Raw genomic sequence first — 144,179 nt, 5'->3', positions numbered from 1 at the left:
AAAGAGATCTAAACACAAATACATCATACTCAAAATGTTGAAAGCCAAAGATAAGAGAAAAATTTGAAGGCAGCAAGAGAAAAATGACTCAACACATACAAGGGAACCATGAAAAAATTAACAAATAACTTTTTATCTGAAACAAAGGAGGCCAAGAAATCCATGGGATGACATATTCAAAATACTGAAAGAAAGAAAATGATTTACCAAGAATCCTATATTCAGCAAAGCTATCTTTCAAACAAACAACTAAACATTCCTATATAAACAAGACTGAGATATTCCATTGGCATGAAATCTGCCTGCCTCACAAGAAATACTAAAGCAAATTATTCAAGCATAAAGGAAGCGACACCAGATATTAATTCAAATCCATGAGAAAAACAAAGATCTCCAGTAAAAGAAATTATGTAATTATAATAGACACTATAAATGCAGATTTACTTCTCCTTATTCTTCTAATTGGTTTTAAAATACTGTATTTAACTGGTTTAAAAATACACTCTAAAATGACTATGTTCTAAAAATGTAAATATGAATATTGCCTTCTCAAAGCTGTGTATGGTAGAGAAGAAAAGCAGTGAATTGTGAAGACTTTTCTACTTTTAGAAAATTAGGAAATGGGAGGGAGCTTGAAGAAGCTCAGATCATAGAAGATGAGAAAGAATGAGGTACTGCTCTTTGCTGAACCCATGATAACAGTACTGAAGAGCATTTACTAGATATTTGGGCTTTGAGTTAAGTATAAATCCAAGGTCATTGTCCTGGAAGGATTGTGAAATACTTGGATTTTGGGTCTCATTTCCATTTGCCTTCTTCTAGTAAATTGTAATAACAATTCTCTTGGTGAAATTTTAGCCAGGTTTAACATCTAGTAATTTGAGTCCCATAGATTTCTATAGAGCAAGAAGTTTCATCTTTTTTGAAAAATAATTTGTTGCCTTTATATAATTTATGTAAAGTTCAAGAGAATCAGAAAAGTGAATCTGGGGAGAGATAGGGTTATTTATTTAGTAAGAGAAACATTCACCTGTATAAAATTATCAACAAAAATAATAATTGGGAAACTAAAGTATTCCTAGAAATAATAAAATAAACTTAGAGTTAAATTTAACTTAAAAATATTATTGATGGATTCTATGCAAGACAATATGTTATGGATATCTCACAGCAATACTCTGAGGTGAAAGCTTTGTTGGATAATCTTTTGGAGAAAGTATCAGAGGTCCCAGTTATTGTTTTTTTTTTTAATTGTTTATGTTTATATATATATATATATATATACTCTATGTTTTATATATATATATATATACTCTATGTTTTATATATATATATACTCTATGTTTTATATATATATATATATATATATACTCTATTTCAGATTCTTTTCCATTATAGGATATTAAAAATTATTGAATATAGTTCCCTGTGCTTTATATCTATATAGTAGGTCCCTGTTGTTTATCTATTTTATATACAGTAGTATGTATCTGTTAATCTCAAATTCCTAATTTATCCCTCCCCCCACGTTCCCCTTTGGTAACCATAAGTTTGTTTTCTAAGTCTGTGGTCTATTTCTGTTCTGTAAATTGTGTGTGTGTGTGTGTGTGTGTGTGTGTGTGTGTGTGTGTATACACACACACATACATATATATATACCACATATTCTTTATCCATTCATCTGTCAATGGACATTTAGGTTGTCTCCATTTCTTGGTATTGTAAATAGTGCTGCTATGAACATTGTGGTGCATATATCTCTTCCAATTAGAGTTTTTGTCTTTTCTGGATATATGCCCAGGAGTGGGATTGCTGAATCATATGGTACCTCAACTTTGCTTTGTTTGCATAGGAAAGTATGGTATGCATAATAATAAATACATAAAATAAAATTTGACAAGTTATCTAAGAGTTGTCTTTAAATCTTTGATTTTCATGATTTTTTCTTTACCAATTGACGTGCACTCTCATATTTTCCTACTATATTATTGATGTTAAAAGAGAGAAATTAGATTAAAAATACTGTTACTATGTATTACAAAGCCAGAATATTATTGATTTAACAAAATCTCCCAATGATGCTACAAAATTATGACAACACTTAAAACATTTCCACAGAATTTTCTTACAAACCAGATTATGCATGATCATCACACTGTTTAATATACAGTTTCTTTGTTTGTTCACTAGAAAATTTAAAGTTAATTCATGGTTACTTTAAAATTTATTTCCCAGAGAAATCCAATACCTTCCATACATGCTGTGATGGTGCTGGAGCTCAGATGTGTGTTCTTATTTGGATGCAATGACTTTCATTTGATAAATACTCATGCTTACAGATCTGGAATAATTTATCTCTTAATTTCATTTCTTTTTGTTTTCTTTGTTTTGTTCTCATCCAAATTTTTATTATACATAATGCCAGTTGAACTCAACTGTCAGAGTCTGAGTAAAGTGAGAGACAAGAATACATTGTGTATTTTGTTTGTTAAAATTTTGGAGCAAATTGCAATAATTGAAGACTAAATTTAGGATTTATTTTAAATGCAGAGTTTTAGTTTTGTTCACCTGGCTACGTATGAAGATCACTGTGAAATGTTTCTAAGTTGGCAGCTACTCCTACCTGTAGTTCATCGCCTTATGACAAAAATGAGTTGAGTACTTTTAAAAGGTCAGTTACAACTGGAACAAAGACTAGTCTTTGGGTCCATTTAGCTGTTAATGAACATATTTGCTCTAAACAAAAGGAAAAGGAATTATCTTCAGAAAAAACGTGTTTAACACCAATATTTCAGTGATGGGACAACTATTGTTTTTAATATGCCTGTATTTATATACTACAAAGAATGTCTTTTAGACTCAATGTAATCTTCCTGCCATCTTGACTAACAGGGTCTCTTGCCTGGAGGTCATGGCTTCAATGGAGACATACTCTGAGTGGATCTATTTCATTCAAAACCTTTATATCCAAGTATTTAAAACAGTTGAGGAATACTCAAAATACTGTTTTTTTCCATCATGCTTTTGTTATTATTGTTAGTTCTTCCTTTGTTCCATCCTTTTTTACATGGAAATGAGAAACAGGAAAGATTGTAAAGAGTTGCTAATGGCAAGGTTTCTTTTTTTGGAAAGGCATTTCAGTTCTAAATTTCTATTTTAAATATGCTATTGAGACTCTGAAATTGCAAGCAGGTATATGAAAAATTGGATATGAGTAGGCATTTGGCTGCTCAGCTCTACAGTGTACCTTCAGGTCACCCTTAGCATCATTTACATCAGAACGATTCAACTCAAGTCTGGCTTGTTTCCATCATTCTGAGCAAGAACTCAGAGATATAGCTACATGATATAAACATAGCTGTTTAAGAAGTGAAAAAACCCAGCTACATTACTTAATTCTGCAACATATTTTAAAAGGTAATTGAATATTTGACTGAACTTATAAATTTAATTTGTAGGAAGGCATGATCTTTTAAACAGAAATTTAATTAATGCTTATATCTGAATTAACTATGTAATCACTTTCACATGGTGGTAGTTTTCTTTGGATATTATTAACCCCCACATGGCCTCAAAGAAATATGTGAAACAGTGTATGGATGTTACATTTGATATTGGACAAAGAGTATATGTGGAAACATCTTTAAAAATGATTGCCTATTAAAAAATGCCAATCCTATTAATATTTTATGTATAGATTTTGCTCAACTAAGAAAAATCATTGCTGTCTCAAATAACAATCTGAGAAAGAAAAGGATTACTACAGCAAACCCAGGTATTCTGCTCCTGCCTCATTAAATAATTATAAATATTATAAGGCACTCTTGCCAGGACCACTACTGGATTAGGGCTTTCAGCTACATATACTGGAAAAGAAAAGCATATGTTTTTTAGAGAATAATCTATCTTGCAGAATTTCTAACTTTACCTGAAGCATATCATACCAAATTTTTCGCCCTCAAAAAAAGTAAGAAATTTCACTCTTTCTTTACATTAAGAATAAGGAGGGACTTCCCTGGTGGTCCGGTGGAAAAGAATCCACCTTACAATGCAGGGGACGGGGGTTCAATCCCTCATCAGGGAAATAAGATCCCACATGCCACGGGGCAGCTAAGCCCACATGCCACAACTACTGAGCTCACGTTCCTCAACTAGAGCCTGCGTGCCACAACAACAGAGCCCACGCACCCTGGAGCCTGCGTGCCACAACTAGAGAAGAGAAAACCCACACGCCACAACTAGAGAGAAGCTTGTGTGCTGCAATGAAAGGTCCTGCGTGCCTCAACAAAGATCCTGTGTGCCGCAACTAACACCCAACACAGCCAAAAATAAAATAAAATAAATAATGAATAAATCTTAAAAAAAAAAAGAATAGGGAAAAGCATCTGAATCTCTCTGAAAAAAATGTATAAAACCCATAAAATTAGCATATGTTTATTTTTTCTTAGAATCTCAAAATACTTTATCCAATATTTGTTGGTCACTTACATCAGTGTCTCTATTTTCTGGTTTCTCTATAATAGGTAATCTATCAACAAAAGCTTAAGTTACTTATATATAGTTAATTCTAAAAACAACAAAAAAAGTTAACTGTCATTATTATTTAACTAGACAAGAAATCATGTTTTGTGCATTTGTTAAATGTCCTAGCATACATTATTTTTTATGGACATGTATATCTAAATGTGAGGGAAAAAAATCTGTATTGCCACTAAACTGATTTTATTTCTGTTTTCACAGTGTGAGTCATGTATTTTGACATACAATATGTTCCATGAATGTGCATCTAGGGAATATAAACTTATTTTAATATTAGTGTTAGTATACCATAATTAGTAAGTGAAATCTTCTCTGTTAAACTTAGAGCATATTCCGAAGCCAAATATAAATTATTTTTAGATATTCAGACATGGCTCTTTTCCATCAATGCAGATAATTCAGAATAAACTGTGAATGTGTGTGTGTAGAACTCATTATAAATTATACTTAATCAATTAAATTATTTTTTAAATAGAGGTGTAAAGTAACAACAAATAATACAATTTCAAATTTTCTTTGAAAATTAACATTTCTGGGTATATGGCATGACAAATATCTGAGGTCAGACAAAAGCTATCTGATTTTATGCTTGTAGTATTTGCAATATACCAATAGAAAAGGATGAAATTTGCTTCAGCTTTCTAACAAATGAATTACCCTTTATGCACCTATCACATATATTAATAGGAGAAATTTGGCTTGTAGTACTGGTGAACTAATAGCTTGAATTGCCATGAAGTATCGAGTTCTCATGTCAAGAGACAATTTTAGAGTAAATATACATATTGCTTTTATACTTACCTCATTTCCACAAATAAGGAAAAGCAATACAAAGTTCAATGGTAATATTCAATGAAAGGCCTAACCCTTTCAAAAATAATAGCCAGGATGTAACATAGTCATTTAAATTATATAACTCTTTTAATCTAGTTTTCTTAGCCATTTACTGACAGTGTTCATATTCTCCAAAAGCCAGTTACAGGAATGAGGCTCTGCATAGCTATAAATTGTGATCTGTTTTTATAAATTGTGCCATGATGTATTCCCACATCCTGCATAAACCATTTGAAGATTCAGAGAAAGGACGGAGTTAAGATTGTGTTTCTCAGTTATTTGCTCCTCATAAATAAAACAAAATTCTATACTTGCACTCATAACAGTTTTGCCTAAAAATGACCTTTAAATTTACTAAATAGTTATTGAGTATCTAGCAGATACCAGAAATGTTGAAAGTGTAAATTATATAAAATGGAATATTTGACTTAGAGGAATTTATGGTCTTGACTGGGGATATAAGATGTTTACAAAAATATTAAATGGTAGAGTGCTGTGGACAGTATGATTATTGAAAGGATAATCATTTTTTTAATGATAATATAGAAGGCTTGGGTGTTTAAGAAAAGGCTTATATAAAATTCAAGAGTTAAATTGAATTTTTAAGAAAAAAGGGGGAAAGGGGGAAAGAATCTGAAAAAGAATGTGTATGTACTTTATGCATATATATTCTTTTTCAGATTATATATATATGTATATATATACACATATATATATAACTGAATCAATTTGCTGTACATTTGAAAATAACACATTGTAAATCAACTATACTTCAATTAAAAAAATAAATTAAGAAAAAAGAAAGAAGGACTTGATGGATAAAAAGTACAGTGGCGGGCTTCCCTGGTGGCGCAGTGGTTGAGAGTTCGCCTGCCGATGCAGGAGACACGGGTTCGTGCCCCGGTCCGGGAGGATCCCACGTGCCGCGGAGCAGTTGGGCCCATGAGCCATGGCCGCTGGGCCTGTGCGTCCGGAGCCTGTGCTCCGCAACAGGAGAGGCCACAACAGTGAGAGGCCTGTGTACCACAAAAAAAAAAAAAAAAAAAAAAAGTACAGTGGCAAGCATTCCAGAAAGTGCAGCACAGAAGTAAATCTAAAAAATCAGGATTTAACAGGGCATGTGAGTCTCACAGGAAATGACTGTCTTTTTGGGGCATGGTGGTAGGTAAATTGCATTTAGACTAAGAAGAGTTTGAAAAGTCCATTTCAAAAGTTGGATCTTTTCCTTTAAGGAATAAGGATTCCTCATCATTCTGATCAGAGGGATGACAGTGATAGACTCTAGTAGGGGGCTTTGTTTGGGGAAATTGACTTCTAGAGCAGCAAGTGGACAGATTCTCCAACATAAGTTTATGTGTGTACCAAAAAAGGAAAAGAAATTATCTTCAAGAAGCTATTCTTTCTTCCCTGTGATTTAATTGTTTTATAATTTTTTTCTCTTTTTTTCACACATACACACACATATACACACCCCAGGTGTATACACATGATCAGCTCTTATTTACCTAAATTATTGGAAAGGAACCATGACTAATGAAGTCAACATCTGAAAGTAATTTTGGTTTAGCTTTGGAATGCTTAGTAAAATTCATCAAAGCATATTTATTTTACCAGTTACTTTTGTTACACTGATATTAAAATGAGTTTATATAATAAGTTTGTCTTATGCTGTAGCAACATCAGGCTTTCTGCCATGCTCTGAACGCATCATCTACTCAGCTGCTTCTGCACACTGGCCCCTGCCAGTCTCATGCCAGCAATGCTAACTTTAACTACTATTACATGTGTACAGTATACCAAGCATTATGCCAAGTGCTTTTTATTGATCAGCTCATTTACAACAGCTCATTTATACAGCTCCTTACAACAGTCCTATAATGTTGATTTTACAAATAAAGTAATTGAGACTCAGAGAGCCTAGTAACTAATTCCATTCCACACTAGGTCATGAACTCATTGAAGGTTGATTTTATGTATTCATCTTTCTTCTGCAAGTGACTATCACAGTGATACTAAGTGTTGGTTGATTAAATACATAATTGAAGAGGAAGGTATAGGTAGTTACACTAACCAGAAAGTGCCAGCATATGTAAAATCAGCATATGTAAAATAATATCATACTTATATGGTCAGGATCTAACATTAAGGAGTGGAATGTTCATGGAAAAGTAGAAATGTAATCAAGTTATGATGCAGTTATTAGTGAAGAAGATCAGAAAGTGCCACCACAAATCATGAATCCCAACACATAGCCACATTCTCAACTTTATTATCACCTAGGTGTAATTTATTACTTTTAACATTTAAACTCTAGTACCACACTTTGTGACCAAAACCTTCATTGTTAACAAATATCATTCCTTTATTTAGTTTATAATCCATCAAGATATATGCTGTGCTTTTATCCACAATTTTCTACGAGAAAACGTGATCATTTTAGTCTAATTTCCTACTCAGACTGATGATGAGTTGGCCTACTATCTGATTAATAGTCTCAAAATTACAGCCCTTGTATCCTTCCACTCTATCTATCATCCAACCCACAACATTGGTTAAATACTGCAATTTGTTATCTATTTTCCTGCACTAAGAAAGCAATGACTTTTGGAAAAACTGCAAAAATACTTGGAATGGTAGACTGATACAACTCCAATATCATTGTTTTCAGTTCTATATGAGCCATCTACAGTATCTGTCAATCTGTTTTTAAAAATATATTTGTGCCTCCTTTCCATTAAGAGGCTCTTCTAACAACCTTGGAAATCTCTGTGGTTCTTTACCAAACTTCCAAACCATTGCTCTCAGAACTGATGCAGGCTTTGACCTCTCTCACACAGCAGTGGCCTATGTTTCCTGACTCAATCGTCCTTTCAGGGATGTTCATTAAGCCTTTAGACTTATTTTCTCACTCATTCCTAAATCCCTGGAACCCAATGCAGTCTCTGGAATGTCACAACTATTCAGTAAACATGTTGAATAAATGAATAAAATCATTAGATAGTTAACAGAAGTGAGGTTAATTAAACTGGTAGTCTGAAATGGAGATAAGGCATTAAATCTGAAAGATGGACAGAGGAAGCAGCAATAACAGACCATGACAAACTGAATACGAATGTTTGAAATAAGGCTGAGGCCTAGCACCAGAAATAACCATGTCTGAACAATAACTATAATCAGTCAAGTCTTTATGTTGTATTTTATGGAGAAACAGCACTACAATACCTTCTTTCAGCTCTAGTTTTGAAGAAAGAGGAGAACTTAGCCAATGAGAGAATATGCATAGATATCTTGCAGAGGGACATGGGTTATCAGGGTTCAGTAAAAGGTGGTAGCACAAGTAGTTGGCTCCTACCCTAGCCACTCTTTTTGTTAAAATCACAGGTCATAGAAACTCTGAATTTTATAGTAACTTCCTCTTAATTGGAAAAGGATGACTTGAACAAATTGCAGATATATGTTAGCAATGTATGCTGGTAGCTATTTTTAAAATTTATTTTATTGTCTTTATTATGGAAGGAAGAGGAAGAGAATATTAAATATAGACCCATCGATTCTACATTAGATATTTTGTCACATTTTTCATATATCTCTTTTAATCCCCCCAAGTCTCTTTAAGAAAGACATTATTATCATCATGTTTTAAATAAGGAAATTTATGTTCAGAGAAGTAATTTGCTTAAAGTCATTTATTAGACTGTAGAACTGGATCTAAAACCACATTGCCGCTTCCATGATCCTGTGCTGACTAAGAAAAGAACCAGCATCTTCCTTGAGGGGCCTGCATAAAAAGCAGGATCAGAAAACTGAGTGTGAGAGTTTAGAGGTATTTATCATTGTTTTATGCTAAGCCATTAGATAACAATTTCTTCAAAATAATAAAAGGAGGATGAGTTGCTCATTGGAGTTTAAGGAGAACCTCAACTTTAAAAGCACATATAGAACTGGGTGCAGGTGTCTTTAGAATCTACCCATCTATTTTAACTTCTCTAAGTCTTGGTCAAAATAGTGTCTTTTAAAAGTTTGTTAGCATATTTTGGTAATTAATATTTAATTAAATATTTCTATTATGGCATAAGAACTTATTTTTGAGCTTACAATTTAGTGCACTGGTGGCTACTGTATTGAGGATTCTGGTCCTGGAAACAATTTTACTGTGGATTTCACCATCTCTCTGTCATTCATTCATTTTTACAAAGGCAAAGTGTAGTAAATGGTATCATTGATAACCTTGATGGAAGAACAGGAAAATAGATGTTACTACAAGATTCTGCAAGTTTAACGAAATGATGCCTAATTAATATTTTTGCTCTATTTTACCTCAAAGTTTACATTTTATGCTACTGATTACATGTACCTAATCAATTTTTTAGAATAACTTTACTCATTCATACTAGCACCACCTCTTCCGCTATTTTTTCCTTTGATGAATTTAAAAGTATAACACAAGATTAATTCTGTAGTTATCCAAGCTTTTGACTATTTTTCCTCATAGCTTATATTGTCCCATATCAGACCCACTGTTAGCAGATATGCATACAGTGGTAATACATAATGCTAATTCATGCTTAGAGGAAATACCTATTTCAAAAGTGAAATTATTAAATGGCTGTAAACATTACATACTCACTTTAACTGCTCATTTTGTCTGTTCTCCAATGACTTAAATAGCATTAATCTATGTGAATTGTCTTTAACAAAACCAATGAATTCTATGAGATTATTGAGCAGCCACTGTGTGTGACAAGGAAAACATTGGAAGCCATTGGTATTTGCAATCACCTCTCCATTTTGCCAAGTGAGATGATTTGGATTTTTGAGGCTGTGTTAAGGGAAGTAGTGGAAGAAGAACTGGAGAAGTCAAGAGGCTAAACTGTGCACATGGGGATAGATTAAACAAGGCCTAAGGAAAGTTAAGAAAAGTGAGCAAAAACAGCAGTAAATAAGGAGTGGGAGAGAAGGTGTTAGGAAAAAATAGATGTAGGAGATTCTGAAAGGTGTGAAACTTTTAAGAAAAGAGTGAAATATCTAAAGAGGATTATTTTATGAAGTCTTCTTATGATCAGTGTGATGTACTCTCTAGCCTGACTTAGTTAGTGAAGTTTGGCCCAACTTTTCAACTATTTTGATGATAGGACTTTGTGTGTGAGTGTGTGTGCCCATGAATGTGTTTTGTGTCTTTAATAATTATATTAATATTAGCCTCTAGAGTAATGCAGAAAAATGGCTAGGCAAGTCCCAGATAATATGTAATATTTGAATTATAACAACGGTAACAACCTACGAAGACACTTTAGTACATATAAAAGATAAGAGAAATCACATGTATTTATGTTTATAATTATGCATATACATATAAATACATCAGATTCTATAATGAATGTACTTCTAAGTCTTCCATTTATTGAAAAAGTTTATACTCCTTATTCTTTTAACCCTTTGTGTTCATTAAACAAAGTTAATGTTATTGGTTTGGTAATGATAAATTGATCTCAGTATATTTTTTTAACCATGAGAGATTACTGCACACTTATTTTCCTCCAGGTTTATGTTTTCTTCCTTTCTATCTTTCTAGTAATTGGAGGCAGCAGAAATATCATACATAACTTCAAAATGAGTATTTGATTCTCTCATTGCTGTGCAAAATATTTTATGAACTCAGCGGATTTCTCTAACATTATTTACTATATATGTTACATAAAGTAACTGTAGACTTATTGTTTACTTAAGCATCTAACTAAACCTCTTTCTTCAACTGTGGCATAAGCACATATATGTAAATTTAACAAAAATGGAAACATTTTATTTTCATGCTAAAAAGAGGAAAAGATATGTTTGGCTGCTCAGTTATCTAAATTCAAAAGATAAATTTAACTGTACAACTTCTAACCATTCAATGTACTCTACATTTCTTTTTAAATTACAGATTTTACACAAATTCCTTAAAGACTGAGTTATCCAGACGTATAGAAGTACTTAACATTTGATTCTATATGATTCTGTAATCTATACTTGTGAATTTAGGCTACAAAGATGTACATGATTATTTTTCACAGTGAAGATTAGAGTGCTTGGCTGGAAATTGAAAATGAATGGAAATCAGTAAACCTTGGTGAGAGATCAACTTAGCACAGCATTTCCTTACCTGACATTCTCCTATAGTTTCAGACCAAGTGACTTTTCCAGTATTAAATATTATTGTGTTTTGGTATATAATTTAACATGATAAAATAGCAACTAAAATTTAATATGACTATGTTTGTCTTAGTGCTTATATGATTACATTGTGTTTCCTTTATTGAGATGGTGAGAGATTTCAAATTTAAATCTAAACAATTATAGTAGCCTCTTGGGATTTAGGCATTCAGCATCAAATTTCAAATATTCGTAATCAACCTTAAAGTTACATGACAAATAGTAATCAGTAATTTTACTAATTGGTAAAATTAGTACTAAAGTACTAATTTAAATCACTCCTGAATTGAGGCTTTTGTTGACAAAGAAGCTGATGGTCTACCTAGAAAACTCATCTCAGGGCTATTTTTTGTTTTTCAACTTGTCATGTGCATATCTTATGCTTATTTTTGCCAGGTTTGAGTTCAAGAAACTGAAATTTCTTGAACTATTGTCTATTCAGGTTTTCCATAAATGCAGGATACATTAATTTGACTGAGATTTAATCCACTGCTCCTGTGGCTGCTGAGAGAGATTTCCCTTTCTATTCTTTGCCCAGCTCCTGGGGTTCAGCTTTGGATCTGGGTCTGCCTCTGCATGTAGGTCCCCTGAGCATGTCTGTTATTCATGCAGACAGGACGGGTCTGAAATTACACCAAACATTTTAAGCAGAAAGTGATTTAATAGAGTTAATTAAGAGTATACAGACACATTAGAAGGACACAAGAGTGAACTTTATGTTAGGCCCCAGGAGACAAAGATTCTCAGAAGCCCCAGAACTGAGCCACGAGGAGAGTTACTGATTCTGTCACTGTCAGAAAGCCAGGAAAGCAAGAAACTACCACTAGAGTAATTTAGTTCAAGAAAATACCACTATAGCTGTTCTCTAGGAAGTGATCCCTACAACCATGGCCACTGTCTCTCAACACCCATGAAGCTTGTGGCTGGGTGCTAGAAGGCAGTTGCAGAAAAAATATCACATGTTCACAGTTATACTTGCTAGGAGATAACCCAAATCATCAGTGAGATAGCATCTGCCTTGTCTCTTTGCTGTGATTCTTGTGGAGTACATCTATTTGTTGAAACCTAATTTGTATTCAGAACCCTAGCTGAAAGGGACTTTAGGGAATATAGATTTCCAACCTCAAGAGTACAGGAAAGCACACCAGAGATGGGAATGGATGCTGACAGTTAGTTGACCATATTCTACCAAAATGCTGGAATTATATTTAAAAACTTAAGATTTTGTTAAGATCTTGTAAAAATAGTGTAGAATGATTCTTCTTGAATGTAAGGATCTTACACTGTAATTATATACTGTGCTTAAGTTCCATTTAAGGAAAAAATAAAGGCAGGGAGGAAAAGGACTTTGTTGGACATTAGTGTAAAAAGGCTGCAGCCTTATAGCAAACCAGAACAGAGACCTCTAAGGTGTGTTTCTAACATCCAAGGCCGTATTCAAGATGATTTGTGGTGACAGAAGAACTTTTGTGTGTATACATGTTTTATCTAATCCTTTACATTTACATTTGTTAGATATGACGTACAACATGCATCATTTATTAGTACATATTATGCATTTATTTAAAAATAGATGTTGATGACATTTATTCAGAAATACTGTTGTAATAGTGATGCATGATGAAAAACATTTAGAGACCAGTGGCCTAAAACAACTTTGTTTAGCCATATTCCTCGTTGACTGGGGCTGTTCACATGTGCATGCCCTATACATGTTCTAGGAAAAGTATTATACAGTTTAAAAATTTTCTGGCAAGAAGATTATTCTGCTGCATTTCATTGCCTTCCCAGTCTGATAGTAATGTCCCTGACATTAAGCACCCTCCTACGCCTGAAAAATAACAGAGGAAGAAAAGGAAGAAGGAAATGCTCTCCGGACCTGTTTTATTTTCACACAAAATTGACAGAAAAACACAGTTTCCACTGCCTGATTCCTCAAGCACACTTTCTAGCTCTCAATCAAACAAACAGGAACTTAGAGGCCATTCAGACCTCCCTATTCTTTGGCAGATACATACTTGTCCCTTCTTGGCAGAGCTTCACATATTGTCTGAAATACACAACTAGATATATAATGGCTTTTTTGCAACCTCGGATTGTTCTCCAGGACCTGGCCACCTACACTGAGCAATAAGGGACAAAATTGAAGAAGCTTTTTAGCTTTTATAGCTTATTGATTTTTATATTTTCTGACATATTAGAGCAATTTTTCAAATGTATCCTCCTTACCTTGATATCTTGAGTGTGGAGAGAGGATTTCACATTTATTAGCTTTGTTTTGGTAAAAAAAAATATATATATATATATATTTTTTCTCTCCCTTTCTCAGTGTTATCTCAGAGATATAAATGGTTTGGTATAAAAAAATCAATTCTCAAAGTAAAATTCAAAGACTATGTGCAAGTGTTACATAAAAAGCAAACAACAAGGAATATACCCTTTCCAACCAGGTAACAAAGATGGTTTTGAAAAGTACAGTTTCTGGACTGTGGTTAAAGTCACAGGTGCTCAATACTTTTCAAATAGAAAAGTTCTACCATAATGGAGAGCACGTAATGTGGTAAATACATTTTTATTATCTCTGATCATGCATGACAGCATTAAAGAAAGAAGTACAGCAAAAATGTCTTCCCCAGTGGGAGTAGTCTTTTCTCAGAGCTCAGACAAGGTGTGAAGCATTTCATGGTAAAGACTCTTTAAAGTTTTGCATTTTAAAATAATAGGTGCAAAATAAAATTACATTGTGGTATGCTAGTTCACTGTTGCACACTAAAGAATTAATAGTGTTTGTCTATTTTAGAGGGAGTTTATTACTTTATAGTCATGAATTTAACTTGAATATTTTCAATCTTTAAAGTCAAGATCAGGCTGAACTTTCCCCCTTTTAATTTTTTTGGACAATAAATTCCATGATGTATCAACATCTTTTAAAAACCTCAAACACGGGCTTCCCTGGTGGCACAGTGGTTGAGAGTCCGCCTGCTGATGCAGGGGACACGGGTTCGTGCCCCGGTCCGGGAAGATCCCACATGCCGCGGAGCGGCTGGGCGCGTGAGCCATGGCTGCTGAGCCTGCGCGTCCGGAGCCTGTGCTCCGCAACGGGAGAGGCCACAACAGTGAGAGGCCCACGCACCGCAAAAAAAAAAAAAAAGAAAGAAAGAAAGAAAAAAAACCTCAAACACTTCACTCACCTATAATGTGTTTAGATAGAGAAAGAAACTCAGAAATCGAGAAAGTTTTAGAAACCTCAAATCTTCCTACCCCGAAAATGTCTCCTATTATTTTGATATAATGAGTGAACTTTATTGAATTTTATTTTCCTTGAGGTCATTTTTTTCTTTAAGAGTTAACTATTACAATATATAGAACAAATTAGGTTAAACACATACTCCTGATTTAAAACAAATTAGAATTTTAGATTTGTTTCTTACCAGTTATCTAAATTAAAAAGGCTAGAGATATGAAAAACTTATTTTGATGAAGACAGTGGGCAAGATAAACTTAAATGGTGGTGCTAAGTCAGTTCTCACATGACCTTTGTAAATTATTAAACCTCTCTGAGAATGGGTAGTTCATCTATAAATTGGGAATAATGATACTTAAATGTTGTTCTGAGAAAAACTAATAGAATTGGCATGAAACACAAAGCACCCAATCAGGAATGTAGTGTGCACATTTTTCTTGATTGTTCCATCTTATTGGTAATGAATTTATTTGATTCAGAGGGTACTGCATTTGGGAAATGGTTCTAATGGTGATTAGATGTGGTGTAAACAGTGGGAAATATGAGTTAAGGGTTCTAAACTCATCCCAGGAAAAAGGAACAGACTATATAAAGGTAAGAAGAGAAAAGAATAGATCCTGGAAAGAAAACACAGTAAAAAGGAGTGACAATTTCACCTGCACTCTAATGTTATCTAGGATTTACCCTGTGCTTTGCTTTTATATACACAGACTATTTTGATGGAAGCTGTTAAGCCTTGAGCTGCTGTGACATTGGTTTATAAGTGTTTCTTTCAACCACAATGTGGTTCTTGCCATCCTCAGGTCTTCGATATCCGTGGACTATTTTACATTACTTCCTTAGCCTCTGAAGTTTTTGAAAGTTGTCCATTTTAATTTGCTCACTTACATCTTCTGGCAAAGAACAATATGCCAGTGTGGAATATGCCCCCTTTGGTTCACTTCAGTGAACCAAGGTAGGGGTCGGATATGATAGTTAGAAAACCGTCACTTAATTTTTACCAGCTGTGTGAATGCTCTGAAGAAAGAATGGGCACCCCTAGGCTCCTTGTACAATGGAAGGAAATCTCCATATGGTCTCTACCTCTTTTCCTATCCCATATCTTCTTTTTATCCTTGAAAAGCAACTGCAAAGCACTGCCATCAATTCTGCTTTAGGAGCAGAGAACAAAGATGATCTGACAGCCCATTCTGTGATCATTCCACAACAGATTTCTGGAGTCCAGCCCAGTCTTTGGAATTCTTACTCAAGTTCTAAGCAGTGGCAAAATCCCCTTTGCCTGACCCTGATGGTTTTGACTTCAGTTTTCTGACAAGCAGGTTTGTTTAGAACAAAGGGCTGAGAGAAGAGGATGGGAGTTGAAGGGAGTAAGCTTTCTAACACATCGCTTGAAAGCAATAGAGCCTTGAGTAAACATTGACCTACAGTGCTGCTCTGATCACTACCTGAATGGATTATCTGCCAGATGTACACCAGTTGTGTAAACTAGGGCTTTCCGAGTATGGTTTAACTTGAACTTTCTTAGATAGAATCTGTAAATAGTCTCCATTTCTTCTATGGCTTTCTTGTATTCTACCTTATATCATTTTCTTTTCATAAATGACCTCTTTTTCTCTCAGCAGGTATTTCACTATATAATAGTAGGTTTCATAGAGTATATGGTCCAAGCTAGAATACACTTGAAAGTGAAAGAGGGTGGTGCAGATAATATACCAATCAGGTCTCCTCGGGACAACAGGACAGATAGGCATAAACAGGAACATCCCAGGCAAAATGTGACAAATGGTCACCCTTACTTATTACTCATTTTTATTTCATCTGTTAGGAAAGCTAAAAGATTTTGACAATTTTAACCTTGGATTAAACATTTAGATGTAATTTTATTTAAAGAATCATCTGTCCTGGTTACTTGAAGCAAGAGGAACTTGAGGTCAAAGAAGTAGCTTCCAGTCTGATTCTGATCCTGCCCTAATAAGAACTATGGGGAAAATGCATTTAGTAATACCTGTACTTTGAGTTGTGAGAATTAAATGAGGCAATATATTTGGAAATGTTTCATAAACTGCACAGCCCTATCAAAATTTTTAAAAATGTTATCCAAGAGCAATGTGTGTTAAAATAGAGAATTGTGGGTTGGTGCCACTACCTGAAAACACAACCATTTTAAGAACATGATTCTAATAACTAAGTTAAATTTTGCTGTTAAAATTCTAAAATTTCCAGAAATCTCACTCTTACTTGTTTAACCAAGAAAACACATCTGTCTATGAACCAGGAAATGAGCTCTCTCCAGATGCTGAATCTGCCAGCACCTTGACGTTCCCAGCCTCCAGAACTGTGAGAAAATAAATCTTTGTCGTTTAAGTCAAAAAAAAAAATCTAAAATTTATATTAGTGGTTATGAAGTTTTGGGGGAATTATGTTCTTCTATTCTCTAAGCTCTATTAGAAAAGTAGATATAACTTATGAATCAAGAACTCTTTAAGTATCTTAAGGATTTTCAACCTACCTCACAGCATATCAGGAGGGCAGGGAAATAAACTGCCAGCACTAGAGAAAGCTGTGAATTGGTTAAGCTAATTTATATACCTTCAGAAGATCCCCAGGAAGTAACCCACAATTACCTAAACAGTTATATTTTTAAAGCACCGACATATGGCTCATCCTTAATATGTAAAACTATCACATGGCTGAGGAGTTACTTATGGAAATTTCTAAATTCCCATAGGATGGTAGGAGGAAAAGTCACCACAGTGGAGCAAGTTGGACATGTTGGTATAAAAGAATTTGTATTCCTGTCACGTGGAGGCCTAGCACTGAAGTAACTACTGGACTCTGGCTCTGTATTTGTAGTCACTATTATTCCAAAAAATCACGTGACAACTGTATTTTATATAATAATATGGCCTCACAAGTCTTATGAAACTTGAATGAATCTTATTTACACAAAAAGGAGCCAGGTATCCCCACAGCTAATACCCGAGTCACTGCTCTAGTATATTAGATTATGAATCTCACCTGAATTTTAATTTTAAGCATCTGTTTCTTTATAAAGTAAACTATAAATATACACCATTTCTTTAAAATGGGGGTAGGGTATTCAGGAAATTTTTCTGCACTGATGACATTGCTTTTGTTTCAAATATAAATTTTAAAAAATAAAGAGGTGTGCATTTGTGTGTGTGTGTGTGTGTGTGTGTGTGTGTGTGTGTGTGTGTAAAGAAAGGGAAAGAGAAAAAAGGAGGAGGAGAGAAAGAGAGCTTACTGCATTCCAGGTGATATGTTATAGAAATAAAAAGGTCCTTGCTCACATGCAGCTTTCGTACTAATGCAGGGAGCATGTAAACAAATAGACATGTGCTTTTGATTGTGTGAAAGACAGTGGAAAAAATAAAGTGATTTTACCGTAAGGGTAGAGGATGAGTTGGGTAAGCTTAGAAAGGAAGATCAGTGAAGACTACTCCGAAAAAAATGGAATTTTAGCTTAGACTTGAAGGATGAAAATGAGCCTGCCATGTCAAAAGCAAGGCAAACTCTCATCCCATGAAACACTTGGTGTGTTTAAGGAATGAAAAAAAAAAAAAAAAAAAAGCTGAAGTCAGAAAGCAAGGCAGAGAATAAACGAGATGCAGTCAGAGATTGACAGGGATTAGTCCTCCCCCTCCTCTCAGTAGTTTATGATGAGTGGTGTGTAGTATCATCTACTTTGGTGACATTTAGAAATGTATGGGGGTGGAGGTCTGCTGGCATTTAATGCCCAGGGACTTGTGATGGTAACCATTCTGCAGTGCAAGGGAATGCCCCTCACAGTGCAGAACCTTTCTACTCAAAATGGCAACAGAACCACCATCATACCTTTCCCCACTGAAAAATACCCAAAGGCTTTTAATTCATGATAAGGGGCTTCAGATTTAATTCTGAACACATTGAGAATAAGATTTTATTCAGAGAGGTGATATAAGCTGAATTAAGTGTTTAAATAGTTTGATAGCTATATGGAAAATGACGGTAGATGCCATTAGTAATATCATTTTAGGGATTTGGAAAAAAGTTTGTATTTTTAACTAAAATAACACTTTGTGCCATGGTTTCTTCCTGTTAAATGGAACTACCATATTTTCTGCCTCCCAATTTGAATATGTGCATTAACTGAAGGGATAAAGAATATTTTAAAATGATGATGCACTATTTTATTTCCTATTTTTATCATCTTTGGGATTTCCTCATCAACATAACCCTGAACAAATACTGAATTAGATAACCTCAACCCCTACCTCTTCACAAACTAAAAGGAAAGTGCCAGTAATTTTGCATAAATCTCAGAGGCTAAATTACAGTTTTTATTAGCATTTTAAAAACTAACATTACATTACATTTTCAATCAAGCAACACATAACAGTTTAATCCTATGACTTAACATTCCTGCCAGATGCTAGGCTGGCTTGAGGAACTCAGCTGAAGAGCTGAAGCCTCCATCACAGTAGAATGCCTCCTGCGCTTGCTCGAATGTTCCCTCATCTTATTTTCTACATTCAGATATTGTTTGGGATGAATATTATGCTCCCCTTTACCCTTTGGCCCCTCTGGCACCTGTATCCATTAACTGAGGACCTCATGTCAGAACACATTCATTACCAGAATCAAACTACCTTTTGCCTAGTCCCAATAAAATATCCAAATCCTCTGAACACATTTCCTTCTGTTTAAAGGGGTGCCCAGTAGTGACTACAAAAGTTTCAGCCTGGGGAGGGATATATATACCAGCTGTGATCTGCTGATGTAGGAGGGCATTGCATGATTATCACACATGCACACACAAAATGCCATCAAAAAATCATAACTATCCCATCAGGAAGGGACTAAAGAGATCATTTAGTCTATGTGTTGCAAACACAAGTATATACAGAGACAAGCAAGTAACAAAAATGAGTGAAGTGGGCCCTGTACTTCACTCAGAAGGAGGATGGTGGCAACTGGAGAGAGTGGCCCTCTGAGAGCAAACACTGTTGTCATGCATGCCAGGATATGTCATGTGTCACCACCTGCTGATGTTTTTCCAAAAAAGCTATAAATCCAGACTATTGTAAAAACAATACTTAATTTTATACTAAACAAAACAAAAACATAAGTTGCCAATTTAAACCCTCCGACAGTCTAATCTCCTGATTTCATTGAGACGTTAAAGCATGGTTCTAGAGTTAATAGAGAGAATGAAGGAAAACCAGAACTAGAACAGAGATATCTTAGTTTTCAAGTCATTGTTTTGCTATATGTGAATGAATCTTCCTTTTTTTTTCTCTATTACACTGTGGCCAACTGAGTCCCAGCATGCCTTCTATGTATGTGTTTGCAGCTAACTACAACAGGTTTGTAATGGCACCTTGTGGCATGATGAAGTGAATATCAGTTATTCATTCTGCCAGCAAGTTGAAAATTGTTGGGACTAGCAGAAATTTGGTTGCTCCACAGATAAGATCAGAATATGTACCTTCAATTCCAGGTGTTTTCCTATGGCACATATTACAAGTTGAAGAGAACACTTTTGAGATAGGGCATAAAAAAAAGGAATCAGAGATATACATAAAGAATCAGATACAGATTAATGTTTATTTGCTATATCCAAGGAGATTTTAAAAGCATGGACAATTGAAAAGAGCAATATATGTCAATTTAGCCAGTTTTACATATCAGACAAACATGTGAGCATAAACACAAGTTAAGCAGAAGGTAATTTTTAAAGATATTTTGAATAGCTGTGAATAGTGTTTCAATAATCATAGTAATAAAATCACATTACTCTATATTTATTACATGAATTGAAGGTAAATAAGTTCCTGTTTATTCTTGTTACATGCCTAAATTGTATATATTTATATTGTATATACATATATATATATAATTTTAGGAGTTGGCATCTTTCTTAAAGCTTGGTTAAAATGGTAATTTTTAGGAAAGCCTGACACAAGCAGGATTATGCAATAGTTCATATTAAAGAGGGCAGTTTATGTGTAAGGGGTAAATATGGTTAGCTCAAAAATATTATTAAAAAAGGAAGGAGTCTTAACTTATCTTTAAGGAAAACACGTATGTGTGTGTGTTTAAGGAAAACACGTATGTGTGTGTGTGTGTATATATATATATATATACACACACACATATGAAACAACTATATATAAATATGAGTGTAAGAGGTTGGCAGAAGTGGGAAACATGAAAAACTGATCTATGCATGCAATGGTTCCTTAGATTTTTTTTTTTTTTTTATCTACCATAAAGCTAAGTAGCTAGGCAGTAAAGTAAATGCAAAAGAGATAGAATTTGTGCCACAGATCAACTTTGGTTGTAATGAATTTCAAGTTTCATACTGTATTTGAATGTCAGTGCTCTGGAATTGTTCAACCTATGTTGCTCCTTGATTAGAGTTAAAATATTTTAGGGATATGGAACAACTAATTATGATGGTATTCATAGAAAGAGAATTTATCTACATAATTCTGAAACTTATTTGTGCATCTTTATTCATTCTGGTATTTATTAGCAGTAATGATGATAACTTGTTTATAAGCTTTCTTATTGAAGGTTCACTATACCCCAAACATTGAGTGGGTCTAAAATCTGGCAGTGAAATTCTAAAAGGTAGATTCCAAATCCAGTTATCATAGCCACAATCTCTCTTTAACATTCTACTATCCCTAAGATTACCAAGATTCAGAATAGAAAAAGGTAAGATATATTTTTTCCATTTTTAATGCAAATATGCATTGAATGCTTTCTATACACTAGATATTCTTACAGGAATTAGTGACACATCACTTAACATAGAAAAAAAAGTCCCTTCTCTGATGAAGCAGGAAAGTATTTTTATAGTGCCTAAAGATTAAAAATAAACTAGGTAAACGAGTTCTCACCATAATACACTATACAGTTGACCCTTGAACAACATAGGAGTTAGGGATGCCGGCCCTCCAGGCAGTCAGAAATCCATGTATAACTTTGCAGTCAGGCTTCCATACCCTCAGTTCCTTATCAATAGATTCAACCAAACTCAGATCATGCAGTGCTGTAATAGGTATTTACTGAAAAGAAAAAAAAAACCCACCTGCACAGTTCAAACCTCTGTTGCTCAAGGGTCAACTGTAGTTTATAACTATTATATAAAAAAAGTAGGGCGGTGAAGTGGGATGCAGAGTGTTGCAGGTGGGAAAGGAGTTGTAATTTCACACGGAAGTGTAGTAACGGTCTCATTGAGAAGTTACATTTGAGAAAAGACCTACTGCTTGTGAAGGAGAAAACCACGCAGCTCTTTCATAAAGAACACTCTAGGAAGTGAGAAGGACAAATGAAGAAGTCCGGGTTTGAAACATACTTGCACGTTCATGGAACTTCAAGGAATGGCAAGAAGTCAGTGTGGGTTGGAGAGCACATGAGGAGGGATGAAAGTAGTGAGCCTTCTATGTATGCGACCTTTAGGAATGAGGGGACAGGTCATGGAGGAAATTGCAGGCTCTTAAGAAAGACTGAGTTTGACTCAGTGATATGTGAAGGCACTGAATTATTATTGTTTTTGTATACCACAGTTACATAACAAATGACAACAAACTTGATGGCATGCAACACCCACTTACTAGTTCACAATTCTGTAGGTCAGAAGTTCAAATATGGCATGACTTGGTTCTCTGCTTAGGGTATCACAGGACAGGTATCAAGGTGCTGGCCAAGCTCCAGGCAAGAATCCACGTATAAGCACATTCAGGATGTTGGCAAAATTTATTCCTGTGTGGTTATAGGACTGAGGTCCCCATATTCATTTTTGCTGTCATCTAGGGGCTGCTCTTAGCTCATAGAGGCTGACTGCATTCGTTCCATGTGACTCCCTTCATCTTCAAAGCCAGCAATGGAGAATATCACTCATATCAAGTCCCTCTCACATTTCAAATCTCTTTTATCAGGAAAAGCCCAGGCCCTTTTAAGGGCTCACCTAATTAAGTCAGGTCCACCTAGGATAATGACTTTATCTAATTTCAACTGATTTGAGACCTTAATTACATCTGCAAAACCCCTTCACAACAGCATCTAAACTAGTGTTTGAGTAACTGAGAGAATAGAGTATGGGAAATATGTCACTGAATATAAAATTAAACTAAATACGACTGGAGTAATTTTGGAGACACTGACAGTACAGAAAGGACTAAAATCTTCAAGCTATCAGTAGAGTACCTGGGGGTAGGAAATGACTGAAACATAGTAGCCAGTGTTATACACTTCAACACTGGGGGTAGGAAGGTGTTTACACAAAAGTGAGTAAAATGGTCTGGATATACAAATATAGAACAAGGAGGAAAGGTACCCTATCTGAAAACCCCAAAGGTAAGATGATATGGGAGAAAAAATATTAACTAGTTGGAAGGGCAGCAGGGGAAGCAGCATCCTCAAGAGAGAGCCAGGTTCCAAGTAGAAGAAGAAATAGAAAGAGACATTTAGAGACTTGTTTGTTTCTAAATAAAAGGAAATGTGTTTGGAAAGAATATAAGTTCGAAAGGAATCAGAGGAAGGGTTTCTCAAGTTGATAAATCGTGTCAGAAAAGGGAACACACCGAATTCACAGAGCTATGTGGAAGTCAGAGTCCACAGGATGGTGGGTGACTGAGGGTATCTAGACTGCATATTGTGGCTCAAATGGAGGAAATGGGCAATGAGATTAATTCTAATATCCCTAAGGCTGATAGAAGTGGCAAGGCTAAGTGTTACAAGTATGGCTGTGGTTGTGGTAGACTGCGTGATTAATTATATATATATATATCCAATTCTTCTTGTAGGAGGATCACACATCTGTGATCCTCTGATTTTAGGCCTGGGCATGTGACTTATGCCTCCCTCGCTGCCAGTTCTTGCAGGAAGATTTGATACTGATGGAATTTGATATTCCCATCCTGCTTAACTCAGGAGTAGTCATATGAATTTCTTTGGGAAATGAAATGTGGGCAAAAGTGAACTGCCACTCTTAACAGAATCTTTTAAGTGTCACCCTTGCCTGTCCAGATTCCTTTTACTTCTGCTAAAACACTATAATTTTGGGGATAGGCTGATAAGTCAGCCTGTGATCAGTATCAAGATGATACTGAGCAGAGCCACAGCCATCCATGATGGACATATAGCATTAGCAAAATATGAAATTTTGTTGTTGTAAGTCTCTGATGTTTTGGAATTGTGTTATTGTAGTATAATTGTCCTGAGTGATTCGGTGGTCTTACAATATTCCCAAAGAGTGTTCTGATGGGAATATGAAGGTTGGCAAAGATTAGTCTTATGGCAATTTGTGGATTTCTGTTCTAAAAAAATATATGTGGTGTGATATCCCTTTCCCCATCAGTACCTTTTCCTTAAAGTTTTAACATTTAACAAATCAGGAATTAACTTTTAATCCACAAATTTATTTTTATAGCCCTATTTCCACATATACATCAAGTGACCCCTGTTAGAGTTAATTTCTATATACTTCTAACATTATAGCAAAGAGTTCCAATTACAACATTCTGTCAAGTCTTTTAACCAATAAGCAGGTTATTTTATACAAACTAACTCTACTATGAGTGGGGAACAATTGTAAGAAAGTAGATTAAGCACTGTTAATCACTTATCAAAAGTATAAAAACGATCAATTCATAAACACATAAAATCACTTAGAATGCTATTGGTTTCAAGCACCAAAAGACTTAAGAAACAAGTACTTCCTTAGGCTCCTATTACTTAAACTCTAGAAAAAGATCTGGCTCAAGGTATGTTTAATAAGTGGGTTCTCCCTATCCTCTGCAATTATTTTTAATGCTTCATTTTCTGGAGTGGGGTGGGGGCTTCTAACTTAGGCTATCTTTTTCTTTTTTTCTTTTTTTTTTTTTTTTGATGTGGATCATTTTTAAAGTCTTTATTGAATTTGTTACAATATTGCATCTGTTTTATGTTTTGGCTTTTTGACCACGAGGCATGTGGAATCTTAGCTCCCTGAGCAGGGATCGAATTGACATTGACACCCCCTGCACTGGAAGGCGAAGTCGTAACCACTGGACTACTAGGGGAGTCCCTAGGCTATCTTTTCAAGTAGCTTTATTTGAAAAGCAAGGAAACATTTTTTTTTTCCCTGCCAGAATCACCAAACTTCTTTTTAAATGAGGTTTAATTGTGATGTATAATTGCTATCACTGTCTTTGATATCTAACTGTGGCCAGAAGTATACCATGCATTCATTGGCTTGGCTTGTGTTCCTGCATAAAGTAATAAGGTGGAATGGTTACTTTAAAAATAAATCCATTGTTAGTTTTCTAAGGAACCTCCATACAGTTCTCCATAGTGGCTGTATCAATTTATATTCCCACCAACAGTGCAAGAGGGTTCCCACACCCTCTGAGGTTTATCCACACCCTCTCCAGCATTTATGTTATACAGCAGAAACTAACACACCATTGTAAAGCAATTATACTCCAATAAAGATGTTTAAAAAAATTAAAAAATAAATCCAGCCCATTCTTGATACCTTGATGAAATCAGCTTACACTGAACACATAGAGCATTCAGAATAAGTTAGGATAACTGAATGAAAATTAAGATACTACTAAAAAGAGGAAGGAAGGGAATAAATGTCTACTTCATATGCTGTAATTCGTCTATCTAAAACTTAAATATTTATCTCTTGTAGTATTTCTTTGTGAAGATAATGGGCAATAATAAAAGTATCCTGTATTAATTTTGAAGTAAGGCAATGAGTCTATGATAAAACAATGTTGTTTTAATAACTATTTTAAAATATTTTTATAGATCCACTCAAATCAAGACACTATAAAGAATAGATATAGGATTATCCACAAACATTAGACCATATACTATTTTATTGAGATAGAACAGTAAATATGTTATTATTTTATGGTCATTGCTATAGACATTTCAATGGTTCTTAATTCACAAGGCCTTTAGATGGCCTGGGGATTCACTTAACTTACTGTCCAGTTGGCAAATATTCATCTCTTCCTACTAACATGAGAATAAAACCAGTCAGTCTTATAGTCTATTCAGATAATTTTTCTTCTCCTTTTTTAATTTATATTTTCTTATTTAATTCATTTATAAACTATACTACTTTAAAGTTCTTAATGCTTTGGTAGAGTTAAAAATGAGATGAAATCATAAATATACTTCCCACAAACTTTATAATAATGTATCATTAACGTGTTTTGAGGTATTTTCTAGGTACTTATCTTTAACTAATCCTGTTCATTAGTTTGATATCTATTGTTGAAAGAAATCGCTAAATGTTATTTTTAACTCTTTTGGCCTGTTACACTTTTACTGTGCTTAATACTGCTTTTATGTTGGTGTTACCTCAGGAGGAATAAAAAATATATATATTTATAAAATAATATTCATGAAAAGAGTAATCTATACATTTGGAAAACGTTTTCAACCTTCTACTCAAGAGGACCATCTCACGTTATTTGGTGGGACATATGTTAATCCATATTTATGCCCTTTGGACATAAGGAGCAACATGTTGCCCTTGAAAACACTGTTTACTGACTTGGCATTCGTGAAATTCACTTGGCCTGAATTGTGGCATTAGCTCAGTCCAGAAGATATGAAATCATTCAGGTTTCTAAAAGGGAATAAGGATAGCATCACCTCCAAGCCTCCATTTCACACATCATCACTCAAAATACCTTCATATTTTACAACCTTTTGAAAATAACATTTATCAGCATGCTTAATATTAGATTCAGGGTATATTTCCTTGTTGTTTTTGTTATTTTTTGCTAATATTGCCATTTTGTTTTAATTAGTATAATTGGTATTATAGTGCAATTAACATTTTATTATTCTTTGTATCCAGTCAACTTAGTGAAAGCTAGAATATGAGTTATTGGCAGGTACTCTTGCTGTTATTACATTGAAATTTTCTTATTTTGCATACTGATTGAATGACCATCTGTCCCAATTTTTCATCTCCAAGTTTAAGTATTTGTAATATCATGAATTTGGAAAAAGTAAGATCCTTCCTAAGATATAATAGGCATGTAGTGCATGAAAATAACAGAATATTAATGACATGCGAATTGACTGGAAAGAGTTGAAATGACTCCTCTAACACCTGATCTATTCCATTTATTAACTGATTTTCTTCTCCAACTTATAGTCTATGCATTCATAGTTCACTTGGCTATTCAGTCTTTAACAATGAACCTAAGTGTGAGCATGAATACCTAATTTTTATGTACCAGAACCTGCCTCATTGTCATTCATCAAAACAGTTGCCTTCTGGCAGACAAAACAATTGAGCAAGGTAATAAACCAACTCTGTGGCTACAATTATAATACTTTTATATCTCTTAAACTGTGAAGTCAAGTGAGGTTTTCAATTTATGCTCATTCAGTGCTGTGCTGTGCAGTATCAGGGGCTCTGAACCACTGGAGGATGTCAATTTAAAGCACTGAGGAACTGGCCAATAGAAGAAATGAATGATGAGCCAATTCCCAAACATCTATGGTCCTGCTCTGTAAAAATCTTTGGATCATTGTAGTTTTAATTTTAATGGTACTGAAAACACTATTAGAGTCTGTATTCAGCTGTTTCCATTTCTAAGAAAAACTAAGAAGAAAAAAATGGAGAGATGAGGGAAATAATATAGCTAAATAAAATAAAAACTCTAAAGAAAAGACTTTATTTTTTTTTTTCTAGAAACAAATAGAATTGTTCTGCCTTGGGAAAATTTCTGCCTTAAATTTTTATTAACATTCCAAATACCAGAGAACCAATTTATACTGTAAACAGATTCATTTTATGATAGATATTGGGCACATGTTGTTTTGAAAAAAATATAGTAGTTAGAATAGATACATTTTCTTTTTGTCCTAGAATTCTACACTCTAAATCATGAAAACATGTTTATTTCTTTAATAGAACTCCTGGAATAAAATGGACCAGATACTTCTCTAAATCAGTTTTGGATTGATTTATCTGTGTATTGAATTGACATACTATTTGATTAGAATGATGAATAAATTCAATTAAAAGGATAAACCAGTTTTGCACAATAGGCACTGCCTAGGAAACAAATATTGTATAACCATATGGTTTATTGGAAATGTTTACCATAAAGCATAAGTAAACTAAAAACAACATCATATTATACTGCTAAATTTAGTTCAGTTTGCTTTGTGTTGGGAGGAAGGTAAACTTTTTCAATAACAATATGGCTTTATTTTATAACAATTTCTTAATTTATACTGCAATTTGATTTTCAGTTTTATAGTTCATTTTTTTCCTCAAATATTGTGAATCATAGTTAAATAGTTAAGATTTAGAAGCATAAATGTGGAGAGATACTATTTATATTTATTGTCTTTTCTAATTTTCATTCAAGAGGAAACAATATTTTATAATAAATTAACTCAAATATCTAAAAAAATCTAGAAAAAATTTTCATATAAATAAGGATTTATTAAATTTTACATTATAAAAAATAAAATTTTACAAATTCACTTTATGTGTGTTTGTATGTTCATTTTTTGTATAGTAAAAGTTCACTTGCATAATGGGTGATTGAGGATTTTCTCTTTTTTAAAAAACTATTTTGTCAAAAATTATTTCATGCACACCTATGGTCCTGAATTCATAGACAGACACTTGAATACACTGGAAAATTATACAAAGATGTTTTTATTATTTTTGAAAGTATGTATTTTTTAAAATTGATTAATGGTATTAAATTAAAAAGAGGGAAATCCTTTAAAATAATATTATCTCTCCTGTATTATTTTTGGAGCACTTCATTTGAACTTTTTAGAAATTCAAATTAGATGGTTTCTTTATCACTTTTTAACAGTGATCTTTAAAATCTGTGTGTGATTTGGTGAAGAATAACGTCATCTGTGGTTCTAATATGTATCAGAGCTCATCTATTAATATTACAGATTAAAAGCATCTTACTTTTAGGCATGGACTCTTTATTTTTGCCCAAGGACATTAAAAAGTGTATTTCAAGTTAAAAAAAAATGGATACAATTCCAGTGATACTGGGTTATACAATATTGTATTATATATAAATACATATATTTCAGTCTCCTGAAAATATGAAAATGTGACACTATATATGTAATGTGGATATATATGTAATATGGAGATTTTACATTCCATCCCTTTATCTTCACTCACCCTTCTATACATTTTAACTGTAAATATTCATTGAGAACTTGCTATTTATGAGAAGTGGTACTAGACATTTGGGATACATCAGTAAATAAATTTAATGAGACACTGATGTCACAAAATTTACATTTTTCAGCAATCAGAGAAGAAGAAAAAATAAGAGTAATTCAAATTGGGAAAGAAGAAGTAAAACTGTTACTGTTTGCAGATGACATGATACTATACATAGAAAATACGAAGGATGCTGCCAGAAGAGCTCATCAGTGAATTCGGTAAAGTTGCAGGATACGAATTAATACACAGAAATCTCTTGCATTCCTATATGCTAACAATGAAAGATCAGAAAGAGAAATTAATGAAAGAATTCCATTTACCACTGCATCAAAAAGAATAAAATACATAGGAATAAACCTACCTAAGGAGACAAAAGACCTGTACTCTGAAAACTGTAAGACACTGATGAAAGAAATCAAAGATGACACAAACAGATGAAAAAATATACCACATTTTGGATTAGAAGAATCAATATTGTCAAAATGACTATACTACCCAAGGCAATCTACAGATCTGATGCAATCCCTATCAAATAACCAATGGCATTTTTTCACAGAACTAGAACAAAAAACTCTTAAGTTTATATGGAAACACAAAGACCCCAAATGGCCAAAGCAATTCTGAGAAAGAAAAATTGAGCTGGAGGAATCAGACTCCCTGACTTCAGACTATACTACAAAGCTATAGTCTTCAAAACAGTATGGAACTGGCACAAAAACAGACATATATATCAATGGATCAGGATAGAAAGACCAGAAATAAACCCAGACACCTATGGTCAATTAATCTATGACAAAGGAGGCAAGAATATACATTGGAGAAAAGACAGTATCGTCAATGAGTGGTGCTGGGAAACCTTGACAGCTACATGTAAAAGAATGAAATTAGAACATTCCCTAACACCATACACAAAAATAAACTCAAAATCAATTGAAGACCTAAATGTAAGACTAGATACTATAAAACTGAGAGGAAAACATAGGCAGAACACTCTTTGACATAAATCACAGCTATATCTTTTTTGATCCACCTCCTAGAGTAATGAAAATAAAAACAAACAGGACCTAATTAGACTTAAAAGCTTCTGCACAAAAGAGGAAACCATAAATGAAATGAAAAGACAGCCCACAGAATTGGAGAAAATATTTGCAAATAAGGTGACCGACAACGGATTAATCTCCAAAATATACACAAACAGCTCATGCAGCTCTATGTCAAAAAAACAAACAACCCAAGCAAACAATGGGCAGAAGATCTAAATAGACATTTCTCCAAAGAAGACATACTGATGGCCAAAAAGCACATGAAAAGATGCCCAACATCACTATCAGAGAAATGCAAATCAAAACTACAATGAGGTATCACTTCACACTGGTCAGAATAGCCATCATCAAAAAGTCAACAAACAATGAATGCTGGAGAGGGTGTGGAGAAAAGGGAATCCTCCTACACTGTTGGTGGGAATATAAATTGTTACAACCACTATGGAGAACAGCATGGAGGTTTCTTAAGAAACTAAAAGTAGAACTATCATATGATCCTGCAATCCCATTCCTAGGCATATATCTAGAGAAGAACATAATCTGAAAAGACACATGCACCCCAATGTTCATTACAACACCATTTACAATAGCCAAGACATGGAAGCAACTTAAATGTCCACTGACTGAGGAATGGATAAAGAAGATGTGGTACATACACACAGTGGAATATTACTCAGCCATAAAAAAAGAATGAAATAATGCCTTTTGCAGCAACATGGATGGACTTGGAGATTATCATACTAAGTGAAGTAAGTCAGACAGAGAAAGACCAATATATGATATCACTCATACGTAGAATCTAATTTTTAAAAAATGATACAAATAAACTTATTTACAAAACAGAAATAGACTTACAGGTATTGAAAACAAACTTATGCTTACAAAAGGGAAATCGTGGTGGAGGAGGTATAAATCAGGAGTTTGGGATAAACATACACATACAACTATATGTAAGATAGATAACCAACAAGGACCTACTGTATAGGATATGGAACTCTACTCAATATTTTTTAATAACCTATATGAGAAAAGAATCTGGAAAAGAATGAATATATGCATATGCATAACTGAATCACTTTGTTGTACACCTGAAACTAACACAACATTGTAATTCAACTATACTCCAATAAAATTAAAATAAAATAAAGAATTTACATTTTCATTATGTATTATATGTGTATGTAGTGGGAACAAATGACAGATAAATAAAATAAAGTGATGATTAGTTTTATGTGTTAACCTGACTGGGCCAAGGAATGCCCAGATAGCTGGTGTTTTCAAAAGAGATTAACATTTGAATTAGTTGAATGAATAAAGTAGATGTGCACTCACCAATGTGGGCGGGCACCATGCAATCACTGAGGGCCCAAATAGAACAAAAAAATAGAATAAGGGCAAATTATCTTTCTCTTCCTGAGCCTGGACATCCATCTTCTCCTTCCTTCAAACACTGGAGCTCTGGGTTCTTTGAACTTTGGACTCTGGGACTTATACCAGTGGCCCCTAGTCCTCAGGCCTTCCTACACAGACTGAATTTCCTACATCACTCGTTTTCCGGGTTCTCCAGCTTGCACTGGAGATCATGGCAGATCATGGGACTTCTTGGCCTCCATAACAGTCTGAGTCAATTCCTATAATAAATACAATCTCTATCTGTATCTCTAACCTCTAGCTCTAGCTCTAGCTCTACCTCTATTTCTACATTTACATCTGCATGTACACCTATCCTGTTGGTTCTGTTTTTCTGGAGAACCTGACTAAACATCTGCCTAAAGTGTACTATTACAGGGTTTTGAATTCTTGACCAAGAAGCTACTTTACATTGCAGCATAAGGAAAGCAAAGTTTAAGCTGCTATCTAAGCCATTAAAAGGAGACAACCAACTAACAATTCGCTAAAGAGCTTATAATAAATTTTTTTCAAACTAGACTGTTCCTAGATCCAAAGAAAGAAATGAAATCAGTGGCGTCTAGGAATATAAAGAGAAACATTGTGCTGGTGAGGTATCAGGGAAATGAGGGAAGGGAGAAAGGGGCCAGAAGTGAGATGCACAGGCCAAGGACACATCATAAAAGGCTGAGCAGGCCAGAATGGGGGTTTGTTTCTTATTATAATTGCACTGGCAAACCATTTCCAGATTTTAAGTAGGAAACCACAGGATATTATTATCTTAAAAATACTATTCTGGCCATTCTTCACACACTGCAACGAAGAGTAGCCCCCACTTGCTGCAACTACAGAAAGCCCGCGGGCAGCAACAAAGACCCAATGCAGCCAAAAATAAAATAAATAAATTTATAAAAACAATAAATAAAATAAAATGTACTGTAGGGGGTTGAGGCTGTGAAATAAAATTCATATTTTATGGGAAGACAAGAAAAATTTCAACATAAAAATTCTCCTCTGACCTTTGACCTCCTATCTCCCCACACTGTGTATTGTGTATCTGCATTATCCATCGACCAAACCTTCCCTACCTGCTGGACCATAAAGAACAACATTCTCCTAGCATCAACAACTCCTTAAAAGGTATCATTGCTTCTTGATCTTGCAAGGGGTCACATGACCCATTACAATGATGGATTAGATCTGGATTATGTAAACTGTCAATAATACATCATTTGATATACAGTCCTGTCTCAAAAAAACTTATACAACTGTGCCTTGACTTCTAATGGGTGAAACAGTTCTTGGAGCTTTCTGAGATGCTCTTCCAAGGTTATATCAGTTTGAATAAAAACTTTCATTAATTCTTAGATGGAGTGATTAATTTTTCATTGACAAGGCAAAATGGTAGCTCAGAGATTAATCAATGAAATCAATAAGCCTTCATAGTAGTACAGGTAAGACAGAATAGAAGTTGGGACAAGGACTGCAGAAGCAAAAATGATAAGAAGTAGACCCATTTCGAAAATATTTTAGGGTTACTGTGGATAGTATTGAGATGCTAATACATAGTGTTCTTCAGTCTCCTCCATATCCCCAACCCAACCTTTGCCCCAGTTGTTTGTTTTCCTCCTTTTAGATAATCAAGATACATTATCAAAAATCCTTGCCTTAGGCCCAGGTGCAGACTTATGCCTTAGGTACATATAGTTGACTGTTCTTCCTTTATGGTAGCTGAGTGTTAACCAAAAAACCAAGATCACTTCTGGCAAGGCATTTGTTGTTTAGAAATTTTTGGAGCTTTAATAAAACAAACATATTATTTAACTTAAACCACTCTTAACTTTTATAGATGAGGAAATGTAAGCTCCAAAAGGGAAGAAATTTATCATGTATAACAGCCTATCCTCAGCATTCATCACTTTGCTGTGGCATATTACTAATATATACTCAACAATATGTTTTTTAGAGGAAAAGGTAACATACCTTATTAGTGTCAGGACTGGAACTATAATGCAAGTCTCTTACCTTCAAAGAAGATCTCTTAAATCCTGTTTTCCCCTCAAATTCAGGAGACTGAATTTCTTCAAATCTGCAATCTCGGGCTCTGTTGTGGTCCTGAGTCCGGCTGTAGAAATCATGTGGAAGACAGATTATTATGAATTTTTTGTCATAATCTTTTATTTAAAGAATAACCTCTAACATTTTAAGCACCTAGTTATCTCTATTTTACTACATAATAGCCCAAAGAGGCAGTGCTTATGTCACATCTCACAGATGAGGGATCAGAGGCTCAAAGGGTTGTGTCAGTTTCTGAAGGTGACAAATAGAAGATGTCAACAGCAAATTTAATCCTAGACTATTTGACTCCAAATCCTATACTTGTAAACTCTATGCCAAGAGATAACTCAGTACCCAAGCTTTTGATTGAAAATAGTTTGAAAATCACCATCTTAGTTTTCATTTTATTTTTAACTCTTGCTAATAAAACAAATACGTAAAACTATTAAATGCCAAGATCAGCCCTGCTTCTTCTCTTGTTATCACTTCTACTATTGTTACGTGGTTCCCTTCTTTATGATCTGTCTTAAAAAGGAATTGAAGAATTTTAGATACAATACAATATAAATATTAAATTAACACTTATGTATCCCCAATCCAGCTTACGAACTGAAGTGCTACCAAACGCTGAGGCTCTCTACATAGCTCCTATGAATACAGTCTACTAACTTAATAAGGTGGTTATCATTCCCATGGAATTTTACATGAAATAAAAATGTATAGGGCTTCCCTGGTGGCGCAGTGGTTAAGAATCTGCCTGCCAATGCAGGGCACACAGGTTCAAGCCCTGGTCCAGGAAGATCCCACATGCCTTGGAGCAACTAAGCCCATGTGCCACAACTACTGAGCCTGCTCTCTAGAGCCTGCGAGCCACAACCACTGAGCCTGCATGCCTAGAGCCCGTGTTCCGCAACAAGAGAAGCCACCACAGTAAGAAGCCCGAGCACCTCAATGAAGAGTAGCCCCCGCTCACTGCAACTAGAGAAAGCCTGCACACAGCAATGAAGACCCAACACAGCCAAAAATAAATAAATAAAATAAATAAGTTAAAAAAAAGGTTTAACCTTAAAAATAAAGGTCCAAAACTTAAAAACAAAAAATGTATATATGCAGGATTTATAATCAGTGGGTATGAAACAAACAGTATAATTATAACAGAGTTTTTTGTTTTATTTTGTATAATTTTTTAAATATATTGTTAAATAATGTCAAATCTGAACTTGGCTAAAGAAAAACTATTTGAAAAGACTATTGTAACAGGAAGAACACTTGGACCTTGAGATCTGCAAGCATCTCAAAATCAAACAGCAAAAAAAAAAAAAAAAAGCTTTTCTTGTATAGGAAGGAGTAAGCAAGGTCAGCAAGAACTTTGAGGGGAAATCACTCAAGCAGGTGGGGATGAGCAGACAGCATGGCTGGGGTGATTTAACAGGCATTGTTTCTTACTGTGGCCAGCTAATTATCAGAGTGAGCTTTTTTTTTTTTTTCAGAGTGAGCTTTTAAGGCAGTATGTACTGCCTCTTAGTAATTCCTTAAAAATGGGAGTCTTTAAAGTTCATAGGATTGTGGGGAGGGTCAAAGCCTAATTAAATTTTGGCTGGGCCACATGAGTGAGTAACAGGCAATTTTGCACAACTGGTCAGCCTTTTTGTTATTTTAGATGGATGGTGTCTGTCTTTAAATATTATTAGAGATGGAATAAGAGTCATTTTTGAGGTTTTAGTTTGAAGGATGGGCTGGTCTTCACTTTCTTGCTGGCCTTGAAGGACTAGTTGTATCATCTGTTGAGCACGGTTTAGGACTATCTAAGAAATCATGGAACATCTAAGAGACTTGATAAAAACTATGCCTAAGAATGTGCTAAAGAAAGAGTCAAAGCAAGATGGTACTTAGGAGGCTCCTGAGATCCCCTCCTGCCATGAACACACTTAATGAACAGCTACACATGGAGCAATTCTCTTTGAAAAACATCCAGAAAATAGCTGAGTGATTCCTACATATTAGACAAAAAGGAAAATATCCACATCAAAATGGCAGGCTCTAGGGACTGACTGTGAGTCTACCCAGAGACCAGGGCTGCTGATAGAGACCACTCCTGCCTTCTCCCTCCAACCTGCTCAAGAAAATTTCTGGAAGGAGCTTTTACAAACATCTCAGCACTGCAGGTTTTACAGCTGCTGCCAAGGGAAAGGTTCCCAAATGTCTGGCTCTGATAGCCAAAGGGGCTTCCATTTGTCAGTCCCAATCCTATAGGACTGTAGCAAACAAAGAAGCAATTCTTTTTCTTAATTTTATTTTTTTCTTATTCCAGTTTTATTGAGATATAATTGACATATAACACTGTATAAGTAAAAAATATGGAATGCCTCACAAATTTGAGTGTCATCCTTGCGCAGGGGCCATGCTGATCTTCTCTGTATCATTCCAATTTTTAGTATAAGTGCTGCCAAAGCAAGCACCAAAGAAGTAATTAGAACAAACTATCCTACCAGCTATCCTACTCCTCAAGACACTAGAAAAAGAAGAGCAAATTAAGTCTAAAGTTAGCACAAAGAAGTAAATAAGAAAGATTAGTGAGAAATAGAAACTTAAAAAAAAGAGAACAGATCAATGAAACTAAGAGTTATTTTTTTTGAAAAGATAAGCAAAATCGACATAATGTTACCTAGACTTACTAAGAAAAAAGAAATGAAGACTAAAATAGATAAAATCATAAATGAAAGAGGAAACATTACAACTGACACCATTACAACTGTAAAAGAGTACTATAAAAATTATACATCAACAAAATGGACAACATAGAAGAAATGCATAAATTCCTAGAAACAGAAAACCCACCAAGTCTAACTCATGAAGAAATACAAAATCTGAACAGAATGATTACGAGTAAGAAGACTGATTCAGTAATCAAAACTTCCCAATAAAGAAAAGTCAAGGACTAGAGGGTTTTACTGGTAAATTCTACCAAACATTTAAAGAAGATTAATACCAATCCTTCTCAGACCCTTCCAGAAAATAGAAGAGCTAAGAATACTTCCAAACTCATTTTATGAGGCCAGCATTACCCTGATACCAAAGCCAGATAAGGACACAACAAGAAAAGAAAATTTCAGGTTAATATCCCTAATCGATATAGATGTAAAGATTCTCAACAAAATATTAATGAACTGAATTCAACAGTACATTAAAGGATCATGCACCTTGATCAAATGGGATTTATTTCTGGGATGCATTATGATTCAACATCACACATTATAAATGTGACAGTCAACATTAAGAAAATAAATAATAAAAACTAATGGTCATTTCAATTGGTGCAGAGGAAGCATTTCACAAAATTCAACATCTTTTGTGGTAAGAACTCTACACAAACTGGGCATGGAGGGAATGTACCTCAACATAATAAACACCATCTGTGACAAACCCACAACTAACATCACAGTCAATGGTGAAATGCTGAAAGCTTTTCCTCTAAGATCAGGAACAAGACAAGGATGTCCACCTTCATCACTTTTATTCAACATAGTGCTGGAATTCCTAGCCAGAGCAATTAGGAAAGAAAAATAAATAAAAGGTAACTGAATCAGAAAGGAAGAATAAATTGTCTCTGTTTGCAGGTAACATAGTATTATATATAGAAAACCCTTAAATCTCCACCAAAAAACTGTTAGGACTAATCAACAATTTCAGTAAAGTTGCTGTATATAAAATCAATATAAAAATATCAGTGGTATTCTTATACACTAACAACAAACTATGCAAAAAATAAATTATAAATTAGGAAAACAATCCCATTTACAATAATATGAAAAAGAATAAGGTTCTTAGGTGTAAATTTAACCAAGAAGGTGAGAAATTGGTATGCTGAAAACTATGAATCATTAATGAAAGAAACTGAGGAGGACTCAAATAAATAGAAAGGTATTCCATGTTCATTTACTGGAGGAATTAATACTGTTAAAATGTCTATATTACCCAAAGCAATCTACAAATTTAATGCAGTCCCTATCAAAATCCCAATGGTATTTTTCAGAGAAAGAGTCCAGAAACAAACTCACACATACATGGTCAATTAATTTCAACAAAGGAGCCAAGAATATACAATGAGGAATTGGGAGTCTCTTCAATAAATAGTACTGGAATAACTGGAAACCCATATGCAAATGCATGAAAGTGGACCACTATCTTACACCAATCACAAAAATCAACTTGACATGTATTAGACTTAAATATAAGACCTGAAACCATAAAATTCCTGGAAGAAAACAGGAGGTAATCTCCTTGACTTTGGTCTTGGCAATGATATTTTGGATTTGACACCCAAAGCAAAGGCAACAAACGCAAAAATAAACGAGGACTACCTCAGACTAAAAATCTCCTGCAGAGTATAGGAAACCATCAACAAAATGAAAAAGTACCCTATGGAATAAAAGATAATACTTGCAAACCACATACTAGACAATGGGATGATATCCAAAATATATGAGGAACTCATGTAACTCAACAGCTGAAAAAACAATCCTAATAAAAAATGAGCAAAGGACCTAAATAGACATTTTTTTTCCAAAGAAAACATACAAATGATAAACAGGTACTTGAAAGGGTATTCAACATCACTAATCATCAGGGAAATGCAAATCAAAACCACAGTGAGCTATCACCTCACATCTGTTAGGATGTCTGTTATCAAAAGGACAAGAGATAACAAATGCTGGTGAGAATGTGGAGAAAAAGGAATATTTGTACACTGTTGGTGGGAATGTAGCACTATGGAATACACTATGGTGGTTCCTCAAAACTTAAAAATTCAACTCTCAGATGATCCAGCAATTCTACTTCTAAGTATATAACCAAAAGACATGAAATCATTATCTTGAAGAGATATCTGTACTCCCATTATTCACAATAGCCACAGTATGGAACCAATCCAGGTTTCCATCAATAGATGGAAGGATAAAAAATCATCATACACACACACACACACACACACACACACAGTATGGAACATTATTCAGCCTTAAAAAAAAAAAAAGTAAATCCTGTTATTTGTGACAACATGGTCAAGAATGAACTTGAAAGCCATTATGCAAAGTGAAATAAGTCAAATGGAGGAAGACAAACACCACATGGTACCACTTATTTGTGGAATATAAAAAAAAAAAAGTAAAATTCATAGAAACAAACAGAGGGTAGAAAAGTGGTTGCCAGGCCATCACATTGTACATTTTGAATATCTTAGTTTTCTTTGCCAATTATACCTCAATAAAGCTGGTGGGGTCGGGGGCGGGGGAGTTGAAGCACATCATGCAACACGCACGCTCACATACAAAAGAATATATAAGAAAATTAATGAGTGTTAAAATCTGATTATGAGAGTAAAAACAAGATTAGAGGTTTGAAGGGGATAAATTCAGGGGATTCAGAACATTGGACTCAAAGTGTCCTTAGATAGTAGAATGAGGAGAGTAGTCCTGTTTCAACAAATTTCCTGTTTTATGGTCTACATATTTTCAGTGGTGGCACAGACAACAGAGTTTTCAGGGATCATATACACAGCAGTCACTGTGACCACTGCACAAGTGTATCCTTGGGAAACCAGAATCATGTTCAATGTTATATGATTGTAGAGGACCCTTCACTGGAGTACCTGTAGTTCTCTGGTGATGATGTTTGTTGGTTTGGTAAAATAGTCCAGAGTCCTGGTTATTTCCTAGAGCAGAGCATGTAAATTGCAGTAGTTCCAGTGAACTTCCTTTAGGGTCCATATGGCAGCAGCAACAGGCACAAAGATTACCCATAAATGATCTACTGTGAGAGTCAAACATTTTAGCTTTATTCAAATTTCTTAGCTTCTTGTTCTAAGATTTTTTGGGTACTCTGTGAGAAAGGACATTCATAGACTCCTTTTAGTGCTAGAATTTTACACCTAAGCTTGTAGCTGTAAAACCTTGTTACAGACCTTTTGCTTCACCTAGTGTCTGAAAAATTTAAATCAGAGTTCATACAGTAAAGTGAGAAAAGAAGATAGTCTAGTTAAAGATTTGATAAGGACTAATTAGAATAGCTAGATAACAGTATCCAATCCAGTTAGCAGGCAGATACTAATAGGCACATTTGCAATAAATAAAATATGTCTCACGGTGTGCCATTCAGGAGATGATTGTCCTATGGGTTTGTATTTTAGAATTTGTATGAAACATTTTGATGAAGATGTTGTCTCAACTCCTAATCTTATAGGAAATCCTCTTTTTTGTTTGTCTTTTTATTGTTGTTGTTTTTTGTGGGTCAGGGCATGTAAGTCAGATACAGACCAAGGCTTAAACATAACTAGAGGAGAAGATGACTGAGTCATTTAACTTCCCTCCCCCTGAATCTGAATACTAGGGGAGCAAAACCAAAGCCTTAAGTAATTTTAGGAAATTCGGGAGTGGGAAAAATAAGAACAGGTTTGGGGAGGGGTGTGTAAATACAAAGAGGGTTAGGACATGGTGACGGAGGAGACAGGAACATGTTTGGAGGAGCAGTGTGATAAGGAGAGGGAACACAGGGAAATGGGAGCATCTTTGAGGTTGGAATCAATGTGGGATTAACAGTTGAGGACGTGAATGTTGACATATTGAGTAGCTTCAGATAGAGTAGGCTGAGATTGTTGGATGGCCTGATTGAGATTAGACTGAGAAAGGTGTTTTTCTTCTTTATACCAGGAGAAATAAGCAAACTTTTTTTAGAAGAGATTTTGGAACACTGATATTCAAGGGCCCTCTGGAAATGAACCAATTTGGAGGGACTCCAAGAACTCTTGCTCTCATAAACAATGCTGCCATGAGCATTCTTTACTTCTCTTTCTGTGGATAAGTCAAAGTTTCTCAAAATGACATATCTAGACTAGAATTTCAGAGTCATGGGAACCAGGACCTTTAACTTTACTAGATATTGTAGGTATATTTTGAAAGTAATTGTACGAGTTTTATTTTTACCATAATAAGATTTATGCTTGGTTCAAATCTTCACAACATTCAGTTTTGTGAAACGTATATTTACTCAAACTGAGGATTTGGGATGTAAGATGGTCTCTCATTCCTTGTGGTTTTATTTTTATTTTCCAAAGAGGTTGAGCATTTTTTTTCTCAGATACTTTCTTAATAATATTGCCTATTTTATATTTTCTACAGGATCATTTGTAATTTCCTTATACCTTTGTAGGAATTCTTTAAATACTATAGATGTGAAACCTTCACTGGTTGTAAGTATTGAAAATGTCTTCTCCCAGTCAGCAAACTGTCATTTTGCCTGTTGAAATACTGAACTTTGAAGAGTAAGGTAGACTCATGTGTTCAGTTTTTCATTTTATAATTTGTGACTGTTTAAATAATCTTTGCCTACTTTCAGGTTGTAGAGATATTTTTTCTGTATTTTCTTAAACCTAAAAAAGTGCTTTTGATTCTAAAACCACTGTGTTCTTTTGAACTGATTTTAGAAGTAAGAATATTGGAATTCTATTGGAATCTAAATTTCAATCTGCAATATTAGGTGGGGGCTCCAGAACTCATCCTCCATTTTAACAAGACTTCTCCAACAGTGCCATCCCTCAACATCTGCAGCCTTGGGACCTCAGGATTTAATCTGTCATTCTTCCTTGCCCTGTACTGCAAGAAAGTCAGGATCACAGGCCATACTTTACTTGCTGGACTATAGTCCTCATATGATCCTATACATACTCTTCCTTCTGACCCTATCTGCCACACCTCCCCATTTCCTTAACTTTCATTGTGCTAGGTTAAATTTAAGATTCCTAACAGAAGCCTTCTTAATCTGTAGACTCTTCTGTGAGTATTTCCTTTGTAGTCTTTTTTTAGTTGCAATTTCAGTCATAGGCATTCTACTTTCTCTGACTACTCCCTGTAATCATCTACAACTCACTCAATCTCTCCTCCTCCCTTCTTGAATATTTTATTTACTGAGTCCCTATCTCCCTCTCCAACAATACTCCAGTTATTATTTCTTGATATCCATGTAAATGATACTTGCAATATCCTTTCTGTCATATGATCTAATTTCATCCAAAGACCTTGCCCTCAATCCTACTGCAGTCAGTCCATTATCAAATCAAAACTTTCCCAAATCACACTCTATTACTCCATTGACAGCAAATCTTTAATTCAATGGAAGTTTAAATCCAGTAATGCAAACACTTTTTATTCACTTCTCATCCCCCTCCCCATGAACTTTACTCCCTTTTAGCTAACGTTATTCTGTTGTCAATCATTTTGAACATTCTACTGCATATGCTCTTCACTCCCTTGCTTCTCTATCCTTTTGCACTATTTGTTTCTGCCACACAACCTAGTTATATCTAATGACTTACCCCATTCTTTTTTCAGTCAGCTAAACTTTTCCCCAAAATAATGCACAATCATGTTACTAGTCTCATTTTAAATCAGTAATTAATCACCAAAAGAGGATTTTGATGCTTAGTCCATTGTCTCTTCTGTGAAATAGGATTTCATATTTTCTGGTCATCTCTAAAAGCTACAGTCTCCTTCCCCATCCTCACTGACACTATTTTATTCTAATTCAGAGAGAAAACTGAAGCAATTAAGAGAATTTCCACTTCCAGCAGGTCTTCCTATTATGATCCACCTGCTTGCTTGCTGCAAGTAGTAAATCCTTCCTTCTCCTGATCTTTGGCTTGGTAGTGTCTTTTGGCTCAACACTCACCAAAAGGCAGCCCCAGTTTTGGGGTGACACTATCACTCTGTTTTTCTCTTTCCTTTTACAGCTATACTCTTTGGGGAAAAAAATGTTTAAACTCACTGTCTCTAATTTCTCTTCTCCATTCTCTATTGAACCCCTTTAAATAAATAAAGTAGTTCTTTAAGATATCTTGTCTCAACTATCACAGTAGCATTTGACATAGTTGCTTATTTGCAGGACTTTTCTCCCTGAAAGGAAAAACTCTATTTCCTACTCTGCTTCCTATAACTACCACACTCAATACTTCTGACACTTTACTTCTGAAACTGTAGGCAGAGTAAGGGGTCCCCAGAGGAAAAGGACTAGACTGGGCTTCTCTTTTTTTTTGGCATAAAATAAGCCATTTTGGCCTAAGCCATTTTGTGATCTAAGCTTGGCCACAATGTTTGTCCTTGAACAGGCCTCAGTAATTACTGATCTTAAGGGAGGGAATACAGAAACTAGGGAGGAGCAGTCAGGAAACAATAGTGCAGTCTTGAGGCGGTGTCCTGGTTCCTCAAGGGATATACATAATAATATGCCTTTGAGTTCTGCAGGAACTAAGGCCCCCATCCAGGTGGAGGATGGAATTATGATGTTGACCCTCCTGACTTCAATCAACCAAAGCCTGGACTCTGTCAACCCTTGATTCTATGCTGAATTCTCCCCTGCTCAAGCGTCCTCATGAATAAGCATTTATCATTAGCTTAAAACTTCCCCAATTTTGTTGATGGGGAGACACTGCTTTGGGAGAGATTCCTGGTGTTCTCCTTACTTACTGCAAGTAATAAATCCTTCCTTCTCCTGATCTGTGGCTTGGTTGTGTCTATTGGCTCGACACCCACCAAAAGGTGAACCCAGTTTCTGGGTAACAAAACCAGATAGGTGGCGTTTTCCACACCAAGCAATTCTCCAACTTTTGGAATACGTCAACTAGGTGTCCTATAATGTAACTCAATTTGGACACTAACTGCTGGAGTTAGTTAAGACTGTTCCCCACTTCAGACATGAATTGCAAGTCTGGGTTGTCACCTGTGCTTCTGACTAACTGGCTAAATTAGAAGTTTCTACAAATCCCTCATTAGGTTCAATAATTTCCTAGGGCAGCTCACAGAACTCAGGAAAATGGTTTACTTACTAGATTAGCAGTTTATTTAAAAAGGATACAACTCAGGAATAGCCAGATAGAAGAGAAGCATGAGGCAGAATATGTGGCAAGGGCTGCTGAGCTTCCAAACTGTCTCCAGGTATGCTGCTCTCCCAGCACTTCCCTGTGTTCAGCAACCTGGAGTTCTTTGAACCCCTTTCGTTAGTGATTTTCATGGAGGCTTCATTACATGGGCATGATTGATTAAATCACTGTCATTGGTGATTTATTCAACCTCTAGCCCCTCTTCCCTCCTTGGAATTAGGAGATAGGGCTGGAAGTTCCAACTCTCTAATTACACAGTTACTTCCCCTGGCAATAAGCTCCCATCCCTGGGGCTTTCCAAAGTCACTTCACTAACATAAACTCAGGTGTGGTTGAAAGGATCTTGTTATGAATAAAAAAAGACTATCCTTTCACCTTTATTGCTGTTATCACTTAGGACTTGTCAAGGCTTTTAGGAGCTTTACATCAGGTACAAAGACCAAATATATATTTCTTATTATAAATCACAGTGTCACACTCCCTAAACCCATTCACCCATTTTCAGGACATTTTTTTCTCCCCTTTTTTTTCCCAACACTCCTCTTAACACAACATTTTCATCAGCAGCATCAGAATTTTGCTATTTCCTGAATGTGTCATGACTGCTTATAGCTCTTGGGCTATGGTCAACTTATTGAACAGAATTGAAAAGTCGTTTCCCCTCTTTTGAATGCTGTGGGGTACTCTTTGATACAAAAGCCTTTCCATGTGCCCTATTTCTAGATTGTAGGAAAAAGGCTTCAGCCTCCTAGACCTTCCCTGAGTTCCAAAGGGCAGATTCAAATAGTTACTAATTAGGGAAGTGAAGGAGTGCAGAAGCAAAAGAAAAGCAGTCAAGAAACAAGAGTGCAGCAATAAAGCAGAGTCCTAGTTCCTCCTCAAAGGATATACAAACTATGTATCCGAGCTCTTCTACAGGAACTAAGGTTCCCACCCAGGTGAAGGATGGCTTGCACAAGATTCCTGAAATACTGCTCTCTTACCACACCACCAACCAATCAGAAGAAAGTCACACACCCTGCAACCCTTACCCCAAATTTTGCCTTTAAAAGCTCTTCCCTGAAAACCATCAGGGAGTTTGGGTCTTTTGAGCATGAGCTTCCTGTTCTCTTTGCTTGGCCCTTTCAATAAACCTTTCTCTGCTCCAAATGCCATCCTTTGGTTTGTTTGGCCTCACTGTGAATCAGGCACATGAACTTAGGTTCAACAACACTTTTCTGACTTTTCATATCCTACCAAACCTTCAAAATACTCATTACATAGCACCTCTGTGAAGAATTTTGTTTTTTCTAAGTAAACTCATAATTTCACTGTTAAAGTATTTGTAGTAGCCATATTTGTATAATAATTATTGAATATACTTGTTTCCTTTCATAGTTTCTTGAGCCACTGTATTATTAATTTTGACACCTTAATTACTTAGACCAATACTCACATCATTTATGTGCTTAGCAAATATTTTGGATTGAATTTAGAATTGAGTGAGGGAGATAGCAGCTTTTCTAGTAACATCCTTGTTTTGTATAGTTTCTTAGGGAGGATCTTGATCCATGAAATATGATTGTTAATTTCACTCCTAGATGTGTATTTAGATCAAAATCCAGATCAAACAGATGAGCAAAATACATCTTGCTAGACACAGTGACATATTCATTATTTATCCAAATTGTTAGACTAATTGTTAGACTAAAAAGGAAATGTGCATACATCTGAAACTTATATAATAAAAAAAAGTTTGTGCAAAAAAACCAAAAAGGAAATGTGCATGTCTTTTGGTGACTACTTTGTATCAGTGACATAACATTTTCCTCAGGTAGGACCTGGATCAGTACTTATTAGTTGAAGATATATGTAAAGTTTTTTCAACTTTGAAAATAAAAACTTTTCAGTTCAAAAGCTGGTCTTTACTTTGTTCCTTTAAAATATATATACATATATTGGGTTGGCCAAAAAAATCATTCAGGTATTTCCATAACATCTTACGAAAAACCCAAATGAACTTTTTGGCCAACTCAATATATATACGCATATATATATATATATATATGAGGATTATACTGACACATGAATATGGAAAGCATTACATGTGTGGCTTATTAGAAACCCAAATTTTTATATAAAATTAATGATATGAGCATATTCTCATAGCTCCCTCCATCAACTCACACAGTTTAGAAGCTAAGACATCCTTTTTTACATTAATTGAAGACTTTTCATTTCCCACAGCACCATTTTCTCTGGTACAGTAGCCAAAAAGAAAGCTTCTAACAAAAATTCAGATTCTTAGTATATAATACTACAGAGGAAGAAGAAAATTCTTCTATCTTAATAATGGCAGATGAAAAGAAACTCAGGGGCCACCATTTCTCAAATATAAAATTCATGATTTTCACACCTACCAATCTAAGAACTAATAGGACCACAAGTAGAGAATGGATCTAGCTAATATTTCTGAGTTTATCTGCTATAGCCTGAACGTTTGTGTCTTCCCGAAATTACTATGTTGAAGTCATCCCCCTAAGATTATGGTATTGGGAGGTGAGATCTTCAGGAGGTGATTAGGTCATGAGGGTGGAACCCTCATGAATGGGATCAGTGTTTTTATAAAACAGACCCCACAGAGGTCCCTTACATGGTGGACGAAAGCAACAAGCCACTGGCTATGAACCAGGAAGAGGACTCCCACCAGAACGTGACCATGTCAGAGCCCTGACCTTGGACTTCCGAGCCTCCGGAAATGTGGGAAGTAAATTTCTGCTGTTTATAAGCTACCCAGTTTATGGTATTTGTGATAGCCAGAATGGGCTAAGACAGTCTCTGTTTATAACTGCAGACTTTCCAATTATTAAGTCTCTACCTCATTACTAAATTTAGGGATAGTATCACTCCTTCTCTAGCATCCAACTTCCTGGGGGGGGGAAAAATAATACTATCCACAGCTTTCTGCAGTCATATGTCATTATCTGACTTGATCAAATATTAAGGACAAGCTTATCATTCTGGTATCATTCCATACAGCCTATGCATAACCCATCCAAATCGAGTAAGCTATAGACTGGACAGTGCCTTTCTTTGTACAATTGACATGACTTTGATATTATGCTCCTGCCCTCTTCATTGCTATGTTTAAGATCCAGCTCCAACACTTTCATTTCCACACATAAGCTTTTGATCTCCTCTTAGAACCGGATAACTCCAGCACAGATCTTCTCAAACTTAATGTGCATAGTGTTTAACCATGGATATTGTTAAAATGCAAATATTGACTAACTAGGTTTGAGGTACACCTTGAGATTCTTCATTTCTAACCAGTTACCAAGGGATACCCACACTCTTGGTTTGAAGACAACACTGAGTACAGCAGGGTTTTAGTAGATTTTCTATGATCCCTTAAGAAAACAAAACCCCCCCAAAACTGCACACATTATTCTTTATATCTTTTATGTTTATCTCATCCATCCTACTTAGTTGCAAGCTTCTTGAGGAGAATGAAATGGCCATTTATATTTGTGTGTGTACCTTGTGTACCTGTGTGTTTTCTTTTTGCTCCTCTAAATTCTTAGAAGTATTTCAATTTTAGTAGTTCCTCACTAAATATCATTTGCAGATTGAATGGATATTTCAGTAGTGTGAATGACTGGGAAAGCCTCAAAACAGTCAACCAACTATCTCATATTTGTAGGTTTTGTGTGGCTCTGTATGATTTGGGAGAGAGTAGCAATTTACGTTTGTGGAAGGATGGAAGTTAATGAAATCAATTTAGTTTGAAAAGTATAATGTGTCTGAGGGGAAGACAAACAACAGAAGAAGAGCAGAATAGACAGTGCATGTGGACAGGCATAGCTTTACAATTTGGATTTGACTATATGAAATCAAAATAGAAAGGCAAAAAAAAATATTTGGTTTTGGTAACTCCAGATTTCTGATAGACTTGAGAATTTTGTAAAAGCTATCATGTGTAACCAACTCTAATCAAGAAGAGGAATGAGTGGCCCTACTCAGAGAATAATTTCTAGGGAAAATTTTTTTAACCTCCTAATGAAATAAACATTGATATCCACATATATAGTAATTTAAAACAAAAGAGGCAGACATAGTGAATTAACGATGTAGAAATTAACTTAAATGCAAGCATCTAAGTACACTAAAGAACTGAATAGCTCTTAACCTGAAATAGAGCTAAAAGGAAATGACTTCTTAAAAATATGAAGCACCTGCTAGGATAAGTCATTTATTTTTCATGGACTGTTGGTGCCAAAACATAAATACTGAGATCATCTCAACCTGCGTGGGGCCTTTGTACTCTATGCCTATGCATGAGTCCCTATCAGAGGACTGGGAAATTGCCAAGCCTCATATAAAACTGCAATGACTTTTAAGGCCACTCAGGCCATTCCATCTACTCAAAAATGAAATTAGGCTTCTTTTTATAGGCTTGAGCCACCTAAATTTGACCTCTATCTAGCACATTTTTATCCATCAAAATTATCAATACTGTGAGTAAGGGGTAGAAAAGTTAAGAGTCAGTCACCAGAACATATCATTTGTAAGGTCTTTTATCAAGGTTTCTCAAATAAATTGGTTTTGCAAATGCATTTAGGGAGAAATAATTAACTTTGAGGGTCACAAAGAGAAGAGAATATATATGTAGGTAATACAAGATTTTTTCCTGCCATCCTTTTCTTTTTTTTCTCCTTTCTGTTCATTTACTATATATGGAAAAGACCTCTTTCATAAGACAGATATTCTGTTAAAATAATTAATCAAAGTTATGCTCTGAAAATTTATTGATATTAAAATACAAATATTTGCTTATAGATGTTTTAATCTGAAGATTCTGAATTCCTCAAGTCTCATCCAACAAGTCATAGAGACTTAAAGATGTGATGTTGTCTATACTGTAGGCCCTGGGAGAGGAAGGAGGGGTAGAAAAAGACAGAGGGTTTTCTGGAGAACACAAGAGCTTAAAAGATCTCAGAGAGAGAAAAATTAATGATACCTATCCAAGGTGATTTTCTTACGGACTGGATGGGAAAACTAAAAAATTGCATTACATATAAGACTCTGGGTGTCCTATGAGCATCTTATAGGAGTTATGTTATTGATGTGCACTTAATGCTTCTTCCCAAACCTTTTGGGCATTAGTAAAGGTTTACGTCATATTGGAAATAACAGCAGCCAACTTTGATCTGTTTCTCCAAATTAACCACTGATAAATGCAAATGCCATCAATCTTTAGAAGGCATCTTTCTGCACTTTAAAGGATTTCAGAGTACAACAGTATTACAGTTTTGTGTTCTCCTCTTCCTTTTCCTCTCTAACTGGAACAGTCCTAAAATAAAACTTAAGGCAGGACCAGTGACTGACCAAGTGGCAAACTCTAATGGACACTCTTCCCTCCTTAGAATATTGCCCTGGATCTCTTTAAGTGTCAGGAGAATTTAGTGAAATATCTGGACAGGCATCTACCCAGATCCTTCCCAGGCTTCCTGTGCCCCTCGAGGGTTAGGACAATCATTCTTTACACAAACTCAGCATAAACTAAACTTGAACAGGCAATTTAGGAAAGAAAGATTAAAAAATGATTTATTATTTTGTGGAGAAAACAATGAAATCATAGTGGTTCTACCATTACCTTCCCAAATAACCTAAAAGTGTTAAATGTTACTACATGTATAAACAATGAAAATGAAGTAGATCACTGAAAATATAGGATTAATATGATCTAATTGATTATATTATTTGGAATAAAAAATTAGAGTAAAATTATTTCGGGTTCTCAATCTGATACTTTTGCTGCATATAATGATCAAGTTGACTAAACAATTTCCAGTACACTTTGTTATATCACCTGTAGTGATATCATGCATTTTTAAAACTATTCCTTCTATGTGTTGCAAATAATACTTCTGCATAAGAAGATATTTGTTCCAAGTCTCTTCTCCATGACTTTTCAAGTATTTTATTTTTCGGAGACTCTTTTTGGTCCTTATGTCCAATTCTACATTCAGATTAACTCCCTGCCCTCACCAACACAGATACAACTTAAAGAGGGAATCATCCTCCAGGTGTGATACCAAGTAATACACTTACCTATATCTGTCTTTTTTTTTTTTTTTTTTTTTTTTGGTACGCGGGCCTCTCACTGTTGTGGCCTCTCCTGTTGTGGAGCACAGGCTCCGGACGCGCAGGCTCAGCGGCCATGGCTCACGGGCCCAGCTGCTCCGCGGCATGTGGGATCTTCCCGGACCGGGGCACGAACCCGTGTCCCCCGCATCGGCAGGCGGACTCTCAACCACTGTGCCACCAGGGAAGCCCTAAATCTATCCTTTAAGAGCAGCATCAATGGCACTAGCGACGCACACCAATAATGTATCCTAGATTACAACAGATAGCAGTGGCAGAACCCAGAACATACTGTGACTTTTGTTATTACAAATTTACCCCAAAATGGATGACAACTAGCAGGTATTTTAGTAGAGGGATGTCCTGAAGTACAAACACTGTTGGCTAGAGCCCAGTTTTTCAGGGTCTAGAAGAGAGGAAAGTGTATTAATCATAACAGATGTTACATTCTTTGCCTTTTACTCTGTCAGACACTAAATTAAGTGCATTATATAGATTATAATATATATATTTCTAATTAAAAAAATGATGGTGTACATAGCATTATATTGATACTAATTTTACATATGAGGAAACTAAAGCTTAAGAAACCCAAATAACTCACATTAAACCTCACAGCTACTGAGTAAAAAAGTTGAAATAGCATCGAATTCTGACTCCCTAATTTCTAGTTATGCCTACTAAGTGTGGTGGACATGACTTGCTGTCCACCCAGCATACATTCCATTCTTTAAAGTAACACTTAGAAGGGCTTCCCTGGCAGCGCAGTGGTTGAGAGTCCGATGCAGGAGACACTGGTTCGTGCCCGGGGTTTGGGAAGATCCCACATGCCGCGGAGTGGCTAGGCTTGTGAGCCATGGCCGCTGAGCCTGCGCGTCCGGAGCCTGTGCTCCGCAACGGTAGAGGCCACAACAGTGAGAGGCCCGCGTACAGCAAAAAAAAAAAAAAAAAAAAAAAAGTAACATTTAGAAGAGATTCTAAGAGGAATGACATGAAGAAAGATATAATTTTTTTAAAAGATTCTTTTCCCCCCAAAATTGCCAAGGTCTCTTTCTCCCCTCCCTCCTCCACACTCATGAATTGAAATGTCTCACCATGTAGCCTCATCCAGCTGTGAAACTGGATGGAATTGCACGAAGAACAACCCAGCATCCTCAGAGGAAGTGTATATCCTTGGTAGGAGAATAAAAAAAATTGGTATACATGAGGGCTTCCCTGGTGGCACAGAGGTTAAGAATCCGCCTGCCAATGCAGGGGACAGGGGTTCGAGCCCTGTTCGGTGAAGATCCCACATGCCCCGGAGAAACTAAGCCCACGAGCCACAACTACTGAAGCCCGCGTGCCTAGAGCCCGTGCTCTGCAACAAGAGAAGCCACCGCAATGAGAAGCCCGTGCACCGCAATGAAGAGTAGCCCCCGCTCGATGCAACTAAAGTAAAGCCCGCGTGCAGCAACGAAGACCTAATGCAGCCAAAAAAAAAATTTGGTATACATGAAGGGCATAGGAGAGAGAATAAAGATATTATACTCAGAGGGGGGGTTTCCTAAATGTCTAAGACAGGAGTGTTCGCTGGATGCATAGTTCTGAGTCTAGAATGACCAGTTTCATGTTAATTAAATAGCTGAGCATTTTGTGGGATAGAGTTGCCCCTCTCAGTTCTCAAATGTTGTGGATTCTATATGGGTTGGCAAACTAACATACAGTGCTGATATTTAATATGAAAACTATGTGTAAGCCTGATAACCCAACATAAAACACATACAAACAGCACATTTGTTTTGGTCAAGGACTCTACTACTCTTGACTTCATTCAGATGTTATATTTTAAACATTTATTTCTACAGTCTGCAATAAAGATGGAAGAAAAATCACTTACTGCTTTAAATGAGATCATTATTTCTATTAATTCCATGTTTACAGTTAAATTACACTTAAATTACGAATCCTGATTTATTTGCATGTGATATATCCTCCATTTGAAGTAATGTGAGGCAATAAATCTCTGAAAGTTAACTTTGTCTTTCTTTCAAGGATTTTAGAATGTTCTGAAATACAGTTTCATTTAAAAACCATCTGTGGGATATTTAACATATGGGTATCTGGGAAAATACTAGGTACTAGATAAATAAAATAGTTTAATGGGAGAGAAAAATAAATATACTAATGTTTAAGCATAGTGACTGCTCAGATAGGATAAGCCTTGAATGATATGAGGGTACATATGACTGCAGTTAATCTAGCTGTCAGGATTATGGAAAGCTTCCCAGAGGAAGATGAGGAACTTAAGCATTTTAACATGGTGGGAGCATGAGTTTAAAGATGGGAGCTGGAGTTTTTAGGAGAGAGTCAGGGTGTTGAGAGATGAAGTTTGAAAGTCAGGTGGGGGCCAGTCTATGAATGTCTTTATATGCAAAAGTAAGGAGTTTGGAATTTGTCCTAAATGCTATTGGAACCACTGAAAGATTTTTGGCAGGGAAGAGAGGTGTCTAAATTTATTTTAGATAAATTTATCCATCATGTCTTTGGAATATATTTTGGAAACCTGAGATTGGAAGGAGGTTGAACAGGAAATGATACAGGTTTGATCAGTTTAAGGCACATAAAACCAGTAGAATCAAAAGATGTGAATGACTGATTGAGAGTAAGAGTTAGTGGGGAGTTAAGGATGACACTCAGAGGTCCTGGTTTGGGCAACTGGCAAATAGTGGTGCTAGGAGCCAAGATGTATAATACACAAGGATCAGTACATTTGGGGGGAGGTTTTGGAAAGGTATATATTTGTTATTTTGACTTTTCATTGCCCGTTGTTAGTATATTTAGTTTAGGTAGAATATGATCCCTTGACTGAACACCTGACCCTTGCAAGCCACTCTAACTGGGGTATAAAGATGATGCTTTAGATCTCCAAGGATTAACGTCAACTCAGATCCTGGGGACAATAGTCCTTGTAATGTCTGAGTATCCACCCTTCTCCTTCTACAATATTCAGTCACTTGAGTAAATGGGCATAAGTTCATTAAAAAACAAACAAACAACAACAACATCAAAAACCCAACTGTGTGAATTATTACAGTAGATCCTTGCCACAGTATTACAGAGTCCTTCCTCTTTGGGACATGGCTATCTCTTTAGATCTGGGAACTGAGCAAGAAATTGTAACTTTTTATTATGATAATTGCCATCAATCTCCTGTTTTTTCACTCTTATAATTTCCGGCTATATATGTTAATAGACACCCTTGTTGGCTACCTGTGTATCTTATCCCTAGTGGTACCATAGTTTATTAACCATCTTTACAAGTCCCTGTAGATCAAGCCCCATGGGCTGTCCCTTCAATTTTGCAGGTCATTATGGTAAATTGAAGCCTACTGGCTTTTGGCTGGACTCTCAATTACTCCAGGATCAGATCATTCATGTGGATACTAATGAGCCCATCTCTATGACCACTTTTCCTACTGCCAAACCTGACCTGTAAAGGAAAGCCACAATTGCATTTCTTAGTAAACCTGGAGGTCCTACAGAGTAAGTGCAATAATGCGAGAGGAAAAATGTAGGAAATTTTCTTCTAATTTTATGTTTAATCATCTTTCTAAAATCCAACTTTTCCTCTTTAAGTATAATACCATCCATTGCCTCCTTGTGTTCATTCTCAATGTTGTCAAAATCTATAATAGAAAGTGATTTATAAAGTGGTTAGGCTAGATTATGCTGCACCAGTAACCAAGCCCCAAATTTCACTACCTTAGAATGATAGTATTTATTTCTTACTCAGCCTATATGTCCATCATGAGTCATTGGTGAAGTCTCTGATAATTATATTTGTTCAGGAAACCAAACTGATAGGGCAGCTTACATTTCAAATATTATCCATAATCATGTCAGAGAAAAAATAGAGCTCTCTGGAGTGTCTTACACTAGCAAATTAAACTGTAGGCCTACAAGTAACACATACAACGATTACCTACAACTCTTGGTCCAGAACTAGTCACATGGCTCTATTCAAACATAAGAAGGTCAGAAAGGCAAACTCTGAAGGTGGAGTACAATATTCATTAAATACCCTAATGACTTAATTATTAGGCTTCTCCAAATAAGCAGCTAAATACATTCAGATTATCATCTAAAACAACTTTATATATTGAAAATGAATTTTAAGCCAAATATATAATTTTCAATTGGTAAATGTATAAGGAACAAAAAGTATTTCAGTTAAACTACCCTTATTATTTTTCTAATAGTTCTATTCATTCTAAGTTTAATGTATAATTTCTCATAATTCATTCACATAAAAAAGGTCTGGTCTCATAATAAATATTTTTAATTCTCCATGTGAGTTTTGTGATTTCATGTATTCCATAAAATGGCAAGTCATGGACCAGGTGAACCCAAACCAATACTATTAAAGTTTTTATTTTATGTTGAAAATTAATATTCATACACATATGCATGTACATATACATATAAACATATATACTCATATATATATACATATATGGTAAATGTTAAGGAACTTTTCCCTTGATTTTTTTTCCTGATATTTATTTTCCTCAATTAATATCATTAGGGTAATTTTTACTATATAGTAAAATTTGGGGCAGATGCAGTGATTAATTGAATATTATATTTATAATCATAGATATAAATATACATTAATCAAAACCTAGTTTATAAAAATTTCATGGATGAATATGTCAGAATTCTGATGTTGCTGAGCTACTCAGTGCCATTTGCCACTACCAAATGTAACAAACAATCTTCATGGTTAATTTAGTTTCAACCAAGTTTGAATATGAAAACGACTTGCCAAAAAAAAAAATACACTGACCATTTCTACCACATCACAATTTATTTTCTACTTTTATATGCATAACTCTATGTACATGTGTCATAGATTAGGTTTCTTTAGAATTAAAGGATTAATACTCTTATCAAATGTTTTCAATTAATTCCTGAACCTTTATTTGCTTGCATGACAACACTCTTAACTTTCTCTATATATGTATATTTACATGTATATATGTATATTTGTATATATGTGTATGTATGTGTATGCATATATATTTTATTTTCCGCTACTAGGAATGAAAAAGAAACTTGTAAAAAGAGGAACAAGGATTAGGGAAAAGAAATAGGTAAAAGAGGAACAGTTAAAAGGAGAAGGTAAGACAGAATCATATTGTGCCCCCTCATCAAATAATTTTTAAAAATCTGTTTACAAAATTAAACATAAAGAAAACTTTTCAAATTAACATTACAAAATTAAACTGTGTAATACAATTAGGGTTTAATTTTGTTCTATGCAATATAAAACAATGTGTAAATTTTCAATTTTTTTTTGATGGCATACACATGATTTAAGGCCATTAAGTGATAGATAATTTGTTTGATAATTCCTTAATTTATGGACACAAAGACATGTACTTTTCAATTATATGTGGTATTGGTACCCGGTATTTGTAGTGTGTGCTCTGAAATAAAATTAATCTCATATATAAAAATTATATAGTTTTGAGATAATATAAAATATTGGATAGAAACAGTTCTTCAACCTCATATTACTTTGTTTCCTTTCAGTAATGTGTATCTTTCATATAATTTTGCTTATTATCTAAAATTCTCACACCGATGCCTATTATTACCAAAAGCAAGAGAACATGATTATTTCTTGGTGTTATTTTCTAAGCCAGAGAACCAAAAATTTTACTCAAGTCATGAAGCAACAATAAATATAATAATTAAATTCATCAGAAATTTTACATACACCTGTGTGTAGTTACATCGAAATCCGAGACAATTATTTTAAATTTTCTTTGGTTATTTATAAAAATTACTCATATTGGTGGATCAATAGATGGGGTGACATAATCTATCAACGTGTTTATAAATATATTCCTTGATAATTATATTTTAATACGGATATAATAATCTTTGATCCAAATTTTGCAAATTATTCAAAAATGAAAATTACAGAGTTTACAGAAACTGCAGAGATGGTGAAAGCAGAGTCTATTCCTATTCAGTGTGAACCTCAGATCCTAGACCAAAAGACAACTCTTTAGTATTCCCTGGTTTTCATCTGGTGGCACTTATTGTGCCCCAGACACTGTTGTAAGGTATAAACTTACAGAGGCTGTCAAATGAATTTCTCCTGTGTGAAGCTGAGGATGTTACACATATATAGCAATTCTCTTTCCTCCCTTCCTTCTTCTCCCAGAAGATTTTTTTTTTTAGTTTTTCTATTGATTGATTTTGCAATTTAAATAATCATGACTATATTTTAAAATCATCAGTATGCCTGCCTGAGTGTGTACCAGTGTGTGTGTGCCAGTGTGTCTGTGTATGTATAAAGGAATCTCAACCTGATGAAAATTGGAGGCAGATTTCCAAGGTGTTTTATATCCTCCTATGTTAGTAAATGAAGTAATTTATAGAGGGTTGTAAAAATCAGCGATGTCAAGCAGCAAAATATCTGATTGGAAAGAGAAGGCAGCTTTGAAACCTTTCTATGGCTGGAATAAGTTGAATACATGCAGTTCACCCTGCTGTACAACATATGAGTACGTAATTTCTTTTCTTGCTTTTCTAGTGAGACTGAAAGCAGCTTTTCTACACATGAGGAGTAAGAAAATGGGCAGTGTAAAGAAGGCACTTTAGCATTCTCATCCTAGTAAGCTAGTTAGCAGTCAATTAAAGGCTTTTACCCTAGAGATCATCTGCACAGGAAGGCTTTACCATCATGTTTCCCAGAAATATCAGATTTTACCCTGAAAGACAATGATAACAGAATACGATATGTTAAGTTTGTAACTATTTGGAGAAAAGTAATCACTTTATTGATTTAACAAATTTACTTTTTTTCACAATTTGGGTTATAAGTATTTCAAAGAAGATAAAAATGAATTAGGTGAAAATATTAAACATAACGCTTTAGACTAGACTCTGAAAAAAATCTATATTATCAAACTGGAATAACCCCTGCTTGCCACCTCCCCTGACCATGAATTAGCTCAATGCTATGTGACTTATCTGCAGAAGAGATGCAGTTTACTGAGACATCCTTCCATTATGTGGTGTAAATAAAACCTATAATATATGTTTTACATATGCCTAATATATATAGATATGCCTTCATTTTCCTTGATGGAAAATCTATGGGAAAATAGTAGCTCCATCAAATTAGTGAGTAAACAAGACCATTACATCAAAATAGACTTTGCTCATTTACTCTGACAAGTGTTACTGTTTAACTTATTTATATTCTATTCCAAATGGGTTTACAAATGCCCTATAGTATGTTTTGTAAATTCAGTGTAGTCTTAGTAACTTCTTCATTAATTACATTTATAAATTACAATCCTTACAAAAGCCCTGAGGCACATAATTGATACATTTAAATATTTAGCAACTCAGTAGATACCGCATTTTATATATAAACAAATTTAACTAAAAATACAGATTCTTCCTTTTGGTGAAGAAGCAATAATATATTAAGAAAGGATGTATAAAAATAAAGAAATACCTTGGAAGTTCTCCCAATTGTGGTAAAAGTTAGTTATGCCTTCTAAGGCTTTCTTATCTTCCATCAGGAAAGATGGGATCATAGACACGATGAACACAATAATCAATACTTTGTCAACTTCTGCAAATAATTATTTCTAATTATGCTAAGTCTGATAAATTATCTCACATTGCCATGGATCATTAGTGTAACAGTTAGCTAACATTTACTGAGAACTACACAGCCATTCAGGAAGAAGATAGGAAAAATGTTGACACAGGTTATCAGAGAGTAGGGACCCTAACAATGTATTAAAAAACTTCTCAATCTCCTATCTGCCCATACTTGAGACCAAATACACAAAGGGAAAAAAATTCTTAGTAGACAATATTATTTAATTTACCTCCACTCTTCTCAGCATCTTTCATGCCATATGCAATCAAAAGATTCTAACTCCCTATTGCAAGAAGACCTGAGACAGAAGGCAATGGATGGTAAGGGATCTAGTATGTTTGGATATCAGAGCTGCTATAGATAGTGGAGAGGCAGGGCGAGTACTGGGATCAGTGCACTCAAGAGTTCCTGGCCTCTCAGAAATCATTTCCAGGTAAATAAAAATTACAGACTGGGCTTCCCTGGTGGCGCAGTGGTTGAGAGTCCGCCTGCCGATGCAGGGGACACGGTTTCGTGCCCCAGCCCGGGAAGATCCCACATGCCGCGGAGCGGCTGGGCCCGTGAGCCGTGGCCGCTGAGCCTGCGCGTCCGGAGCCTGTGCTGCGCAATGGGAAAGGCCACAACAGTGAGAGGTCCGCGTACCGCAAAAAAAAAAAAAAATTACTGACCATTTTTATTCTGTGGGAATAATCGTGCTGCTTGCTCACGGAGAGACAGACAATGAGAGTAGGAGATAATTCAGACCCAATTCAGTAGAGTGAAGAGCTAAACCACCAACTTTTTGACACATACTCTGCATAGCAGATTTCACTTGAACAAGGGATTTGAAGAAGAAATCCTGCAGAATCAGTGAAAAGTGATCAAGAAATAACTGCAATAGATACACTGTGCTGGTTCTCAATCACCAAGTCCAGGTAAAGTGCTCCTAATAATAAATTATTTTTATTATTATTATTTCTAGTTTTATTATTATTATTATTTTTAAATTCTACAATCCTCATGTCTTACTTTTAAAAATGTAAAACATAACCATTATTTTAAAATAAGACTATACTTTTTCTGATGTTTCAAATATGCCTTGTAAACCATTAGTAAATGCTCTTAACCAGATCTCAAATAATGAAACCTCCCAAGTGGAATAAGAGACATGATTGTATGATGAAAAGAATAAGTGCTTTGGAGTCAAGCAATCATGGATTGAAATTCTGACCTGGCCCCTAACGCAAAGTGTGTTTTTGCACAAGATATTTAAATGGTATAAGCTTAAATTTCCTTATTTATGAAATGGGGATAATAATATCTACTTTACAGATTTGGTTATTGTGGAGATGAATAGTCTATAACGAAGAGAATATAATTAAAATAGTTAATTGAATACCTGACATAAAAAATGTATACTATATATATAGCATGCTATAGAAACATATACATTTTTTTTTTCATTGTCACTGCCTTTGACAACCTTTGAAGCTAGAGAAAAAACATGAGCTTGTAAAAGCAGTAGGTCAGGCTTGGGGGGAATTTAAAGAATGAAGGGGTTTTAAAAAGTAAAACAGATTGTTTATGAGTTTTCTACTTGGTTGTTTCTTTTTCACATGTTTGGTAGTCATGTTTCAGTAGGTCTAGAGATCGTTTAGTGATTTCTTAAAGTTCTATTTGTGATCTCTCACCTTGTGAGGTAAGGAGAGCCGAGCAAATATCAGCCTACCTGTCGATACTTATAAAGCAGCTAAACAGATGAATACATGTAAAGCATTTAGAATCTACCCATTTTGGGCGGCACGTGATCATTTTAGAAAGGAATGAGCTATTTTTAGATAATAACTGCTTTAAAAATTATAGGTCATTTTTGACTGGAGCTTTAAAATGTAAAATTATTGATTTTCTGTTTACTATACTCTTCTTTCCTAAAATAAAGTGAGGTATCTTCATTTGACCTGTATCTAGCCTGTATATGGAGAAGATGTTACAAATCTTTTCTATCTTTGGCTATGAAAAGTAGTGAGTAGACTCAGCTGCTGCTCTCCAAGAATGTTAATCTGACATGATCTATAAGCCAATATCTCTTTCCGTCTCACAATATTGTAATTCTTCCCATTTGACAGTCTTTTGATGAAAAATAGAAATACAACTGTGAAATCAGGAATTTATCCAATAGTTATTCTTAATGGGAAGGGGGAAATTTTGAAGAATAAATTATTCCTCTCTAGTAGATTCTCCAGATCATAAACCCTTACCCCAAACAACCTCCTCTGGTGATAAAGCACTGATTTCATTTGCTCCTGCACATAGGCAGTGACAAGGGACATACAGCAGGAGTGTAGAGAGAGTTACAGATATATTTAATGGAAAGATGAGAGATGAGACACTGACAGAGTGAAAATTTGTACAGAATGTGGATCAGAACTGGAGGACAGTACACTGTGGAAGTTGAAGTAAAATAAATCTTAAGACCAGCGGCTAGGATGACAACTACAGCATCGCTTTCCTCAACACTCCTGAGCCCCCAAAGAAAACTAGAACTAAGACTATAAAAATAGAAATACGAAGAATCTCTACTAAACTTGAAGTTGTTACCTTGCAAAGGAAAAATGATAACAACTTATAGCATTTCCCCCATACAGAGCAAAGTGGCAGTAGGGCTGTATGACCATGTCAGAAAGAAATGGACTATTGATCCAGTTTTGTGAGCCCTCTAAGCAAGAGGATTAGATCACCACACAAATGATTGCGAAGATGGCTTTCCTGGAGACCCAACCTGTAGCACAAATATTGGGGATGGGAACAGTTAGATGAATAAAATGATGACTGTGAACAGAGACTAAAAGGGAGGTAAAGAATGCATAACGTTCAGGGTAGGCTATTAATGTATATCTTATGTGGAGCCAAAGGCCTGCTCTCTGTTTAACCGACTATAAAAAGCATGCACATTGGTAAATTTTCTGACTTCAAGGTACAAACTATTGCATCAGCTTCCTGTGCGTAGTTCATACATATGATTTAACACATAGCAGAAGATTAATTTCTGGGGACAATTCAGAATGAATTTCATTTCTTTGCAGAAAATGAACCCTAAGCCAGAAAGCACTAGAAACCTGATATTGGTGTCTGTTTATAGTCAGCTCATGGAATTGGTATTGCATAATGCACATTTTCAGCTGAAGGCTTACTTATTTCCACCTCAACTGTTTACTTCTCAGTCGTGTTCCTGTACAACCACTCTGTGTTAGGAAAATCTTTATACTGTGAGTCATCAGTCATTCTGATTCCTGCCAAGTATACCCAGTACCTTAAAGTAAGCAAAAATAATACATCACACATGACAAATTCAAATTCAAACAAGCTTAAAGAATTTCTACAGTTGTTCAATTAACCTGTAGATATTTACATCAGGTTTGTATTTTTGTTAAGTGAAGTATATAAACTGCACTATTTAAGATAAAGAGTGATTTAAAGCAGATCAATATACTGTAACTTTGCAGACACTGATTATTTTTCTTTACTGGTTAAATACTACAACATTTTCCCACTAATTTTAAGCATTATGGTCTTATCTATGCTATTTACAGTAAAAAAGGAAAGCTTATATTTATTTCATTAAAGTCCCAATGAGACAGATTCATTTTCTTGAAAATTGTTTATAGTAAGTTAGTAACTCTAGTGTATACAATGAAATTAAACAATTCCTGCACCTTAATATGTTTACCACATATGCAAGACCCTCACCTTTTATAATCAGCTTCTACTGAGCTCATGAAATTCTGGGAAACTTGGGTTTTGCAACCCATGCATACATGTAATTTCGTTTATGACAGAACACTAATTGATTCACACAAAAAGGTTATTGTTAAGCAGGCCAGAATACATATATTAGTTGCTCACCATATTATCTTCCCAGATGGGAAAGCAACTTGAAAATCACTTTAAAAATCAAAAGTTTTTTTTTTTTTTCATTTGGGAATCTGTTATTAGAGTTAAATGATCCTACAATGTATTGCAAGAAAGCATGGTAGCTTCCTCAGTCACCCTTCTCTACATGCTCACCAGGACAAGAGGAAAATTTGTATTTATCAATATGAAAAGTATTCTCCTCTAACATGCATTAAAGACACCATGACAGTGTATTTGTTTTTCCACTTATTCTAATTCTGGAGAAATGTTTCACAGAGTGCTCCATTTTGTGACCTTCATCACCTTTTAGCATTTATCACTACTTCTCCTTTTTTAAAATTTCAATATTCTTTTATGACATGCCATAACTTCCCACACTATATCATATTTTATATTGATTATATTTCAGGATGACTGCTTCTCAATAGCATTTTGGAGAAGAGACAGGGCAACTAACTTCATAAAGAACAGTAAATGTGTTTTCACATGTCTCTGTTGGGAAGCATTCCTGCTAATAAGGTATAATTATTATTGTAAATATAAACCATGTCCTTTTACTGAACTTTGTCTCTTTCCTTTTGCAAGCTCTTTCTCACCTCTCTGCCTTAGCTCATTCCGTTCTCTCTGTCCTTCTCAGTCTTATTCAACTCATTTTAAAAAGTAAACTCAATCACACCATATTTATACAGCTTTACATATCTTGGAAACTGTATATTTTTGTTACCAAATATTTTGGACCCTAAAATGTTCTTCATTTTCTTTCATTTTTTATGGACCTAGGTGTGAGTATATACACATTGATTATAGTTACAGTCATAATTAATCCCCAATTTTTGATGCCAAGATAAAGAAACTTTATCAGGTAGGTTGTGCTATATTAACTCCTAGCTCTTGGCCCAGAGAGAACACAAGTACTCAGTGTTAGGTTACCTTTCTGAGGGTATCAAACTCTTATTGCTTGGTGGGAAACATGAGGTAATCAAGACTCTATTCTCACTGACAAAGTTGGCATTTGAATTAAGAAACAGTCAAACGGGATTAACTTTTATAGAAGTAGCATAAAGGCTTGAAGATTTCAATGACTCATAATATCCCCCTTGTCATTCTTGATTCCTAGAATAAGCTCCATTAGTATGAGGCCCTTCTCAGATCCGATCTTGTGAGGGTGATCCAATTTCCTGTTGATAGAAATTGTGTTGAGGCAAAAGTTCTGACCTCACTCTTGCTTTCCTCATGGACAAAGTAAGTGTGCTTTACAGTTGGTCTGCATAGAGTGAGCTTTCTATTTATAGTCAGTGACTTGAAGAGCCCTCTTCTGACCCAATTTGAGGTTAGTTTATTAGCAGTATCTCTTGTGTTGGGTTGGCAGAAATTCCAAACAATGGTTCTTACCTTTTGCTGTGTTAAATATTCTGATTAAAGTTATTATCTCCCCAGAAGAAAAAGCACATGTGCATGCACAGACATGATTCTTACAATTTGATGACTGCCTGAAGACCCTATGGGACCTCACAACACGGACCTTGGATTAAAACGTCCAACTCCCATCAGGACAACTTGTCCCCTTGTGGGAAGCAAACACATGGCTTTGTATCCAGGGAGATGGCTTTTTCTTTGAAATTTAGCCTAAAATCCTTAGTCTGAAGAGGTTGGTTAGGTTTTTAACAATTCAGAACAATGGTTCATCTCTTCTCATTCATCCTACAAATTGTTTGCATTCTGAGACCTGTACACACAGGTTTCAGACCTGTTTATCTAGTTGTTTACTAATCATTTGTATCTAAAGACCCATGAGTGCTTTAACTGGAGATGATCTCTTGGCACATAAGCATCTATCTTAAGTCTATGTTTCCGCCTATAACACAGAGACTATAAAATTTTTGCAAATAAGTTTCTAGAATTGATTTTGATTCTGCCAATGAGAGGTCCTGATTTGACAGTTGGTAGATATAGATGAGGTAAAGACTACCTTCCTTCTGCCACACTTTCTGGCAATCCAGGTGAGACAGAAGTGAGTGTTTGTAGCACTGGATACCACTAGCACATGGTGACAGTCTGCATGGATGTGAAGATTGGAAGTAGAGGTTGTAGCTTCCTGATCTCTAGATCTATTACAGGATAATGGCCTTGTAATCAACAGAATATGATATACCTTGACTGTAGGCCTCTGTAGCCCTTTCCATGACTTGGTAAGCATCTAACTCTGAATTAAATTCCTTTTTATATGAGTGACTGGGAGTTGTTTTTCTTTTCTATTTCCTGAATTGAAACCTGATGGATAGAGTATTCTAAAATGAATCTACCTACCTACCTACCTATATCTAACTGTTATCCAATGCTCCTTCAGTATTCCCTACCTCAGCAAATGTTACTGTCATCCATATAGCTGCACAAGCTAGAAAAGTAGGGATAGTTATCTACTCTTTCCTTTCAAACCATCTTCTTCAAATGAACCAAATACCATTAAGTCCATATCACTGTGTTCTCTAATCTTTATGACAAAACATTAAGCCATATCTACGGCTACTTCATTGGTCCAGGCCTTCCTCATTTTGGGTGGTGTTGATTCCATTCTTAGCACTATTTTTTGTTTGTTACAAGATGGCTGTCAGGAGTTTCTGAAGCTATAAACTTCTACAGTACACTCCAGTAAGAAAAAGAAACACACACACACACACACACACACACACACACACACACACACACACACATTAAATAGGACAAGGCCCAGAATATAGTTTCCATTATTTGGCTGCTCTGAATTGGGCCATGTGCCTACTTATAAAGTAATACAGTCCAGGAGGATGGGATATGATGATTGGTTATAACTGGTCAATCTGTAATCAAAGATGAGATCAACATAAGCCAAAGTATAGAATCTGGGATACTTTTCAAAACAGTTAATGAGGGAAAAAATTTCCAATGTAGCTTTTTCATTTGGCCTCCCTAATATTATCCCAGTGATGTTTATAAAATGCAAATGTGAACATGTCACTCCCTTTCTTAAATCTGTTAAAACCTGCACAATTCCCAAAGAATTATGTGCAAATATCCTGGCAAACCTAGCCCCTGCCTACTGTGTTTCACATATAATTATCAATTATCTAATAATGATACTAATTAAAATAGCTACCAATTTATTGGGCTTTACTACACATGCCAGAAAGTAGGCTAAATACTGTATATGCATAATCACATTTAACCTTCCCCACAATATTCATATTCATTATTTGCAAATTAGGACACTGAGGCTGAGAGATAAGAGGCAGTTTGATCAACAACACAGAGATAAATGGCAGAGCCAAACCCCTGGCTTTTCCACTCTACTTTCTGCTCAAACATTGTTTCTCCCCAACAGAGAATTAAAACAAGGAAGAACCTTAGAAATAACCTAGTCCATTTCTTTATATTTAATTTGACAAAATTAGTCCAGGAATGTCATTTGGTCTAGAAAATAACCTAATAAGCTAGTCTAAGCAGAACACGATTATATCTTAGATGATGAAGATGTTAGAGAAGATGGATACAAGTGTCCATAATTGAAATTTTTTGTAAATAAGTACTGTACATATTTATGAGACTGTTAATAAAAACAAAGGAGACAACACAAGTAGGGTGCTTAGGACCATGCCACTCCTAGCAGATATTTAATTACTTTAAACAATTATTACAACTTGAATTGAACAAATATAATTGTGCATTACTATATTCAAAGAGCCAAAATACTAATTCTATAGATGAAGACTTTCTAATGATTTTTATGACCAATTACTTTTACTAAACACCCTTCTTGAACCGTATATAAATATATTACTGAAAATTTTAAATATCCACAGGAAATCCTTATGGTGTGTGTGGATTTGTACAATGTGTTCTTACTAGTATTAAAACCTTACAGGAAGGAACATATTCTTTCTGAGTAATTCCCTGAATTAAGGTCAGATAAAATTTTGAGTTTATCTCAGAATGTTCTCTGATCATCTAGTAACGTGCAGATGTCTGGTTATTTCTCTTCTGGCTGTTTGGAGTTATACTTGAATACTATCTTCCTGGAAGATGCTGTTTTTCTTTACTTTCCTAAATAAGATGAAAAGAACAGACGGGGCTTCCCCCAGAGGTGGTTTAATTCATGAATTCCAATTTCAGCATCTTGGGTATTCCCAGACCAGAAGGAAGTGTGACACTTGTCCAGCTTTGATTATATCAAGCTAAGTTCCCAAAATGATTGTGTTTTCTTACTTGTAAAACCATTAATCTCTTAAGGGGAACAAATTTCCCAAGCAATATGGAAGAAAATATGCATATCACATTTCATTTCATTTATTCAGTAACACTTTAAATATTGTTTACAAATATTCTCTTTTTCCTTTTTGGCTCATATTGCACAGTCCAATGCCAATTTAGGATAAAAATGAGTAATCATAATTGCACTCTTCAGCATACTAAATAAGTATTTGAATATACTTAGGAGAATGGCATAATAATAAAATTTCAGTTTATTGCAATTATGACAGCACTTTCTTTTAGAGATAATAATCCATCCTGTTTCTTAGCAAATTTAAAATCCTATCAAAAAGGCTAACTACTACATACTTAAGTCACTATACTTGCTGTAACATTGAAGAACTCTTGCAGAAATATACCTCCTATGCATGCATATGACATTACAAGATTCAGGAACTAAGGTACATATAATAATTTGAATCAAATAGAATTTAAAATTTCTTACATGAAAAGGATAATTCAAAAGTGATGGCCAAGCCTATGTCTCAGATCTTAAAATATTTTCTTCCCATGCACAATATGATAAAAAATAGAGCAAAAACAATGCTGTTATATAAATCATCCCAAACTATACGGGACTGTCTTTTCAAGGATTCCTTTTATAGGGAACATCCTTCAGAGATATAGGCAAAGTCTCACTCTGGAACAAAGGGCAGACATGTGCATTATATATATATATTGTCCATTATAAAATCTTTGGAATCTCTAAGTTGAAGTTTCCTCTCCTGTAATAGTATCCCCTGTAAGTGCAGGGGCCTTCTTTCAATTACAGGATTTGGGAATTTCAGGATTTGGGAAAACACTGCATAAAAATGCTATTATTCTATCTACTATTATTGCTTCAAATAATAAAGTCCTTTTTCTTTGATCCAGGATGGTTTATCTTCTACTAGCATCCATGAAATGTGGCAGGCTAACTTGTTAGCATGCAAGTAGAGTGATATTTCAGACTCATCACAGTTTTTTGACAACCCATGTTGATAATTTTGTTTGTGTGTGTCTGTGTGTGTATATATATATATATATACACACACACATACATATATACATATATGTGTATATATATACACACACAGGCACATACATATATACATATATATGAAATGAAGTGGATCCATAGAATATGCTAATGCTTTGGGGAGGGAAGGAGAGATGAAAGGGAACGGGATCAAGGGAAATTTTAAGTGAGGCTCTTCAATAGTATCTGTAACGCTTTATCTCTTTAAAAATGATCTGAGTAGGGCTTCCCTGGTGGCTCAGAATCTTCCTGCTAATGCAGGGGACACGGGTTCGAGCCCTGGTCCGGGAAGATCCCACATGCCGCGGAGCAACTAGGTCCGTGCGCCACAACTACTGAGCCTGCACTCTAGAGCCCACGTGCCGCAAGTACTGAAGCCCGCACGCCTAAAGCCCACGCTCTGCAACAAGAGAAGTCACCACAATGAGAAGCCTCCACACCGCGACTACGAGTAGCCCCCACTCGCCGCAACTGGAGAAAAAGCTCGCGCAAGCTCGCGCTCAGCAATGAAGACCCAACGTAACCAAAAATAAATAAATTAATTTAAAAAATGATCTGAATAAAGTGGTAAGTTATTAACTTGGTTGTTGGGTAAGTAGTTATTTGTTGTACTATTTTCTATCATTCTGCATATATTTAAAATATTTCATAATCAAAAACAGGAAATATGATGAAATCTCATATAATTATTGAATTCCACGATTGAGCAGAAGGTACTAGTTACCTAGTATTACAGTCATTTGTTATTTTATTCTTTTTTTAAGATAGCTCTTCCAAGGGCTTATCAAACTTATAATTAAACAACTAGAATTACAAAAACCTTTTATTTCTGGGAAAATACATTTTATCTTTAGGAAACAGTCATCATTAGAAAGACCCTCTTTACCCACAATCCCACATTTTTTTAATAGGGGCATCTGTGGTATTATACACACACACACACACACACACACACACAGGCACACACATACATGTAGAATCTGGAGTCAGAAAATCTCAGTTCAAATGTAGAATTTGCCACTTTGCTAATTGTGTCATATTGCAAAAGGACCAGCACTCTTGACCTTAGTTGCTTCAATTATAATACTGGAATGACAATACCCATCCTTTTATAACTCCTGTAGTTGTTTTGAAGATTGAGTTCATTTATATGAAGATTCTTTGTGAATGTTATGAAGTGCAGTGTTTTTAAAGACAGTAGTCATGCTCTTTTGCTTTTATCATCTCCCCATTTTTGTTTTATTCCAGGCAAACTAACTCAGTTTCACTAACCATTCAGTGTAAAAGCTGCTTCAGTACCCTCCCACCATCTTGATCTTTCTCCCCTGAATGTGCTGAGCACAGGACTGTCTCCTCCCTAAAACTGCTTAAAATAGAAACTGAAAACAAGTCAAGGATTAAAAAAAAAAAAAAGAAGAAAAAAAAGGCAACATAGTATGAATAACTACCTTTAAATCTAAGATAATCAATCATAAAAGGACAAATGCATTTTACAGCTACTTTTCCAATTACAAGGAATAAAATATTATTTTAAAACATGTCAAAGTTGTTTTAGTCTTGAGTTAAAGCCAAAAGATTTAAGAAATTTATCTTTAGGATAAAGATAAGATGTAAAGCATGAATATAAATGTAAGTCAGCAAAAAATGAGTGCAGTTGAGATTCATGGCTTTGGAGTCAAACCTGGGTTCAAATTCTGATTAAGTTTTAACCAGTCTATACCTTGGTTTTCTCCTGTATGAGAAATACTATGAGTATTACAATATTCATTCTGCAATAACTGCAATATTGCAATAATTACATGAGACATTTCAAACACTTAAGCCCAGTGACTGCCAAGTAAGCAGTCAAAAAAAAAAATGGTATTATTATAAACTAATTCATACATGATGCCCTCACAAAGACATATTTCAAAGTTTCACAACATGCAGATATTCTTACATCAATGCTGATTAATTAATCCTCTATCTTAATATTGAAAAATTGTGGAGAATTTTAAAATTTATTCACAATTTCAGAAAATCAGTTTTTCAACACTTTCTTATTTTCCTTCAATTTTATTTTGAACAGTTGTAAAACTGTGCTTCAAAATTACTAAGGTTGAGAAGATTTAGTTCTTTCTTTCTAAAGAAATTCTTTGCCTTCTTAACACCAAATCATCAGTTATCAGATTGACCCTCAGCTTCTAGGCTATAATTTAGCAGGCAATTTAATATTGAATTTGATTTTTTTTTAATGTGAGCAAAAATTTCAGGTTTCAGTTTTGATAATATATTCATGATATTTTTACTAGTGAAGTTTGAGATACATACCATTTCTCTAAATAATTTCCAGAAAACCCCTTTCCTTTAATATTTTGAAGTATATTGTATATGCTACATAGAACAAGTTTCAAATATAATAGCTCCATCAGTAACAATCAGTTTTATAGTCCAGTACGTTAATGAACACTACATTTCTATATCATACCTCAGGTTAAAATTAATCTAGGTTTAAGAATTCTTAAATTCATCTCTTTAAAAATTTTTATCTTGTTAGCCATTTTTCTCTTCTTCCTTTTGATATCAGGTAAAATATTATTGGGTCCTTTCTGGAAAGTAGGCACTTGAGACCTATATAATGATAAAAATTCCTGCTCTATACAAATCTAAATTGTCTAATAGGGTTAAAATGAGAACGCATGGAACATTATTCTCTATAATAAAACCTGGTATGATATTGATGCACATCAGTAAGTTTTTAAAGTAAGTAGGCCCGTGTTTGTTGGCACTCTGTATATCTTCTTTGGAGAAATGTCTATTTAGGTCTTCTGCCCATTTTTGGATTGGGTTGTTTGTTCTTTTGTTATTAAGCTGCATGAGCTGCTTATAAATTTTGGAGATTAATCCTTTGTCAGTTGCTTCATTTGCACATGAAAGAATGCTCAACATCACTAATCATTAGAGAAATGCAAATCAAAACTACAATGAGATATCATCTCACACCAGTCAGAATGGCCATCATCAAAAAATCTAGAAACAATAAATGCTGGAGAGGGTGTGGAGAAAAGGGAACCCTCTTACACTGTTGGTGGGAATGTAAATTGATACAGCCACTGTGGAGAACAGTATGGAGGTTCCTTAAAAAGCTACAAATAGAACTACCATATGACCCAGCAATCCCACTACTGGGCATATACCCTGAGAAAACCATAATTCAAAAAGAGTCATGTACCAAAATGTTCATTGCAGCTCTATTTACAATAGCCCAGAGATGGAAACAACCTAAGTGTCCATCATCGGATGAATGGATAAAGAAGATGTGGCACATATATACAATGGAATATTACTCAGCCATAAAAAGAGACGAAATTGAGCTATTTGTAATGAGGTGGATAGACCTAGAGTCTGTCATACAGAGTGAAGTAAGTCAGAAAGAGAGAGACAAATACCGTATGCTAACACATATATATGGAATTTAAGAAAAAAAAATGTCATGAAAAACCTAGGGGTGAAACAGGAATAAAGACACAGACCTACTAGAGAATGGACTTGAGGCTATGGGGAGGGGGAAGGGTAAACGGTGAGAAAGCAATAAAGAGGCATGGACATGTATACACTACCAAACGTAAGGTAGACAGCTAGTGGGAAGCAGCCGCATAGCACAGGGAGATCAGCTCGGTGCTTTGTGACCGCCTGGAGGGGTGGGATAGGGAGGGTGGGAGGGAGGGTGACGCAAGCAGGAAGAGATATGGGAACATATGTATATATATAACTGATTCATTTTGTTGTGAAGCTGAAACTAACATACCATTGTAAAGCAATTATGCTCCAATAAAGATGTTTAAAAAAAAAAAAAAAAAAAAGTAGGCCCGGATCCTAATCTTGGGTAAGCCACATCTGCTTTCAAGGACTCAGATTTCCCCTGTGTAAAATAAAGATGTTGGACTATACTGGTGTTTCCCAAACTTGAGTTACTCATGTGCTGCCCTTATAATTATTGAGACATCCACAAATGTTTTGTTATCTTATTTACTTAATAGTTTAATTAACTCATTTGAATTACATATGTGCCTGTAATATTCTACCATAAATGGAAACTATAATATTCTACCATCAATGAAAGCCAGTATTACATTTTATTAATAGAAGGTAGTCATAAAATTGTAATTAAAATAGAGCTGGATAGTCTTGCACAGGCAAGACTCATTCTGTTGTTTGATCTTTCTTTGGAGAAAAGATTAGTTCCTGTTAGAGCAATGTCAAAGACAGCTTGACTCAAATTATCTATTTCCTAAACATAATCCAAATACTCAAAAGGGAGTTAAAAGGGGAATAAACCTCTTTGTGTTTATTTAATGCAGTGTCTTATAAGCATAACACCAGGCTCAGTGATGTCTCATGTGTGCTCCCTTTAATGGCCAATGCTCCTATGATTTTTAATTGCAGAGAAAATTTAGGTGTGCTAATTATAATGATGTTAGTACTAATAATTATTTAGCTAAATGTATTGAGCTCTTATTATATGCCAGGTAATGATCAAAGCACCTTATATGTTTTTCCCATTTAATCCTCATGACAACTCTATGAGACAGGTGGTATTGTAATCTGCACGATAAAGAAAGGAAGGCAAACTAGGCAGCCCATCACAAGGAAAGGAAAGGCAAACTAGGCAGCCCATCACAAGTGACAGAGAGAGAGAGAGAGAGAGAGAGAGAGAGAGAGAGAAGGAGAGAGGGGAAGGTTAATAAAAATAAAATTTAAGACAATAGCATCTTAAAAATATAATATGCTGAGAAAGACTACACAGGAGTCTAGTAATAAATCTATGATCGTATTTCTCAAATGACCTTGGCATTAAGATTTTGGATTTTTTGAGGACATGTAAAAGGCACAAATATCACAATATCACCAGTGCCTTGCATAATATATGACATAGCTGGAGAGCAGGTAGGTAGAAAGGAAGGAAAGAATCAAAACAGTAAACAAACAAACAGAGAACAAAGGGCTATGTAGATTGGAAAAAACTTAACAAGTAATGTCCGGACATTTAGAGCCCAGAATTAACTGTGGTAACATCCGGATCATGGTAAGTATGCTAAGGCTTTGGATGATCAGCCTGCCAAGACTGTTTAAATCTTTCCCACAAGTGTTGGGTCTGCCAAGCCACTGCGAGTTCTTTTCATCAGTGCTATAGGGGGAGAGATCTGGCTAGTGCTGGAGAGGCGTCCACACATCCTCAGTCTACAAGAATATTATTTTTTAGATTATATGTCCACCATTATCCTTGCATTGAGCCAAATTACACTTTGAATTTATACACTGCGGGTGAATTGTTAACATGAACATGAGATGAGGTTGATTTAATTTGCCTGGAATAAGAATGCTATAACAACAATGGAAATAGTGTTTCTAGATCTTAGCCAAACAATAAAACAAATTGATGGAAATTTATTTTTCATTATGTTTTGGCTTCATTTATATTGACATGACTATAGATATAGATCTCTGTGAATAGACTAACCACAATTCAGTGAAAGGCTATTTGATCCAAAAGAAAAATTAAAATACAGATGAGCTCTGGAATCCCCAACTGCTTTTTATCTGAAGACTTTAAAACTCTTTTTTAGTTTTCCAACAATGTAAGATGGAATTGCTTGTAAAAGTTTGTATGCTGAGTAAAGAAGGGAAACTGTGAGGTTTCTTTCCTCTCTAAACTATCAATCATTAGATCCAGGAATAAAATACACTTCTGTTATTTTAATTAACTTGGATTTCTTGCCAAGTTATGCTAATTATTATTGCTTTAAAGCCAGTAAGACAATTTTTCTAGATATCACTTATCTATCATTAAATATCTGGAATTTAGATGAAAACCCAGAGATAAGAAAAGTCTCTCATGAACTAGAAAGGAAGTAGGAAATGAAATCACTAAAAGCCCTTACATGTTATTCATAAAACACCCTAAAGTTCCTCCTTATTCACAGTCTATTTTTTCTTATTTTAGACATGAATCTAATGAGACTGTTCATTTGGTTTCTTAAGCCACAACAACAAATTAGAAGGGGATAATTTTGTAAGAAGCAGGCAAATTGACAGTTGTAAGACTTGGCAGCTGAAAAATTAGAAGAAACAGTAAAAAAGAAATACTGCTTCGAGTGGGGAGATGCCAGAACATGACAGTCTGGGTATTTATTGAACAGGTATTTTGGGGGACCTTGTTAACATCAGGGGAGAGTACAGGTCCCAATTAATCAAAGCAGAAGTTTATAACACCAAGAGCCAAAGTGTTTTATATTCCCTATGTATTTTCAGGGTAATTATATTAACTAGCCTTTAAGTAGTACTTATATTGAGACCATAGTTGGTGAGATCATTTTTTAGAAAAACCTGAACAGATCTAGAACATTCATTAGGAGTGACAGCTTGTGACAGACAGAAGGCCACAACCAGAAGGCCACTTCAAAGGGGTAGAAGCCTATTCTTATGACTTTATCTGGAGCAGAAATAATGAATCATATTCACAACATATGATAATTTTGATACCTTACGTGAGGTCTAGTCCATGGGAAGGCTCCTTTCTTTTCAGTAGTAGAAATATTACATCTAATTCTGCAAGGATCACATGTTTTAATTGTTGTAATGGGTGTACCGTGTTTTGGTAAAATCTCGCTGCATAAATTGTGGTCCTGTACCAGTGGTGTAACATCAACTAAAAGTTTGAAATGCAGAATCCCAGTCCATAGCTCATATTTCCTAAACCAGAATCATTTAACAGCATTTAACAAGATCCCAGCTGATTTATATGTGCATTAACATAAGACAGGCACTGTAAAAACAGTGGCATACAGATTTTGTGATAATTTGATTAAAAGTCACTGTTTATTTCAGCACTTCCTAAGAGGTTCATTGCACGGTGCTTCCTTGAAAGCTTCAGGACTATGGAGCAGAAATTTACAATGAATGTTTCAAAACAAAAGTATGTCTTCATAATTAAGGAATGTCATCATGTTAAACACAACCAATGTTCACAGAGACTATGTTGAGTTATGTGAGTAAATCTTAGTTAAATTATATTCAGAGAATTTAACATGGTTGAAACATTTATATTAAAATAGTTCTATTTAAAATGGCTAAAATACTAACCTTTTGGTATCCATGTTGTATTGTACTTGTTTTCTGACTTGCCAAATAACCAATGTGATGCGTTACATCATGAAGTTTCTGAGCACCAAAAAAGGAGGGATGCTGTATTTTCTTGCTCTCAAATGCCTAGCAAGGTATACCTGCCTCTAGATACTATTTATATCTTCAGATATGACATGGACCATTATGCTTCTTAAGTTGAAGACATATTGGAGAAAATCAAGCAAAGGGAAAGCAGGAGGGAGATATTAGAATTGAGTTCTTGAAATCTAGCTGTAGCATTCTCAAGGATCTAGAAACTAAAACTTGTCAGATCTATATTTGTATTTTTTCTGACTTTGTAAATACTTACAGCGATTGAATGTTTTAACACTAGAATAATGTGATACAAGTATTTAGGTATCTATATTTCATGTCTATATCTGCATAGAATAATTATTTTAATACCATGGAAAGCTACTGTGAAGGATGCAATCATAACAGTATCAGAGAATTATATATCAGCTTTCATCCATTTGGTTCAAGATACAGTAGTTTATATCTCTTTACCATATCTCTGAGGCTCTCTGAACATGTAGAATCAAATGATCAGCAAGTATTTAATGGGTAATTGCTCTAAGCTGATATTCTGCTAGATGCTGAACAACTTGGTAAAGTTTATAATACATATATTTCGATTTTTATGTTCTTTCTAGTTAGGTACTGTAGAACGTATTTTCACTTCTGGAAGCAGGGATAAGTTTATTTGCCAATAAAATGACACAAATGGTATCTCAAGTAATAGATTAATGGAAGGTTAACTTGCAAAGGAACTAATTTTTCACTATATCATTAAGAACTTAATGATATTTCAATAAAATCCATTCAAATCTTGGTAATGTACAAGATTAACAATTAATATACAAAAACAGAGAAAAGGAAAGATGTATGGATTTTTTTTGGTCAGCAAAAGGCTATTATATACAAGTATTATATAAGGTTGTATACAACTATTACATTTCATCTCACCATTGAACCTAATCTATTAAAAATTTTACCATGAGTATCAGCACATAAGACCCTTAGAATTACACTATATACTATTTTAAGTTCTTAGGATCTCAATTAGATAGCATTTTTGCAATTAACTTCCACGATTGGTTAAATTGTAATTATTAAATTGCACTTCTCATTAAGACTGTACTAATTTCCGATGAGATGTAGTTTAGATTTAGTTTCACTTGATAAGATTTAATTCAAAAACACTGATTGGTAATTAAAGACATTGCTCTCTATATGGAGCAGAACACTGTAACTGAAGGTTTTTTGTCTTCTTTTACTTTCTAATTTCCTTCCCTTCCCCTTAGAGGGAATTATTGTATCTTTATCTAAAAAAGACCCACATAAAAATGTTTTTAGATATTGATGGAAATCAAACCATACTACACAGAAAATAAACGTGTTGGGCAATGTTTGCATCACATCTAAAATGCAACACCTCTTTTTTTTAAATGAATTAATATTTGCTTTTGTCCTTATTGAATCACTATGATTTTAAGCATGAAATGCTGCCCAGGTGTTTGAAAAACATTATTTGAAGGAATATAGAAGAGTTAAATAGTCCATTCCAGCACTGACTGATTTTAACTTTATAACCTTTCCATTCTTGCAAAGGTAGTTGGGGAAAGAAAGTTCAAGAAAGTCCATCACTGAAATTAATGTGGTTTTAGCTGGGCACCAGAGTCATTCACTGAATCATAGTTTACAGTTTTCAAGAGTGCACTTAAATCCCTGAGTAGGTCATGGCATGTACAGTCTAAAGAATGGTTCTATATATTAAGTGATCATTCCCTGAACAGCAAATAAATAGCTGTTGTACTTAAATCATAATATCATTGAAAAATACATTCCCTAACTGTATTTACCAACTGTAGGAAACTAACATATTTGTAACAATTGTATTTAGATAAAAATGGTGTTTTGGGAGCAAACCACATGTTTTCTCACATACATTTAATATGTAATACCTGACATCATATTTTGAACAGAATGCTATTTTATTTGTATATTTGAATACCTCTTTCAGGTGTTTACTCAAAGGTCACCTTGGTGGGATCTGCCCTGACCATATTATTTAAAACTGCAGAGGAGTGACTTTACCAATATGCTGGAATAGGAAAGCCTGGACTCTCCCCTCCCCCCAACATCCCCAACACACCAATTCAAAAGCAACACACAGATCAGTTCCCTTGGCGAGATATGCAGAAACTAACCAAGAGGCTCCTATACTCCAGAAGAATGTGAAACCAGCAACAATGAAAAGAGTAGGCAAAATGGAGACACTTGTTCACCAAATCCACACCCTGGCATAGTGCCATATGATTGGGAGGAAACCCTCAGCTCCCAGCTTCTCTCTGAACAAAAAAGATGTTGAACGGCACATCTAATGCTCCTATTTGTCTGAGTACTACCTGAGGTACTGGATTCTATTTCACCTGTCTCATAGAGCTAATGGGGCCCAGCATATACTAGTCTCTGGGGGGCTAGACTAATACACACAAACACTAATATACACACACACACACACACACACACACGCACTGTATATATGTGTGTATATATACAGTAGGTATAATATGTATGTACCATATATTATATATGGTATATAATATATATTCAGTATATATAATATATATACACACTATTATTTATAATATATACTATATAATATATAAACATATATGTATAATAATACAATAACATATGTACTAATAACAAACTATCCGAAAAGGAAACTGGAACAACAATCCCATTTATGATAGTATCAAAAAGAATAAAATACTTAGGAATAAACTAAGGAAGTGAAGGACTTGTACACTGAAAACTATAAAACAATGATGAAAAAAATTAAAGGCAGTGAGGCTTCCGGGAAGATGGCGGAAGAGTAAGACACGGAGATCACTTTCCTCCCCACAGATACACCAGAAATACATCTACAAGTGGAATAACTCCTACAGAACACCTACTGAACGCCGGCAGAAGACCTCAGACCTCCCAAAGGGCAAGAAACCCCCCATGTACCTGGGTAGGGCAAAACAAAAAAGAATAAACAGAGAAAAAAGGATAGGGACAGGACATGCACCAGTGGGAGGGAGCTGTGAAGGAGGAAACGTTTCCACACACTAGGAAGCCCCTTCGCGGGCGGAGACTGCGGGTGGCGGAGGGGGAAAGCTTCGGAGAGCACAGCAACAGGGGTGCGGGAGGCAAAGCAGAGAGATTCCTGCACAGAGGATCAGGGCCGAACGGCACTCACCAGCCCAAGAGGCTTGTCTGCTCACCTGCCGGGGCGGGCGGTGCCTGCGAGCTGAGGCTCCGGCTTTGGTCAGAGCGCAGGGAGAGGACGGGAGTTGGCGTGAATACAGCCTGAAGGGGTTAGTGCACCACAGCTAGCCTGGAGGGAGTCTGGGAAAAGGTCTCGAGCTGCCGAAGAGGCAAGAGACTTTTTCTTACCTCTTTGTTTCCTGGTGCGCGAGGAGAGGGGATTAAGAACGCTGCTTAAAGGAGCTCCAGAGACGGGTGCGAGCCGCGGCTAAAAGCGCGGACCCCAGAGACAGACATGGCGGCTTCTTACCGCCACCAAGAAGCCTGTGTGCGAGCACAGGTCACTATCCACACCCCGCTTCCGGGGAGCCTCTGCAGCCCGCCACTGCCAGGGTCCCGGGATCCAGGGAAAACTCACCCGGGAGAACACACGGCGTGCCTCAGGCTGCTGCAACGTCACGCAGGCCTCTGCCACCGCAGGCTTGCCCTGCACTCCGTCCCCCTCCCTCCCCCAGGCCTGAGTGAGCCAGAGGCCCCGAATCAGCGGCTCCTTTAACCCCGTCCTGTCTGGGCGAAGAACAGACGCCCTCTGGCGACCTACACGCAGAGGCGGAGCCAAATCCAAACCTGAGACCCTGGGAGCTGTGAGAACAAAGAAGAGAAAGGGAAATCTCTCCGAGCAGCCTCAGAAGCAGCAGATTAAAGCTCCACAATCAACTTAATATAGCCTGCATCTGTGGAATACATGAATAGAGAACGAATCATCACAAATTAAGGAGCCCTGTGGATGAAAGGCTCTTGGTGCTGCAGCCAGGAGTCAGTGCTGTGCCTCTGAGGTGGGAGAGCCAACTTCAGGACACTAGTCCACAAGAGACCTCCCAGCTCCACATAATATCAAACGGCGAAAATCTCCCACAGATCTCCATGTCAACACCAGCACCCAACTTCACTCAACGACCAGCAAGCTACAGTGCTGGACATCCTATGCCAAACAACTAGCAAGACAGGAACACAACCCCACCCATTAGCAGAAAGGCTGCCTAAAATCGTAATAAGTTCACAGACACCCCAAAACACAGCACCAGACGTGGACCTGCCCACCAGAAAGACAAGATCCAGCCTCATCCACCAGAACACAGGCACTAGACCCCTCCACCAGGAAGCCTACACAAGCCACTGAACCAACCTTAGCCACTGGGGACAGACACCAAAAACAGCAGGAACTACGAACCTGCAGCCTGCAAAAAGGAGACCCCAAACACAGTAAGATAAGCAAAATGAGAAGACAGAAAAACACACAACAGGTGAAGGAGCAAGATAAAAACCCACCAGACCTAAAAAATGAAGAGGAAATAGGCAGTCTACCTGAAAAAGAATTCAGAATAATGATAGTAAAGATGATCCAGAATCTTCGAAATAGACAAAATGCAAGAAACATTTAACAAGGACCTAGAAGAACTAAAGATGAAACAAACAATGATGAACAACACAATAAATGAAATTAAAAATACTCTGGATGGGATCAATAGCAGAATAACTGAGGCAGAAGAACGGATAAGTGACCTGGAAGATAAAATAGTGGAAATAACTGCTGCAGAGCAGAATAAAGAAAAAAGAATGAAAAGAACTGAGGACAGTCTCAGAGACCTCTGGGACAACATTAAATGCACCAACATTCGAATTATAGGGGTTCCAGAAGAAGAAGAGGAAAAGAAAGGGACTGAGAAAATATTTGAAGAGATTATAGTTGAAAACTTCCCTAATATGGGAAAGGAAATAGTTAATCAAGTCCAGGAAGCATAGAGAGTCCCATACAGGATAAATCCAAGGAGAAATACGCCAAGACACATATTAATCAAACTGTCAAAAATTAAATACAAAGAAAACATATTAAAAGCAGCAAGGAAAAAATAACACACAAGGGAATCCCCATAAGGTTAACAGCTGATCTTTCAGCAGAAACTCTGCAAGCCAGAAGGGACTGGCAGGACATATTTAAAGTGATGAAGGAGAAAAACCTGCAACCAAGATTACCCAGCAAGAATCTCATTCAGATTTGATGGAGAAATTAAAACCTTTACAGACAAGCAAAAGCTGAGAGAGTTCAGCACCACCAAACCAGTTCTACAACAACTGCTAAAGGAACTTCTCCAGGCAAGAAACACAAGAGAAGGAAAAGACCTACAATAACAAACCCAAAACAATTAAGAAAATGGGAATAGGAACATACATATTGATAATTACCTTAAATGTAAATGGACTAAATGCTCCCACCAAAAGACACAGATTGGCTGAATGGATACAAAAACAAGACCCATATATTTGCTGTCTACAAGAGACCCACTTCAGACCTAGAGACACATAAAGACTGAAAGTGAGGGGCTGGAAAAATATATTTCATGCAAATGGAAACCAGAAGAAAGCTGGAGTAGCAATTCTCATATCAGACAAAATACACTTTAAAATAAAGACTATTAGAAGAGACAAAGAAGGACACTACATAATGATCAAGGGATCGATCCAAGAAGATATAACAATTGTAAATATTTATGCACCCAACATAGGAGCACCTCAATACATAAGGCAAACACTAACAGCCATAAAAGGGGAAATAGACAGTAACACGTTCATAATAGGGGTCTTAAACACCCCACTTTCACCAATGGACAGATCATCCAAAATGAAAATAAATAAGGAAACACAAGCTTTAAATGACACATTAAACAAGATGGACTTAATTGATATTTATAGGACATTCCATCCAAAAACAACAGAATACACATTTTTCTCAAGTGCTCATGGAACATTCTCCAGAATACATCATATCTTGGGTCACAAATCAAGCCTTCGTAAATTTAAGAAAATTGAAATTGTATCAAGTATCTTTTCCGACCACAACGCAATGAGACTAGATATCAATTACAGGAAAAGATCTGTAAAAAATACAAACACATGGAGGCTAAACAATACACTACTTAATAATGAAGTGATCACTGAAGAAATCAAAGAGGAAATCAAAAATTACCTAGAAACAAATGACAATGGAGACACAACAACCCAAAATCTATGGGCTGCAGAAAAGCAGTTCTAAGAGGAGAGTTTATAGCAATACAGTCCTACCTTAAGAAACAGGAAACATCTCGAATAAACAACCTAACCTTGCACCTAAAGCAATTAGAGAAAGACGAACAAAAAACCCCCAAAGTTAGCAGAAGGAAAGAAATCATAAAGATCAGATCAGAAATAAATGAAAAAGAAATGAAGGAAGTGATAGCAAAGATCAATAAAACTAAAAGCTGGTTCTTTGAGAAGATAAACAAAATTGATAAACCATTAGCCAGACTCATCAAGAGAAAAAGGGAGAAGACTCAAATCAATAGAATTAGAAATGAAAAAGGAGAAGTAACAACTGACACTGCAGAAATACAAAAGATCGTGAGAGATTACTACAGGCAACTCTATGCCAATAAAATGGACAACCTGGAAGAAATGGACAAATTCTTAGAAATGCACAGCCTGCCAAGACTGAATCAGGAAGAAATAGAAAATACGAGCATACCAATCACAAGCACTGAAATTGAAACTGTGATTAAAAATCTTCCAACAAACAAAAGCTCAGGACCAGATGGCTTCACAGGCGAATTCTATCAAACATTTAGAGAAGAGCTAACACCTATCCTTCTCAAGCTCTCCCAAAATATAGCAGAGGGAGGAACACTTCCAAACTCCTTCTACGAGGCCACCATCACCCTGATACCAAAACCAAACAAGGATGTCACAAAGAAAGAAAACTACAGGCCAATATCACTGATGAACATAGATGCAAAAATCCTCAACAAAATACTAGCAAACAGAATCCAACAGCACATTAAAAGGATCATACACCATGATCAAGTGGGGTTTATTCCAGGAATGCAAGGATTCTTCAATATACGCAAATCAATCAACGTGATACACCATATTAACAAATGAAGGAGAAAAACCATATGATCATCTCAATAGATGGAGAGAAAGTTTTTGACAAAATTCAACACCCTGCAGAAAGTAGGCATAGAGGGAACTTTCCTCAACATAATAAAGGCCATATATGACAAACCCACAGCCAACATCATCCTCAATGGTAAAAAACTGAATCCATTTCCACGAAGATCAGGAACAAGACAAGGTTGCCCACTCTCACCACTCTTATTCAACTTAGTTTTGGAAGTTTTAGCCACAGCAATCAGAGAAGAAAAAGAAATAAAAGGAATCCAAATTAGAAAAGAAGAGGTAAAGATGTCACTGTTTGCAGATGACATGATACTATACATAGAGAATTGTAAAGATGCTACCAGAAAACTACTAGAGCTAATCAATGAATTTGGTAAAGTAGCAGGATACAAAATCAATGCACAGAAATCTCTGGCGTTCCTATACACTAATGATGAAAAATCTGAAAGTGAAATCAAGAAAACACTCCCATTTACCATTCCAGTTAAAAAAATAAAATATCTAGGAATAAACCTACCTAAGGAGACAAAAGACCTGTATGCAGAAAATTATAAGACACTGATGAAAGAAATAAAAGATGACACCAACAGATGGAGACATATACCATGTTCGTGGATTGGAAGAATCAACATTGTGAAAATGACTCTACTACCCAAAGCAATCTACAGATTAAATGCAGTCCCTATCAAACTACCACTGGCATTTTTCACAGAACTAGAACCAAACTTTCACAATTTGTATGGAAACACAAAAGACCCCGAAGAGCCAAAGCAATCTTGAGAATGAAAAACGGAGCTGGAGGAATCAGGCTCCCTGACTTCAGACTATACTACAAAGCTACAGTAATCAAGACAGTATGGTACTGGCACAAAAACAGAAATATAGATCAATGGAACAGGATAGAAAGCCCAGAGATAAACCCACGCACATATGGTCACCTTATCTTTGATAAATGAGGCAGGAATGTACAGTGGAGAAAGGACAGTCTCTTCAATAAGTGGTGCTGGGAAAACTAGACAGGTACATGTAAAAGTATGAGGTTAGATCACTCCCTAACACGATACACAAAAATAAACTCAAAATGGATTAAAGACCTAAATGTAAGGCCAGAAACTATCAAACTCTTAGAGGAAAGTATAGGCAGGATACTCTATGACATAAATCACAGCAAGATCCTTTTTGACCCACCTCCTAGAGAAATGGAAATAAAAACAAAAATAAACAAATGGGAACTAATGAAACTTCAAAGCTTTTGCACAGCAAAGGCAACCATAAACAAGACCAAAAGACAACCCTCAGAATGGGAGAAAATATTTGCAAATGAAGCAATTGACAAAGGATTAATCTCCAAAATTTATAAGCAGCTCATGCAGCTTAATAACAAAAAAACAAACAACCCATCCAAAAATGGGCAGAAGACCTAAATAGACATTTCTCCAAAGATACACAGACTGCCAACAAACACATGAAAGAATGCTCAACATCACTAATCATTAGAGAAATGCAAATCAAAACTACAATGAGATATCATCTCACACCAGTCAGAATGGCCATCATCAAAAAATCTACAAACAATAAATGCTGGAGAGGGTGTGGAGAAAAGGGAACCCTCTTGCACTCTTGGTGGGAATGTAAATTGATACAGCCACTGTGGAGAACAGTATGGAGGTTCCTTAAAAAACTACAAATAGAACTACCATATGACCCAGCAATCCCACTACTGGGCATATACCCTGAGAAAAACATAATTCAAAAAGAGTCATGTACCAAAATGTTCATTGCAGCTCTATTTACAATAGCCCGGAGATGGAAACAACCTAAATGTCCATCATGGGATGAATGGATAAAGAAGATGTGGCACATATATACAATGGGATATTACCCAGCCATAAAAAGAAACGAAATTGAACTATTTGTAATGAGGTGGATAGACGTAGAGTCTGTCATACAGAGTGAAGTAAGTCAGAAAGAGAGAGACAAATACCATATGCTAACACATATATATTGAATTAAAAATATATATATCATGAAGAACCTAGGGGTAAGACAGGAATAAAGACACAGACCTATTAGAGAATGGACTTGAGGATATGGGGAGGGGGAAGGGTAAGCTGTGACAAAGCGAGAGAGAGGCCTGGACATATATACACTACCAAACGTAGGGTAGATAGGTAGTGGGAAGCAGCTGCATAGCACAGGGAGATCAGCTCAGTGCTTTGTGACCTCCTGGAGGGGTGGGATAGGGAGGGTGGGAGGGAGGCAGACGCAAGAGGCAAGAGATATGGGAACATAGGTATATATATAACTGATTCATTTTGTTGTAAAGCAGAAACTAACACACCATTGTAAATCAATTATACTCCAATAAAGATGTTAAAAATAAATAAATAAATAAATAAAACCTCTGCCACGAAAAAAAAAGAAAAAAATTAAAGAAAACATAAACAAATGGAAAGATACTTTGTGTTCATTGGCTGGAAGACTTAATATTGTTAAGACGTCCATACTACCCAAAACTGGTGTACAGATTCAATGTAATCTCTATCAAAATCCCAATTGCATTTTTTATGGAAATAGAAAAAAACAATTTTAAAATGCATATGGAACCAGAAAGGACCTTGAATAACTAAAAGTATCTTGAAAAAGAACTAAACTTGAGGTACATACTTCTTGATTATAAAATACATTACAAAGCTATAGTAATTAAAACAGTGTGGTATTGGCATAAAACTAGCTATATGTACCAATGGAGCACAATAAATCCACACATATATGGTCAACTAATCTTGGATAAGGTACCAAGAATACACAATGGGGGAAAGGATAGAATCTTTAACAAACAGTGCTCGGAAATATGGAGATCCACATGCAAAAGAATGAAATTGGAACCTTATCTTTCACCATACACAAAAATCAACTCAAATGGATTAAACACCATAAGGCTTAAACTTATAGATCATAAAATCTGAAACTGTACAACTCCTAGAAGAAAATAGTAGGGGAAAACTCCATGACCTTAGTCTTGGCAATGATTCCATAGATATTAAACCCAAAGCACAGGCAGCAAAAGCAAAAATAGACAAGTGGGACTATACAAAACTAAAAAACTTCTACACTGCAAAGGAAACAAAGAAAAAAGTGAAAAGGTAATCTACAGAATGGAAGAAAATATCTGCAAATAATATATTTGATAAGAGGATCATTTACAAAATATATAAGGAACTCCTACAACTCAATAGCAAAATAGTGATAATAATCTGATTTTTAAATGAATCAGAATAACGTTTTAATAAACGTTTCTCAAAGTAGACCTACAATGGCCAACAAGTATGTGAAAAGATGCTCAACAGCACTAATCATCAGGGAAATGTAAATCAAGACCACAGTCATATACCACCGCATGCCAGTTAGGATGAGTGCTATTAAAATAAGAAAATGACAACAATTGTTGGAAAGGCTGTGGCAAAGTTTGAACTCTTGTACACACAGAGGAGGGGAGGTGATATGAAGACAGAAGCAGAAAGTGTAGTTATGTGGCTACAAGCCAAGAAATGCTAAGAATTGCCAGCAGTCACCAGAAGCTAGGAGAGACTTGTGGAATAGGTTCTCCCTGACCATGTCAACAACTTAAGTTTGAACTTCTGGCCTCCAGAAATATCAGAAAATAAATTTCTGCTGTTCTAAGCTGTCGAGTTTGTGGTAATTTGTTATAGCATCATTAGAAAATTAATACGAGTTTGCATCTTTACAGGGTAAATTTTTTCAACTGTAAAATAGTCATCCACAAAATTGAAAATCTTTAAGATGTTAACACTATTCTTTTTTTTAACATCAAAAGTGACATAACATTGACCAAACTGAGCAGCAACAACAACAATTTGGCAGTCAAAACTGCCACATTCATGTGTTGTAGAAAAGAAGAAAATTCATTGGCTCCTTCTGAAGTTCATGTCTATATTGGTAACTAATGATGTTGTATATAGTGACAATTGGCACATAGGAAAACAGTTTCTCATTTTGTGTGTGTGTGTGTGTGTGTGTGTGTGTGTGTGTGTGTAAACAAGGTATTTAGTAACTTCATAAGTTTATATGTCCAGGGATTATCTGCAGGGCTTTATTCCACCTTTCTCTCTAAGTATCTTGATTGGGAGACATTAGCAGAAGATCTAACAATTTATTCATTTTTGTTGTATAAAGTGACTTCTTCCTCAGAGCTCCTACAGTACTTAAGACTGAAATTTATTGTAACCTTTCTTATGTCAATCCCTCATTTACTTCTATCGCTGGTTTTACAGATGTTTTATTAGTATTTAATATCACAAGTATATATAATTTTCTCTCAAATAATACAGGTTCTTGGAAGCAAAGACCCCATCTTATTCGCAGCATATAGCACAATGTTTTGCATAAACGAGGTGCTGAAACTGGGTTTGTTTGCTTTTATTAAAAAGGAATTTTGAGCTTTTATTTGCACAACTGAAAAATATTTTTATAACAACATTTTCCATGACTTTCCTTGTCTCCATTATTTTCTACTATTATTACTGAGTAATACATTTATCTCTGCCTTGTATCTTTGGAAGTTTATAAATTAGTTTGGAAAATTGGGAGTTCAAGAACTGAGAATTGGAAGTTAGAGAACTGGAGCTGCAAAATAAGTTACTCCAGTTTAATTTCTAGACATAGAGAGGATTATCCATGCTACTATGGAAAACCAGGCTTCTGGTTATATATCATAGCTCATCCCTATTACATACTCAAGAACTTCCTCTAGCAATTCTTTCCTCACTTCCCTACATCATGAAGATCTCTACTGGATCACCACCAAAAAATAATAAATAAAATCATCAAACAGGTAAACAAACATACACACAGACAACAACAAATAGAAATCTATTTTTGTTGGCTATACATACATGCCATCAGGAAATCCCATTGGCTCAAAGTTCAAAATATAATCAGAATCTGACCTTTCCTTACCACCTACACCATTCATACTAGTCTGAACACCATTATCTCTTGCCTAGATAGTTGCCTCTGTGGTACTTCCTCAACATGGTAGCCAAAGTGATCCTTTTAAAAAGTTATGTGAAACCATGTTACTCTTCTGTCATAGGTCCCTCTTCCCTCCAGGTAAAAGTCCAAGTCTTTATAGTAGCCTATGAAGCCCTATAGTAGGAATTGTAAACTTTTTGTGCCAAGGGTACCTTCTGAAGTCTAGTTAAGCCTATGGACCCTTCTTCAAATTAATGTTTCCAAATGCAAAATATTTTAAGCTTCCGAAGGAACTCAACTATATGGAAGTGTTGCTCTCAAAATATTCAATACATTAAGAAATTTATGGTACAGTAAACATACGTTTTTTCAGTAATGTATTACATAAAGTTTAGCACTGATTTGCCCTAGTGCTGGACTTGATAACTACTGGAGTTTTGAAGCAATCATGGCCATAAACAATAGTTCTAGATACTTTTAAGAACTGTAATATGACATAAAAATATCTGTAGTTTATTTTTGTGATAAAGTCACATGTACTATTAATACTCCTATATTAAGAGATAATACATTTCAGTTAGAAATGTATAGTAGTTTCCTATTGTTGCTCTAACAAATTACCACAAATTAAGTAGCTTAACACAACACACATTTATTATCTTACAGTTCTGGAAGTGAGAAGTCTGAAATCATTTTCACTGTGCTAAAATCAAGGTGTTGGCAGGGCTTTGCTTCTTCTGGAGGCCCTAGAGGAGAATGTTTCCTTGCCTTTTCAGCTTCTAGAGACCACCTACATTCCTTGGCTAGTGGCCCCTTCTTTCATCTTCAGAGCATATCACTCCTATTTCTGCTCCTGTCCTTTAATTTTCTTTCTCTAACTCTGATCCTTCTGGCTCCCTCTGGCTCCCTGTGATTACATTGAGCTCACCAGATAATTAAGGATAATCCCCATGTCAAGATCCTTAATAACATTTGCAAAGTACCTGTTATGTTGTAAGATAATACATCCATGTAGGTTATGAAGATTAGGATGTGGATATCTTGGGGGATTCCCCTCTTCAGCCCACCAGAGTGAGATTGAAAAAAAACGTTTCCCATCAAAATTCATGAACACTCTCTGTGTTTTATTCCATGCCACGGTTAAGAAATCTTGCCTTGTAAAGACTTTGCCACTAATATCTCTTTGACCTCAACTTCTATTACCTTCTTTCCTTGATAATACTGCCAATGTGCACCCAAGATTTTATGTCCTCATTTTTTTCCCATACCATATATCACTCTCTGAAACACGATTTGATTCACTTATATTTTTTATCGTGTGTCCTGCGTGGTTTCACACTCCCACTCCCACTGAAATGAAAGTTCGGCAATGATAGGAGTCTTAGTTTTAGTCACTTATTTATCCCAAGTTGCTTGGCAGGATCCCAGCACTTAACAGGTACTCAATAAATACTTCCTGAATCAATCAAAATTAACCATACACTCTAACAAGGTTGAGGATACAATTTTATTTTATAAAAAAATGCTACATCTTCACCTCTATTTCTAGCTTTATTTCCCCAATGAGTAAGTATGTATGAGATCAGAGGAACAGAAAAAAATGAGATACACCAGAAAACGTCAACAATAGCAACAACAACAAAAAGTTCACTAGAAAAAGTGGTCTGCAGAATAAACCCTAGAGCTGGAAAAAATATTGCTCACTCCTGCATGCTATGTTTGTTTCATAAACATGGTATCTTAGTCTGCTCAGGCTGCCACAACAAAATATCATAGAATGCATGACTTAAACAACAGAAATTTACTTTCTCATGGTCCTGGAGTCTGAAAGTCCGAGATTAGGTTGTCAGCATAGTTGGTTTCTGGTGAGGGCTCTGTAGTAGACCACTGCCTTCTCACTGGTGCTCACATGGCCTTTCCTCAGTGTGTGCACACACAGAGTGACTGAGTTCTGGTCTCTCCTATTCTTCTTATTCTCTGGGGTTAGGATCCTACCCTTATGACTACATTTAACCTTAATTACTTCCATGAAGGCCCTATCTTCTAAAACAGTTGCACTGGGAGGGTAGAGCTTCAACATATTAATGTGAGAGGGGAGTACAAACATTCAGTCCATACGTAGGGGATAACCAATATGTTAGTAGAAATAACATGTGAGTGTCTTGTATTAATTATACTACCATCTAACAAAAATCAAGCTTTAAAATGGAAGATGGCTCCTTTTATGTTAAATATGAATGTTTTCCAGAGGAATAAAAGGTGGGGGAGGGGAGGCAAAACTATTAATAATTGTAGAAACCTTAGCAAGAATTTCAGATACCTCAGTCAATAATAATAATAGCACAGCTCCTGTCAAGAGAAAATTGTGCCTGACAAATCTATTGGCATTCTTTGCAGGATAAATATTCTTGGATAATGAGGAAAATAGAGAATATAATCTCTTTAAACTTTTGAAATGCCTTGAACAGGTTTTCATACCTAAAGGTACAAAAAACTTTACAGGAACTGTAAAATGGAAGGTTACTGGCTTGTCATAGATAGGAAACTAGCTTAGAGATAAGAAACAAAGATGAATAAGTATTGGGAAAGTCTGATTCAACATTTTAATGAATTATTTAGATGATAGAGTATACAGTGAACAGGCAAAATAAGAATAAACAACTGAATATTTTCTTGGAATACAGAGAGACATTTCATAGAAGCTTAAATATAAACAAATGCAAATCATAATTTTAATAGAAAATTATTCATATTTTATTTATACAAACTTTGAGTCAAATGTTAAAACCTAAGACTTGCCTTACTCATTAGGTAAACTGTTACACAAAACCAGTATCATTATGAAGTTAATTTTTAGCACTCTCCTGTCTATATCCTTATTAAATTGGGACAAGATGGGATGTGAAATAAAATGAAAACAATATTTTTATATAATAAAATTCAGGACAGACATGTCATATGGTATAGTGTATGAACTTTTGAATATGGGAAACACATGCATTTATTTTAAAAATGTCAATTGGTTTATTTTATGTGATTTGGCTTTGAAAAAATGAGTGTGTTAAGACTGCTTTTTTGGCAGATGATAGAAACATTTCAAATCAGCTTGTGTAAATATTTAAAAGGGAATTATTAACTCATATAACTAGAAATCCAGGGGATTCCTCTTTCTTTGTTGATTAGACAGTGAGATTCCCTGTAGCAGGAAATATACTTCTATCAGCCTCTAGACCCCCAGCTTTGAACTGGCTAGAAACAGCCTGTCCTTAGAATTCTAGAAAAAAATTTTTCATTGCAAGCCATGATGGGCATGTGTTGGATCATGGGCCCAACACCGAACCAGTCACCTAGATGAAACAATTATCTAGAGTATTCTATTTAGCTGGGCCCAGGTCTCCTTCCCACATCCCTGGCTTGTGGAGGGGGATCAATCTCACGCAAACTGCATGTAATTGTTTCCCCTCTGAGAAAAGCATCCCTTTGTTACCAGAGTAAAGGGTGGTAATGATTTATTTGTCAAATAAACAAAATGAAACAAAAAACAAGCAGCTAATCACTAGAATTAATTTCCAATATGATTAAGGTAGAAAAGCAGTAGAGGGTGGGCAGTCATGAAGTAAAAGAATGCCTCACACACTTTACAAGGACCTTACAAAAGTAAAACATGGTTTGAAGCCAGTATCGTAAGAGAATGTGACCCAGGAGGCCTTAAAGAGGGAAGATTTTACAAACTGCTTTCTCTGCAGTGGATACTCCAGAACAGGGGAAAAATGCCCTCTTTTTCCACTATGTTACATGACTTTCCAGAGATCAGCTATTTATCACCTTCTCAAAAATTCTGGGTTCTTTACAACCCAAATCTTTCTATCAACCCAAGATACAAACATAATACAATTAGGGAATTTCTCTTCTTGCTTTTACTTTCTTTCCAGAACTGAGCAACATGGTTGAAAAATAATAGGTGGAAAAAAATTGCATACATATGGATCAGAGAGCCCAAGCTTCAAAGTGCTCAGTACCTTGTAGCCTCAAAAGTGGTCATCAGTGAGAGCAGCTCCTTCTTGTACATTGAGTAGCTTTGATTTAATGTGGGGGTCAGAGTTGGGCTATAGTCTTTAAAAGGCAACATAGATAAGTTATATACAGACATCTCATGTTGCAGTTGCACTTCAGAGTAACCTGAGAGGTGCATTTCCTGAACAATGAGTCCCATGTATATATCACCTGAGCTGAGAATCAGAACTCTCATCCTTGGGAGGGTGGGAGAAGAGGAAAGAGAAGTAGGGGGAGAGAGTGAGCACATATATATTCTAACACTGCACTGAAGACCTGCTGAGTCAGTCCATCTGGGAGTAGTGTAAAACATATATATTGTTGTAAAACTCCCTGAGTTTCTGTGATAAAGCCGGGTAGCCAGTTTGGCAGCACTTCATGAAGTGGTATGAGCATGCTAGAGACAGAGACATTCACTCATTAAAATTGACACTGAAAAAAAATAATTGACACTGAACACGACAATGTAGTACACAGATCAAATGAAATTACCCAAGATTAAAAGTGTCCCTAAGCCCACCATCCTCTCATCCTTGTCACAGATCACAGTGAGCTTGCCTGCCAGGATCACTCTTCCAAACATCCAACTTAATGAATGGCTATCAATGATAGGTAAGGGCCTCCCTGGTGGCGCAGTGGTTGAGAGTCCGCCTGCCGATGCAGGGGACACAGGTTCGTGCCCCGGTCTGGGAGGATCCCACATGCCGTGGAGGGGCTGGGCCTGTGAGCCATGGCCGCTGAGCCTGCACGTCCAGAGCCTGTGCTCCGCAACGGGAAAGGCCACAACAGTGAGAGGCCCGTGTAACACACAAAAAAAAAAAAAAAAAAAAATTGGTAGGTAACTATTGCTTTAAGGTTGATATATTTGTTGACAAAAATGGCTTTCTTAATACTATTTGGATGAAAAAAAATTACTGAAGTAAAAAATTCATACACAAATAAAGTAGATCTAAGTCATTAACCTATTTATCATTTGCATTTATGTGTGAATTATCACCAAAATTCACTGCATATTTTATTATGAAATGCTACTGAGATGCAAGTTTTCTGTTCTTGATCTGCAAGTCTCATGAAGGGCAGCACATCCCAGAGCCACCAAATGTGCCTCACCAGCATTCTGGCACCTGTATCTGTTCCTTCTCAGCTTTGGTCACCATCCCCTTGCCCACTACTATAACTTCTAATACCTGGTTAGAAGCAACTACAATAACAACAAAAGAATAATACCCCAAACAATGTATTTTCTTTTTGAAAAAGAAAAGTCTTTAAATGATAGAAATTTGCATTTTGAAGTCTCCAAAATTTCAGGGTGTATTCCAGTTATTGAAACTCTATGTTACAGTAATTCTCTTACATAGGATAGCCCTAGGTAGATAACGTTTTGACTGAAAATTTATAATAATCTTTATCATAAAATATAGGGTTTTATAATAAGCATAATCTTGGGACCTGCTTTATATCTTCTGCTCTGAGGAGGGATATTAAACTAGGGACCTTAAGGACACGACAGAAGGAGGAAAGAGCATTTTACACAGACAGAAAGCAGAGCACATCAGTCAGAAATGCTTTTGGGTATAAGCGTGAAAATACTCCAAATAGTACAAATTTGAAGGTTTTTTTTTTTTCCTCAGATACTAAATAGTTTGTGGATAGGAAAGGGTTGGCCTGGGTTCTTCACATAAATAGATTCAAACATTTTGTAGAACTTATGTATCCAAGATTCACTCTCTTTTCCCCATGGCCATCCCTGGGTTTTTTTCCTCCTAAATTCCAAGCATGAAAAAGGCTGTGGGAAGGAAGGTGACAGCATCAACCCCTTTTGTCTTTTATAAATAAGTGGCTCCAGCAGGTTTCCACATCCAGGCCTTTGGTTAGTGTTCAGTCACATGTTTACTCCTAACAGCCAGGGTGGCTAAGAAAATAAACATTTAGCTCTTCTAGTCCTTGGAGTGGAAATGGCAAAGGAAACCTTCTATGATCTAGGTCATGAGGCATACAGACTTAAGGTAGGTATATATGACATAAGGCATACTAAAATCCTTAATATGGTTCCTCCTATTCCTGAAAGACTGAGAAGAAAAACGGTAAGAGAGAGGAAATTAGGAAGTCTTTAACAGGGCCTAACACTGATAGATGAGAAAAGTACTTTAGATATATTTGGACATAAATGGAGAAATTGAGGACTTTAGGCTTTCTTTCTTGGACTTAACTTGAGAAAGATATGAGCTTAGGAGAATTTGAAATATAGGCTTGGCTTAATGTCCCATGTTATGTATAAGAAATAAGAAAGCACCAGTGGTAGAAAGATGGTAGAAAGATGGTGATTAAGTCAGTATTCTTGACTCCCAATGTGATGTCTTGTTCGGGATACTATGAATATCCTGTGTGCTGCAGTGAATGGACACCAGCATATCAAGCTTGCTGGCGAACATGCATGCTAATTGGAAAAAGAAAATGCCACAGACAGGGACACTGAGGCCAGATAAATTGTTCAGGCCAACTGGTCTAGTGATGAGACCAGTCACATCTGAATGGACACCAGCAGCAGAGTTAACTAAAATGCAAATGGGTATGGGGAAACCTGGTTCCCTCTCTCACCTCTTCTTGAAAACATGGTAAGCCTGTCCCTTTTCCTCATATTCAGGTACCACTTTAGTGGAAAAAAAAAATAATACAAAATCTGATATATAAGCCTAACTGACTTTGACAGAAAGGAGCCTAAACCAACTTTGACAGAAAGTTCACTATTAAACTGACAGAAGTTTTAAACTGAAAAGACATTGTTTAAACCTAAAAAGAATGGAAAACAATTTTAATTGGAAAAAGTGCATCAGCTACACAGAACAACAGGACCTTAAGAAATCAGGTCAGTTAGAGACAAAGAAACTATTTTCTCTACCCATCAAAGTACAGGATGAGTAAGTATATTACTCCACTATTCCTCATCTATCTTATCCCCTGTTGTTCATTGAAGCTTTTCTCTCCTTTCATTCAGATCAACATAATGATATGTTCTGTTACCCTTAATATGTCTACACTGCATTGTTGCCCAATGTCCTCTGCCACCCTCTCCACAGCAAAGCTGTTCAAAAGTATTGTCTGCACTTTGTGGATCCAACACTTCACTTCCCATTTGCTCTTCAAACCACTCCAACAATCTACCTAGCTTCCTCTCAAACTTTGATGAAATTGCTCTTGCCAAGGTCACAAAGACCTCACATTGCCAGATTCAGTGGAACCTTCACTCCTACCAATTTAGTCAGAGAAGGGGGTGGGGGGTTGGGGAGAGGAAGAGTGGAGGAGGGGGAGAGGGGGAGGGAGGAAGGAGAGAGACAGTTTGGCCCAGGTGGCCGTTCCATTGTTCTTAAACTTTTCTCTTTTCTGAGCTTCCTTTATAATATATACTTTCTCACATGATTGATTGTTTTAGGCAGCATTCCATAAAACTGATCATTATATGTGGAATGGCTTGGGGCTCCACTAGGGAGACTAAAAGTTCTTTCATTTTTCTATTCTCTTTCATCAATTCCAGTGGCATTAAATCCCAAATGTCTTCTACATTGAATCCCAGACTTAAATTTCTAATGGCTTACATGTCCCTTGAGTGTGCCATTCTCCACAACTATAGGCAAGTGCTCCAGAATGTATATTCCCATACTGTTGTAGGTCTTGCCACTTTCACTGAAACATGTTAAAATGGATCACATTTGCCTTTAATTATCACCTACTTCCTCAAAATTCTTTGGTGAGTTTCCTTTACAAGCTCCTGCAGATCTTCTCCTACCATTCCCTAAGAATCCCTGTCATACACTACCTCTGTATGCCTACCTAAGAATTCAAATGCACAAGACCAAAAAAGATTTAAACTAATATTTTCAATGATAATATTTTAAAATATTATTAGTGATCAACTATAACAGAGAAATGATCTATTCTTTGTTTTGGAAGACACTTCTATCTTAAGACATTTCTTGGCTACTATTTTTAAACCAAGAATAAAAACAATGCAAAAAATTACAACAGCCCAACATAAAATACTAAAATAAGATTAAGAAAATAATTTTTAGTTAAAATGAGACATTAAAATAAAAATATAACATAATTTTGCAATTTAACTTCATTCTATAAATGAAACTTATCATTTTATGCTTACTAAGGGCCATATAGTTTTCTAAGGATTTTATATGTATCTAATTGAATTGGCAGTGTTTATCCTCATTTTACAAGTTAAGAAATTGAAGTACAGGGTAAAATAAACTGTCCAAGTTTGAACAGCTAATAAGTGGTGGAACTGGGTTTAAAACCCAGGATTTTGTTATCCAGAACACACACTTAAATTTTTTTTCAGTGTGTTATGTTGCATTTAAGATTATGTTATTTTTTGTTATTTTGTCATTTTTATTTTTAAATGTATTATTATTATTATTTTAAATTATTATTAATTTACTTATTTTACCATTTAAATATTATGTCTTTCTTTTGTTAAAATTGTTGTTTACCATATATTTAACTTTCTTAAGTCATATTATTTCATAATTTGTATTCAGTAGAAATATAAAATTGCTTAAACAAGACAGATATTTATTTCTCTCTCACATAAAATAACTTGAGGTGAGAAGTCCTGGGTTTGTAAGAAGCTCCATGCTTATTCAGAGACCTAGACTCCTTCCCTCCCTCTGCTCCACCATCTTGGAGCACAGAGGTCAACTCAACTTAACTACCAGACCACCAATTCCAAACCTCAGATGGGAGAGGATAGAAGGGCAAAAGGGCATAGTCCTAGCAGAATAATTTTCACAAACTTCTATCATCTCACTGGGGACAAATCAGGCTGGGAAATTTAGTTTTTTTATGTACGTATGTTGTCACCCAAAATATAATAGAGGTTCTATAAGTGAGAAATAAAGATTAGATATTCAGTAGAAAAGCAATTGCTGAGATACTGTCAATACAACTGGATCAACAGTAAGTCATGTAATAATTCTCCTGCTTTTCAGCTGACTTAATATTCATTGTTGAAGAAGTGGTTGATTTTCATGTAGTTACAAAAATAATGTTGAATGTTAGTTATACAACTTAATTTTGTTAAATTATTATACATAACCTGCCTGTTAAGTCACAGTAAATTTAACCTTATCCCAATAGTCTTTAGGGCATTATTAGATAAATATCAATCTCTAGGGTAAAATATCTTCTCTGAGTCACTATATTCCTTCGAATATAATGTTGAATCTTTGAAAAACTGTATTATTTTTCCTTTTCTCTGTTATGATCAGTCCTTAAGGAGAACAGACTTATAATTTCAGCAAAGGAACTATTAATACTTTATAACAGTTTAATCATAAATTATACCCAACATCCCCTTGAAACACATAAAATAATTCTAGTTTTACAAATGAGATTGCAGAAGTAAAGTAAGGGCCCATTCCTTGTTGGAAAACTCACTCCACTATTATTAATCCTGAAAATGTTCTTGATAGTAGATGAACTGCATAAGAGACTTTCTAATTACCCTAAGTTCCATTAAAGTATTTTAATGTTTCCTTAAAGCTGATGGATGGTACACACCTTTGATTATTCAGAGGCTGATTACTTGTGGAAAACACTTACACCACCAAAGTGTCAGCTAAATAGAGTTCACATCTTATGATATGTTAAAGCTGTGCCTGCAAGGAATAGATAAAGTCAGTCTTAGGAGCTCTCTTGGGAATTATTTAAGAACTATTTTTATCATCATATTTTGTTTTAGTATTTCCATTAATGACTGGAAATTTAAACTACGGAAACTGTAAAAAGGCAGTACTTTAAACTTGCCAAATGTATGAATAATAATAAAAGATTAAAAATAATGAAACAAAGAAACACAGGGTTATTTCTCTGCCTGTTATAACATTCTAAAATATACATTTGGCATGTCTCTACCAAAGCATCGATTTTACTAATAGAAGAAAGTAACTCCTTATGTTAATTGGCAACATGACCAAAATAAAACAGAGGCAGGAAAAAATAACACAATTATGAAATTTAGTTTATAATAGCAAAACCTTTTTATATCATAATTATTTTCCCCAGAATCTGATCATTTGAAACTCCATGCCAACTAGCAATCAATGAATTATATACAATTAAAAATCAGCTTTTGAAATATCACTAGTTTCAATGTGCAGTGGGCTTCCCTACTGTTTTTCTCTTCTTGAAACACGTGTGGCTCCTTTGCCTTTGTTGCACTTTATCTGTTAGATGATTCAAATATTGATTGCTTTTTTCTAATATGTGTTGTGTAGCTTTAAATGTTCAAAATATATATTAAATAGATTCATGCATTAAGAAAAGGGTATATTTACATCAGTTTTGGGAGGACCCTGTGTCAGCATGGGTCAAACATGCCTTGTAGTCATTAAGGATTTGAAGAATTCTATTTTTTTTTAATCTCAAGAAGAGCTTAATGTCTCTGCAGTGTTCATGAAGTTTGTTAAATTGCTCATTTATAGCAGCTTATGTAAGCATATGGGGAGCTGACTCAGATAAGTTCCACATGACACAATATTTACAAACTGTTGCAGCTCAAACAATCCTTTCATTGCTTTGGAACCCACAGAAGAAGGGATGTCCCTAAGCTATATGTTTCTGCGGCAGCCTGGAATTTAATTAACGGCCTTACTTTATTCTATAAGCATAATAAGTTGTAAAGCCATTAAGATGTAATTTGAGAGAACAGTTTCTGTCAGTAAGGATTAGTGGTTTAAAGTGTAGATTCTGGATCCAGGCTACCTAGGTTTGAAACCCAGCTCCACCACTTATTAACTTTGCAAACTTTCTTTTTTATTCAGCTTTATTGAGGTATAATTGAAAAATGCAATATATTTAAACTGTTCTATGTGATGATTTGATATATGTATATATTGTGAAAGGATTTTCCCCATCCAGTTAAATAACATTCATCACCTCACTTGTTCTTTTTTCCTTTTTGTTGAAACATTTAAGTTCTACTCTCTTTCAACAAATTTCAGTCATACAATACAGTGTCATCAACCATAGTCTCAAATGGTATGCATTAGATCCTCAGACCTTACTCATCTTATAACTACTAGTTGAACACTTTTACCAACCTCTCCTTCTTTCCATCACCCACCACACTGTGGCAAGCACCATTCTACTCTGTTTCTATGAGTTTGATGGGGTTTCTTTCAGATTCCAAATATAAATGATACCATACAGTATTTGTCATTGTCTGACTTATTCCACCTAACACAATGTCCTCCAGCTTCATTTATGTTATCGCAAATAACATGGTTTCCTTCCTTTTTAAGGCAGAATTATATTCCAGTGTGTGTGTGTGTGTGTGTGTGTGTGTGTGTGTGTGTGTATCCATTGACAGTGTCCATAACTTGGTTACTATGAATAATGCTGCAATGAATATGGGACTTCAGATATCTCTTCAAGATAATAGTTTAGTTTCCTTTGGATATATATCCAGAAGTGAGATTGTTGGATCATATGGTAGTTCTATTTTTAATTTCTTGACAAACCTACATACAGCTTTCCTGATTTCTTGAACACTCAACGGTGGATTCCCTGACAGTTACTTTCCTAACCATGTCCATATGTTTTAAGACTCTATTTTTTTTTTTAATATATACAGCAGGTTCTTATTAGTCATCAATTTTATACACATCAGTGTATACATGTCAATCCCAATCGCCCAGTTCATCACACACCCCCATCCCCCCGCCGCTTTCCCCCTTGGTGTCCATAGGTTTGTTCTCTACATCTGTGTCTCAATTTCTGCCCTGCAAAACAGTTCATCTGTACCATTTTTCTAGGTTCCACATATATGCGTTAATATACGATATTTGTTTTTCTCTTTCTGACTTACTTCACTCTGTATGACAGTCTGTAGATCCATCCAAGTCTCAACAAATGACCCAATTTCGTTCCTTTTTATGACTGAGTAATATTCCATTGTATATGTGTACCACAACTTCTTTATCCATTCGTCTGTCAATGGGCATTTAGGCTGCTTCCATGACCTGGCTATTGTAAATAGTGCTGCAACGAACATTGGGGTGCATGTGTCTTTCTGAATTATGGTTTTCTCTGGGTATATGCCTGGTAGTGGGATTGCTGGATCATATGGTAATTCTATTTTTAGTGTTTTAAGGAACCTCCATACTGTTCTCCATAGTGGCTGTATCAATTTACATTCACACCAACAGTGCAAGAGGGTTCCCTTTTCTCCACACCCTCTCCAGCATTTGTTGTTTGTAGATTTTCTGATAATGCCCATTCTAACTGGTGTGAGGTGACACCTCATTGTAGTTTTGATTTGCATTTCTCTAATAATTAGTGATGTTGAGCAGCTTTTTGTGTGCTTCTTGGCCATCTGTATGTCTTCTTTGGAGAAATGTCTATTTAGGTCTTCTGCCCATTTTTGGATTGGGTTTTTTTTTTAATATTGAGCTGCATGAGCTGTTTATATATTTTGGAGATTAATCCTTTGTCCGTTGATTCACTTGCAAATATTTTCTCCATTCTGAGGGTTGTCTTTTCATCTTGCTTATGGTTTCCTTTGCTGTGCAAAAGCTTTGAAGTTTTATTAGGTCCCATTTTTTTATTTTTCTTTTTATTTCCATTACTCTAGGAGGTGGATCAAAAAAGATCTTGCTGTCATTTGTGGCAAAGAGTGTTCTTCTTATGTTTTCCTCTAAGAGTTTTACAGTATCAGGTCTTACATTTAGGTCTCTAATCCATTTTGAGTTTATTTTTGTGTATGGTGTTAGGGAGTATTCTAATTTCATTCTTTTACATGTAGCTGTCCAGTTTTCCCAGCACCACTTATTGAAGAGACTGTCTTTTCTCCATTGTATATCCTTGCCTCCTTTGTCATAGATTAGTTGACCATCGGTGCATGGGTTTATCTCTGTACTTTCTATCTTGTTCCATTGATCTATATGTCTGTTTTTGTGCCAGTACCATATTGTCTTGATTACTATAACTTTATAGTATAGTCTGAAGTCAGGGAGTCTGATTCCTCCAGCTCCGTTTTTTTCTCTCAAGACTGCTTTGGCTATTTGGGGTCTTTTGTGTCTCCATACAAATTTTAAGGCTTTTTGTTCTAGTTCTGTAAAAAATGCCATTGGTAATTTGATAGGGATTGCATTGAATCTGTAGATTGCTTTGGGTAGTATAGCCATTTTCACAATATTGATTCTTCCAATCCAAGAATATGGTATATCTCTCCATCTGTTGGTATCATCTTTAATTTCTTTCATCAGTATCTTATAGTTTTCTGCATACAGGTCTTTTGTCTCCCTAGGTAGGTTTATTCCTAGGTATTTTATTCTTTTTGTCTCGATGGTAAATGGGAGTGTTTCCTTAATTTCTCTTTCAGATTTTTCATCATTAGTGTATAGGAATGCCAGAGATTTCTGTGCATTAATTTTGTATCCTGCAACTTTACCAAATTCATTGATTAGCTCTAGTAGTTTTCTGGTGGCATCTTTAGGAAAACTCTATTCTTGATATTTAAAAAAATGCTTCCTCTTTGGAATACCTACATGGATTTTGTTTTCCTAACTGAATTCTACTTGAAAGCCACAAGGTACAATGCTGAACACACAGACAAAAATATATGGATATAAAATACTATAATGGGTTGGAGACATCTGAAACTTGAATGACAAAAATGGCATTTTTAAAGTCAAGTAAAACTAAAGATCACCCTCCACCACTCATAAAAGAGAATTTTTTGTTGATATTTCTAGTTATTCACCATTTTATGATACTTAGAAAATTGATACCCAAAATGAGATTAGAAAAGATATTCTACTATAGCCAGTGATAATTTATAAAATATTTTTGAAAGAATTCATATCTGAATTAAATTTAAGATAGTATCTGGGCTTCTCCAATGGAGCTAAATAATCATCAGGTGGCCAACCCACCACGAAAACTTGGATGATTATATCAAGAAGATATTTTACCTCAACCACTGGCACCATAATTCATCTAAGGAAAACAACTGCATGTGTGTGTGTATATATGTATGCATACATAAATATATATTAAAATATGAATACATAAATATATATGTATACATAAGTGTGTATATATACATATACTGCTTTATATAATTATTATACATAAATGTAATATATATAAATGTTTATATATATGTAATATTGAATATGAAAACCCTGAGTTTTCAGAGTCTGACCATAACCAAAAATATGTTGGTCCTTGAGAGAAAGGAATCTAGGCAAAAAAAAAAAAAAAAAAAAGATGAAAAAAAAAAAAAAAAAGATGAGGGAGTAGAGAGAGGAAGTTACCAGCTGTGTGCAGTATGAATCATGAGTGTAATCTATAAAGACTCATTTTATTCTATATCAGAATACTTGATGTGATTGGAGTGTGTGTATATGTGTGTTGTATGCCAAAGAACAGCAGAAGGAAATTTTGCTTCCAGGCGGATGTAGGCAAAAGATAGTTAGCCTGTGAGAACACAGATGCCATGAGCAGACAGTAGCTTGAAAACATGCCCTTGGGAATTTGCAAATACTGAGGAGAGTGCTTTGGACTTTGCCAGATCATGGAGCTAAACTTTGAGGTCAATTTTACCTGGACTTTTGAGGTGAATATTTCACAAATGTATTGGTTACACATCTCCAAGCTAATCCTGAAACTTGTCAGAAGGGCACAAGTTCAAGGAACAATAAATTTTTTCCATCTGCACCATGTTAGTTGGCATAAATATTATGCTGTTATTCTTCCAAATCATTATAGAAGTATAAGCAGTAATTTTAACATTAGTATTGATATGTTATTTTATAACTAGCTTTCATATATTTTTCCTTTATGTTACTCAATAATTCTATAATGAATTTTAACCTTATTACTTTAATTTTAAAAGAATGACACAGTCTTTTAATTGTTAAACTACCTGCTTCAGGTTAAAAATGTTAATAGTAGAAGAATTGGAATTAGCATGCTCTTTTCACTATAACTTTCTAAGTGATTCATTGTTCTGAGTTAAGGAAAGGGATGAATTGAAGGATTTTTTACTCTAAAAAAATATAGTGGGTATAAATACACAATTTACATTTTCACTCTGCTGTCAAAAAAATGACTCTGATGGGAGTCATTTAAGTCAATGACAACCAGATTGATGTTTTTGCTTTATTATATTTCATGGTCAATTATTATTAAAATTGTTTCCTAAAACAGGGTTTTCAATATAACTCCATTGTTTTGTCTCATGCAAGAAAAATTCCATCTCAAAATCTGACATGAACATTTCTCTTTTCAAAAGACTAGCAAAATTAAACCCTAGAACTTCATATCAAATAGGCAGCAATATTTTTGAAATTTGTAAGTGGTTAGTTCAATATTTTTTTGTTCTCATTTTTCTAGGCTTTTAGAGTAAATACTCTTGCAAGAGGACTTTTTTTTAATGAATTCATAACTGCTACTTTTCTATTTACTCTTTCCCAAAATGAAGGTCTTTTAGTCAGAACATTTGTACTTTTGCAAATAGTGCTTTTAACTTACATATAAACAAAGGTAATTCAGTATTAAGGCAGTTGGTTCTGGTAGTTGTTGATTTTTAGCTTTTTATTTTAAAATAATTTTAGGTTGAAAGAAGTGTTTCAAAAATTGTATATAGTGTTCACATTATATACAGTCACCCATCTTCAAATGTTAATAACTTACATAGTCATAGTACAATAATTAAGATCTATGAATATGCTTCTCTTGACACTAGAGAAATATATAGTCTAAACTTTAAGTGAACATGAATCTTGGAAACTTATCACATATAATGCCAGAAAAATAATGAAGTTTAAATCAAGTTGTTTATTTGGTTGTTTTACTTTTAATCTTTGACTTATGGCTAATTTACTTATAGTGCAGCACCTGATGGGAAACAGAATAAGGATGAAGATATAAATTTATCTTTTGTGTAAAATTAAATATTTATTTCACATTCTCTAATTTTTTTTTCATTTAACATGCTATTAAAATATTTAACATAGTTTGAACAAGGAGATAATTTAGGTGTTCTGCTCTTTTGATCATCTGATCTCTTGGATTAGCTAGATAGCTTTGTATAATTTCTTCTGAAGAATTCCCAAAAGTGTCTTTGAAGCAATGAAAAGGTTATTTTTTTGTGTGTGGTATTATTTTCCTCTATTGTGTGAGGTTTATCAGTTTACCACTGAATATATACTCTGGATATTCATGCACAGTAATTCATATTTGTGAACAAATATGTTGAATAATTATAATAAAAGGTAAGCCTATCATAATTTTATTTTGAATGTGGTCAATAAATTGTCTGAATAATATGAAAAAGCTGCTGATGATACTCATTCATTCAAGTAAATTTACACTGTACCCAATGTCTTCCATTTGCTCCTCTAGATCTCCTTCTAAGATCCTCTACCTGCTTTGTGACTCTATGAGCTATATCACTGGGGTCTGTTGCTCTATCATTTCTGGGGGATGGGGACTAGTCAATGGGGAACACAGGCAGGAAATGAGAGTTAGATAGGAAAGTAAGATCAAAGTAATCATTCCCTTGACTTCTTCTGTGAAAGGTTACTACAAACTGTCTACTTTTATCTAAAGGGTGGCCCTGACTCAACTCCCTCTCTTTAGGCACAAATAACTATTGCTGTCTCCTAACTCTTTTCAGGCTTGAGATATCAAAAGTGCCCATTCTTAGTAACCTTATGGCACTGCACTGTCCATTGAGATTCACCTCTACTTTGTACTGTGTGTGTGTGTGTGTGTGTGTGTGGAGAAAGAGAGAGAGAGAGAGATACAGGGAGAGAGATAAAAGACAGAGAAACAGAGACACAGAAGAGGAAGTAGAGACAAAGAGAGACCAAGGGACATGGAGAGCTTTCAGAAATCAAAGCTATAAGCTTCATGACCGCAGATAATGGAGGCAAGAGTATATACAAGATAGACCAAGAAAGGAAGCAGATCTGATCAAATCCAGTGGATTCTGAGCTAGTTGAAAATAGTAACAATAAAGAAAGGGGCCCAGACCAGGTACAGGACCTAGAAAAAAATACGTAAATTAAATTATATTAATTTTTGATTCCTGCCTCTCTTTCCTTGTTTTGGCACATCTCCTTAAGACCAGACACCATTCCCCTTACTCCCCTCCACCTCCAGGAATATAGGACTTGCCCCTCAATGAGGTACCATTCCAAAGTACAACCTGGGTAAATCCCATTCTCATCATTTCCATACCTTCCCAAATCAAGTTATTTATCTCACCAGTGGGTGTCAATATCACAACTTTTAAACTTTAATTTCCAATTTTAAGAACACATTACTGCAGTTTGACGTGTAATTTAAATTATCTTAATAATATGCTAGTGTCTAAGATATTATCAATAATTTAAATTCCTTCCTAATTAACATGGTTACATTTCAACAATAATTTTCTAAAGATCTAAATCCATGGATGATGAAAATGTCAGGCCCTGGGTGTGAATTAATTGGAATGATTTAGGAGGTAGAGTGCTATAATCAAAATGGAAGTGATCTAGGTGTACAAAGTCCTAGGTATGTAATCTAAATCCTCCACTATTTGATAAAAGCAAATATTCCTTAGTTACCATGGCCTTGCTAATTTCTAGGCAGATTAGAAGATTCTGTCATCCTTTAAATCATCTATCTATCTGTTCCCTTAATATCCACGTCTATCCTTGAGAGTCTCTGCCCTCGGATGATTCAGAATCGTGAGAAAATAATTCTCCATGTGAAAAAAATTTTCAGGCTATTTTTGCTAAATAGTTCATCTGAAGTGAAAGTCGTGGAAGAGCTTCCTTGGGTCAGTGAGAATTGCCGAGTAACAGATGACAAAATAGGATCTGGGAGAAAGGGAGGAACTATTGGTTAGGAGGTTATAAAAGCTTAACTTAACTTTGGATTAGACTCCACTCTACTCTGCAAGTTAGTCATTTTTACTCTGCAAAAATTTTATACATGTTATTCAAATTGGTAAAAAAAATTGTGCATGAGGGTTAACAATTTATGAAACTTAAAAAAATCAATAGGAAAAATATCAGTGAGGTTGAGCAGAGAAATGTGAAGTTGTCATATCCAGCATAAAGAAATCTATAGCCCATGATAATATTGTGACTATTGAGACGAGGCCCTGACACGATTTATGATGATAAAGCTCAAGGTTATGTAACTAAGGAAGACATGTAAAATCAGGTTGAAAAATACATTCAGATAAAAATACTCAAGGGAAGAAACAGATACAATAGTAAATAGTGAATGCTCAGGATATGATGTCTAGACAGTTCAGGAACAATTTAAATCACTGTACACAGTAAGTGCTTAATAAACATTGGATGAATGTGTTGAGAAAGATCATCAGGACCTTTAATATACAAGTGATAATCCTTCTGGTCCCATTATGGAAAAATCTAGAGTAGTATATTGAGAAAACTTATTTTCATATCTGGCTTGAATGTTTATCACTTGGGATTGTAGTGCCAGTGCTGGTCTATCTCTTCCATGAAGAAGGAAAATTTTCATAACCTATTATTCCAAGAAAATTAGTTTTCTTGCTTGCCTGTTTATTTTGTCTGCTAGAGTATATGTGGCTCCAAAAGAGCTCACCTTGTTGCCAAAAACCTGCCCTATTTTTTGTGTTCCTTTTCTGAATTTCTTGCTTCTTGACTCAAAGGGAGGAGTCGACACTCAAGAAGTGTTGGTAGAAAACAAACTATCTTTTGTTGTACATCTGCCTATCACATGCTCTACACTAAAAGCACCATCTAAATACCTACCTATATATCTAAACACACACTGCATACTCCCCTCCCTAATCCCTCCCCTCTCTTCTCCCTCCCCTCCCCCACCACACAAGCATATATTTTACTCTTCACTACAAGTCAATGTATGATTCAAAAGTATGGTGATTTGTCTAATGCTACTTCTAACTAGGCAATATGGAGCTAAGATTTAATTTTAGGTTCTTCCATAGCACATTAGTAATAGGAAATGAGGATACAAATCACATGTTCTTAATCTAATACATTATTTTCATTTTAATAAGCTACATTTCTCATATGTTTAGCAGTGTCTATAATTTTCTTATTGTCACTTTTGTTAATTTCTGTCTCTCTACATAGGTCCTACTATTACATTCCACACTAAACATTTAAAAAAATAAATTAATGTGCTCGTATCTGGAGAAAGCTGAAAAGAAAAAATAGGGATTTGTGGACAGAAATCATGCAGAACATTGGCATGAGGCAGTTAGAAAGGCAAATGGCCCAATGCTAAAGTCTACTGGAAGAAAAGAATAGGGTGGATGAGGAACCATCTCAGTGTGAAAATGTGAGCTTAGTGGTCAAACTGGCAGAACACCCCATGTGTCTGAGGGCAGTTCTTATAACTTAAGAATGCTCATTGACTCCTGGTAATAAATGCTTAATCATACATTTGCTTTCCTTTAAAAGTTCAATATTTTTAACTTCCAATGAGTTTCAAAAATATAATCCTTAACATAAATCAACATTTTGACTAGAAAAATCTGCAAAATGCTTTTCTTACCACACTGAAGATGATTTCATTTATAAAATAAATGACATGCCATCAATAAGGAGAGCTGAGCTGACAAAGACAAGTCTCACTCTCTGTAAAAAAAAAAAAAAAAAGTAACTACTTTATTGCACAATTCATCAAAATGAATTGATTTTAATTTTTTTCCTCCAATCATTGTCTTCTATCATGCTTCCTTGAATCTCCTTTTTCTTTCCCTTAACTACATTTTGTACAGTTTCCATTACTTTGTGTTCATGTTCAAGTATGTAAAAGCCTAGTCAAATTAAAGAATCTACTCCATGTTCACTTAATATTAGCTTTGCCCCCTCCCATCAGCACTGGCTAGACTTTAGCAGGAGGGACTAGGGGAGAAAATGTAGACTGTATTCTTTTCCTGAAATGACTCCCCCTCCAACTCTTCCTCTTCCCCCTCCTCCTTTTCTTTTTCTGGCTTCCACTCCTCCGGCGAGTTCATGTGGGAAGGAGGAATAGATCTGAGAGGCAAGTACCTGATGCTTATGTATTTATCCACTATTGTAGACCTCTGTTTGCTTCTGTTTCTCCTTTGGTTAAGACAGAGTATGTGTGTTCTCTGTGAGACAGGGAACAGAGAGTTGTTTATCAAATGGATGACACGTGTGAATACTTGAGGGAACCCTGCAGGGAAAGGACCCTCTGCATAATTTCCCAAGGTAAGAAATGTAATCCAGCATGGTCTCTTCAGTTCCACAACTATCTACACCACAGCATCTTTGCTCAGCAGCCAGCCTCCCAAATGGTGAATCTTCAGTGATTTCAAAGTGGGCTGTCTTCACAGGGTTCACTTGACCCATCAGACATTTCCTTTATTCTTAACATCCTAAGCAAGTATCATGCTGGCTGTTCCGTGGCTTTCCCATACCTGTATTCTTTATTTCAATGATACTCTTTTTTCCAAGTTCAAATAATAAGTCCCTGGGATAGATCAGTCAGTAGAGTGCATAAGTAGACATCCATTCAGGGAAAGACGCCAGTCTAAATAATTGCTTCATTCCTTTTTTATAACACAAAATAATGATTGCATATTTGTTTCCAGTTGTAATTTCTAGTAGCCAATTTAGTATAAGAAAAATACCAGTCAACATGACGTAAAACATAAAAGCAAATAAAATCACATTTTAAAGAGGTGAAAGAAACCATTGATGCTGGAAACCAAGTGAAACAAAAAAACAGAATCATATGTATATGTTAAACTTTTGTGGTCTATGGAGATATGATTAGAAACCCGCAAAGTAGGGTTTTAAATGCTACCTGGAAGAGAAGATATAGCATTAGGCTTTGTAGAAGCAGGCAGCTAGAACAAGGCCTGCTTTGCTCAAAGACTAGAAAACTGAGACTATCTGATCCACACTAGAAGTCATGAGAGGAGACTTAGTCATGAGAAATAGGAAATCAGAGTCTCTGTCACACATGGATGTGAGATCTAGAATTGCATTGCAACTTGGGAGTAGGAACAAACACCAAAATAAGATAATGACTTGCAACATGTTCACATTCAGTTGCTATCTTGGAATAATATAAGCCAGAGTGGCAAAATGATTTTGAAGGAAATATTTTTAGAACCAAGTCTTATGGAACTCTCTACAGGGGTGGGTACAAAAAGTACCGCTCCTCAAAGATGAGCCAAAATTTTAACAAGCCACTTCATAAGGAAATAAACTACCATGAGGGAGAGTCAATTGCTATAAACAGGAGATTTAGCAGTACCGGAAAATGAATAACAGGAAACTAAAGGAGATTATAAAAGTACTATAAAAAATGGCCAAAAATATTTAAAGGCATAGAATGATAAACGCTATTTATTCATTCATAGATAGTATAAAAATATTTGAGAAATAACTCAGTATAACTTCTAAAATTAAAAATATGGTAACTAAATTTTTAAATAGCTTTTAAAATATATAGAATTATATAAAAGATTTGCAGTAATAACCCATGCAATATAGTATAGTAATCTTGAAAGGTGGAAAATACAGAAGAGATGTTAAAAATGCTAAGGATATACTGAGAAAATCCAGAGGGGGAAAAAAAAGGAAGTGTAAGCAATATTGTAAGATAATATCGAGTGTTTTCTAGGTTCAGAGAGAATACTGAATCCTTACACTGACTGTACGCCAATCTTCAAACATTATAAAAATCTAATCCTTACCTATATACATCATAGAGAGAATGCAGAACATTAAATTTAATTTAGAGAAATCAAAAGCACTTCACTATCTCATTAGACTGACAATACTTCTCATTAGTAAGAATAGATGCCTGAAGACAAGTGATTAACAAGTTCAAATAGCTGAGGGAATATCTGTCACTAGACTTCTATGTCCACCTAGATTATCATGCAAAAATAAGAACATAAAGAGCTTTTAGATTACATTCAGAATTTCATAAAGAAAAAATTACTATAATGAATTTCACAGAAAACAAAAAGAAGTCATATACAAGGAAAAGAAATGGTAAATTAAGGAATTAGTAAATATATTAGCTACTTTATTACTCATTTGCTGAAAAATTTCAGAGAATTTAAAAATTAGTCAGGTCAGAAACAACATACTATACAAAAAATAATACTAAACACCAAATGAGAAGATCTCAGATAAATCATTTTATGGTTCCTGTATTCTTCAGAAGATAAGTGTGTTGATTAACTTTCAATTTGTCATAGTATGCATATTAGTAATTTATAAGGAACAAGTAAAATTCAAAGTACAGTGTTTTTAAAAAGAAGAGTAATGAAGAAAACCTGATGCATCCACAGGAAAGCAAGATTGGGGGAAAAAAACCTAAAATGGTATACAAAGAAAACACAAAATGACGTAGAAAATGCCCAAGTATATCAGAAATAACAACATATAAGTGACCTGAACTTGCCTCTTAATAAACAGTCACAAACTATTTTTTTTAAACATGGTGTTGATTGACATATTAGGAGAAATTTAAGGGCCTCAAAAATGAATGACATTTAATGAGGTTAGTAAGTAGGGTACAATGGAAACAAAGAATGAGACTTAGATGCATATTGTACTTAGATAATAAGATGTTCGAGTTTAATATATCAGACTAGAACAGTTGTCAGTGATGCTAATATTCAGATAAGGCCATGGAAACTGAAGAATCTGAGGATCAAAGAAATCAACTGTCTAGAATATAGCTATATTTGTCTACATGGAGCTTTGAATTCACCGAGGTTGATACCAACTACAGTGTAGTAAGGCAGACTTTATCTTTAGGTGATGAAGTAATCATTTAAGTGAGAAGATCTAACCAGAATATCAATAAAGGAAAAGAAGACAGACAGATATCATGAATCTTAAGTAGGAACAATTGGAAGGTACTGAAGCATGAGATGGACATTATCTTTGTTTTGAAAAGGTTATGCTGGCTTTGGTTGGGAACAAATTCAGAGTTTGTGAAGGATTGTGAAGATATGGAGGAGTTTATAGACTACGTTTAGGAAGTGACTGCTGCCATAGAACTGTAAGTAAGTTAATTTATGGAGTGTTGAGTCTAACAGTTAAAGAAGACATGTTTTGTTTGTGTATTATCTCAAGCTGAAGCACCACTCTATACCCTATCTGTGTATCAGAAGTAATCTGTTCTATTTGACTGCAGACTAGAACATCAGCTGATGTGTAATGAAAAATGAAGTCAATAGCAAAAAAGCAAGATCAGTTGGTACTTTAGTAATTTGGAGACAATAATAAAAGTATAGGTATGCACTAGAACTATTCTAATTTCAGTTGATTAAAAATGTAAATCTCTCTCTGTATATGTATTCATATATTTTGCCTTCTCCACAGACTTCAAAAATTACTTGTTATATATAGCTGATCATTTCTGCGGATATCACATTGAATTTAACTGAAATTTGGCCTGCAAAATTCATGAGATATATTATAAATCTTTTAAATAATTCACATGCGTAATAATATGCATGGAGCACAGCATAGCATGTATGAGGCATACAAATATTTTCAAGTCTAAAATTTACCTTACACCACTGGTTTTGGAGACATTAATAGATTACTTTTATTTTCCTTCACTTCACTTCATATGTCCATATGCTTTATAACTGCTTCATTTAATTAAATGGTGTTTACTCTTTTCACACACACGAAGGCCTCACTTAATCTGTCATGGAAAAAGAAACATGTCTATATTGATACGTAATAGTTTCCTTTTATGTGAATTCCTTGGTGGTAGGATTTTAATGGTGGTAGATGCAGTTGAATTAATGACAGGCAGAAAAAAAATTCCTTTAGCAAATATTACTAGGAAATGGTAAAAATGTATATCATAAAGAGGAGCTTATACTTGATGTTCTGAACTCCTGCCCTATGGGGGTGATTGCAGTATTAATATAATAAATTTTGATTGAATAGGTCAGAAAACTTGAGAAAAGCTCTAGGATCTATTTGCCACTGATATCAAAGATGAGGGAAGAGTATAATATAATACTCAAGTTGATATGTAAAACTTCATAATAATAAGCCAATACTCTCAAATCATCTCAAAGAATTTTTAAGGTCCTTTTAGAATATTATCACAGACAATAAATGGTGGGCAGGTTGAGATTGGGCAAATGTGTTATTATGGATATAAGGAAAGCACCATGCATGAGTATAAGGAAGAAAACTCTCAAATCAACAATCTCTATTTGTAGTGAATCTATAGTCTGTGATTTTCCTCCCACTCAATAGGAAAGAAGAATCAGGGTTAAGAAAATTCCCAAAGGAGAATGAAAGGGACAATGGGAAAGCCTGCAGAAGTGACTAACAATACACTTAAATTCTAAATGGAAAATTATTGTGAATAAGTTATTTGACTTCTTTGTTACTGATATTTTCAATCATTTTCTAATATACTCAAACCAAAAGGGTGATTCAGAGAAATCTTTCTTCAAATATTTCCATCACTGATATAAAAAAGAAAAAAAAAAAAAAAAGAGAGAAAAGCACAAAACTAACAAATAGAAATAATTCAATATAATCCTGTACGAAAAAAGATGGAACTATAGAGGACATTTTTTAAAAAATGGTATACTAGAAAATTAGAAAAATCAACCAGTGATGGAAGACATGATTTGGAAACTGAAAAAAGCCTAGAGAAAAATGACTTTTTTTTTTAATCTCAATCATGTATCACTAAGTTTCAATTCAATATGTAATTAACACTGCTCTTGTAAATATAAAAGTTAGTATCTTATTCACCAAGAATGTATTCTAAAACCTGCAGGAAAGCCAATAAAAAAATTAGAAAAGTTGAATACTAGTTATATTTAAGAACATTCACATCTTTCCACTAAAGAGTTGGCTGAAAATGGGAGTAAGGAAAATGGAGCGAGTTACTATTCTTTCCTTTTGGACTGTGATACATTGCTGTAACCTTCTTGCAAGGAAATGAAAATTACATGACATGGCAGTATTATTGTAGCCAGAATATACATCTTTTGGTTATTTTTTGTCATATCCTATATTTTGGTAAATTTACCAAAGAAAAGGCATTTTGTTGACCCAGACTACATAAACTTGTATGGGTATGAAAGTATATATGTATGTCTACATACGTACGCACACAAGCTAATGAAGTCTGGCTCAACAAAATGCCTTTTCTTTGGCAAATTAAATACATATATATGCATATTTTATATAAATTCAATATATAGCAGCCTCATCTTACATCTGTTTAATTAATTGTTGTTTTTCCTCTTTGTTTATGCTATTGGAAGTTCACAGGGAGTTAAAAATGATTCTAAAACATTTTATAGCACATAAATTAATATGGCTTCTGTACCAAAAGTTTATTTGAAACAAATATTGTGTTTGGAGGCAAAATGTTTGAAGGTTTTATTGCAGTGGTCTAACAATTATTGAGTTTTTAATGGGAGAATTGATCAGTGGAGTAAATTAAAATTGGCAGTTGAAGCTGCAAATATTCACGAAAGGAATCAGCATATAATTTTAAATTGTCAATTGCCTGGCTTAACACTTTGGCACTCAGACCCTCAACACAGCATTGTAAGGACTCGAGAAGAGGACTGGTCAGTATTCTATAGTTTCATCGTCAATTTGTTTAACCAGACATAAATGCCGTCTTATGTTTTAGTGAGTTTTGCTAATAATACAAATGGGATGTTTCAAAATACTTTGGCTTTCCTAATCACAGGTTTTAATAAAGCCATAATAATTTTATAGCCTCAAGATAGAAACAATTATCAAAAAGTGATATACCTTATTAAGAAAATGTGAATGTTCTTTGATAAAGTTAGAGGTTAAACTTAGAGGAGTGTAGATATTTAATCAAGTGTAACACTGACATTTTAATCAATTTAGTTGACTCATGAAGATTGAAGCCTAAGTTGTAAAAAGCTTACTAGGAAGTATGGTTTTTTTTTGTTTTTTTTTTTTTTTTGCGGTACGCGGCCTCTCACTGTTGTGGCCTCTCCCGTTGCGGAGCACAGGCTCCGGACGCGCAGGCTCAGCGGCCATGGCTCACGGGCCCAGCCGCTCCGCGGCATGTGGGATCTTCCCAGACCGGGGCACGAACCCTTGTCCCCTGCATCGGCAGGCGGACTCTCAACCACTGCGCCACCAGGGAAGCCCGGAAGTATGTTTTTCTATATAAAAAATACTTTGTAAAATAAACTAGTAGCCCCATTGAGTTATTTTGAAGTAATTATTTGTATAATCATTCAAATTTTATCAAGATTAAGGGTATTGGCTCTAGAGCTAGTCTGCTTGCTCTTGAATACCACTGGTCACAATTACTGTGATTACTGCCCATAGAATCACTGGCCAGTTATATAACCTCTCTGTGCTTCAGATTCCTCATCCACAAAATGGAAATAAAAATGCACCTAATAAGGATTAAAAGTTACTTCACACAACATCTAGAACAATAAATGTTAGTTATTTTTGTCATTACTTAGCTATCACTATTATTACCGTTGATGTTTCTTATTCAGGAAAATAAAAGGAAACTATGGTTATAAAACATTTGCTATTACAAATTGTTTTAAGCAGCTTTTTAATGTGCTTAAAAATATTGATAATTCTTTTGTTCACTGTCATGATTTCCTTTCTTCAAAGGAAAGAAAAATAATTTTAAAGAAAAGAAATAGAATATTTTACTTCAATGGTAAAATAGTCATTTTTCTCTGTTCTAATTCACTACTTCCCAGACAACACATGCTAAGTACATCCTCATTTTTAATGACAAAGCTCAATAAACAGTGATGGGTAGATAAGAGCCATGCTTTTTTTGTTTTTAAAGGTTTTTCACATAAATGGATGCTTTATAAGTCTTTCAGATTCCTATACCTAAGATAAACTAGTTGTAGAAGCTGATGACATGCATACTGCAAGAACAAACTGAAGCCAAAACAGCACTATATCTATGAAATTCTTCTCTAAATTTCACAATACCACTGCTTCCCTTATTCTTGCTTCTGTATATTTTCCAGTATAATCTACTCTGCTTCCTTCTGATAAAGTTGAAAGTTACAGAAGTCTACTCAGTGATTTTGGCATCACCTGTACTCTCAGAAATCATAGAATGCAATCACAAAGCAGGTAATTCAAGCTCACATTCTTTCAAGGCAAAAAAGATTGAGTTGCATTTAGTATGAGATTCCTGTAGTTTGAGAGCAATGCAGTTGACTGAATTGAACAAAAAGATGCATCTCTTTGCATCTTTCTGCTCAATTCAGTCAACTGTATAGCATAATATTTACGAGCCATTTCTATATTGGTTCTCTCCATAATTATTCAAATATTTGCCACTATTTTTAAAAATACTTATCTCAATTTATTGTAAATTCTTTTATTAGAGTGACACATTAAATTTCATATTGGTAACTGGTCATGGAACTTACAAACACACTTGCTTGACTGACCAAGTATACTATTATATGGATCCCCCAATATTGCATAATAAAAGTTCAGAGCCCAAATTTGCCCTAGGAGCAGCAAATTCTTTGTTATAAAACCACAATTCTGCTTACAGATATAATTCAACAAAATCATGCTCAAACATCTGAAGGGAAAAATTCATACATCCAATGCATATATAATCTGGCATTTCTTTTTTACCTGGAGGGAAAAACTCAAACAACAACAACAAAAAACAAACAAAACATATCCTTGTAAGGGAGCAAACAAATGTGTTCAGGAAGTCCAGTAATCACAACTGATTTCTAACAATTTTATTTTTTTTAATCACTACACAGCAGATACATCTGTTTCAGTATAGCAAAAGCATTTTGCCTCCTCTGTGCAAGCGTCTTTATGGCTCATGTATTAATGACAGATTCTACAAATGAATATCAACTTTATTATTTTATAGAAATGTGCATAGTTTTGTGTCTGTGTCTATGTGTGTGTTTGTGTGTGTTATGGGAAGGGATATAGCTTTTCTAAATAAATGGTTTTAGTCCAACTTCACTTTTTAACACTGCCTTACTTTGGGTGGTGTTTTGTTTTCTAGGTGGTATCTTGAAATGTATTGTCTCCAAAGACCCCAGACTTCAGGCTAATTTTAAGCGAATTTATCAAATTTAGGAAAGTTTACAATGCCCCTTATTAAACTAAATTTTTATTACATTGCACTACTTATTTGTTTTTTATATATTTTCCTAATTATTGAATATGGAGATAGAAATAAAGCAGAGGTTCTGATTTCACTTAGGATAAAGAAAGTACTGTACTAACAATGAAAATAGCCAGGTATTATAAAATATTTCCATCATCCCCAACTTATTTTTATCTCAAATGTTTTGTGGTTACTCAACTGTCCATACTAGTCAAAACTCATCAATCTGTACATCTAAAAAAGGTGGAATTTTTTGTATTTAAGTTATATGTCAATAAACCTAAATTAAGTAAAATGAAAGAAAATAGCAATATTATGACATCTTTAGCATTTCTAGTGCTGTCTTATTCTAACATTTGTGAAATAAAGTCATCATTGATACTTCATTTTAAGTAAATCTTCATTAATAGTCTATGTATTAGTGTTCTAATGCTGCATAACAAGTTACCACAAATTCAGCAGCTTAAGACAACACATATTTGTTATTTCACAGTTTCTGTGGTTCTGCTTCTGTCCGGACACAGCTCAGCTGGGTCTTCTGCTTCAGACTCTCTGACAAGAATGCAACAAAGGATTCAGGGCTAACAGCTAGGGGAGGATCTATTTCCAAGTTTATGTGGTTGTCAGAATTCAGTTCTTCATTGGCTGTTAGAGTGAGGGCTTTCGTTCCTTGCTGGCTGTTGGCTGGAGGCAGCCTTTAGTTCCTTGCCATGTGGGTCTCCCCACTAAGGTGACTTGCTTATGTAAAGTAATGACGGAGTGACATCCTATCAACTTTGCAGTATTGTATTAGCTAGACGCAAGTCAGAAATCCCACACCCCAAGACTGTTAGTAACAGGAAGTGGAGAGCAGAGGGGGCTATGTTAGAAACTGCCACACCGAGTTAACATAAATGTAATTAATATATGTATATATATAACATTTAGAAATTCAGTGCCTAAGGTACATGAAGGTAATTGGTGTATTAGACAGAAAGTAAATTAAAACTATTTCATATTTACATATTCTGTCTGTCCCATATTTTGTTAGAAATAACTGCTAGAAAATCAAGTTTACCTATGCATTCCATCAGTCACTGAGATATTGATTTTCTTTAAACAAATGTATTTCTTTTTATGGCTCTGCTTCTGGATATTTAACATAATTCTGTTCTGACTCAGGCATACCATATGTCTAATGGGTCTTAATTTCCCTTTTTGTTACGTATTATCTGAAAGATTTTATATCTTAGAAAGCTGTATTTTGAAGCCAATGATATCTGTAATTATATTTATATGCTTGCTGTGGTTAGGAATTTAGCATATGATTTTAATTAGTATCTGATTAAGCAAGTTGTCAAGAATTTCACTAGCTAATATCATTAGCTAATCTCAATACATGTAATAACAACGTAAGCCCACTGTAAAACACTAATTCAAATTTGGCGAAAAAAATGTATATGTCAAAAGGGCTTTAGCTAAAAGATTTTAAATGATTTTTAAAGGTTTTTTGATATTTTATTTTTTTACTCTTTCTAGAAGATATAAATAAAAATATAATAATTTCTAAAAGCCTATCAGGGAGTATATTTTAATTTCTATATTAAAATTTGTTTTATATTCAGTTTATTATTTTACATGTAGTACTTTATAGTTAATGTTCTAACATTACTCTTTTGATATCAGATCTTTATTTTTATATTCTTTGTCACTTAACCCATTTATAGGTATTGATATTTCTAGGTCTTTAAACATTCCTGACCACTGTTCCTTTATCTAGAATTCATTCTGTAAAAGACCAGTAGACTATAACACTTTTTTCTTCAATTAAAAAATTGTTTAATGTTTTATAGCATTTTTAGGCTTTTTTTCACTATTCCACTACTAAACATTTTGTCTTATAAAATTATGATTTTATCATTACAAAGATATTTATTGCTTTAACCATATAGTCTATCTCTGGCAAGCTGAGAAAAAAAAATCTACTCCAGTGTGTTATTTGAAAACAAGGACTATTTTATTTTATTTTATTTTTTTTTACTTTGGACTCACCATGCATCTTGCAGGATCTCAGTTCCTCAGCTAGGGACTGAACCCAGGCCCTGGCAGTGAAAGCGCTGAATCCTAACCACTAGACCAACAGGGAATTTCTGGACTTATTTTAATATGAATGATCATTTTGCTCCCTATCAACCTCATTTTGTCAACATATCAAGAAGATAGAAGTTGCAGCACTGAAAAGGCCATATGTATTGTCTGCTGCACACCGAATTATTATTTGACTTTTTGGACTCTAAAGTATGTATTCCTTTTAACTAGATACAATTCAAATGATCAATATATAATAACAGGTTTTTTACTTTGAAAAAGTGTTTCAGGATAAAACAGAATGAGGCTGTTAGCTTTCACATATATGTTATTTTATTTTATTATTTTAAAAAATCATTGCATTGGAAGGTGTTTACTGATTCATTCAATCATTCATTAAAGAAATATTTATTGAATGTGTACTACATGCCAGACATTGAGGATGTAACAGTAATCAAATAAAGTTCTGTTCTTATGCAACTTACATTCTAGTGGCTGGGAAGTACATAAAATAAATAATACGTATCTGTCAATTAATGATAAAATGTTACAAACATAAAGTAGGGATTGTGCACAGAAAGTGGAGGTTTGAGAAGAAGGAGAGTAATAATGCTTACAATTCCTCTCAAGTGCTTTCAAAATTGTTACAGAATTTTAGGGGATACAAGGAAGTTCAGAGATCATGAAATCCAAGCTCTTCATTTTACACATGAAGATATAGCTGCCCAACGTGGGTAGGGGAATGAATCAGCCAACATCTTATTTGATCATATATTGGCAAATTTGACCTGGAAACCAAATCATGCATTCCCAGATATAATGGCCATTTTACATAACTAACCTGTTCCAGAGTGTTCCAAGTTTGCTATCAAAAATTATACCTGAGGGGAAAGGAGGAAGACGGCGGAAGACTAAGACACGGAGATCAACTTCCTCCCCACAGATACATCAGAAATACATCTATACGTGGAACAACTACAGAACACCCACTGAATGCTGGCAGAAGACCTGAGACCTCCCAAAAGGCAAGAAACTCCCAACGTACTTGGGTACGGCAAAAGAAAAAACAATAAACAGAGACAAAACAATAGGGACGGGACCTGCACCAGTGGGAGGGAGCTGTGAAGGAGGAAAAGTTTCCACACACTAGGAAGCCCCTTCACGGGCAGAGACTGCGGGTGGCGGAGGGGGGAAGCTTCGGAGCCACGGAAGAGAGCGCAGCAACAGGGGTGCGGAGGGCAAAGCGGAGAGATTCCCACACATAGGATTGGTGCCTACCGGCACTCACCAGCCCGAGAGGCTTGTCTGCTCACCCGCTGGGGCGGGCGGGGCTGGGAGCTGAGGCTTGGGCTTCGGTTGGATCGGTTGGATCGCAGGGAGAGGACTAGCAGCGTGAACACAGCCTGAAGGGGTTAGTGCACCACGGCTAGCCAGGAGGGAGTCCGGGAAAAGTCTGGACCTGCCGAAAAGGTAAGAGACTTTTTCTTCCCTCTTTGTTTACTGGTGTGCGAGGAGAGGGGATTAAGAGCGCCACTTAAAGGAGCTCCAGAGACAGGCGCAAGCTGCGGCTAACAGCGCGGACCCCAGAGACAGCCATGAGACGCTAAGGCTGCTGCTGCTGCCACTACTAAGAAGCCTGTGTACGAACACAGGTCACTCTCCACACCTCCCCTCCCAGGAGCCTGTGCAGCCCACCATTGCCAGCGTCCCGTGATCCACGGACAACTTCCCCCGGAGACTGCGCGCCTCAGGCTGGTGCAACGTGATGCTGGCCTCTGCCGCCGCAGGCTCGCCCTGCATCCGTGCCCCTCCCCCCCCCCACCGGCCTGAGTGAGCCAGAGCCCCCGAGTCAGCTGCTCCTTTAACCCCGTCCTGTTTGAGTGAAAAACAGATGCCCTCAGGCGACCTACACGCAGAGGCGGGGCCAAATCCAAAACTGAGCCCTGGGAGCTGTGCAAACAAAGAAGAGAAAGGGAAATTTCCCCCAGCAGCCTCAGGAGCAGAGGATTAAATCTCCACAATCAACTTGATGTACCCTGCATCAGTGGAATACCTGAATAGACAACGAACCATCACAAATTGAGGAGGTGGACTTTGAGAGCAAGATTTATAATTTTTTCCTCTTTTCCTCTTTTTGTGAGTGTGTATGTGTATGCTTCTGTGTGAGATTTTTGTCTGTATAGCTTTGCTTTCAGCATTTGCCCTAGGGTTCTGCCCGTCCTTTTTTTTTTTTTTTTTTCTTACTTCTTAAAAAAAGTTTTTTCTTAATAATTATTTTACATTTTAATAACTTTATTTTATTTTATCTTTATTTTATTTTATCTCCTTCCTTCCTTCCTTCCTTTTTCTTTCTTTCTTTCTTTCTACTTTTTCTCCCTTTTATTCTGAGCCGTGTGGATGAAAGGCTCTTTATGCTGCAGCCAGGAGTCAGTGCTGTGCCTCTGAGGTGGGAGAGCCAACTTCAGGAAACTAGTCCACAAGAGACCTCCCAGCTCAAGGTAATACCAAATGGCGAAAATCTCCCAGAGATCTCCATCTCAACACCAACACCCAGCTTCACTCAACGACCAGAAAGCTACAGTGCTGGACACCCTATGCCAAACAACTAGCAAGAGAGGAACACAATCCCACTCATTAGCAGAGAGGCTGCCTAAAATAATAATAAGGACACAGACACCCCAAAACACAGCACCAGACATGGACCTGCCCACCAGAAATACAAGATCCAGCCTCACCAACCAGAACACAGGCACTAGACCCCTCCACCAGGAAGCCTACACAACCCACTGAACCAAATTTAGCCACTGGGGACAGACACCAAAAACAACGGGAACTACGAACCTGCAGCCTGCAAAAAGTGGACCCCAAACACAGTAAGATAAGCAATATGAGAAGACAGAAAAACACACAGCAGATGAAGGAGTAAGATAAAAACCCACCAGACCTAACAAATGAAGAGGAAATAGGCAGTCTACCTGAAAAAGAATTCAGAATAATGGTAGTAAAGATATCCCAAATCTTGGAAATAGAATAGAGAAAATGCAAGAAACATTTAACAAGGACCTAGAAGAACTAAAGATGAAACAAGCAATGATGAACAACACAATAAACGAAGTTAAAAATACTCTAGAAAGGACCAATAGCAGAATAACTGAGGCAGAACAATGGATAAGTGACCTGGAGGACAAAATACCGGAAATAACTACTGCAGAGCAGAACAAAGAAAAAAGAATGAAAAGAACTGAGGACAGTCTCAGAGACCTCTGGGACAACAGTAAACACACCAACATTCGAATTATAGGGGTTCCAGAAGAAGAAGAGAAAAAAAAAGGGACTGAGAAAATATTTGAAGAGATTATAGTTGAAAACTTCCCTAATATGGGAAAGGAAATAGTTAATCAAGTCCAGGAAGCATAGAGAGTCCCATACAGGATAAATCCAAGGAGAAACATGCCAAGACACATATTAATTAAACTGTCAAAAATTAAACACAAAGAAAACGTATTAAAAGCAGCAAGGAAAAAACAACAAAAAGCACACAAGGGAATCCCCATAAGGTTAACAGCTGATCTTTCAGCAGAAACTCTGCAAACCAGAAGGGACTGGCAGGACATATTTAAAGTGATGAAGGAGAAAAACCTGCAAACAAGATTACTCTACCCAGCAAGGACCTCATTCACATTTGATGGAGAAATTAAAACCTTTACAGACAAGCAAAAGCTGAGAGAATTCAGCACCACCAAACAAGCTTTACAACAAACGCGAAAGGAACTTCTCTAGGCAAGAAACACAAGAGAAGGAAAAGACCTACAATAACAAACCCAAAACAATTAAGAAAATGGGAATAGGAATATACATATCAATAATTACCTTAAATGTAAATGGATTAAATGCTCCCACCAAAAGACACAGGCTGGCTGAATGGATACAAAAACAAGACCCATATATACGCTGTCTAAAAGAGACCCACTTCACACCTAGGGACACATACAGACAGAAAGTGAGGGGATGGAAAAAGATATTCCATGCAAACGGAAACCAAAAGAAAGCTGAAGTAGCAATTCTCATATCAGACAAAATAGACTTTAAAATAAAGACTATTAGAAGAGACAAGGACACTACATAATGATCAAGGGATCGATCCAAGAAGAAGATATAACAATTGTAAATATTTATGCACCCAACATAGGAGCACCTCAATACATAAGGCAAACACTAACAGCCATAAAAGGGGAAATAGTAACATGTTCATAGTAGGGGGCTTTAACACCCCACTTTCACCAATGGACAGATCATCCAATATGAAAATAAATAAGGAAACACAAGCTTTAAATGACACATTAAACAAGATGGACTTAATTGATATTTATAGGACATTCCATCCAAAAACAACAGAATACACATTTTTCTCAAGTGCTCATGGAACATTCTCCAGAATACATCATATCTTGGGTCACAAATCAAGCCTTCGTAAATTTAAGAAAATTGAAATTGTATCAAGTATCTTTTCCGACCACAACGCAATGAGACTAGATATCAATTACAGGAAAAGATCTGTAAAAAATACAAACACATGGAGGCTAAACAATACACTACTTAATAAGGAAGTGATCACTGAAGAAATCAAAGAGGAAATCAATAAATACCTAGAAACAAATGACAATGGAGACACGAAGATCCAAAACCTATGGGATGCAGCAAAAGCATTTCTAAGAGGGAAGTTTATACCAATACAATCCTACCTTAAGAAACAGGAAACATCTCGAATAAACAACCTAACCTTGCACCTAAAGCAGTTAGAGAAAGAAGAACAAAAAAATGCCAAAGTTAGCAGAAGGAAAGAAATCATAAAAATCAGATCAGAAATAAATGAAAAAGAAATCAAGGAAATGATAGCAAAGATCAATAAAACTAAAAGCTGGTTCTTTGAGAAGATAAACAAAATTGATAAACCATTAGCCAGACTCAACAAGAAAAAAAGGCAGAAGACTCAAATCATAGAATTAGAAATGAAATAGGAGAAGTAACAACTGACACTGCAGAAATACAAAAGGTCATGAGAGATTACTACAAGAAACTCTATGCCAATAAAATGGACAACCTGGAAGAAATGGACAAATTCTTACAAATGCACAACCTGCCCAGACTGAATCAGGAAGAAACAGAAAATATGAACAAACCAATCACAAGCACTGAAATTGAAACTGTGATTAAAAATCTTCCAACAAACAAAGCCCAGAATGGATGGCTTCACAGGCGAATTGTACCAAAAATTTATAGAAGAGCTAACACCTATCCTTCTCAAGCTCTTCCAAAATATAGCAGAGGGAGGAACACTCCCAAACTCATTCTACGAGGCCACCATCACCCTGATACCAAAACCAGAAAAGGATATCACAATGAAAGAAAACTACAGGCCAATATCACTGATGAACATAGATGCAAAAATCCTCAACAAAATACTAGCAAACAGAATCCAACAGCACATTAAAAGGATCATACACCATGATCAAGTGGGGTTTATTCCAGGAATGCAAGTGGGGTTTATTCCAGGAATTCTTCAATATACGCAAATCAATCAATGTGATACACCATATTAACGAATTGAAAGAGAAAAACCATATGATCATCTCAATAGATGGAGAGAAAGCTTTGAACAAAATTCAACACCCCTTCATGATAAAAACCCTGCAGAGAGTAGGCATAGAGGGAACTTTCCTCAACATAATAAAGGCCATATATGACAAACCCACAGCCAACATTGTCCTCAATGGTGAAAATCTGAAGCCATTTCCACTAAGATCAGGAACAAGACAAGGTTGCCCACTCTCACCACTCTTATTCAACATAGTTTGGAAGTTTTAGCCACAGCAATCAGAGAAGAAAAGGAAATAAAAGGAATCCAAATTAGAAAAGAAGCGGTAAAGCTGTCACTGTTTCCAGATGACATGATACTATACATTGAGAATCCTAAAGATGCTACCAGAAAACTACTAGAGCTAATCAATGAATTTGGTAAAGTAGCAGGATACAAAATTAATGCACAGAAATCTCTGGCCTTCCTATATATTAATGATGAAAAGTCTGAAAGTGAAATTAAGAAAACATTCCCATTTACCATTGCAAAAATAAGAATAAAATATCTAGGAATAAACCTACCTAAAGAGACAAAAGACCTGTATGCAGAAAATTATAAGACACTGATGAAAGAAATTAAAGATGATACAAATAGATGGAGATATATACCATGTTCTTGGATTGGGAGAATCAACATTGTGAAAATGACTCTACTACCCAAAGCAATCTACAGATTCAATGCAATCCCTATCAAACTACCACTGGCATTTTTCACAGAACTAGAACAAAAAATTTCACAATTTATATGGAAACACAAAAGACCCTGAATAGCCAAAGCAATCTTGAGAACAAAAAACGGAGCTGGAGGAATCAGGCTCCCTGACTTCAGACTATACTACAAAGCTACAGTAATCAAGACAGTATGGTACTGGTACAAGCACCGAAATATAGATCAATGGAACAGGATAGAAAGCCCAGAGATAAACCCACGCACATATGGTCACCTTATCTTTGATAAATGAGGCAGGAATGTACAGTGGAGAAAGGACAGCCTCTTCAGTAATTGGTGGGAAAACTGGACAAGTACATATAAAAGTATGAGATTAGAACACTCCCTAACACCATACACAAAAATAAGCTCAAAATGGATTAAAGACCTAAATGTAAGGCCAGAAACTATCAAACTCTTAGAGGAAAACATAGGCAGAACACTGTATGACATAAATCACAGCAAGATCCTTTCTGACCCACCTCCTAGAGTAATGGAAATGAAAACAAAAATAGGGGCTTCCCTGGTGGCACAATGCAGGGGACATGCGTTTGTGCCCCAGTCTGAGAGGATCCTACATGCTGTGGAGCAGCTGTGCCCGTGGGCCATGGCCACTGGGCCTGCAGTTCTGGAGCCTGTGCTCCACGATGGGAGAGGCCACGACAGTGAGGGGCCTGTGTACTGCAAAAAATAAAAAATAAACAAAAGGGACCTAATGAAACTTAAAAGCTTTTGCACAGCAAAGGAAACCATAAACAAGACCAAAAGACAACTCTCAGAATGGGAGAAAATATTTTCAAATGAAGCAACTGACAAAGGATTAATCTCCAAAATTTACAAGCAGCTCATGCAGCTCAATAACAAAGAAACAAACAACCCGATCCAAAAACGGGCAGAAGACCTAAATAGACAGTTCTCCAAAGAAGATATACAGACTGCCAACAAACACATGAAAGAATGCTCAACATCATTAATCATTAGAGAAATGCAAATCAAAACTACAATGAGGTATCACCTCACACGGATCAGAATGGCCATCCTCAAAAAATCTAGAAACAATAAACGCTGGAGAGGGTGTGGAGAAAATGGAACACTCTTGCACTGCTGGTGGGAATGTGAATTGTACAACCACTATGGAGAACAGTATGGAGGTTCCTTAAAAAACTACAAATAGAACTACCATATGACCCAGCAATCCCACTACTGGGCATATACCCTGAGAAATCCATAATTCAAAAAGAGTCATGTACCGAAATGTTCAATGCAGCTCTATTTACAATAGCCAGGAGATGGAAGCAACCTAAGTGTCCATCATCGGATAAATGGATAAAGAAGATGTGGCACATATATACAATGGAATATTAGCCATAAAAAGAAACCAAATTGAGTTATTTGTAGTGAGGTGGATGGACCTAGAGTCTGTCATACAGAGTTAAGTAAGTCAGAAAGAGAAAGACAAATACCATATGCTAACACATATGTATGGAATCTAAGAAAAAAAAATGTCATGAAGAACCTAGGGGTAAGACGGGAATCAAGACACAGACCTACTAGAGAATGGACTTGAGGCTATGGGGAGGGGGAAGGTTAAGCTGTGACAAAGTGAGAGAGTGGCATGGACATATATACACTACCAAACGTAAAATACATGGCAAGTGGGAAGCAGCTGCATAGCACAGGGAGATCAGCTCGGTGCTTTGTGACCACCTAGAGGGGTGGGATAAGGAGTGTGGGATGGAGGGAGATGCAAGAGGGAAGAGATATGGGAACATATGTATATGTATAACTGATTCACTTTGTTATAAAGCAGAAACTAACACACTATTGTAAAGCAATTATACTCCAATAAAGATTTAAAAAAATAAATAAAATGCATACATTACAGAAAAAAAAAGAAAAAAAAATTATACCTGAGGAAAGGCCAGGACATTTTTCCTCTACTCCTTTCTCTATCCCCACAGCAAGAAGAGTATTGCCCACTCTTTTTCAGATTTTTTAATAGCATTTTTAAATATCCTTCTTATAGTTCCAATCACATTCTTCCTCACTCTATATTTATTCATATGGATTCTCAACATGATTATAGAACAATGGAGGGTAAAATATACATTACTGTGTGTGCAGGTGTGCATGTGTGTATATGTGTATGTCTGTGTGGCTCCCCACATCCAGTTGATTAGTAAACATTGTTGACACCTAAAACACATTTGCTGCATTTTTTGAAGCACCTTCACAGCCAGGACTGTTATTAGAAATGTTCCAAACATGAAAAATTTACATATATATTTTGACTCTGGGTCTCCTTCAATGCTTTCAGCTGGGCCCCAGGAAGCAATATTTATAAACTTGTGAAGCCCTTAGGGAAAGATGAGTAGAGTTGAAACTGGCTCATTTCTTTGGGTTCTTAAAATATCAAGACGAGCCTGAGGCTGTAAATGAGGCTTGAAATCTCTATTGGCTTCAAGGGCACATCTGGGTTGTAAGGCCTTCATGTGGGCTCACATTTATTCTTTTACATTTGAGTACCAATTGGAGCTCCCAGCCATGAGCAAAAGAAACTTTAGGGTTATTTAAGAATGTAATCAGTCAACTGGAAGCTTTTTATTGCATAGTCAGTAACCATCTGCAGTCAATAAAAAACCACCAGTTGGCCTAAATATGCAGAAACACACTGGTCACTTGTGTTTGGGGGTAGACTTGGTCCTATGCTCATGTGCACCTGTTTATCCATTCAAAAACACTATCATGTAGACTGGAAGAGGCAGTAACTACAACACTGCCAGTGAGGTACACAATACACTTGCATGTAAGCATATTTAGATTTTTCTCCATACTTTGCTTTAGAAGGATGCTTCTACTAGTCAATGAAGGCATGCCAATAAATTTACATCTGCAAGCCAAACCTTAGTTACAAAAATAAACCATAGAAAAATACAGATGAGTATGGTCTCCACATACCTTGATTTCATGAGAATATAAGTTGAAGTCAGGGTTGCATAAACGACTTCATAAATTGTTTCAGGAATTACAGTGATTCAGTATAAATGAAATCACAGCTGGCATTTATGTAAGACTGCTGTGAAAAATAGCTTTGCTTAAAGGTGCTGCTATCACTTGGTCAAGGGTTGTTTAAAAGTAGAAAAAAGGGCTATGGTATAAAAGTAATGAATAGTGGAAATGAATAAAATAGAAAACTATTGGTATAGCATGAAAAATATAAAATCCATCATAGTAATAACCATCCAATTTACTAAAATTTCTCAAGGTATATTATAAACTAGCTCTGAAAGATTTCTCTTATTTTTAGCTATGATGTTCTATATAAATGGGTTCAGGTTCCATTGCTTGTATGATAAAGTGAAAGCTTCAACTTGCCATTAGAACACCTAAAGTCAGAAAACAAGAGTAGTCACTACTCGTGAATTTGAGAAATATCTCTACCTCAGTGATCAGTAGCTTCTTGATTATGAAAAATAATAAAACTCTAATATCTTTTCTTTATTAATGAAAAGACTCAGCCCAGAGGTAAAGTAATTTGCTTTAGGTCATCAACTGAACAATGAGATGTGAGGCTAAAGTTTATATTTCCAGACTATGTTTAATGGGTTTATTTACAGCTTTGCTCTTCAAACTATGGTCCCTGGAGAAACAAAATCAGCATAACTGGGAAGCTTGTTAGACATGTAGAAAAGCTGTCTAGAGCTCAGACCCCTATTGATCTAGAATCTGCATTTTAAACAGATCCCCAGGTGATTCCTCTGCACAGTAAACTGGGAAAAGCAACACTTTACAGTATACTGTCTTCTCACTCCATGGTTGATGTAGGAAAAAAATGAGCTGATATATCTAAAACAACCTATGCTCCATAAATGCAACATAACTTTTCTTAATGGTGATTCTGAAAGTGCTTTTAATTCAAAATCTGGAATTAAATAAGAATGTCCTTGTAAAAATTTCACTAATAATAACCCTCACATTTTTCAAACCCACATATTCCAATGAATTCAAAGCTCTTCCAAAGTCAAACTGAGAGTAACTGTTTTAATTGAATATTCATAAAGTATGAAGCAATATTTAATCCACAAAAGATTTCATACAAGGATGCTAGAAGAATTTACAGAAAGTATAGTTTATCTCCCTCTCTCGAAATTTGTTTATGATTACATGGAAGCAAAGTTATAATCTAAGACAAGTGGGGAAATTGTGCAAGAAGCTGGTAGTGGAAATAAATTTTCACATAGTCATTTCTGATATATTCACAGAAATGTCTAGCCCTTAAAGTAACAAGAGGAGCATATCAATCTTAACCTCTCTCTGCTTAGGTAAAGCACCTTAAATATGGCAATTGTGTCTTTTTTGAACTATGCATCCCCAGTGCCAAATGCAATGCTTGGCTAGATTAAGTGCCAAATAAATATTTTTTTGCAAGAAACTAGCAGTGGGAGGGAGAGGTGCAGAACTAGGCAAATATATATATATATATATATATATATATATATATATATATATATATTTTTTTTTTTTTTTCTGTTCACCTAATAGAAGAAAGAAGGAAATGGGATCTGACTGCTGTTATAATCAGAGGAAAATATGACAACTCTCAAAACAACTGAAGCTTAAAAGTCTCATATCTAAATATGATTTTTAAGGAAGAGTCAGTCATTTGCACTTATATGATTAAGAAGAGTTCTGTGCTCTTCCAGATACTGGACAGAATAAAGCCCAAAGCACCATAATCTCTATTGTTAAAGATAAAGTCAAAAATTGTATAAAAGCAACATGGAGCCTTAAAACAAAAAAATATGAAACAAGTTGATGCAAATTGGGCTCTATTTAATAGTTTTCATAATAAATGCAAAAGTATGAGAATGCAGTAAACCAAATATTTTAAATAATTTTGATTCTGGAAGATGGTAAATAATTTTGATTCTGGAAGATGGCAGTAAACCAAATATTTTAAATAATTTTAATTCTGGAAGGGGAAGATATTACTGGTGATTGCACAGTATATCAGAAGCAGTCCGGATCTCTGACAGTGGCCAGATTGCCACTGACCTTCAGGTGCTGACCTTCAGTGAATACCCACACCACCCACTCTTGCTCCAGCACTGCTCCCCTCTGGGACTGAGGGTCCTGGTACTGGGATAAGGAAGAGCACACATTTAAAGAGAACTGAGTCAGTTCAGACTGGACTCTCAAGGCTTCTGCTCCAGCAGTTTGGGACTTTACACTGCTCCTGACAGGGTGATGATGGACATTGGGCAGAGGCGAAGCCCCATCTCACACCTGGCTCCAGACCTAGCCCCTGCATCTCCAGCCCCACCTCCTACCAAGGTGATAGCTGCCAGCAAACACTGAGGTAAGGCATGCCTTGTGTTCATGTCAAAACCAGTTCTCCCACTAAAGTCACTGGGCACACAGATACTGTATAGGAATACTCCCACATAAGGGTGCCTCTTCAAGACTGCCATAGGGGGCTTCCCTGGTGGCGCAGTGGTTTAGAGTTCACTTGCTGATGCAGGGGACATGGGTTCATGCCCTGGTCCGGGAAGATCCCACATGCCGTGGAGTGGCTAGGCCCGTGAGCCATGGCCAGTGAGCCTGTGCATCTGGAGCCTGTGCTCCACAATGGGAGAGGCCACAACAGTGAGAGGCCCGCGTACCACCAAAAAAAAAAGACTTCCATAGGTAACTGTTTCACCTAATTTCATAGAGATATAAAAAGATAAGGAAAAATGAGAAGACAGAATTTATCTCAACTGAAGAGCAAGCTCTTTAAAAACAAATAGTGAAATAGAAATAAATAACTTCATAGATAAATAATTCAAAGCATTATTAGTAAGAACACTAACTGAATTATGGGAAAGAATAGAGGAACACAGTGAAAATTTTAATAAGAAACTAGAAAATATGAAAAAGTCCAGTCAGAACTGAAGAATACAATAACTGAAAAATAAATAAATAAAACACAATAGAAGAAATGAACAGTGGACCAGGTATTACAGAAGGATGCATAAATGATCTGGAAGACAGAATAATGGAAATCACCCAATCAGAATGACAAAAAGAAAAACAAATTTAAAAAATGATAATAATTTAAAGGATGTCTGGTACAACATCAAGCATATCAATATTTGCATTTCAGCAGTTCCAGAAGGAGAAGAGAGAGAGAGAAGGGGTCAAAAATGTATTTAATGAAATTACAGCTGAAAAATTCTCAATCTTGAAGAAGGAAACAGATATCCAAGTTCAGGGCCCCAAACAAGATGAGCCAAACAGACCCACATCAAGACATACCATAACAAAAATGGCAAAAGTTAAAGAGAGAATTCTAAAGGCAGAAAAAGAAAAATAGTCATATAAAAGGGAACCCCCATAAGGCTATCAGCTGATTTTCTTACAAACACTTGGCAGATCATAAGGGAGTGGCATGATATATTTAAAGTGCTGAAAGGGAAAAACCTGCAACCTAAGTTATTCTAGCCAGCAAGATCATTATTTATAATTAAAGGAGAGATAAAGAACTTCTCAGACAATGAAAAACTAAAACAGTTTATCAGTACTAACCAGACCCTAAAAAAATGTTAAAGAGTCTTCTCGAAGTAGAAAATAAAAGGCTATAACAAGAACTAAGTATCCGTAGAAAAGAAGAAAATCCCATTATTAAAGACAAGTCTGTAGTAAAAGCTGGAGATCAACAACTTAAATAAGCTAATATAAAGATTAAATACAAAAAAATGTAAAATAAATTACAACTATAATAATCAGTAAAGGGATATAGATGAAGATATAAAATATGACATCAAAAACAGAAAGTGTGGGAGAAGGGAGTAAAACTGCAGTTATTTTAGAACATGTTTGAACTTAAAGGACAACCTATTTAAAATAAATAGATACAGTTATAGGTCAAAATATATGATCCCCATGGTAACCACAAATCAAAAACCTATAATAGACACACAAAAACAAGAGAGAAAGAAACAAAAGTATACCACTAAAGAAAATTATCAAAGTACAAGGAAAGAAACTAAAAGAAGAAAAAATGAACAGGGAAGAACTAAAAAGAAAAAAACCAATTGGAAAACAGGATATAAAATGGCAATTGTACAAACCTATCAATAATTATTTTAAATGTTGATAGACCAAATGCTTCAATCAAAAGGTGACTGATTGCATAAGAAAACAAGACCCTTCAATATTCTGCCTACAAGAGACTCATTTATAAGCTAAAGACACACACAGACTGCAAGTGAGGGGATGGAAAAAGATATTTCATGCAAATGGAAACAAGAAGGCAGGTGTAGCAGAACTCATATCAGACATACAGACTTTAAAACAAAGTCTATAACAAAAGACAAAGAAGGGCATTATATAGTGATAAAGGGATCAACAAAGAAGAGGATATTAAACTTGTTAACATATATGCATCTAATAAAGGACCACCTAAATATATAAAGCAAATACTAACAGATATAAAGGGAGAAACTGACAACTGTACAATAATAGTAGGTAACTTTAACACCCCACTTGCACCAATGGACAGAACATACAGACAGAAAATCAATAAAGCAACAGTGGTCTTAAATGACACAGCAAACCTGTTGGACTTAATAGATATCTACAGGACATTCTACCACAAAACAGCAGAATGCACATTCTTTTCAAGTTCACATAGCACATTCTCCAGGAAAGATCACATGCTAGGCCACAAAACAAATCTCATCAAATTTAAGAAGATAGAAATTATATAAAACATTTTTCAGGCCACAGTGGTATGAAACTAGAAATCTATTATGGGAAGAAAAATGGGAAAAGCACAAATACATGGAGACTAAAAAACATGCTACTAAAAAATCACTGGGTCAATGAAGAAATCAAAGAGGAAGTCAGAAAATACCTCAAGACAGATGAAAATGGAAATACAAACTTTCCAATACCTATGAGATGCAGAAAAAGCAGTTCTAAGAGGGAAGTTTATGTGATACAAGCATACCTCATGAAACAAAAATCTCAAATAAATGACCCAACCTTTCAACTAAAGGAATTAGAAAAAGCAAAACAAAGCCCAAAGTCAGCAGAAGAAAGGAAATAATAAAGATCAGAGAGTAAATAAATAATACATAGACCAAAAAACAAACAAAAAACAATAGAAAAGATCAATGAAACTAAAAGCTGCTTCTATGAAAAGATGAACAAAAATTAATAAACCTTTAACCAGGCTCATCAAGAAGAAAACAGAGAGGACCCAAATAAAAAATAAAAATGAAGGATGAAAAATAACAATTGATACCAAAAATCACATGATCATCTCAACAGATGCAGAAAAAGGATCTCACAAAATTCAATATCCATTCATGATAAAAACTCTCATCGAAGTGAGTATAGAGGGAACATATCTCAATATAATGAACATTTGTGACAAACCCACAGCTAATATTATACGCAATGGTGATAAACTGAGAGGCTTTTCCTCTAAAATCAGAAACAAGACAAGGATGCCCACTCTCACCACCTCTATTTAAGATAGTATTGGAAGACCTAGCCACAGCAATCAGACAAGGAAAAGAAATAAAAGGCATTCAAATTGGAAGGGAAGAAGTAAAACTGTCCTTATTTGCAGATGACATTATGCTATATGTAAAATACCCTACAGTCTCCAGAACTATTAGAACTAGTAAATGAATTCAGTAAAGTTGCAGATTTTAATTAATGAGATTAATGTACAGATATCTGTTGCTTTTTTATACATTATTAATGAACTATAAGAAAGAGAAATTAAGGAAACCATCTCATTTACAATTACATCAAGAAGAATAAAATACCAAGGAGTAAACTTACCCAAGGAGGTGAAAGACTTATAACGTGAAAACTATAAAACACAGTTGTAGGAAGTTGAAAATATTACAAAGAAATGGAAAAATATCCCATGATCTGGGATTGGAAGAGTTAATATTGTCAAAATGTCCATACTACTGAAAGTGATCTACAGATTCACTGTAACCCTTATCACAATACCCAGGACATTTTTTTCACAGAATTAGAACCAGTAATCCTAAAATTTATACAGAACCAAAAAAAACCCCTAATGGTCAAGGCAGTCTTGCGAAAAAACAACAAAGCTTGAGGTATCAAGTTCCCTGACTTCAGACTATAATACAAAGCTACAGCAATCAAAACAGCATGGTACTGGCAGCAAAATAAACATACAGATAAATTAAACAGAATAGACAACCCAGAAATAAACCCACACACTACGGTCAATTAATCTACGACAAAAGAGGCAAGAATATATAATGGAGAAAAGACATTCTCTCCAGTAAGTGGTGCTTGGAAAACTGGACAGGTCCATGTGATTTGAATATTTCCTCACAAATATATGAAAAATAAATTCAAAATGGATTAAAACCCTAAATGTAAGACCAGAAACTATGAAGCTCCTAGAAGTGAACATAGGCAGGACACTCTTTGACATAAATTGTAGCAATATTGTTTTAGTCTGCCTCCTAAGGCAAAATAAATAAAAGCAAAAAATAAACAAATGGTGCTTAATTAAACTTAAAAGCTTTTGCACAGCAAAGAGAACCATCAACAAAAATGAAAAGACAACCTATGGACTGGGAGAAAATATTTGCAAAGATATGACTGATGAGAGTTAATATCCAAAATGTATAATCAGCTCATTCAATTCAATATCAAAAAAGGACCCAATAAAAAAATGGGCAGAAGACCTGAATAGTCATTTTTCACAAGTAGTTATGCAGATGGCCAGCAGGAACATGAACAAATGCTCAACATTCCTTAACATCAAAGAAATACAAATCAAAGCCACAATGAGATATCACCTCATACCTTTCAAAATATTATCATGAAAAAGTCTATAAATAACAAATATTGTGTAGGATGTGGAAAAAAGGGAACACCAGTACACTCTTGGTGGGATTGTAAATTAGGTTCCTCAAAAAACTAAAAAATAGAACTACCATATGATCCAGAAATTAGGCTTCTGGCCATATAGCCGAAGAAAGCAAAAACAGTAATTCTAAAAGATATGAAGATATGCATACCTTAATATTCACAGTAGCATTATTTATAATAGCTAAAATATGGAAGCCATCTAAATGCTCATCAACAGATTAATGGGCAAAAATGATATGGAGTATAAATACAATGGAATATTCCTCAGCCATAAAAAAAACAATGAAATTCTGCCATTTGCAATAACTGGATGGACCTAGAGAGCATTATGCTTAGTGATATAAGTCTGACAGAGAAAGACAAGTACTCTATATTATCACCTATAAATAAAATCAAAAAAAAAAAAACACACACACACAAATGTATATCACTAAACAGTAACAGACTAGCCAATATAGAGAATGAACTAGTGGCTACCAGTGGGGAGAGGGAAGTGGGGAGTGGTGAGGTAAGGGTAGGAGATTAAGATATACAGACTACTATGTATAAAATAAATAAGCAACAAGGACATATTGTACAGCATAGGGAAATATATCAATTGTTTTGTAATAACTTTAAATGGAGTACAATCTCTAAAAATACTGCATCACCATGTTGTACACCTAAAACTAACATAATATTGTAAATCAACTATACTTGCATTTTTAAAAGCTGAATTAAAAAAAAGGAAAAAACCTCACACTACCAGGCCTTAGTTCCACAAGCTGAGTTAATAGATGTAGACAAGAGTAGTAAAGTTGAATTTTGAAATGAGCAAAGTTTTTCTTCTATATGTTTATCTTAACTACCTGTTCAGTGACACTACACTGTAGTTTAAATATATTATCTATAAGTTATCAGAAAATTGAATTAGAATTTACTATGTATATATATATATATAATATTTTACGATTTTGATTATGAACTTTGTAGTAAGAAGGGAGTACAAGCTTTATTTAGTATAAATCAAATGTATTTACTTGTAAGGGTTTTAATGACAATGAGTCTGGACATCAAGAGTGTAACTGATGGAACAATGGATACCAAAGCAAAACAATGCCTATATCCACAACCTAGGAGAGAAAGCAGAAAGAAAACAGAGGACTCTAGTAGTCTATTTCTTGGAAACAGAAAAACACAAGTCTTTATTTAATAGAGGAAACAAATTCCTTGAAAGTAACATAAGAGTACAGTATCAAAACCAATTTATATAGGTTTTACAATGAAATAAGATAAAACTGCATATTCACTGTTAAATGACCATTGTACTTGGCTTGGAGAATTGGATTAGTTTATTACAGTCACATGAAAAGACATAAGTATCATTGTTAACAACAACTGATCTTGAGAAAATAGTTTCACTTAAATTATAACAGCAAATAAAATATTGAATCCATACACACACTATGCCCATCCCTTATAGTAAATTCTGTAATCCTAAACTCATAAAAAATTGCCTCTGTTTGTTGTTTCTCTTTCATTACAATCAGATAAGAGCAAAATATCTTTCAACAGACAAAAGTGATGTGTACAGCAGATTTTATGGACTTTTCCTTTGCACTGAAATGTTTTTACTCAGGGCATTCCAGGACATGAACATTTTCCTCTGTCTTGTCATACTATTACCATCAAAAATAAGAGAACAAGATGTCAAGAAAGAGAAAATTTGAATACAACTTTAGGTCACATACCTTCCTACTTATGAACAGTACTACAAGTGATAACTATTTCTATAATATATTAAAATTAGCAGTAATTATATCAAATGTACATAAGGGGCTGTGCCTTTTAAAGCTCATTTAGGTGGACTTCCCTGGTGATGCAGTGGTTAAGAATCCACCTGCCAATGCAGGGGACATGGGATCAATCCCTGGTCCAGAAAGATCACACATGCAGTGGAACAACTAAGCCTGTGTGCCACAACTACTGAGCCCGCACGCCTAGAGCCCATGCTCCGCAACAAGAGAAGCCACCACAATGAGAAGCCCATGCACTGCATCAAAGAGTAGCCCCCACTCACCACAACTAGAGAAAGCCTGTGCACAGCAATGAAGACCAAACACAACCAAAAATGAATGAATTAATTAATTAATTTAAAAAAATAAATAAAGCACATTAGGAGTTTTTACATTCTGTTCATTTAAACTTCACTACTTTAAATACTTGAATTTCTCTCAAGCTACCTCAAATTAATAATTCATTACTTTATTCTCTCAATGCAGCTTAAATTGAATACATTTTTCTTATGCTATTACTCCTTGTGAAGTAAAGAAAAACTGACAGTACACTAAACTAGCAATGAGTGCAACATTTCAAGACTTCACTTAGGTCTGTCTTCAAATCCATTTGGTATTTTTTGTTTTCAACTTGTGTTATATTATTTTAATTAGCTTTTTCATTACACATAATGAAAAGGGATCCATACGGGAAAAGAAGTAAAACTGTCACTACTTACAGATGACATGATACTACACATAGAAAATCCTAAAGATGCTATCAGAAAACTACTAGAACTCAGCAGTGAATTCAGTAACATTGCAGGATACAAGTTAATACACAGAAATGTGTTGCATTTCTATACACTGACAACAAAAGATCAGAAAGAGAAATTCAGGAAACAATCCCATATACCATTACATCAAAAAGAATAAAATACCTGGGAATAAACCTACCTAAGAAGGCAAAAGACCTGTACTCCGAAAACTGACACATAAAAGATATTGAAGATGAAACAAACAGATGGAAAGATATACCATGTTCTTGGATTGGAAGAATTAATATTGTTATAATGACCATAGTACCCAAGGCAATCTACAGATTCAATGTAATCCCTATCAAACTACCAATGGCATTTTTCACAGTACTACAACAAAAAATTTTAAATTTGTATGGAAATACAAAAGACCCTGAATAGACAAACAATCTTAGAAAGAAAAACAGCTAGAGGAATCAGGCTCCCTGACTTCAGACTATGCTACAAAGCTACGGTCATCAAAACAGTATTGTACTGGCACAAAAAAACAGACATAGATTGATGGAACAGGAGAGAAAGCCCAGAAATAAACCAACACATCTATGGTCAATTAATCTATGACAATGGAGGCAAGAATATACATTGCAGAAAAGACAGTCTCTTCAATAAGTGGTGCTGGGAAAACTGGTCAGGTACATGTAAAAGAATGAAATTAGAACATTTTGTAATACCAGACACAAAAATAAACTCAAAATGGATTAAAGACCTAAACGTAACACTGGATACTATAAAACTCCTAGAGTAAATCATAGGCAGAACACTGACATAAGTCACAGCAATATCTTTTTGGATCTGCCTCCAAAGAAATTGGATTGACATATATACACTAATATATATATATAATGGATAACAAATAAGAACCCGCTGTATAAAAAAATAAATAAAATAAAATTTAAAAAAAAAGAAATGGAAATAAAAACAAAAATAAGCAAATGGGACCAAATTAAACTTAAAAGCTTTTGCACAGGAAAGGAAACCATAAACAAAACGAAAAGGCAACCTACAGAATGGGGAAAATATTTGCAAGCAATGCAACTGGCAAGGGATTAGTTTCCAAAATATATAAACACCTCATACAGGTCAATATCAAAAAACAAACAAACAGCCCAATCAAAAAATGGGCAGAAGATCTAAATAGACATTTCTCCAAAGAAGACATACAGTTTGCCAACAGGCACATGAAAAAATTCTCAACGTCACTAATTATTAGGGAAATGCAAATCAAAACTACAATAAGGTATCACCTCACACTAGTCAGAATGGCCATCATCAAAAAGTCTACAGATAGGGACTTCTCTGGCAGTCCAGTGGTTAGGTCTCTACACTTCCACTGCAGGGGGCACAGATTCGATCCCTGGTCAGGGAACTAAGATCCCCATATGCCGCACGGCACAAAAAAAAAAAAAAAAAAAAAGTCTAAAGATAATAAATGCTGGAGAGGGTGTGGAGAAAAAAGAACCCTCCAACACTGTTGATTGGAATGTAAATTGGTATTGTCACTATGGGGAACACTATGGAGCTTCCTTAAAAACCTAAAAATAGAGTTACCATATGATCCTGCAATTCCACTCCTGGGCATATATCCAGAGAAAACTATAATTAGGAAATAATATGTGCACCTCCATGTTCATTGCAGCACTATTTACAATAGCCGAGACATGGAAGCAACCTAAATGTCCACGACAGATGAATGGATAAAGAAGACGTGGTGTGTGTGTGTGTGTGTGTGTGTGTGTGTGTGTGTGTGTGTGTGTGTGTGTGTGTAATGGAATATTACTTAGCCATAAAAAGGAATGAATAATGCCATTTGCAGCAACATGGATGGACCTAGAGATTATCATACTAAGTGAAGTAAGTCAGACAGTGAAAGACAAATATATGATATCACTTATATGTGAAATATAAAAAGAAAGATACAAATGAACTTTTTTTACAAAACAGAAAGAGCCTCACAGACATAGGAAACAAACATTGTTACCAAAGGGGAAAGGGAGTGGAATAGATAAATTAGGAGGTTGGGATTAACATTTACACACTACTGTATATAAAATAGATAACCAACAAGGACCTGCTGTATAGCAAAGAGAACTATACCCAATAGTTTGTGATAACTTATAAGAGAAAAGAATCTGAAAAAGAAGATATGTATGTATGTATAACTGAATCACTGTGCTGTACACCTGAAACTAACACTACATTAAAAAAAAACATAATGAAAAGGGGAAAAAATCAAAAGAACTGGAAAGCAGTTGCCTTCTGTTTTACTTCCTAATACACCTTTTTAAATGATTGCACATCCTCATAACTCCTAATAGTTATATTTTTTCTCTGGGCCAGTGTCATCCATAAAACAAATATTAATGAACCTTTTCTACCTCATAGAGGTTTTGTTACAAAATACAAAGTTGTCCCTCATGGAACTTGATGAAATTTTTGATGATGACAGAAGAGAAAGGTGAGAATTACTAAAATGAGAACAATAAGGATGACCATAGCTAATATTTTTGAATACTTGTTTCATATTATAAACTTGATAGGCATTTAGTAGATACATACATACATGCATGGGTAATTCAGTTGATATTCACTTTCATATGTAATCCTCACAGCAATCTGTAAATTATGTAATATTAATATCCCCATTAGGCAATTAAGAAAATAGATTAGAAATGCTTATTAAAATGGTGACTATTTTTAGATGTATTAGCTTCTACAAATATTAACTTATAAATTAATAAATTTCCTTAGTAAGACTGATGACCATACTTGGACTCCCAAGTGTACACTTTTTTCAGTATCTATTATATGCTCAACACTACAATAAATTCTTTACAAAATTTATCTCAGATGATTCTCAAAACCTTACAAAGTTTCTCTTATTTTTTTTTCCTGTTTAATAGACAATGAAACAAATTCAGTGATGTTCAATTACTTAAAAGAAACACCAGGGATCCAATTCAATTCTGACTCTAAAATCTAAGCTCTATTTATTACTACAGTGATTCCGAGCAGCGTACATTACTTCAATTTATATAATAAGTATTTCATGGGATTTAGTTATGTCAAAATATTGACAAGGTCTATTATCTTTGAAAGACCTTAATAAATTAGGGATTTGGGGTCATTTAAATGAACAATTGTTAGTTTTGTTTTAATTGAAGGAATTAAATGATAATATAAGAGCAAATGACTTTTGAGATATTATAACAGATTATTCCAAATCCTCTAAAATATACACAGGGATATTTCAGACATATACTTATAGATCATATTTTGTTAAAAGTGGTAGTGAAACCTGAAGGAAAACACTGGCTCTGTTCTTCCAAGTGTGGTGCTCTCCCACACTATGCTTGATAACCCGATATGACTTAAATCTCTCAATGATTAGAAGTAGCTTTATTTTTCTGGATGATAAAAAATATAATAATAGTTAAAATTATCCATAAAGGCATAATTCTGTATACCCTGCTCAGACCTAAGTGTGACACTAGGAAAATAGGGTTCTCAGTTACCCTGCTACAGAGCATATTCAACTGACAGCCTCAGCTGCCACCTGTGAGAATCCACAACCATGTCTGCACTGAGGCTGTATTTCCACTTGCTAATGTCTGTACATGGTGGAGATATTCGTACTCTAACAGGAACCTTTGGCTTAAGGACTTCCCATCAGACTAGTTGAAATTTTCATAGAGCTGTACAGGAGTCTGATTCCATCTGTGTAATCCACCTCTCCCTACACTCTTCTCTCACAGGTGTCAGACCTGCTTACAGTCAATGGGCTCTCTTTGGCTACTCCTGATCCCCTGCCCCTTTATTCTTCACAGATGTATATTATCCTATCCCACTTTGGGGTCTGCATTGCAAAGCACCGGAACTAACACACCAAGTCAATAAATCCTTACCTAGAAGGAGGACCGAAAATGAATCAAAAGTAAACCATTGAAGTTTATTTTGAACATCATTTCTAAGAACATTTATTGCAGATAGGCACTTGGAAGTAAGTTGGAAAAAGAATCTGTTAAATTGCTTGATGAATAAAGTGTTCACCTCCAACCTTGAGAAAATATTTGATTCTTACACGTCAATCCTCTTTAAGGAGAAAAAGCCAGACTTTCTAAGTTCATAGCTACTCAGGTTAAGGGTGGCAGTGAGGGTTAAGGGGAGAGCGAGATGATTGAAAATGTCTTCACATGATATACTGCACTGTTCACTGGAAAGAGATACTGCTCAAAACAGATTTCACATATACACTTTGTGAACTAAACTCCTTTTGCTAAGAAAAAGAAAAGTATGAGGTGGGCTTTGGTTCAGATATTTGCAAAATATCTTTTTATATTCTTCAAAATCAAGAAGGCTATATAAGCAGACACTTTAGATATTTTTACAATCAAATTAATTTATCTGTGCCTTCATTCAACAATTATTGAACTCCTAGTTGTGATAAACAATCTGCAAGGGTTTGAAATAAAGTTGTGAATAAAACACAATCCTTGCCACAGTCTGATTGAAGTGTGAGGCAACCAAGTGAGCATTTTAAATACTGTGCAAGTATTTGTGATAAGTGAGAATGTGAATGGAGCATAAAAGAAGGAGACACCTAATTTATTGTGAAAGTATTAGGAAAGGTATACCTTAGGAAGTAATGCTTCTGATGAATTCTGAAAGATAAACAGAGTTAATCAAGGGCACAAGGTAGTGAAGTCTTATCACTGATATGGGTGTGAGAGAGAGCATCTGTAGAAGTGACTCTGAAACCATAGAAGTACAAAATAAGTGTTGATTCAACTGAGATGAAAACTTGTGTTGAGGATAGAGTAATAAAGGTTAGAAAGGACCCTGCATTCTCCCTAATGTTGAACGTTAAACTTTGGTCGGGGTAGAACTTTTTATGCATTTTAAGTAGGGGTTTGAGATTGAGCTCACAGAGGAAATGCAGCAGACTATTACAAGAGTCCAGATGATAAAGAATGAGCAACTGAACCAAAATGGCAGGGACAGAGAAAAGTCAATGGCTAAAGGTAATACATTTAACAGAGATTAATGGAATTTAGTGACAGTTATTGATAGATTGTAGGAATTAAGGAAGAGAGAAAACTCAAAGATGATTCCCAAGTATCTAGCTAAACAAAGTGGTGGATGATGTCATTAAATGAGATATAGAGCCAGAAAAGGAATAGAATTTAAAAAGAAAGATAAGTGCACAATTTTGGAGATGACTGAGTCTATCAAATGCACATATATGCAGGAAACTGTGTATATTTTCAAAACATTAGTGAAAAAGTCTTATGCAGTGATACAGGCTTAATGGTCATCAACTTATAGTGGGCACCGGAATCCTAAGGTGTGATGATTACTGAGGGAAGCAAAACAAAGTAAGAAAGCAAAGTAGTCCTGAGAAAAGCCTGGAGAATGTTACCATTCCATTTAGCTGAGGAAGAATAACATTTCCTACTATGCTTAGATTGCAACAAATTGATATTTACAAGAATGATAGGAAAGAGGCTATTTTTTAGCTTGTTATACTTTTATAAATTGTCCTCTCATTTGTTTTCCAACTGATTTCTCACAATCACTTTGTTAGATAATTAGGAAATGTATTATTTTCCTCATTTTATTTTTTGGTACTTGGGAAGGTAAACTTGAACATTGTTGTTTGAGTACTAAATTTGTTGAATTTCCAATATTTCATATTATATATTATAATAATCAAATACAGCTTAAGTGAAGTCTAAACAATGACAAAAATTTTGTTCAATGCTGAAATTAAGTCAGGTATGTTGAAATAGTTTCATAAAGATGATTTTTAACCATGGTGGGACACTAGTACTGCAGGAACATATTATAAATCACATATTGAAATTTTGATTTGAAATGTTTGTTATGAGGGATAAAGCTGATGATTATGCCCCTTCCTACATGCATGACTAAAAGCAGTACCACAATCAATGGATAGCCATGAAACAATTTTTTTTCCTGAGGTTAATTAATTACCCTTCTCAATAATTAAAAGTCTTTGCATAATTCCCCATATAAAGCAAAGACAGTACAATGCAAAAGATGATTGTATAATTTTCCCTAGTAGGTTAAATCTAATCCAGGATCTTGTGAGGCAGCTCCATAGATAATAAATGTTCACAAATAATCAAATGTTATAATAATTCTGCTCAATGTGAAATTTAAGAGGGTGTGATCATTCAATGAAATTATCCTGAAATCTTTGAATTATCAATCTGACACCCAAAACTTCTCCAGCTGAACAAAATTTCATTTAGTTTTTTAAAATTATTTTTAAAATTTTGAGATAATTGTAGATGCACATATAATTTTAAGAAATAATACAGAGATGTGGTACATATATACAATGGAATATTACTCAGCCATATAAAATGAGATAATGCCATTTGCAGCAACATGGATGGACCTAAAGATTATCATACTAAGTGACGTAAGTCAGACAAAGACAAATATATGATATCACTCATATGTGGAATCTAATTTTAAAAATAATACAAATGAACTTACTTGCTAAAGTGTAACAGACTCACAGATATTGAAAACAAACTTATGGTTACAGAAGGGGAAACGTGGTGGGGGGAGAGATAAATCAGGAGCTTGGGATGAACATACACACACCACTATATATAAGATAGATAAGCAACAAGGACATACTGTATAGCACAGGAAACTCTACTCAATACTTTGTGATAACCTATATGAGAAAAGAATCTAAAAAAGAATGAATATATGTATATGTATAACTGAATCACTTTGCTGTACACCGGAAATGAACACAACATTGTAAATCAACTACACTCCAATAAAATTAAAATTTAAAAAAGGGAAGAAATAATACAGAGAGATCATATGTATACTTACCCATTTTTCTCCAATGGTAGCATCTTGCAAAACTATAGTACAATATAATAACCAGGATATGAATCTTAATAGAGTGAAGATACAGAAGATTGCCATCATGCCAAGGACCAATTAGGTTGCATTTTTATAATCACAAATACTTCATTCCGGGTTCCAAGTTTCATTAACCCTGGACAACCACTTATCTGCTCCCTATTTCCACAATGTTGTCATTTTTAAAATGTTATATAAATGGGATCATACAGGATATAAACTATTGGGATTTCATTCAGTATAATTTCCCTTAGTGGGAAAGCATTCAGTCTTTTATCACTAAGTTTAAGTTTAACTGTAGGTGTTCTGTAGTTGCTACTTATCACATTGAGAATGCCTCCCCCCTTTCCTATTTTTCTGAAGGTTTTTACATGTGTGGGTGGTGAATTTTGTTTTTTCTGCATTGCTTTTACTCCATCGGCTGATATGATCATATGAGTTTGCTTCTTTATCCTGTTAATATGGTGGGTTATATTAACTGATTCTTGAATATTTAACCAGACTTGCATCACTGAAACAAACCCTACTCAATTATGATATATAATTATTAATTGTTATTTCCCATTAAAGATTTTTGCATGTGAGATATTGATCTATATTCAAGAGAGATAAATCTGTGATTTTCTCTTTTTGTTCCATTTTTGTCTGGTTTTGGTACAGAGTAATACTAACAAAAAAAATGAATCTCTTCCCCCTCTTGAATTTTCTGGAAGAGATTATGTAGAATTAGAATCATTCTTCTTTAAATATTTTTTATTATATAATGTCCCTAACTCTTAATTCTGAAGTCTACCTCACCTGATATGAATAGAGCCTCTTCTGATTGATTTAATATTTGTATGATATATTTTTTAATCCCATCTATATCATTATACTTGAAGTGATTTTCCTATGGACAGCATATTTTTGAGACATGTTTTTGGGATCTCCTCTGCCATTATCTGTCTTTTAATTGTTGTATTGTGACCATTTATACTTAATGTAACATTGATCTATTTGAGCTTAAGTCTGGTTTTCATTTTCTGTTTGTTCTTTCTGTATTTTCTTTCTTTATTTTTCCTGCCTTCCTATGGGCTAAACAATTTTTTGAAACTCTATTTTGATTTATCCATAGGGATAAGAAAATTTCAGATACAACTTCCTTTGAGGTACTTTATTAAACTCAGTTAAATAACTCTACTAATTCTGTCTTCTTAATTTCTTTAAATTCATTTCTTCTTCCTCGTATTGTTATCCACCTAGTTCATGTTCTTATCATCTCATAACCTTACTATTTCCATAGCTTTATTAATTTTATAATATTTACAGCATGTATTTAAGACATCTTAATACTTGCCCTATCAAATTTCACATTTATCATAGATAATATATATAATGTATTAGAAACTACATATACAGTAATTTTAAATGAGTTTTATCTTTCTCAAGCTGTTTCCTCACTGGAGAAAACATGGGAGAAAGAGTAGAGGGTGTAGGGTGGAACTAACACTTGTCAAAAAGACTAATACTTGAAAGGAGTGATGTGGCATCTTACTGATGAAATTTATTTTAAATGACCAAAAAATATCGGGGCTCAAGAACTGAAGATAAATCAGATTTCACGGATGATTAATAGAATCACTGAGTTGTTTTGGAAGGGAAAATATGAGGTTATTTTTGTAGATTACTTGTGAAAATGAAAATACACATTTGTGGGGTTTTTTAGTAGGCAACTGAAATAGAACTTGGGAGGCTTGTGGTATAAAAGGAGAACCATTCACTTTAAGGTAATAGTTGAAACACAGAGTCAATAAGCTCTCCGATAGAAAAGACAAAAAAAAAAAAAAGAAACAAACAGATTATCTGGACATAAGGGAACTTATACATTAATCACTATCAAGGAAGAAGTGAAAGCATTATCTATACCTACTGTGAAAACACAATAAAGAAAAGGTCATTGAAATTGTGTAACAATAGGATTATTCCCAACTGCCAGAAGAGGATAATCTGCAAAAGTTGTATGATCAGTAGTATAAAGTGCTGTAAAATTGTCTTAAAGTGGGGTTAAAAAATCCACTGGATTTTACAATTAACAGGAAAATGGCAAATTTCAAGAAAACAGGAAGTCTGTGTCTTCGTAGTGATCTGTTTTTAAAAAGAGTAAAGGGGAGCATATGTTTTTATTGGATGTAGATTCTTTAGTCTAATTTGCCAAAGTTGAAAGGAAAATAAGTTCATAGATGATGATAAAGTATTCAGTGCTTTCTACC

The 144,179-nt window shown here is 35.1% G+C and overlaps 1 non-coding gene across 1 annotated transcript; it reads right to left on the bottom strand.

Annotated features, from left to right (window-relative positions):
- Positions 1-35,895: 35,895 nt before the first annotated feature.
- On the bottom strand, positions 35,896-36,003 carry LOC117197243 (U6 spliceosomal RNA). The gene has a single exon (XR_004477771.1). It is a non-coding gene; the product is annotated as a U6 spliceosomal RNA (small nuclear RNA).
- Between the last annotated feature and the right edge of the window lie 108,176 nt (positions 36,004-144,179).

This window comes from Orcinus orca, chromosome 3 (genome assembly GCF_937001465.1).
Source record: "Orcinus orca chromosome 3, mOrcOrc1.1, whole genome shotgun sequence".
In the NCBI taxonomy this organism is placed as follows: Eukaryota; Metazoa; Chordata; class Mammalia; order Artiodactyla; family Delphinidae; genus Orcinus; species Orcinus orca.
This window is presented reverse-complemented; position numbering and strand designations above follow the sequence as displayed.